The sequence below is a fragment of the Chenopodium album genome, chromosome 22, assembly GCF_948465745.1.
Source record: "Chenopodium album chromosome 22, dcCheAlbu1.1, whole genome shotgun sequence".
In the NCBI taxonomy this organism is placed as follows: Eukaryota; Viridiplantae; Streptophyta; class Magnoliopsida; order Caryophyllales; family Amaranthaceae; genus Chenopodium; species Chenopodium album.
Window position 1 is genome coordinate 39,888,133 of NC_137855.1, and position 132,342 is coordinate 40,020,474.

The 132,342-nt window shown below is 34.4% G+C and overlaps 16 protein-coding genes, 1 long non-coding RNA gene and 2 pseudogenes across 23 annotated transcripts; 13 read left to right on the forward strand and 6 right to left on the reverse strand.

The window, feature by feature from the left end:
* Nucleotides 1-6,935: 6,935 nt before the first annotated feature.
* Nucleotides 6,936-15,766, forward strand: LOC145603749 (glycerophosphodiester phosphodiesterase GDPDL3-like). The gene is made up of 9 exons (XM_081659726.1): nucleotides 6,936-7,245; nucleotides 8,221-8,514; nucleotides 9,351-9,466; nucleotides 9,604-10,105; nucleotides 11,936-11,974; nucleotides 12,088-12,372; nucleotides 13,410-13,552; nucleotides 14,350-14,830; nucleotides 15,080-15,766. Exons 1-9 carry the CDS (start codon nucleotides 7,134-7,136, stop codon nucleotides 15,370-15,372), a joined length of 2,265 nt encoding a protein of 754 aa, XP_081515852.1. The 5' UTR covers nucleotides 6,936-7,133; the 3' UTR covers nucleotides 15,373-15,766.
* A 778-nt stretch (nucleotides 15,767-16,544) lies between these two features.
* On the forward strand, nucleotides 16,545-21,949 carry LOC145605147 (glycerophosphodiester phosphodiesterase GDPDL3-like). The gene is made up of 9 exons (XM_081661174.1): nucleotides 16,545-16,825; nucleotides 18,537-18,833; nucleotides 19,226-19,338; nucleotides 19,459-19,969; nucleotides 20,079-20,117; nucleotides 20,242-20,520; nucleotides 20,638-20,780; nucleotides 20,891-21,374; nucleotides 21,459-21,949. The coding sequence occupies exons 1-9, from the start codon at nucleotides 16,705-16,707 to the stop codon at nucleotides 21,737-21,739; spliced, it is 2,268 nt and encodes a 755-aa protein (XP_081517300.1). The 5' UTR covers nucleotides 16,545-16,704; the 3' UTR covers nucleotides 21,740-21,949.
* Nucleotides 21,950-23,994: 2,045 nt separating this feature from the next.
* Nucleotides 23,995-26,037, forward strand: LOC145604442 (polygalacturonase-like). Its single transcript, XM_081660333.1, has 4 exons — nucleotides 23,995-24,105; nucleotides 24,669-24,941; nucleotides 25,051-25,560; nucleotides 25,804-26,037. The coding sequence occupies exons 1-4, from the start codon at nucleotides 23,995-23,997 to the stop codon at nucleotides 26,035-26,037; spliced, it is 1,128 nt and encodes a 375-aa protein (XP_081516459.1).
* A 1,642-nt stretch (nucleotides 26,038-27,679) lies between these two features.
* On the forward strand, nucleotides 27,680-30,037 carry LOC145604443 (exopolygalacturonase-like). The gene is made up of 4 exons (XM_081660334.1): nucleotides 27,680-27,820; nucleotides 28,393-28,692; nucleotides 28,939-29,451; nucleotides 29,810-30,037. Exons 1-4 carry the CDS (start codon nucleotides 27,680-27,682, stop codon nucleotides 30,035-30,037), a joined length of 1,182 nt encoding a protein of 393 aa, XP_081516460.1.
* Nucleotides 30,038-30,244: 207 nt separating this feature from the next.
* Nucleotides 30,245-34,401, reverse strand: LOC145605722 (dol-P-Glc:Glc(2)Man(9)GlcNAc(2)-PP-Dol alpha-1,2-glucosyltransferase-like; annotated as a pseudogene). Its single transcript, XR_014105137.1, has 8 exons — nucleotides 34,192-34,401; nucleotides 34,004-34,092; nucleotides 32,797-33,129; nucleotides 32,424-32,703; nucleotides 31,440-31,577; nucleotides 31,108-31,312; nucleotides 30,844-30,986; nucleotides 30,245-30,566 (listed from the first exon to the last, which is right to left on the reverse strand). The product of XR_014105137.1 is annotated as a dol-P-Glc:Glc(2)Man(9)GlcNAc(2)-PP-Dol alpha-1,2-glucosyltransferase-like (transcript).
* Nucleotides 34,402-35,565: 1,164 nt separating this feature from the next.
* LOC145605013 (uncharacterized protein At4g26450-like) lies at nucleotides 35,566-41,603 on the forward strand. Of its 5 annotated transcripts, XM_081661021.1 has the most exons (7): nucleotides 35,566-35,932; nucleotides 36,417-37,858; nucleotides 37,946-38,024; nucleotides 38,201-38,387; nucleotides 39,036-39,090; nucleotides 39,712-39,806; nucleotides 41,030-41,603. In XM_081661021.1, the coding sequence occupies exons 1-6, from the start codon at nucleotides 35,928-35,930 to the stop codon at nucleotides 39,768-39,770; spliced, it is 1,827 nt and encodes a 608-aa protein (XP_081517147.1). In that variant the 5' UTR covers nucleotides 35,566-35,927; the 3' UTR covers nucleotides 39,771-39,806; nucleotides 41,030-41,603. The 5 variants fall into 5 exon arrangements, 3 of the variants coding, with proteins under 3 accessions (XP_081517147.1, XP_081517145.1, XP_081517146.1); XR_014104991.1 differs by having other exon boundaries at nucleotides 36,417-38,024; nucleotides 39,036-39,114; XR_014104992.1 differs by having other exon boundaries at nucleotides 36,417-38,024; nucleotides 39,036-39,114; nucleotides 39,715-39,806.
* Nucleotides 41,604-46,928: 5,325 nt separating this feature from the next.
* Nucleotides 46,929-50,454, forward strand: LOC145605268 (pirin-like protein). Its single transcript, XM_081661316.1, has 6 exons — nucleotides 46,929-47,153; nucleotides 47,368-47,417; nucleotides 47,528-47,566; nucleotides 47,719-47,747; nucleotides 49,227-49,393; nucleotides 49,538-50,454. Exons 1-6 carry the CDS (start codon nucleotides 47,035-47,037, stop codon nucleotides 50,031-50,033), a joined length of 900 nt encoding a protein of 299 aa, XP_081517442.1. The 5' UTR covers nucleotides 46,929-47,034; the 3' UTR covers nucleotides 50,034-50,454.
* A 3,382-nt stretch (nucleotides 50,455-53,836) lies between these two features.
* LOC145605524 (beta-1,2-xylosyltransferase-like) lies at nucleotides 53,837-58,921 on the forward strand. The gene is made up of 3 exons (XM_081661593.1): nucleotides 53,837-54,653; nucleotides 56,106-56,255; nucleotides 57,722-58,921. The coding sequence occupies exons 1-3, from the start codon at nucleotides 53,943-53,945 to the stop codon at nucleotides 58,442-58,444; spliced, it is 1,584 nt and encodes a 527-aa protein (XP_081517719.1). The 5' UTR covers nucleotides 53,837-53,942; the 3' UTR covers nucleotides 58,445-58,921.
* Nucleotides 58,922-61,403: 2,482 nt separating this feature from the next.
* Nucleotides 61,404-65,349, forward strand: LOC145604877 (putative MO25-like protein At5g47540). Its single transcript, XM_081660860.1, has 11 exons — nucleotides 61,404-62,092; nucleotides 63,093-63,254; nucleotides 63,463-63,581; nucleotides 63,668-63,742; nucleotides 63,861-63,951; nucleotides 64,212-64,271; nucleotides 64,355-64,423; nucleotides 64,537-64,635; nucleotides 64,751-64,795; nucleotides 64,931-65,033; nucleotides 65,122-65,349. The coding sequence occupies exons 1-11, from the start codon at nucleotides 61,925-61,927 to the stop codon at nucleotides 65,196-65,198; spliced, it is 1,068 nt and encodes a 355-aa protein (XP_081516986.1). The 5' UTR covers nucleotides 61,404-61,924; the 3' UTR covers nucleotides 65,199-65,349.
* A 619-nt stretch (nucleotides 65,350-65,968) lies between these two features.
* LOC145606153 (uncharacterized) lies at nucleotides 65,969-67,852 on the forward strand. Its single transcript, XR_014105223.1, has 2 exons — nucleotides 65,969-66,106; nucleotides 66,588-67,852. It is a non-coding gene; the product is annotated as an uncharacterized LOC145606153 (long non-coding RNA).
* Nucleotides 67,853-72,146: 4,294 nt separating this feature from the next.
* Nucleotides 72,147-73,113, forward strand: LOC145604444 (putative serine/threonine-protein kinase PIX13). The gene is made up of 4 exons (XM_081660335.1): nucleotides 72,147-72,156; nucleotides 72,253-72,383; nucleotides 72,560-72,671; nucleotides 72,782-73,113. Exons 1-4 carry the CDS (start codon nucleotides 72,147-72,149, stop codon nucleotides 73,111-73,113), a joined length of 585 nt encoding a protein of 194 aa, XP_081516461.1.
* Nucleotides 73,114-75,172: 2,059 nt separating this feature from the next.
* On the forward strand, nucleotides 75,173-76,446 carry LOC145603437 (germin-like protein). Its single transcript, XM_081659346.1, has 2 exons — nucleotides 75,173-75,296; nucleotides 75,896-76,446. Exons 1-2 carry the CDS (start codon nucleotides 75,173-75,175, stop codon nucleotides 76,444-76,446), a joined length of 675 nt encoding a protein of 224 aa, XP_081515472.1.
* Nucleotides 76,447-84,345: 7,899 nt separating this feature from the next.
* LOC145605108 (small ribosomal subunit protein eS8) lies at nucleotides 84,346-87,415 on the reverse strand. The gene is made up of 5 exons (XM_081661127.1): nucleotides 87,266-87,415; nucleotides 86,999-87,071; nucleotides 85,384-85,714; nucleotides 84,843-85,009; nucleotides 84,346-84,578 (listed from the first exon to the last, which is right to left on the reverse strand). Exons 1-5 carry the CDS (start codon nucleotides 87,267-87,269, stop codon nucleotides 84,503-84,505), a joined length of 651 nt encoding a protein of 216 aa, XP_081517253.1. The 5' UTR covers nucleotides 87,270-87,415; the 3' UTR covers nucleotides 84,346-84,502.
* A 1,234-nt stretch (nucleotides 87,416-88,649) lies between these two features.
* Nucleotides 88,650-92,563, forward strand: LOC145606019 (uncharacterized). The gene is made up of 4 exons (XM_081662082.1): nucleotides 88,650-89,030; nucleotides 91,372-91,500; nucleotides 91,694-91,878; nucleotides 92,077-92,563. The coding sequence occupies exons 1-4, from the start codon at nucleotides 88,800-88,802 to the stop codon at nucleotides 92,444-92,446; spliced, it is 915 nt and encodes a 304-aa protein (XP_081518208.1). The 5' UTR covers nucleotides 88,650-88,799; the 3' UTR covers nucleotides 92,447-92,563.
* Nucleotides 92,564-92,958: 395 nt separating this feature from the next.
* LOC145604445 (serine/threonine/tyrosine-protein kinase HT1 pseudogene) lies at nucleotides 92,959-93,894 on the reverse strand (annotated as a pseudogene).
* Nucleotides 93,895-95,426: 1,532 nt separating this feature from the next.
* Nucleotides 95,427-99,896, reverse strand: LOC145605163 (mitochondrial import inner membrane translocase subunit TIM22-3-like). Its single transcript, XM_081661192.1, has 5 exons — nucleotides 99,641-99,896; nucleotides 97,326-97,390; nucleotides 96,935-97,007; nucleotides 96,791-96,844; nucleotides 95,427-95,927 (listed from the first exon to the last, which is right to left on the reverse strand). The coding sequence occupies exons 1-5, from the start codon at nucleotides 99,840-99,842 to the stop codon at nucleotides 95,686-95,688; spliced, it is 636 nt and encodes a 211-aa protein (XP_081517318.1). The 5' UTR covers nucleotides 99,843-99,896; the 3' UTR covers nucleotides 95,427-95,685.
* Nucleotides 99,897-100,413: 517 nt separating this feature from the next.
* Nucleotides 100,414-106,560, reverse strand: LOC145604575 (kinesin-like protein KIN-12F). Its single transcript, XM_081660462.1, has 16 exons — nucleotides 106,273-106,560; nucleotides 106,043-106,180; nucleotides 105,165-105,248; nucleotides 104,941-105,066; nucleotides 104,788-104,847; nucleotides 104,630-104,683; nucleotides 104,446-104,538; nucleotides 104,244-104,339; nucleotides 103,982-104,130; nucleotides 103,558-103,698; nucleotides 103,279-103,408; nucleotides 102,238-103,158; nucleotides 102,056-102,154; nucleotides 101,902-101,970; nucleotides 100,982-101,764; nucleotides 100,414-100,804 (listed from the first exon to the last, which is right to left on the reverse strand). The coding sequence occupies exons 1-16, from the start codon at nucleotides 106,558-106,560 to the stop codon at nucleotides 100,559-100,561; spliced, it is 3,477 nt and encodes a 1,158-aa protein (XP_081516588.1). The 3' UTR covers nucleotides 100,414-100,558.
* A 6,040-nt stretch (nucleotides 106,561-112,600) lies between these two features.
* On the forward strand, nucleotides 112,601-115,502 carry LOC145605836 (uncharacterized). Of its 2 annotated transcripts, none has more exons than XM_081661898.1 (2): nucleotides 112,601-112,960; nucleotides 113,928-115,502. In XM_081661898.1, exon 2 carries the CDS (start codon nucleotides 113,951-113,953, stop codon nucleotides 115,250-115,252), a length of 1,302 nt encoding a protein of 433 aa, XP_081518024.1. In that variant the 5' UTR covers nucleotides 112,601-112,960; nucleotides 113,928-113,950; the 3' UTR covers nucleotides 115,253-115,502. The 2 variants fall into 2 exon arrangements, with proteins under 2 accessions (XP_081518024.1, XP_081518025.1); XM_081661899.1 differs by lacking the exon at nucleotides 112,601-112,960 and adding an exon at nucleotides 112,973-113,299.
* Nucleotides 115,503-117,620: 2,118 nt separating this feature from the next.
* LOC145605039 (protein TORNADO 1-like) lies at nucleotides 117,621-123,010 on the reverse strand. The gene is made up of 3 exons (XM_081661049.1): nucleotides 121,479-123,010; nucleotides 119,834-121,077; nucleotides 117,621-119,173 (listed from the first exon to the last, which is right to left on the reverse strand). Exons 1-3 carry the CDS (start codon nucleotides 122,989-122,991, stop codon nucleotides 117,806-117,808), a joined length of 4,125 nt encoding a protein of 1,374 aa, XP_081517175.1. The 5' UTR covers nucleotides 122,992-123,010; the 3' UTR covers nucleotides 117,621-117,805.
* Nucleotides 123,011-132,342: the final 9,332 nt, after the last annotated feature.

Here is a 132,342-nt window from a genome sequence, read left to right on the forward strand (position 1 = left end):
AGGGATGCTTCTAAAGCTTGGCGAGGGATAATCGAAAATATTGATGTGCTAAAGCAGGGAGTGAGCAAGGCTGTGGGAAATGGTCAGGGAACTTCGTTTTGGCACCATCCATGGGCTATGAAAAAACCTCTGATTTCTTATGCCTTTATAGACCCTCCAATGGAGTCCTATAATTTATTGGTAAAAGATGTTTGGGATCCTAATATTGGATGGAAACTAGAGTATTTTGCGGATTACCTCCCCCCTGACATTTTGCAAGTAGTAGAATCTTTTGAATTGCAGGATGATGAAGAGGCTATTGATAAGATTTTCTGGAATGGGGAAACATCAGGGGGTTTCACTATAAAATCGGCCCTAAAGATTATTAGGGTAGATGGAGTAGACGAGCCTTCAGGATTCTGAAAACAATTATGGCAAATTAAGATTCCTCAAAGGATCAAATTCTTCCTGTGGTTACTACTTAGAAATCGGTTGATGTCAAATGTCAACAGATTTTTGAGACACTTGACAGAAGACCCGAGGTGCTTAATTTGTGGAGAGGTAGAAGAAAATGTCGAGCATATTTTTCGTAGTTGCCCATCTGCCATTTTGATGTGGCGCAAGTACCCTTGGTTGGACGATGCTCAGATTTTCAATAAGCCTTTTAACGAGTGGATTGAGCACAACCTTAACCCAAACAATCAAACTTGGGTAGAATATTGGCATGTGGTTTTTGCAGTTACTCTTTGGTGGTTATGGAGATGGAGGAACAACAAATGCTTTGGGAGAGAAATTGATATGCCATTTGATCAAGTTAGTTTTATTATGGGGAGAGTGGATTTTATTCAAAAGGCTATGCGACATGAGGATCTTATGTTGGGCAAGAGAAAGAGAGGAAAAGAAATTATTTATGTTCGATGGTTGTCTCCAAAAGCTGATTGGGTGAGATTGAACACAGATGGAGCATCAAGAGGAAATCCGAGGGCTGCAGGTTGTGAAGGGATAATCAGAGGGCATAGAGGGGAGTTGTTTGAAGTTTTTACTGCGAGGTGTGGGATTTGATCGTCCACTAAGGCAGAGTTGCTGGGAGTAATACGTGGGCTTGCTGTGGCCTGGAATGCAGGACATAAACAAGTCCAACTGACAGTAGACTCAGAGGTGGTAGTGAACCTGTTGACTACTCCTACTGACCATAATTCTCCTTTTTATCACATGATTCGAAGATGCAAGTGTATGATTGGCAGGGAAGGCTAGAAAGTGACGATTCACCATAGCTATCGTGAAGCCAACCGAGCTGCTGACTGGCTTGCTAATGCGGGTGTTGAGTTGGATGAGAAGTTCAAGCTTTTTGAGGCGGTCCCTTTGGATCTTCGTGCTATTTTATTGGAGGATTTGGGGGGAGTGACTATTGCAAGAAAGGTTCCGGCTATGGCGGCTTAGTATTGCTTTAGTGTTGTTTGTTTTTCTTACTTTTTTTCTTTTACTTTGCTGGTTTTGTCTTTGTTTGTGTGGTCTGTCTTTTCTTTTTTAGCTTTTGTTAAGGTTCTGCTTTGCTTTTAGGGGCGTTGCCCCTCTCCTTCACCAAAAAAAAAAAAAAAAAAAAAAAAAAACTTGAATATTTACTTCAAAACACGTCCCCCAGGGCCCTAACCCCCACCCCCCTTTGGCCCAAGGAGTGCTATCCACCTAAATTGGAAGAAGCCCAATATTGTACCTTGAGTCCATGACCCATTAAAGTATTAAACTAGCAGCTAGAAGAATTACCTTTTTTTTTTTTTTTTTGACAAAGGATTTGGCTTTATTTTACATTGCCTAAAACCTCTAATATGATTCAATCTTTTACTGTAATAATCATAATTTTAAAAAGTCATGATTAAAAAAATAAAATAAAAAAGGGGGTTAATCATAATCCTAAAACCTCCGTGTTTTTTTAAGTGATACGTATTGACCGACACATAGTTTTAGGTAAGTGGGGTAGTGGAGTATTAAAAAATTGTTGAAAAAAGATAGTGGGGTTAATAGTTTATTAAAAAGTAATAAATGTTAGAGGAAAGATTTAATAAAAAAAGTAGTAGTTGATTTGGGTGGGGACCATGAGAGGAGAGATATATAATATTTTAATATATTGTTTTGCCAAAAAAGAAAATGTATCACTTAATAAAACACGGCCAGAAATGAAAAATGTATCACTTAAAAAAACATGGAGGAAGTATAATACTCATAATACAAGGATATAAGGTGTTCACTACAAAAAGGCAGTCGCAAATCCCAACTGTCTTGAAGGAACTTTTAGCTGGTTTTGGTCCCACATTCTGCGCGTTTGCTTATGTTATCCGAGAAACCTAATGGAAAATATTACACGTGGCAAATTAAATGGATAATTGAATAATTTTGCTGTAATATAAAAAAATGTGGTATTAATATTACAGTATTTATTTTGGTCAGTTTATATTATCTAGTTGGCTTCCTGTAGTAGCCGGCTCTAAAAATGGCTTCAGCTTAGCCAACTTTCTATGTTGTTCAATATTTTCCTATCCTATTCTAATCCTAATCCTAACCAAAAAAAAAAAAAGGAGATTGTTCCTATGAATAGTGCATGGATTATTACACCCCTTAAAATGTTTGTTTATCTTCTTACCCTATGGCGGAATCCCAACCGTCCAGGGGCACTTAAGGCAAGGGTTCGTAGGAACGCTGGGTTGGGCCACCTCGAATGGCATCTCATGTGTAATTTTGTTATTTTTTCTAAGACACATCAATTAGTTAGAAATTAAATGAAGAATGGAATAATAAAGTTTAATATTTCCTATATTTAATTTAATGGGGTTATGGTTTAATTACATGACGACATTAATTAGTCACTAGACAACAAAAGGTTGTTTTTTTTATGAACCAAACTGAACTTAACTGAGTACTGCTGAACTAAACAGAACTGAAATTAAGCTGATGAAGTGAACAGGCCCGTACTAATCGTACTTTTTTCATGATTTAAAAAATTCAAACATAAAAATAGTAACCGACCTTTGATATATTTATCAATTAAGAAAAAACCTTACAAAATTAAAATACACATAATTAGTAGAAAACCATGACCGTAGATTAAAAATTTAAGTACCACTTGAGAAATTTCATCTTTATATGAATTTATTAGTTAAACATGGCCGTTTAACCTTGTAAAGTTAAACATTAAAAAATACGGAGTAGATAATTACAAAGATTAATAATTCTCATTAAGGGAGACATTGCTAATGCTTTTGGCAAATTATCTAGGGATTAATGCATGGTAATCTAGAAGTTTTTTTTTTTTTTTTTTTTTTTTTTTTTTTTTTTTTTTAAAAAAAAAAAAATTTTGGGGTGAAGGTGGTAATTTAGGAGATTGCGAAATAAAGAAATTTCTATATATGTATGTGCAAGAAAGCATGCACGGCATCCTATTAGCATCGTGATAATTACGGTAAAAATTATATATTAATAGGAAATAAAAAGTAGGTTGAATGAAACAATGCAATTCCCAATTGTTTAAATAGAGCTTAAATATACAATTCTGTTTCTATTTGTTTCTTCATGCATTATGCATACGACAACGTATGTGGTCCTAATGATGATGATTTTACTAGATCATGTTCATCGTTTATTTTTTATTTGTTTTTCTAAGATTTGTTTCTTCAATTTTTTATTGTTTATTTTACGTTTTAGGTTGCATGATTGACGGGACATTCTAATATTAGCTAAACACTAATTAAATGTATTACTCCTACCCTCGCAAATTAAGATTATCAGAGCTTAAATTATAAAGGAGCATTTGAAGGGCAGAAAAAAAATGCGATTATTTCAAAGTGTGGAAGTAATAAAGAGACCGTTCGAATTGGGTCTGAAATAAGATATGAGATACATTATGTTAAATAATCAATCGATAATTGTAATGTACATATATACTACTAATCTTAACGGTACTAATAGACATTTATAAAAAATATATAGTGTTTTTTACCTTAAAACATAGCATTTGATTAACAAGATAGTGATTTTCAAAGAAAGTAATTATATTATTTATGTATATTTAAAAAAAAAAAGTAATTATGTAAATAAATGGTCACATAATTTTAACCTATTGCCTATGGGTCGGGTAACGGTCATGATGGATGCTTGTCATTTACTCATGTGCGCTCCTATGCGGCATAATTGGGTGTAATTCTCCGTATTTGCATGCTCATCTCACATGTACTTGGATTTTTTATAACATCGATCCATGTCATAATCAACAATTTGTAGAAAGAATAGTATTTATATTCAAAACATGAAAAGTCTAATGATGAAAAGTAATAATATGGGATAGATGTGCCTAAATTCTTTGTTTTTATGTGTTATGTTTCTTAGTTTGGTAGGCCTATATCTCTTGGTATGATATGATATTGATAGTAATAGTGAACTAATCAAGATCATATATAGCTAGAAACTTGGAGTCTTGGTCTCTTGGATGACTATTATTCCATACAATTTGATCGAAGTTGAATGAAGTCGATGAATTAGATAAAATAAGTTTTGAAAACATGTGTTATAGCTAATAAGTTCTGATAAAGTGATAAGAGTTACCTAAGTCTAAACTGTTAACATTAGTTTTGATTATGTCTGATAAATTTACACCATTATCAACATAAGTTTTGATAAAACATGTATTAGGACTTGTTCTCTTCACCTGAAACAAGTAGATCTGGCCTGATTTTCATAAGGTCTGATCTTCATCTAATCTGGTGTGATCTAATTTTATAATTTGAATTAATTTTGATCGCATTTTAATACTAAGCTATAAAGAAAAACATCATCAAAATGGAACTTGTTAGATTCGTCTCATCATGAACTTTTCAAATATGTAATTTTTATAATTTTTTGCAATACATAATTAACGATATTTAGCAATAAGTAAATGATAATTAAAAGTTCTGATGTGGTCTGATCTGAATGTTTGATCTGATCTGAATTTATTATAATAAGTACCTGAAATAAGTTGAAGAAAACATGTCATCCTAAGTGTGGATTGGACACACCTTAACTTTACTTTGTATTCCATATACATGCCTTTTCACTTACCTAGTTCGTTTTTAATTGAAATCGTATACCCTAGCTTATTCATCCTTATATTAACTTATTAGTTTCATAAACTATCTTACTAGTCGTATATGAAATTATCTAAATTTATTAGCATTTTTTAATAAGGTGAAAACAATAATTCTATAAAACTTATCACAATTATATATTTAGCATCCATGCATGGTCCATATCCTAATCAACTTGTAGAAAGAATAATTTATACTTTGTATTCATTCAAAAAATGAAAATTGACAACATTGTAATATATTTATATATGGGTTGACGCCCAAAGTCGTTGTTGTTGTGTGTTATGTCCCTTAGCTAGGTACTTCTACGCCTCTTGGTGTAGTTTGATAGTAATAGTGAGCTAATCAAGATATATAGCTAGAAGCTATATTATTCTAATTATAGTTTGAAGTTGAATGAAGTTTGTTCCTAATTATTACAACAAATTGTAGCCTACTTCAATTAAATTATACTTTGTATAAGATTTGATAGGATTCAATCCAACCTGATTTTTAGGGAACTAGCCTCTCAATTTTTGCACATTACATAATTCAATTGATGAGCGTATACCTTGAAAAGGAGATTTTTCAACTAGTAGCTACATACTTGTAATATATGAGGGTGCGTTACATAATTTTCACTCATATGAACCCGTTAGTAACATGATAAATTGGATGGGTTAAAGATAACCTATGATTCTAATTGATTTGTATTTCTTGTAATAATCTTACAAAGCAATGAAGGAAGGCAACGAATTACTTTCTCACATGCACCAACATAAGACTTTGGGGGTGTTTGGCAAATACTATACGAAGTAACTTTTTTAGTTTGGTCAAATAGCAAAAATTATGTTTTCAGTTGTTGATTTTTTTGTTGGTTTTAAAGCCAGCTTTTCAGCCAAAAGCTAAAAGTCAATAGTAATCCTAGTAATTTTTTTCAATTAGCTTTTTAACTCACTATTTCACTAATAAACAACAAATAGCCACAACTAATTTTGCCAAACAATTTTGTAAATGGCTAACTCAAACAACCAATTTAAAAAGTCAATCCATACAACTAATACTTTGAGCTGGTGAAACCGTCAAACAAGCCAACTATTGATTGCCTAACAACCCCTTCAATTTATTACGGAGTACAACATTAATGTATCACAACTATAACTTTACTTGACTCCTACATTTATGAAGCAAAAGGATTTAGTAACTCATAGAAAAACTCATAAAAAAGTATTTTTTTTTTAATAAAAAAGTTTATAAGTAAAATTTGCTAAAACATCGAAGTTAACTACAATATATATATATATATATATATATATATATATATATATATATATATATATATATATAATTCATGCACATCATACTCACGAGTGTATATCTTAGCTCGTTATATTAGCTCCTAATACTCACTAGTGTATATCTACTCGTTATATTACCTCCTAATAAAGCAGCTCAGCAATTGAAGCCGCCTATCACCAAGCTTAGCTTGGTCTAGTGGGAAAGATTGTACCTTCCAACCATGAGGTTGGGGGTTCAATCCCCACTAGAAGCACTTTGAGGGTGGGGATTCCTTACCTTTCCCCCTCACTCTCAAAGTGTCTGGCCCGCAAATATCGGATCAAAAAAACCGTGAGGGTTGAGGTTCGATCAGGGTCCTTCTCCTTACCATTAAAAAAAAAAAAAAAAAAATTTGAAGCCGCCTATCACATCTTTCATGGTTGTCTGTGACAACCTGACTTCAATCATTTTCTCAAATTTCTAATTTTTATTTTAATTTTATTTTAAATATCAACCCAAATCTAATTTCATTTCATCTTTATTAGTGTAGTAATTTCCATATTTATGATTCAACACGTAAAATAAATACACTTCAAATCCACTAAAAACCCCACCAACCTGTAAAGTTCCCGTTTTTTTTTTCAACTTTCTCTCTCCTCTTAGAGCTGGAATTTTGTCACCTCACTTAAAATCCGACAAAATCTGCTAATACCCACTTCAATTTACTCCCAAAATCTCCGTCGCCGGCGTTAAAATATCTCGCCGGAAAATAATTTTCCGGCAATGGGTGGTTCCAAGCTTAGTACTGTTGTTATTGCAGTAGCTTTTCTACTTCTTCAGCTTACTGTGTTTTCTTCTGCCCAGAAATCTCAAAGCAATTGGCTTACTCTTGATGGTACTTTTTTTTTTAATCTCTCTCCTCTTTTTTTCACCATTTTTGGTTGATTTTTACTGTTTAATGGAATTTTTGCATGATTTTGGGATGTGGGTTTTGTTAAAAATTTGATTTTGTGAACTGGGTTGCATTTATTTTTGGTGATTGTTGAGTTATGGAGTTTCAATTTCTGGGTTAATTTGGAATTTTTTTGGAGCTTATATTGTGTTTTTTTTGTGATTTGTTTACTGAAGTGTTTGAGATCTGAAGGGTAAGTAAGTAAGAACTAATTTTACTTCATTTTCTGGTTTATTAATTAATGGAGTTTTTATTAATTAGTTTCAATAGGTTGGTGTCCTTGGAGATGATGCTGTTAGGGTACTAGATTTAAGATTGGTGTAATTTGTTGGGATTTTAATGTTGGTGTTATTGATGCTAGAATTGCCTATAATACATGGTATTGGAAAGTTGGAATCTAGATCCTGCTAAAATTGGCAAGATGTAATTATTAAGGATTGCTATGAAATTAGCATTGGAAAAATCATATTACTCTTCCTGTGGATTGTTTTACTAAAACTCAGCAAGGAGAGTGGGATAGGAGTACATGCCCAAGTGTTAGACATGGCCTTGTCATAAAATATTTGCATGATTTGGTACAAATGAAGTGTTTTATGTGTCATACACTCACTATGTCCAAGTTTTGAGTATCCGACAGGAATACTTGAGGTGAAGTGATAGTTGGAGCAACATAGCCTATGGATACTCTAGTGTATTATTTGTTGATTTTAGGTCTTTGATGCTAGCATAAGTATGTTAGCTATTTGTTTGAGAAGTAAAATTTATTCTCATAAATCAAAATTTTAAGTTTACACAATTATACATCGAGGTTTTGTTATTATATTCTTGTACTTTATTTCTCAGGTTATGTGCCACCAATTCGATTTTAATTCACTTATGATAAATTCTTATCTAATGGGGAAAGAAAATATTTTTCAGGGTCACCACCGCTGGTCATAGCACGTAATGGATTCTCAGGGTTGTTCCCTCCAGCTAGTTCTTATGCCTACAATTTGGCAATGATGACTAGTGTGCCCGATTTGGTATTATGGTGTGATGTTCAGTTAACAAAGGATGGCGTTGGGATATGCTTCCGAGATATCATGCTGGATAATTCCTCTTCCATTAGTTTCGTGTATCCGAAGAGAGAGAGTACATATAATCTTAATGGTGATCCTAAAAAAGGGTATTTCCCCGTTGATTTTACTCTCAAGGAACTATCACAAGTCTCTTGTAAGCTCTCATAATCAGCTTCTTATGTGCTCCTTACTCTACTAGTCTACTGTTCATGTTAGTTGGCTAAGATTTGTTTATCATGCCCATTTTCATGAGATACCATTGCTGTAGGTTGCAGTGTCCAGTGCTTGCTTCCCTATGGAGCATAGAGATATTACTATCTAAAAAAGCCACATTTAATGTTGTCAAACCTTTCCATTTAAATCATTTTCTATACGTACGGTCTTGCCAAACTATATGAATATATGATTATATTCTTTTACAAGTACCTAAACCAACAAAAAACTGCTTGGAATATGCTAATAGTGCAATACATATATACCACCAAATGGCAGAGATGAACTAATTTTTTACTTTTATTTATTTATTTTTTTATGTCATTACTTAATGCATACTTTAAAAAACTTTACAGTCTAAGTTAGTGAATTTTGATCAAGAAAGTCAAATGTGGTCTATTGTTTTAGGCGGATGTTGTTTAAGTTTTCAGCATGTATGTGTGATTCCCCTTAGGTTCAAGGGACTGAGCTTTTATGGGTAACAAGTTCAAGGAGAAAGGATTGGATTAGTAGTGATATCTCCTATGTAGGAGCCTAGGCCATAAATCTTTTTAGTATTTCTTCTTATCTTTTACGTTCCATCTTTATTCCTGATGCGTGAAATGCTATTTTTCTTTGCTTAAAGGATGGGGAACAGTGCAGAAGTGGATCCCCCACCTCCATTCATGCATGAGATATGGGACACTGAGGATATCTCTGTGGAGCCTTTCTGGCATATTTCATTCCATTTCTTTACACTAGATGTTTGGTACTGATTTCTCTTATGATATGCTGCAGTGACTCAAGGAATTTATACTCGAAGCCCTGATTTTGATGGGAGTGCGTTCGGAATTCAGACTGTAGAGGATGTGTTTATGCAAAACAAACCTGCAGGTTTCTGGTTAAATGTTCAGGTATAGCTCTTTTTCCATGTAGATACTGTTCGTTACTTATTGCATTTTAGATGTTGGCATTAATGTTCTCATGTAATTTGTCTTTTGAAGTGCATTAACTTTGAAATGTAAATCATTAAGTTAATATCTTTCTGCAGAATGATGCTTTCTATAGCCAGCACAAACTGAGTATGAGGAGCTTTGTTATTAGTGCTTCCAAGAGAGTAATAATGAGTCATATCTCGTCTTCTGAGGTCAAATTTTTGCAAGGACTTGCAAGGCCATTTGCATCGACCAAAACAAAATTGATTTTTCAATTTCTTGACAAGGGCGCTACAGAACCTTCAACCAATCAGACTTATGGTTCCCTCTTGAAAAATCTCCCCATGATTAAGAAATTTGCTGCCGGAATCCTTGTCCCAAAGTCTTACATATGGCCTGTTGACCCAACTTCATATCTACAAACTCATACTACTCTGGTGGCAGATGCTCATAAAATTGGGCTTGAAGTTTTTGCATCAGATTTTGCTAATGATGCCACTTTTGCCTACAACTACAGTTACAACCCAGTTACTGAGTATCTCTATTACATCGATAATGGGGACTTCTCTGTGGATGGTCTGCTGTCCGACTTCCCAATAACGCCATCAGAAGCTAGAGGTTAGCTATAATTTTTTGTCCCATGTGTAATAACTAACCTAATAGTCCTATAATTGCTCTAAAATGTTCTCAATCAATCAATCAAAGCCTTAATCCCAAAAGTGGGGTCGGCTAACATGAACCAAATTTGATTATTCCGTGTAGTCATCAACATAAATCTTTCTCCTCCATCCCTTACGATCCAAAACTTCATCCTCACGTAAATCCATGCACTTCATATCCTTCCTCACTCCTTCCAACCAAGTCATCTTTGGTCTCCCTCTTCCTCGTTTAATCCCTCCATGGTCCCACTCTTCCACTCTTCGCACCGGTGCACCCTCGGGTCTCCGTCTTACATGTCCAAACCAACGCAGACGATTTTCCCTTAATTTATCTACAATGCCCGCCACACCTACTTTCTTGCGAATAACCTCATTTCTGATTCTATCTCTTAAAGTGTTTCCACACATCCACCTTAACATGCGCATTTCCGTAACCTCCATCTTTTTAATATGCTCTTTCTTAGAAGCCCAACATTCTGTACCATAGAGCAACACTGGTCTTATGGCAGTCCTGTAGAATTTTCCCTTCAACTTTAAGGGAATGCTGCGGTCGCATAACACTCCCGTGGCCGCTCTCCATTTAAGCCACCCTGACTTAATCCTGTGGGTCACGTCTTGATCAATGTCACCATTCTTCTGGATGATCGACCCTAGGTACTTAAAACATTCACTCATGGTCAAATCCTTTCCATCCAAACTCACCACTTCATTGCTTGTACCCCTCTGAGTGCCAAAACGACATACCAAATATTCAGTCTTACTCCGACTTAGCTTAAACCCTCTAGATTCCAACCTTTGCCTCCATTGCTCCAACTTGACATTAACCCCATCCTTAGTCTCATCCACCAAAACGATATCATCTGCGAACAACATACACCATGGAACCTCATCTTGAATTGGTCTAGTTACTTCATCTAGAACCGTTGCAAAAAGAAAAGGGCTTAATGCAGACCCTTGATGCAATCCGATTGTAATAGGGAAATCTTTTGTCAACCCTCCGCATGTCCTCACATTTGTTGACACATCCCGATACATATCCTTAACTAGGTCTACATACCTTCGTGGGATACCTTTCTTCTAAAATGTTCTACAATTTAAAAAATAATAACATAGGAATATTTTCCTGAATAAATCATAAACATATTAAAAATTTGAGGAAAATTGTGTAATATGATGATGTGAGGTTGTGATGATGGCATGTTTTACATTTTTTCTCTCTATTAAGCTGGCTTTTGTGAAGATGTTATAGCTTGTCTGTTCTATCATTTATAAATTCAATTTTTGTTGATAATGGGTAATTGATGTAGCGTCCACTGTGCTCCCTTCATTCTCTTACATGACTAGGGTTTTCTCACATGAAAGATTGATGAAGCTTCACATCTTGTGCTGCTCTATGCAATCCACCTTAATTCTCCTGTAGTATAATTGCTTAAGGCCTTGTTGTGTCTTTCACCTTTATATATCTTGGAATAAAGTGTCCTAATGTCCTATACCAAGTTTTTACTTCTCCAGTAGCCTATTTAGTTATTATGTTTCTCTAGCAGCCGATTTTGTGCTTCTTTGCAGACTGATGTGTGATGGTTTGTTATTAACATTACCTGAGAAAATTCCAATTATTTTGAATGTTATTTTGATTTGGAATACTTCTTCACTCTAGTTGTCCGTTAAATGAGCATAGCAGGGGTAGTTCTTTGTGTTTGTATGCGAAACAACTAGGGCTCATATGTGGGTTATTGGGCCTGATAATTATGTATTTCTTAAATGCTAACCTTGTGTCAACTTCTTGCAGATTGTTTTGCTCATCTAGGCAAAAACGCACCAGCTCAAGGTTTGTAGTTCCTCCTTTTGGGCCTCTACTCTTTTTAGTGTTCTAAGCTAACATAAATTATCTATACATTGACATTGCTAACATGTTCCTATTCTTGTCTTGTTTTCTTTCAGACAAGCCCTTGGTTATATCACACCATGGGGCAAGTGGAGACTTCCCTGGTTGTACTGATGTAGCATACGAACAAGCTATTAAAGATGGCGCAGATGTGATTGATTGCAGTGTACAAATGTCAAAAGACGGGGTACCGTTTTGTTCTAGCACTGTCAATCTTATGAATAGCACATTGGTCGGTCAAACACAATTCAGGAGTGAAATAGCTACAATTAAAGATTTTGGGTCAGCTCCTGGAATATATTCATTCAGTCTAAACTGGGCTGATATTCAAGGCTTGACTCGTAAGTGGTATTGGAGTTGTGATTTTGTCTTATTTTTTCTACCAATTGTTTAACTTATCTACCTCTGACATTGTTCTTGACCCTTTAAACTGGGGTCTAAAGTTCATGAGAATTTTAATTTATAAATTTTCATTCCTCAGCCGATATTCAATCTAAACTAGACAATTGAAGGCCTGACCTGTAGCTCTTTTAAATGGGAATTATGGGATTTATAACTTAGGACTTCACCCTTGGTTGTTTATCCTCCTCAGAGACGTATCTGTTGAAAACAAGTGTCTAAATTTCACGGGAATTCGAATGTTCAATAGTGACCTTATATTATATACAATATACTTTTCCCTGGGCTGACATTTGAGGCTTAGCTCAAAGGGTAGTTTGAAAGTTAGGGCTTCTTTCTTCAAACCTCAAGATGATTTAATGTACCTGTCTATATTCTAATATAACTATTCTTAAATTGTTCAAAGCACCCCCCCCCCCCCCCCCCAAACCCCTCTCTAGTGATCACTGTTTCTACAATTTCACTATTTGACTGATTTTTCCTAGTTGTGTTGGTTCTTTTGAAATGGTTGTGGTTATGCAATAATTTGATTGAATTTGAATGTTGGAATTAAAATAAGTCTGTACAGACTTTGAACTTGCTGTTTTGGAATGTGTGTGTACTCATTCTACAACTTATGCTATAGATTATTGATTTTCCAATTACCATTATAACCCATTAATAATACTGTTAGGAACATTGATACACTCAGATTCATACTTCTATAAGATAGGTTATAGATGTTTAGAACTTTTATTGTATATATATAGTAAATACAAAGAATTGAATCAAGTGAAACATTTTCAATTTGATTTTCACACCATAACTTCAAATTTTGTTCCGCTAGATGCTTCTTTGGTGGGCCTTGACTGCTAGTCTTTCCTATGATCTGAATGCTTGCCAGATGCCCTTTGTTTCCCCTCACTCTTTATCTGCTTGTAACATTTTAACATTATTGGAGAGCATTGACATGTTGCTCATTTCTTTTTCTTGCTTGCAGCCGTGATATCAAACCCATACACCGAATATTTCCTGTACAGAAATCCTAAAAGCAAAAGTGTTGGGAAAATTATATCCTTGGCTGACTTCTTGAATATTGCCAAAAACGCAACATCACTTCATGGTGTGTTGATCAAAATAGAGGTGAGTTCATTATAAGGCCTGCATTGTATCTATTCGTGCATATGTTGGCTTTCTTTTCACCTCTAATTTACCTCCTGCAAAGTTCCTGATTTTTCAATTTGATGTCTTTCTGAGTATGATATCTAGCAGTATGGCATGCATAGCATGCTGCAAGGCTTCCATTGGGTGATCCAACTAATAATAAAATGAGTGAAGTAGTTAACCACTGGTGCATGCAATAATAGCAAATGTAGATGCAGCACTAGCAATATGTTTAAAGGGAAAGTGCAGAGTGTCAGGGGTGTGACTGATAATTAGAGGCCAAATGGATGTTGCTTGAGTACAGATCTTTTTTTTTTTTTGACACAAGAGTACAGATCTGAGCATAGGTATCAACCTAATGTGCTAGAGCATCTGTAAAAAAGCCTTATATATTACTTTGTCTGTCACCGAAAAATATAAAGTTAAGCATTTGGTTTATAAGATAAGATGCACATGAGTTTCTAAAGTAATCCTTTGGCATTGTAGTTTACTAGGTGGAAGCATAGGTTTAGGTGAATTGGAAAATTTTGTGGATTAGTATGGTAGTTCAAAGTCTTCAAACATTTCATTACTGTTTTTGGAATTGTATTCCTTTTGGCCAACTTAAAATGAACTGTGGGAGTCTCGTTAGGACAAAGTTTGGGCATAGCACATGTGCAGTTTTTTTTGTTCTTGTTGCTCTTTTATACAAAACTTTAATTAAGATTTTAATAAGGTCTGATCCTGTCTTTTCTTGATGCTAATTCTGATCCTGTCTTTTCTTGATGCTAATTTAGCATGCAAACTACCTTGCACTGAATGAGGGCTACAGTATAACTGATACAGTATCAGATGCCTTAGAGAAAGGTGGGTACAATGGCCCGACTGCCAAAAAAGTTATGATTCAGTCCACCAACAGCTCTGTCCTCAAGGCAATGAAGGGGAAGAAATATGAACTTGTTTACCAAGTCGATGAGTCTATTAGTGGAGCTAAGAATGATACCATAGCCTCTATCAAGACCTTTGCGGATTCTGTAGTCGTCAATAAGCAGTCCATCTTTCCAACAAGTGGGGGATTCCTTACAGCTGGGACCAATGTTGTGCAACAGTTTAAGTCAGTTAAGCTTCCCGTATATGTTCAAATTCTCAGAAATGAATTTGTCAGCCAAGCATACGACTTCTTCTCCGACCCAATTGTCGAGATCAATTCTTATGTCGTGGAAGGTGGAGTTGACGGTGTCATTACAGACTTTCCAAAAACTGCGGCTGATTATAAGAGTAAGACTTGACTTTGGCTTCAGAGTTCAGACTTTCTTGTTATTTCTGCCTTTGTTCTCCTACTAACTTCCAGCAGTGCTTTTCTCCATGGGTCATGAGAAAGTAGTTTCTGCTTTTACTATAGTACCGTTGAGATTTGAGAACAGCAGGATTTGGGTCATCTGTCACAACATCAAATTTTCATGCTTAGTTCAGTAACTTCATTACTCTGCAAGGTTATGATATATGTCTATTTATCCCCCTTTGCAGGAAATCTGTGTCTGAAGTTGACAAACACACCAGCATACATGAGCCCTGTTCAGCCTGGTCAACTCATGCAGCTCATTACCCCATCTTACATGCCCCCAGCTGAGGCTCCTAATCCTTTCCTCAGTGTTGCTGATGTATCAGAGTCGCCTCTCCCTGCTCCTGTGGAGAAGAATGCCTCGGCCCCATCAACAGCGGAAACCCCCAAAACATCACGAAACAGCCAGAATCAAATTTCCGCTTCAACATTGTTATCTTTCTTGTCCATGATTGTAGCTGCTGCTCTGCTGTTTTGATAGGATTACGTAAAGGCAATTCTTCATCTTCCTACTGACTTGATTGAATATGGAGTTTGGTGTTGCAGATACTCTCTTCTGTTCATCATCATAATCCAAGTTTTTCCTCTAGCTAAATTATGTGATTTTGCTTCTATTTTTTCTATCACTTTTCTCCCCTTCCCCCAAATTCGGAAGCGTTTAGATTATGTCATAGGTTATGTCCATTCTTAATCATTTCTGTCCTGATCGCGGAGTTGCAAAATGAAGTACATATCGTCTCAGATACTCAGATTGTTCACTCCCTGTATCTTCCTACTTGTATTGTTGTAAGATAATTAAGTCATAGTTATTCTTTGAGTATGATTCTCTTTATTAATAATTATCATAGCTCTTTGGTTTTTTGTGTTTCTAATTGACTTGAAAGCATATTATATTTCACATTATCAGATCAATCAATCATTACCAAAACAATTAACAGAGTATCAGGGAAATTGATTCCTGATTAAACTAATCACACTTCATATCAGCCAGCGAAAGGCATGCTCTATCCTACTAATCTCTTCGTCGTTATGTAAAATAGAAAATATTAACCAACACGCCGGTCCAAAGAACCTCCCATCTCCAAAAACACTCGTCATACTCACACTATATCAACAAGGGTTACATTACGTTGGGGGGAGATTGGAAGAATTAGCGAGTAGCCTAAAGAATAAGCTAATCTTAACAATGATATAAGATTTAACCCAAACCAAACTCGATTCAAAATTTCAAACAACTCGTTAAAACAGGTATAGTAAACTTGTCGTATAGGCAAGAATATGACCCAACCCAACTAAAAACCGCCTCAAATAAGATTTCACTAACCCGAACCAAACTCGATTCAAACAACTCATTTAGATTTCGCCAAAAGAAATCGAGTGATGTAGATATGTAAAATGCTCAACAGTTGGCTTATTACAAGTTGGCAGCCGTCAATGCCGGCCGTAAAATAATGAAGCTTATTGTCTTTGACTTGTTATAATAATATAAAATAAAATATAAATCAAACATAGTAATATACGTGCTTCCGCGTTATGCTCAAAAACATGTACTAGTACTAGTATATTATCACACAATTATATGATTTATATCATCATCATCATTTAATTAATCATATTTCTTTTGTTTTCTACCTATCTACACGTAATTTATACTTTTTATACGTTGTTTTTTGATTTTTTGTTGTTATAGTATTTTATAAATTCATTTGACATATATATAGTCTTCTATCACCATTATTCTCTCTCTAAAAATCTTTGTTCTCTCTTCTAAGCTCTGGAAAATTTCCAGAAAAATTCACCAAAAAAAAAAATGAATAAAGAGATGTTCTCTAGGAAAAATTTTCGGGTTTTGGGAGGTTTGATTTTGTTAATTCAGTTATTTGCATTTGCTTCTGCACAAAAAACTACCTCCAAATGGTTGACACATGATGGTATGTACTCTTTCTTTGGATTTTCTTACATTTTATCTATCTTGATTTATATGTTATAGTTTGGAGGTCGATATTATAGTTGGAGGTCGATCAAGTTTCACCAAAGTTAAAATGTTCGTGTACGAAAACTTGTTCCACCACGGATAGTGTTGTCACTAAGTGAGTCATGGCATTACCACCTTTAAAAATTAAACCCGGCGAAATTTAATTAAAGAAAAATATAGAATATGAAAAATATTTTGGTGAAATTCAAAAAAAAAAAAAAAAAAAAAAAAGTTTGGTCAAGGTATAGGAGCTTCTGGAAGCCACTAAAGGAATGGAGCTACATTATTTTGATCACCAAAAAAAAGGTGTGCTTTTCATGTAAAAAGTTGGGAAGAATGGTTAAAGTTGACCTTTTTTTTAATTAAAAAGTGGTGTGAATATATGAATAAAAGGAAACTTTAATGGTGGAATTCTTTCACTTTAAATGTTTGATCATGTTCATTCATGGAGTTTGGTTGTCAAAGTAAATAAAAAAAGATAAGAGCTTTTCTTTGATATACTTTATGAGGTGTTTTTTGGTTAATTGAGAGATAGAAAATTGGGTTTGAAAGTATGTTATATCCTTTGGTAGTTGAGTTATATGAATAATTATCACCTAATTTTTCATTAACATCATGAATTCCTAATGAGTAATGAGGAGATGGAGGGATGGTTTCTCTAAGTGATAGGGTGGCGAGGGCCCACCCTGTATCTCACCGTATAAAAAAAAAAAAATCCTGAATTCCTTATACTCCGTAGTCTGTATGACCTTTGCTTCTTACTATTTGTATCGTAGTATCGATTACATTGTTTAGTGAATTTGTCATTTATGATGTGAGATGCGGTAGAAAGAACTTGATCAAATGTAACTATCATAAAATTTCTAGCTGATTTTATCATCATTTTTTTGTCCTATTAATCATGTCATTAGTAGCTGTTAGCTGGATCAATTCCAAGCTGTATTTGCAGATTTCAAATGTGTCAATTTCATCGTTAAGTAGATTTACCAAGTCAATTTCATTTTATAAGAGCCTTAATTAAATTTTTAAACTAGGTGTCCAACAATATTAAGATTAACTTCCAAATACGACCAAAAGTCAAACCCCCAACCACTCTCAATCTCTAATTTGGAGTACAATTTTACAATCATACATGATACATGCCATGTGCACCTAACATGCCATACCATATAATCATGCATTCATGCCACACAACAAACAATACGTGACCATGTTAGTCGGACTCTGTATCTTTACTATTTATCGTATATGTGTTAAATTCATGATATTCTTGTATGAATAGAGATACTATAACATTTTAGTTCAACCCAAAGTCATAAATTTTTCTACGAGTACTAATTTACCTAGGACACTTGGGTATGACACAAGTACTCGAGTCTAAGTAACATCATACACTATTAACTTTTCAAATGCTACCAAGTCATTAAATTTATTTGCTAACTTGTTCTTCTTAAACTCTGATTGATTTTCTTATACTACATGTCTTACATTAAAGTACATAATTAAACATTAAGATTGTGACTAATTATACCGTGTTTGGTACAAATCCCGTGTTTCTTGTAGTATAATCTAACACCCATAATTTTAATTATCTGAAGTAAACAAATTAAAACATATAAATGAAGAACAAAATTTGTTTACCATTTTTTTTTTAATTTTTGTTGCAGGATTTCCTCCTTTAGTAGTTGCAAGAGGTGGATTTTCGGGGTTGTTTCCAGATTCTAGTGCAATGGCTTACCAAATTGCAATTAGTACTAGTGTGCCAGATTTGGTGTTATGGTGTGATGTTCAATTATCAAAAGATGGAGTTGGAATTTGTTTCCCTGATATCAAACTCGATAATTCCTCTGCCATTCCAGACATTTTTCCAAATAATGGAAGCAATACTTATGATGTTAATGGTGTTAAAACTGAGGGGTATTTTGCACTCGACTTTACTTTTGAGACACTCTCAACAATCCCATGTAAGTTTGGAATGAACTATGTTTTGATGGACATTTTTGATTTTACGTGAAAGTACCTGTGTTGGATACTCGACACTTTCATTTTACCATAAGGATGGATTATTGAGACTTGACACTTTAGTTTGAGTCAATAATATTTGCATGATTTTCATTAGGTGTGTACTGTGTAGGTTATTGTAGTTGTATGTGACACTAGTAGCCGAGTCTGAGTAATATAGCTTATGAACATGCATGATAAATTGTGTGAAAATAACATGTTTTTCCTGATATGATGTTTAAACTTATGCCTTCATTTGTGTGAGACTGGGACATGATGCTGATTTACTATGTGCGCGAAGCATTTCATGAATTTGTTTATGTTTGGTACTGAATTCTATTCTGTTGTCCTGCAGTGGTTCAGGGGATTTATAGTCGAAGTCCTGCTTTTAATGGCATGTCCACAATTCAAAGTGTTGAGGACGTGTTTATGCAGAATCAACCAGCAGGTTTCTGGTTAAATGTTCAGGTAGGACTTATTTACTGCAACGTATAACTTATATGTTGGCAGTAATCGTTTGTGTTATGTACATTTAGGATCGAAAATCTTTGAATGGTGAGTAACTATTGTAAATGTGATTCTATGCAGAACAATGACTTCTATAGTCAGCACAACTTGAGCATGAGGACCTTTATTATTAACGCGTCACAGAACATAACCATCACCCACGTCTCATCACCTGATGTCGGCTTTTTGCAAGGACTTGTAAGGCCATTAGCAGCAAATAGACAGTCCAGAACAAAACTGATATTCCGCTTTCTTGACAAGGATGAAACAGAACCTTCAACCAACCAGACTTATGATTCTCTCTTGAAGAATCTTACCATGATTAAGTCATTTGCTGCTGGAATCCTTGTCCCGAAGAGTTATATATGGCCTCAAGATGCATCCTCGTATCTGCTACCTCATACATCTCTTGTGGATGATGCTCATAAAATTGGTCTTGAAGTTTTTGCTGCGGATTTTGCAAATGATGTACCTATTGCTTACAACTACAGTTACGACCCTGTTAATGAGTATCTTAGCTTCATTGACAATGGGGACTTCTCTGTGGATGGTGTGCTGTCTGACTTCCCGATAACTCCATCAGAAGCGATAGGTGAGAGCTAGACTCTTTGTTTCTTTCCTGATATAAATAGCGATGTTATAATCCAGGTTCTTTTGCTGAAATCTTAATTGTATGCTAATTTTGTGTTAAACTTTTGCAGATTGCTTTGCTCACATTGGCAAGAATGCATCAGCACGAGGTTTGTTGCTATTCTTTTATTGGATTTCAGTTCTTATTTCCGTGTCTTAAGTCATCAAGTATTACCATAATGAACTAGTGACAAATCTAACATTTTGTTCCTATCCGTATCTGTTGGGTTTCAGCTGCGCCCTTGGTTATATCTCACAATGGAGCAAGTGGAGACTACCCTGGTTGTACTGACTTAGCATACAAACAGGCTATTAGTGATGGTGCTGAAGTGATTGATTGCGAAGTTCAAATGTCAAAGGACGGCGTTCCTTTCTGTTTGGACTCTGCCAATCTCATGAATAACACTGATGCCACTCAATTCAGGAACCTTATGTCAACTGTTGAGGAAATTCAACCTGCTGCTGGATTATTTACATTCAGTCTGAACTGGACTGATATTCAAGGCTTGACTCGTAAGTGAAATTGTCTGCCACTGTTTCATATATACCATAGAATTCGTACGTGACTACTGCAGAAAGTAATGTTAGTGTTCATTGGCATCTTATACGTTTACTTATCCTTGCTTGCAGCGGCAATTACAAGTCCATACTCAGGTTCGCTTTTGTTCAGAAACCCAGAAAACAGGAATGCAGGAAAAATCATGTCCTTGGCTGACTTCTTGGACCTAGCTAGAAATTCTTCATCACTTTCACGCGTGTTGATCAAGATAGAGGTAAGTACAGGCCGATAGCTGCTGTTAGTCCAGATGAACCTTTCTTGTCACCTTTTTTTAAAGCCTCAATGGATCCTGATTTTCTGTTTTCCTGATGTATACATATTCAGAACGCGCAATACTTGGCAGTGAAGCAGGGCATGAGTATAATTGATACAGTTTTGGATGCTTTAGATGAAGCTGGTTATAACAGTACAACAGCAAAAAAGGTTATGATTCAGTCCACCAGCAGTTCAGTCCTCAAGGCGATAAAGGGGAGTAATTATGAACTTGTCTATGAAGTCGACGAAATAGTTAGTGGGACAAACAATGATACTATTTCAGAGATCAAGACCTTTGCTGATTCTGTGGTTCTTGACAGGAAGTCCATCCTTCCATTCAATGCAGATGGGTTCCTTGAAAATATGACAGATGTTGTGCCACGGTTTCAGGCATTTAAGCTTCCTGTGTACGTTCAGGTTCTCATGAATGAATTTACAAGCATACCTTTTGACGCCTTCTCTGATCCAATAGTCCAGATAAATACATTCGTCACTGCAGCTAATGTTGATGGTGTAGTTACAGACTTCCCGAAAACTGCTGCTTCATACAAGAGTAAGTCACTATGATGCAGAAACTCTTAGCTAGTATAGGTAAGTCATAACAGTGGACTAATGCAGTTTTTTCTGTTTTCTGCAGGAAATCTGTGTCTGAAAATGAAAGAAAAACCGACTTACATGAAACCAGTACAGCCTGGTGGACTCTTGGGAATAGTTGGCCCGGGTCCTGCAGCACCTCCTACACCCCTCCTAACCGAGGAAGATGTGGTGCAGCCGCCTCTTCCTGCAGTTGTGCCAGTAAGCGACGCATCTGCACCAACAACAGCACCAGGAACAACAAAAAACAGCCAACATAAAGTTGCTGTTTCTGCTTTATTATCCCTCCTGTCATTGACCGCGGCAGCTGCTGTTCTGTTCTGATAGGTTTTGTTAGAAGGAAGTTCTTCGTACATACTTGATTGTTTTGGAGTCTCCCATACATATACTTTTGTGCATTCTACACCATTTGTAATATGATTTACGAGCCCATTTTTTTATTGAAATTGTGAGTAAATGTCTCAATATACAATTTCGCAGAGTAATTTTGTTTTAGTTTTCAAACATAATCAAGCCAATCTTTTTCCATGTCTCCTTTCAAGTTACAGTACTGTTATTAGTTTTAGGCAGTTTACTGATATAATCAAGTCCAATGATGAATTTAAAGCACTTGTTTGCAATTTCAATTCTACGAAAATTGTGGTTACATACTTAAATCACCGTAACAGAGAAAATATATACGAAGTATATAATTTGTTTGCAACAATATGTAGCTCAACAAATCTACAAGCTTAGTTAAAAAATGGAAATGAAGGGGCACTTATATGCAAACTACAAGGTGTTGACTTTAAGATCGAGGTGACATTATTGTAGCTTGAAAATGTGACGTGGCAAGCCATTTTAAAACGTTTCGTATTTCACCATTAGAGACTTGAGTTGCTATTAGCTACCAAGTTACTATTGAAAATCGACTGCAAAATACTACAAAGTATAAGGGTCTGTTCACATTTACTGAGCTGAGCTGAACTGAACTGAACTGATCGAGCTGAACTGAAATTAAGTAAATATGAATAGACCCTTGCCTAATTAACAACAATGACGGTTTTTAACCTAATCAAATTTGACTTGTTGGTCCATCAAAATGATCCAAATTTTTTAGAGTTGAGACAATGAATCTTTATTCATCTTACATTTTAAAAAAAAAAAAATAAATTAAAAAAAAATCTTATAATGGACAAAATCATAAATCATAATTGATTTTTATAACGATCCTATTCATGAACATAATTTCAGTATCATATAATTAAACACATACCAATATTCCATACATAGTTTTTACAATAAATTGTTAAAGGAATTATAAGATTTAATTTTTATTATCAATCATCATGTTTGTTCTCACCAAAAGTGAAGATTTATTTTAAGTATGTTATTTTATTACGGAGTATATATATCACACATATATAGCTATATATATACTCCTTATATGGAAGATTTGACTTTTGAGGTCACATTACGAATATGATAAGCTATGTTTTTTTAGGGTAAAGTCAAATAATATCGTACGGATTAGTACTTAGATCAAGATAGGAAATATATGATGCTTGTATTTACTACTCGTACGTACTTGTTCTTCTACTTATTTAGTAAGCTATTTTACTATTAACCCTAAAAAATCCAATAAAATTAATACTCCTACCCCTTGTTATAGAAAGATTTATTTGACACTTTGACTTTTTATATTATTCATTTATGAGTTGATTGTTTTTTAAATACAAAACAAGTATTATCAAGTGACATCTTGTTAGAATATAATCACTTCACCATGTAGTATCTAAAATCTAATTATCGAATTTTCATATACTTGTATAGCACTTAGAATATGAGTATATTGTAAGGGTCTGTTCACATTTACTTAATTTCAGTTCAGTTCTCTCATAAAATATTCATTTCAGCTCAGTTCAGTTCAACTCAATTCAGATCAGTTCAGTTCAGCTCAATTCAGTTCAGTTCAGCTTCAATCAGTTCAGTTTAGTTCAATTCAGCTCAATTCTGTAAATATGAATATGCCCTAAGTCAAAATAGTGCATTGACTAATGTGTCAATTTAGCCGCAATAGTTGTTATGTAATGGAGGAAGTAATTCTTAGCAAATCACAAAGATTATATGCCAAGATAAATGACAAAATAAAAAGGGTAAATATTTTAGCAAAATCTTCAAACTTTAGTTAGAAACATGGTAATTATACATATATGTGAAGAAATTTTGATTAAAAGGGATAAGGCCATTAGGTTATCACTCAATCATTTTGTTAAGGTAAAAATAATCTTGGAAAAGAAATTTACTAAGCCAAAAACTCAAAAGATTTTGACCTTAATATAGTAAACCATTTATCTACCTTAATATCGTAAAGATTTCTTGACCTTTTTCGTTTTTGTAATCTCAATTGACCACTTCTTATATAAAGCAATCAGTTATAGCATGCAAAGTACATCCTACAAATTCCTTGAGTTCACAAATTCTTACATACACTCGAGTGAGTTTACAAATTCTTACATTCTTTGGGTGGGTTTTACAAATTCTTACATACACTCGGGTTTATAGAGATGCAAATCAAATCGAGTATGTCAAAATGTATTATGTTAGTGTTGTTAATCTTTTGTCTTATTACCAAAGGGCATTGTCAATCAAAGGTCTTCAATTTGGATAATTATGGTGCTGTTAAAGGTGGAGAAGTGGACAATAGTAAGGTAATTCATTTGATGATCTAATTCATAATTTGCCACGACCATTTACAATTTATTTTACTAAATGTGAAAAATGATAAATGAAAGCATGTTTTTTAGGAGCTATTTTTTAGTATTCTCTAGACTTTTGAATGTGTCTTTATGAATTTGTGCTCGATCCTACTAAAATTGCTTTAGTTGAGGCCAGACATTTCACTAGAATGTCTCATTTTTGGATCAAATGGGACGATTCTAGTGGGATGGAGGATGTACATACAAAAAGAAAATTGTGAAAAAAAAAAATGATTTCAAACTTGTGATTAACAAAGGATATGTTTTTTGACATTGTGAAAAATAAAATGTAAAATTACGTATTCACTTTCCAAATCATGTTAATTTTTCTTTGGTTTGGTAAAGTGTTTGGATTTTGAAAGGTGGAATTTCTTAATACTACTTCCATTACATATTATTTGCAACGATTTGACATAAAAAAGAGAGAAAAAATGTCCAATCGTTGTAAATAATATGTAACGGAGGTAGTATCTCTTTCCAAAGTCCTTTTTTTTAATAAATTCAAAATTTTGTAGGCATTGTTGAAAGCATGGAAGGATGCTTGCAAATGGAAGGATGGATCCAAATTGGTTGTATCTTCGGGTACATACTTAGTGGGTTCAGTATTACTGACTGGCCCATGTAATGGCCCAATAGAGTTTCAAAACAAAGGCACTTTAAAGGCTCCATTGGGCCTTAGTGGGGATTATTGGATCGAGTTTCGATATGTTAATGGGCTGGCAGTAAGTGGAGGAGGATCATTTGTTGGTGCAGGCCCACCAAAACAGGGCTCTCCGTACCTTCCAACAGTAAGTTGTAGTACAGACACACTCTATTCTTTTAATCGCAACGTTTGAAATTTTACATTTTTTACACGTACACATTTGATGGTCTTTTATTTTTTGATTGTTGTTTCAGCTGCTGAGATTTAGCTTTGTAACAAACTCAAAGGCGCAAAATATAAAGCTAATCAACAGCCAAAGCACCCATTTCAACTTATTTGCATGTAACAACACTAAACTAAACCAAATAACCGTATCGTCACCAGAAGATAGCCCTAACACTGATGGCATTAAGATTGGAGAATCAAATGGTATTAAAATATCCGATTCCACAATTGCTTCCGGAGATGATTGTGTTGCAATCCTTAGGGGTTCGAAAAACATAATTGTTAGTGGGGTTAAATGTGGTCCTGGTCATGGAATTAGCATCGGAAGTATGGGAGGGTCGTCCGATGAACGTGTTGAGCGAATATTCGTGAAAAATTGCCATCTTTTGGGTACTACTAATGGTTTAAGAATCAAGACTAAGGCTACTAATAATCCTGGCCTTGTTACGAAGATTCGATATGAGAATGTTTTTATGACGAATGTTTATAACCCTATCATCTTTGACCAGAATTATTGTCCATCGAAAAACTGTGAAAAGGTATGTATCAAGATTTATAAGTTAACATTATCATTTTTTAATATTTGGTATGTGATTATAGCAAATTTTAAAAATTCACATCTATAAGTACGATGCTACCTATAAACATGCATGTAACTATTGTAACTCTGGCTAATGCATAAGATGCACGCACCAAAGTGTTAGTAACTTGACTTATATTGACGCATATAGATCTTTTCTTTCCTTTGCTAATGACCTAACGTTTTCGAGCTTGATTTACAGGGTGATTCAAGAGTACAAATAAGAGATGTGAAGTTCAAGAACATTCAAGGAACATCAAGGACGAAAGTTGCAGTGAATTTACAGTGCAGTGGGAGTAATCCATGCGATAAAATCGAGTTGAGGGACATTAAAATCAAGTTTCAGAGCAATGTAGAGAATACCATTTCTAATTGTTCTAATGCTAGTGGGAAGGCTTATGGTGTACAATTTCCTAAATCTTGCTTGTCATCATAGAATGATAATTAAGTGAGAAGATTTAATTATTAGAAAGAAAAATACTACCTCCGTTACAGGTTATGTGCAACGATTTGACATAAAGCAGAGAGGGAAAATGTCTAATCATTGCACATAACCTGTAACGGAGGTAGTAGTATTGGAGGTAGGAGTCCTAGTAATGTACGGATATTTAATATTATTTAATTTCCGTAATTGTAGGATGAGGTAGGTCTCTATAAAATGAAGTTTTAATTCATTGAATGAAGGTCGTATATATGACCCCACAAGATACAACTGATATTCTACTTCATATTAGAAAGAAGTTGTATGACCCCACCCTTACGTTTGAATGCGTAAACTTTAGATGTTACTAAAAATAAAATGAATAAATGAAAGTAAATCGTATTCATCTTCAATAAAATGATAAGTAATTAGATTCATTTCTAATTAATTATTAATGAAATGAGTCATACTTTGAACCTATGGGCAATTAATTTGCATGTACGTGACATGATTTGTAATGTAAGTCGATTTTTATTGAGAAATAATCTTAGATTTTATATTTATGTTGTACGGTATACGTACTCGTATATACATACTCCGTACTTTCTTGCTTGGTTGTACGACATTCAATGTCGTGAGATTACTTTCCTTGGAATATTTATTCACACACGTGAGGATGATTTGTGCTTTTCAAAATGAGTATTTTTTACGATGTACTATGTACAAATGCTAATCAAATAATGTTAGCTTGTGTAACTATCTATAGAATAACCACAAGTTATTGACAATTTAAATAACAAAAATAGAGAAAAATATTTATTGTTCACAACCCTAATTTGATTAGCAAGCAAAAATTAATGCAAAACATATAACGAATTAACAATTGAAAACAACCGTACCATTACATTATAAAAAGTACTATTGAAATTTTTTTTGAAATATTTATGGGTGTGTGAAATTGTGAATTAAAGAAAAATAGAGTATCCAAGGATTTCTCTTTTAATTGTGTGTTTCCCTTTCTTTTATTATTTATGATTTGATTTATATGGTCATAACTTTTTAAAATTTTCATTATAAAAACTCACTATTACAAACATTAAAACTATACTAGTAATACTATGAGTATGTGGAACTTGTTAGATTCGGTTTTAAATATATTAAAGTACGTACATTTTTAAAATATTAATTTTATAGAATTTTTACTCATATTTCTTACAGTTTTGAATATGAGGAGATTTTTTTGTTAGCTTTGGGAAAATAAGTTTTAATATTTTGTTATTTTGAAAGTGAGCAACCAATTCTTTATGATAGGCTCATTTCCCATTTATTTCAGTTTGTTCTTATGCATGTATGGTTACACGCCCGCATGCATAAAGGTCAAACGTTAGTTCAAATAGAAACCGAATTTGCTAACAATAAAATAAAATAAAATATTAATAATAAAAGAATAGGTACAAAATACGAGCACATTTTTTTACCCTAATGTTGTGTGTACCACTTGTCACAAAACCTTTTGCAAAAAAAAAAAAAAAAAAAAAAAAAAAAAAAATGTATATAATCTGAAGAAGCTATTAATCGTTGATGAAACAGATCAATACATACCAACTTAAGCCCTAGAAAAATATATCAGTGTTAGAAAAAGAGGAAATAACAAAAAATGACAAGAAAGAGAGATAATGCTGTAAGTTTGCTAATGATTTTGCTAATTTTGAGTTTCTCTCAAGCAATTAAGGAGGTGAAATTCTTCAACGTTAAAGATTATGGTGCTCTTGGTGATGACCATAACGATAATTCACAGGTAATCATGATCACCTTACCGTCCTTATATCATATTAATCCTCGTTAGATGTTATGATCATCAGTATACAAGGATTGATTTTCATCTACATAACTGGCTTAATTTGAAACTGTCACAAAAAAAGGCAATTCATGTTTTTATTTTTTTGTACTCTTAGTTCTAGCTAGTCTCTTGCATGTGCTCCTTTAGTTTAATTTGTTTTGTACTTATTCTCTTATCTAAAAGAAAACCGAATGAATTTAAAATAAATATTGTTTTTACATTGGGATTTTAAAAATTATTTTTACAATTTTAAATGTATTTGTCCGTAATTCATGTTTTAAGATTTCTTAACCTCCCCTTTTTTGCACGCACATGACTATATATATGCACGTATTTACTATACACAAAATATACCCACAATTGCAAACATACATCTTATGAGAAATGAGTTTATATCCGCAAAATATACCGTATATATTTTGAATCTATATGTTGTATTTTTGATGTAAAAACAAATTTTTATAATGGGTATACAATAATTTGAGTGATGATTAAAATGTCATAAAATTGAAATTAGTTTCACCTTGTAGGCTTTTGAGAGATCATGGAATGAAGCATGCAAATGGAAGGGCAAAGCGGTAATTAAAATCCCACGTGGGAAATACTTGTTGAAAAATCTACTGTTTCAAGGCCCATGCTTGGGCCCAATAGATTTCGACAATGCAGGCTTTTTGAAGGCCCATAAAGTTAATATTGGGCTGGACTATTGGGTTGAATTTAGATATGTAGATAAATTGGGTATTAGTGGTGGTGGCCATTTTGATGGGCAAGGCTCAGATTCATGGTTCAAGATAATGGAAGATAACCCCACGGTCAACAACCTTCCAACGGTAAATTACTTACGACTATGTGCAAGTTAAATTATAACACTTAAAACAACATGAAAAAAAAAAAAAAAATTGTCAACAATAAGCCAACCTTTAGCCGGTCTGAAAGTTAACGAGTGGTAAAGGTTGACTTAGTTAATTGAAAGCTTGACTTATTTTGAGAAGACCGGCTAAATGGTGACATATTTTTGACAAATTTTCCAATATTATAACTAACATATTATCGACTGTCTCATTGTTGTGTTACAGTCGTTGATGTTAACTTTCGTCAACAATTCAAGGATCGACAACATGAACTTCGTTGATAGCAAAGGTAGCCACGTCAAACTATACGGGTGCAAAAACGTTACAATAACCCAAATTAATATATCAGCCCCTCCTAATAGCCCTAACACTGATGGAATCAACATTGCCTTCTCAAGACAAATCCAAGTATCAGATTCAAAGATTTCTACAGGAGATGATTGCATTTCACTCCTTCCTGGGGCTGAAGATGTTAACATCACGGGCACTCGATGCGGGCCAGGCCACGGGATTAGTATCGGGAGCATGGGTATCGGTCCCAACGAGCTTGCAGTGAAGGGAATTAATGTGAAGAATTGCAACTTCACTGATACCATGAATGGTGTTAGGATTAAGACATGGGCTACTAAGAATGCTGGGAAGGTTGCACAAGTTTCATTTGAGAGCATTTTTGTTGACAATGCTAGCAATCCCATCATTATTGATCAAAATTATTGTCCATCACATAAGTGTCCTAAGGTAATTCCAAATCTCTTTATTTATTAACTAGATCGGTATGACTCTATTATTTGAGACGGGTTCTTACTTTATTTCATACGCAAGAGGGAGTGGATAATGCCTAATGAGATTATTACAGGTCTACTCCCAAAACTTTACCAGTTAAGCTAATTGACATCCACATACTATGAAGATATAAATCATACGAATAACACTAGGACATTTACATCCCTTCAAACCTTGTTAGACAATGTTATGCTTATAAAATCTTCACTTTTATTTCAATATAAATGCTTATATATATAAGAGCCTATTTAATTTAGATATGGGAATATTTAGTAGAATGTATTCTAATTTACTTTTGTTTTCTTTATTGAAGGGAGATTCTCATGTTCAAATAAGCGATGTGAAGTTTGTGAATATAAAGGGAGTTTCACAAACGTATGTTGCAGTAAACTTACAATGCAGTAAATATAGACCATGTGAAGTTGAGACAAAGAACATAAATTTGAAGTATGGAAGTAACAAAGGACCAACTACTTCATCTTGTTACAATGTCAAGGGCGTCGCCTCTGGATTCCAAAAGCCACCATCTTGCATTTCTTAGCATCTTTCGTAATCTTATGTACTCCGTAATTTTTATGTGATAGAAACTATACGAACTATACCGATGTGATCTAGGTGCTACATCATGATACAATAAGGTATAATTAACTTGGTTTCGGAAGTAACTTTGTGACTCAAAATCGGACAATAAAAAGTTTACAGTTTAACATGGATGTTTAGCAAGTAAAAAAATGCACCTTTTTCATCAACATGGTATACAATACTACTTCTAAGATCTGATGAAAAGAAGTGTTAAGCTATGTTGCTAATCTACCATATAAATCTCTGAACACCAGATTCATGGCTCCACTCAAATGGACGAAACAAAAACATGTACATGGTGAATATGTTAACAACTACATATAGAATGGCGATGAGAAGCCACTTACTAATCTCATCAATCCTACAATTAAGCATTAAAATAAAGAATGGTATCGTGTAATACCTAAACTCAACCAGAGGGGTAGGCACAAGAACTGCAGCACAAGCCAAGAAATAGGCCAACACCCAGATTCTGCTCCTAGCCTTTCCTGTTGACAGAAAAGTAAAGAGGAGTTCAGCAGATTGTTTGGAAGGCAAGACTATTATTAGGGCTTTACTGAACTTTTCACAGGTCAACTCGGCCCAGATTTGCAGGCCAGACCCTTGACAGAGAGGCGGGATAAGGGAAATCCCCACACCAAGACTAAGCGCTAGGATTTGAATTTGTGACATTGGTAGGGAGAAATACAACATGTTTAGGCAGGTGAAACTGTGAAAGGTACAAAATACTGAATACAAGCCATAATTGGTTGATAACATACTGACCTAATATGTGCAAGATTGATAGCCATGAGTAAACATAAAATGGGACTAGAAAGTATTTCATCAGCTGATGAGCATTGATGACCCTCCGCCAGATATAAAATGGATAGTGACGATTGTCTGCTAGAAGATAGGGGTGAGCTATACTGCAGCATTCAACCAAAATATATCAGTTTCCAAAAACATTGCTTAATCATATACAAGAGTACATAATAGCTTGTATCCCTAGCATTTCATTAGTTTATACAGATAGGTTTCTTTGCTTACCTGAAATAATGCACAGAAAGCAGACCGGCAGCAAAGATCACAAATCCCAGGACAAAACTAAGTGGCTTAGTCTTCCAAATGGATTGCAGCAGAACAGTAGCATGACCCAAAGTGAAGTGGAAAGGAGCACTAAACAATGCAGATACCATTGCAAAATACATAATTTGAGCAAAATGTGGTGACACAGCATGAGCTTCTTTAGCACCTGCAACACAAAAAGATGGAGAATAAAATGCTTACACAACAGAAAAATAGAAAGGCAGAGGCAGCGCACAAAGACCACAGGTAAACAGAAGTTAAGGAAAAGACACAGCGGGGCAAGATGGTAGTACCGAGAACAACACTTCCATTCCAATAAACAAAAGCAACAAAGGCTCCCAGCACCAAAATAAAGGGGCTAAAAGAAACCACAAGCTCCCATTTTGAATGCCATGCTTGTTCAATAATGTACTGTATCTCATTAAATAATCCTGCAAATAAATTAGAACAAGGGAAGTTTTCAAGCATGAGAAAAGGCTTACTGTTCAACCATTCATGAACTCAATTACGCAAATGCATGTAGGAAGTTTTCTAATAATTACTTAATAAACCATAACAATCCACCTTGAGGTAGAAGCTGAACTTATATTGCCTGATATATCATGAATTTATTTGAAAGTATGTATTGGTTATACCAACCAGGGAGCTAGTGGTTGAATTATGTTCAAAACAACAGCAAAAGAAGGGATTGGCTTGGCTAAGGCAGGAAACATTCTAATTGCTCAAATATGAGTACAGCTGGCACATATTAGAAGCACAATCCAATTTAGTTGTATCATCAAAAAGTGGAATATTAATTCTCACTATGGACAGAGGCAGGGAGCAATCTTTTGACAAGACCCATATAGAAGAACGAAGGAAGTGAGATCGAGATGGAAGTTGACATTAAATTTGAAAACCCCTATTGGGTAGCTACTTTTAAGAGATATGAAACGACATTCTGTCAGCTAGAGGGACCTGAATGAATGGAACAAATAAAAGTTAGCTGCTGCTTAGAAATATGAAGTAAATTTTATGAAAACAAAAGGATTATAATTACATAGCCATAAAACACAGAAGAAAAAAACAACTGATAGCACAATGCATGACAATTTGGCAACTCATCCAACCTCCATTTTGTACTGACTATTATGATTTCCTTAAAATATAAACAATCTCAACCTCGTCTATACAGCAAATATACTAGTGGCTGATCAGTGGCAATATCAGTTTTAATTGCAGACCTTAATAGAGGCCCTTGGGCACTAGTTGGAGATTGATAAAGATGCAGTGGTCACCTGAAAGATGGGATCTTGAAAGAGCAGTCTTATCAGCAGCAATATCAGTAGAGCAGGGAGCATCAAGTGCAAAAGCCTTCATCTTTCGCCTTCTTAATCCTGATTTTTCTGCAAAATCATCTTTAGGAATTATGTGGTCCTTTTCACCAATAGACACATTAGATTTTTGAATACCTACACACTGTCTATTGACCAGCAGCATATCAATTACACCACCACATGCGACAAAAAGGATCCATACGATATTGGTTTGTCGAATGCATACAGCCAACGCCCCCATCTTCATGAACGAGTTAAATATATCTTAGTTTGCTTCCATGCAGATGAAGTAGTATTATGAATTAGTATGCTTCCATGCAGAAGTAGTCCTTACCAAGGCACTCAAAGCATACTTCTTTTTCAGGGATGCCAGATACACAGCAAGGAAAAAGATCAGTGATGCCACATCAGTGTAATATGTATAAGTGAAGAACCAATGAAGAGGGTATAATGAAAGAACAACAGTTTAAATTGTTGCTTTTCTTCTGTCAAGTGCTGGTCTTAACTGTTTGATGATTCTTATATAAGAATGCTGCATATAACAGCTAACGCACCATTGATGGAGCGAAGGATTGCAGCAGAACATAAATCTTTAAAGGATGAGATCCGTTGGAGCAAAACCATGCCTGGAAACAAAGAAGCAATATGGGCAAGTGAAAGATAGTACCTGCAAAGGTTTTGAATTACGAAATCAACTCCATACTAACTAACAATTGAACTCTAGATTACTACTCAAGAAAAATTGCACAATCCAGATCATCGTTAGAATTAGTTACAAACATGTTGGATATGACATTACTTAAGGGTAGACTGATTAAACACAGCTTTGTTTATGTGAGACATCAGTCATCAAGCAAAGTAAAATCATTCCGAAAGAAGCTTGACTAAAACTCAATCTGGTTAATACTTCCGAAAGGTTCACCCCAACCATCCTAACCTATTTACCAGAGCACTAAAAAAAGGCACCAAATAAATAGCACAAAACCGATACGTCCACAGTCCACTAGAGTACTAGGGGAAATCACTATTATGTAAGTTTTCTCCTCCATCACTATTATTTAAAAATAACAAAACCCTTTAACAGTTTTTGGCCGAATTTGAACATTTTGGATTAACACCTAGACATGAAATGGAGCAATCCCAACAAATCCCCTTTACAGTGACAATTACTCTCCCTAAAAATTCTAATTAAATCATGAATATTTATCAGTACAATAATAGCTTGGTAAATCAATATACACCTTCTACAGCTAACCTAGTTTACTCTTTTTCAAGCCTCTAGAAAATCAACCGGATAACCATCATCAAGATCATACTTTTAAAAGGGGTAAATCAAGCCATTTTAAACTAGAGGAAATAAAGATTAAAAACTCAAAAACTCATTAATCAAATAGCAACAATTGGGTTGTGCAATGAGGTATGGTGGGATTCGATCCCAATTCCCGAAACGACTTTAACCAAATAAGCTAGTTGACATCCGCAAAACAAAATACATACATTAAGAAACAAAATACAAACTTTAAGGGAAATTGCTCACATACAAGCCAGGAGGAGTAGTAATCATGGGATCCCAGCTTTTGAAATTGCCTTTACAGTATTGTTGAGCTTGTGGAATGTGAAATATTTCATCCTGTCAAATTCAATACCAAAATAATTTCAGCAGAAAAAATAAAATAAAATCTTTTTCGTGCAAAAAAAAAAAAAAAAAAAATGGAAAAGATTGAATTACCATGTAAGAATCAGGAACAATTGTATTGACAAGAATTGAAATTGGGATCACCCATAAAGTCACAATCAAAGCAACTACTGTTCTTCCCATTCTTTTTTTTTTCTTTTTTTTTTTTGGCCCAGCAATTTTTTCTCTGCAACTCTCGTCGAAGTAGGGAGTTGGATGGGCTTAACAGCCTTAAGTCCTTGAGCTATGGCATGATGTTGTGCAACGAAATAGACCGATTGCAAAAAGTTGGTTAGCTTTTGCCTATATATTTTTGTACCCCTTGGGTCGTCCGGTTGTGAATACCCGTGATCAAAACTGTTTAAAGGTTAAGCTCAATATACACCGGATTGTCTGTCCAAACCCAGGATAGTCAAGACGAGTTGTATAAGATCAAAATGGGCTACATGTGTGATTTGGGCAAATAATTCTAACCAAAGCATTTAAATTTAGTTAGTCTTTTTGGAGTGATTTCCATGAATATTGTTAAAAGATATCAAAATTCTGCACTTCCACTATTTATTTTAATAAAAATTTCCTCCTTATTGTACACATCATTATCCTATTTAATTTTTTTTTTGGTGTAAAATTAGCAGTTACGTTATATAAAACCGCTAATTCAATTAGCAGTTTATTAAAGTACCTTACACGAGCTTGTGAGTTTAATATAACGTAAACCCGCTAATTCTCAATAACGGTTTTATGCAAGGTAAAACTACTAATTCAATTAGCGGCTTTATGTAAGGTAAAACTGCTAATTGTATAAGCGGTTTTGCTCCTAATTAGGGAAAAAATTATATATTTTAAGAGGTTGGATGACGTGGACTGTATGTAGGGAATTTTGATAAAAAGTGGAGAAATTGAGAAATTTCGAATTCTTTTAGCCATATATATGGAAATCACTCATCTTTTAGAGATAGGCCACAAACAATTGCCTAAAATTGGACAAAATAAAGACCATTGAGGTCATAGTTGATTAGATCCTTGTTGTAGTCATTTAGAATGTGAATATTGCCAATATGCTTTTGAGTTTTGAGTCTTTGGACTATATGTATCTATTTGACTCTAAGTATGTATAATCAGTTAATCACATATTAACATATATAAAGCGTTAATGTTAATACACGTGACTATTATGGAATAAAATCTTTAATATGGGGCACTTATAAAAAAACCGAGTAATTATTTCTTTCCTCTTATCCAATATAGATTACTTGTAGAAGGAAAAAAATATCTATAGTGCTATGCTACAAAATTCCAAAAAATCCAATTCTGAAAAAGATAAGGAAAAAACACGTGGGTAAAAGAAAAAAAAATGAATTTAAGACGAAAATTCACAAGTTTTAGCTACTCTGGATGAACCCTAAAACTCGTACATCGATCAAGGAAAACTAAAATAAAACTCCCAAAAAATTAATTCGAAACCCATAAAAATCCCCATTAAAGGAAATTATAAATTCAGAAAATTAAGAAAAAAAATCCTATCACATCAGTCAATACTTCTTCTTCAACCTAATTACCCACTTTCTCTCTCCTCCAGAATTCTGCATATTTTTCAGTGGGAGTTTTATTTTTATTTTTTTTTGATGATTTGATTTTAATTCATCCCTTTTTATAACTCCAACTGCTGATTTTTTCACTTTAATTAGCTGGGTTTTCTCGTTTATGATTTGATTTTGATGGGAATTTGATAGTATTGTGAAGACATTTCAAGTTTGAAGCTTCTTTCTCCTTCCTAAATAAGATCAAAGATGAGGTAAATTTTTAATTTTTCTTAATTTTTTTCATCTAATTTGATGTGGGTATTATTGATTTTGCTTTGTTTTAACGCTATTTTGGTGTGTTTTGGTGATTGTTGATGCATAAATTTCAAATTGTCTTCTGGGTATTTCAGATTATTCCACTTGTTTCATTTTTTCATATTCCCCAATTTTAATTTTGGCCAATATTGCTAATTTTTGGGTTATATCTGCCATTTGATGCTGCTTCTCCAAAATTAGGTCAATTAATTGTTGTTGATGATGAAATATTGAACCTTCAAACCATCCCAGATCATAATATTGTTTTCGGATTTCCCAGTATTAAGTGTAGTGATTATAAGTTTAATTGATATATGCCAACCTTTGATTTAGAGGCATTGGAATACTGGTTTTTTAAGGGCTAAAATCTGTGCTACCAATTTGAGAAAGAGCAGTTTGTAATATGGTTTAGTGTATGTTAATTTGTGTGAATGGATGCAGGACTAATATGACAGGATCAGGGTTTTACAACTCAGAACCACGAAACTTCAACCGTGGTTTTGGGCGTGGGGCTCCGAGATCATTTCAACCATCTCCTCGTCATCCATCACCGCAGCCATCTCGTAAAGGTGATCTTTTCATTGAGGCTGGTAAATTAGCAGTGGATTATTTAGTTTCGCGTGGATTGCTGTCCTCAAATGTGGTCTCTGGAAAATGTCAGAATGGCAGTTTGAAAAACAACTTAGGGGAATTACAGGATCTTCGTAATTCGTTAGATAGGGATAGTAGTAGAAGGTCCTCAACTGATTTGGATCTTACCATGTTAAGGAATAACTCAAGGGAGAGGAGAAGACTTGGACCCTCTAGGAGTTATAGTTCTGACTGGAGCCGTGAGAATGAAAAAGAAGGATCGCTGAGTGAAGAAGCTGTTCCTTCAAGGACCATGGAAGTTGATAATGATACATTTCTCAAGGATACTACCAATGATACGGATGCTATTGTTCAGAATTCTTATTCAGCTGAGCCTGCTGCCAAAGATGATAAGCAAAGTGAGTTGCAGGATGAGACTGCAAAGGGATGTTCTCTTGGTGATTTAGAATCAACGGTGAATTCTTTGGTCCAAAACAAGGATGATAATGAGGTAGTGAAAACTTATGATGCAGTGAACAACGTGTTTGAGGAGACTAAAACTGGCACTGAGAATTATGACAAGGAGAAAGATACTATTGTGGATAACATGGTTATTCAGCAAGGTGAAGAAAAGAGTAATGCTTCTCCTTTGATGAGCAGCAACCCAGACAGTGATCCACTTCTGTTCAGCAAGGAGAACAATGTCACTGAGACTGGACCTGATTCTCTTGACTGCCAAAAATATGAAACCATGAATGGTTCAGAAGAGATTCCTAGTTCCAAGTCCCTTGATGTATCTGATCACTCTTTCAGTGAGGCAGGAGCTATGAGCCCTACATACCCTTCTGATCAGCAAAAAATTGTGGAATCTCTGCCTTTTACTGATAAAACATTTTCTTATGAACAAAAATCTAGTGAATTGCCTGAGCTTGGGATGTGCAGTTCTATTGTTAAAGATAGAGGTGAAAAACGACCTATGGAGGTGGATCATATGATGGAGGGAGCAAAGAAAGCTAAGCAACAATGGCTTTCTGTTGCTCAAAGCGATGAATACTCGCAGCTTTCAGATCTGAGGGACAAGCATTCTGTTTCACCAGTAAAAAGGGCTATTAACATTTTTAATGTGTCTGCCAGTCAGGAGAGCTTTACCAGTGTCTCATTGCCATTGAAAGGGGGTGTTGAATCCGATTTAAATCAAGGAGAGAAGCAGCTGCTCTCAAACTCATTTAAAATTTGCGACCTCAATCTTATGGAAGCCTCTGATTTACATGAGAATCATGAAGTTCCTGCTTTGTTGTATCCCACAATTCAAGGTTCCAGTCGGGAGTTACCTGTTGATATCGATTTGTCCATTAGGAATAGTTGCAGTTTAACTAATGAATTCAATGGCTCTGGATCAGTGAGAAAAGATATTGAAATAATTGATTTGGAAAGTACATCTTTGGAGGGATGTAAAAGCTCAGATGCATCCATGAAAAAGTAATGTTATTCCCATGGCCTTTTCTTTCTTTCCACCTATCACTTATCTTTTTTCAACCCCCTCCCTCTGCTTCCCTATATATATATACTTTAATTTGATTGCACCCCTGTTGCATGTGAAGCCATAGAATTTTATGTGCTGATGAGATGTTTGCTTATGTTTCATCAATGAGCAGTACTGAAGCTGGCATCACAAGCATGGAGGGCTTTCAAAATCCACAAAATGCTACTGAGAATCCAGATGGTCAGGATGGGTATGGATTCATGATCTCGGAGTTGCTTGGTAATGATGTCCCAAATTGTTCTTCAGTTCAGCCCGATATGAATTCTTTGCACAATGGCATGGGCCTTAATCATGGCGAGGTACAGCCCCTGATTTTTGAAAATATTGTTTGATCTCATTATGTTATTTTATTCTGTAATTGTTACCTTTATATATTGGGATTTCCCTTTTAGTGTGGGTTTTAGATTAGTTGAGGACTAGATGGTGGTCGTTGTGGAACAAAACAGAATAAGAGATGCAAATTGGGGAGGTCCTACTTTGAATGAATAATGTATTTATGTATGCTTAGTGATACCAATTTACTAGTATAGAAGTTCTACCGCTGTATAAAGCTGATATACAAATAATTTAAGCCCTTCTGAGTAGGCTGTTATTATTAGGGGGTTTCTTTGTCTCATCCCTCTCTAGAAGGCTTTGTGCTGTCAAAATGGGCATTGAGGACTAATTGCCCAGGAGCTGTTGCTAAGATTTTTTGACCACTTCATATTCCATGAAGATTTGGAAAGAATGTTATTTTTATCTTGGTGCTTCAATTGATAGCTTATTATTGCAGTGTTATTTATTGACTATGGTGATATGTATGTGTAAAAAATTAATATAGCCAAAAATATGCTACCCTATACCGAGTGTTTTGCTTTGCTGTAATAAGAATGTATGCTTTAGTTATTTGACTGGCCTCTTCTATAATTAGCTGGTGATTTGGCTAATTTTGGTGTTGATTGTTGCAGGCAATGTTCAGTGAAGATGATCCAATCTACATGTCCTTGGGAGAAATTCCTCTAAGTATGCCAGATATTTAAATTGCTGGTATTATTGTTTTCTTATATGTAGAAGCATTTAGCTTAATCCATCTGAATCCCAAGCTGCTCCCTGGACAAATAATTTGAATTTGCAGGGACCCTTACCTTACCTTTAGGTTTAGATATTTAATAAAAACTCTTTTTCGATGCTAGGAACCTTTGCACTTTAGAGTCTGGCTTTGCCTTTATGATCATCGCTGCTTGACCTTTTTTGTAGGCACACCATTTTTACTCGTATGCACTGATTCAATAACCCATACTCTGAGGATAAAAAGTTTATGACTCTTGTAACCACTTGTGATCTCCCCACCCCACTACCTCCCAACAATAACAAAGCATTAGTCCCAAAATGATTTGCAACCGCCCCCCCGCACCCTCCCCCCCCCCCCCCCCCCCCCCCCAAACAAAAAAAAAAATAAAAATAAAAAGAAAGAAGAAGAAGAAAGAAATGGCTTGGGGAGCAATTATCGGGAAAGCTTTTTCTGAAAGGCTCTAGAATTAGCTGAGTGTGTTGCTGCTTCACCTATTAGGCTTCTTTTGCTGTTTTCTTGGGTTAATAGTATCTGTTGATGGCTGGCAATTTATGTGGAAACTCGGTTTGCAGCAGGTCTTTTACGTGCATGGGAGCAGCCTACGCAAGAGAGAAATCCTTTTGAACTGTAGCTTAATAACATGAGTTGCAAATAACGCTGTAATCAGGTAATCTGCCTCTTTACTTCATAAACTTGTATGTAAAATTGTTGGGACTCTTATTACAAATATAAATGACATTTTGTTGATAGTTCTTGTCACAAGAAGCTAGGGTGCGTATACTGCCATGCTAGTTATTTTGGGGCTTCGTTTGCTTAATTCATGGACATTTTTGTCAATCTACTAAGTGTGCAGTAGCTACTTGTTAGTTGTTTAGAGTTACTTATTAGTCAGATGATTAGATCATACTTTTTTTGCCAGTTACCACAGCTCCTTATTCATGCTGCTAATACACTGTTTGAGAGGCAAATGGCTAAATTCTTTTTACAGTTTAAGGTTGATAGGAGTCCTGTATAATTCTTCTACTCAGACTCTGGTACTGATGTCAGACTCACCTATTATGTTTTGGTCCTGAAAGAGCATAGAAGTGTAAAGTGTCCATAGCTATTCAGATGGCGAATCTGTGAATAATACGAGATGCATACTTTGGATGATTTTGTGTTCCAATGCTATGAAAGCTCACACTAGACTTATAATTTAAGTTTTAACTTCTGTCATGAGAGTACTTAGGGACAGACTTAAAATCTCAACATGCTTTTATGAAGTCGCAGTTATATGGCAAGATTGTGGTCTAGGACCAATATGAAAATGAAAAGGCTCTCTTTTCTCATCTTGAAATGAGGTGTTCTCAACTGGCCACGATTAATTGCTGGAACTGAAGCAATTGTGCTAATCCAAGTTTGGCATAAAAATAAAGTATAAAATGAGAATAGTCTAGTGTAAAATCTTAGTTCCTTGTTACCTTTTGCAAAATTTCTTGAGAAGCTTTAGGTTGTGGATATTGATGGTGATAAATAGATCACTAGAAAATTATCAGTTTACAGTTTAGGGTTGGTAGGAGACCTATGTAATTCGTTCTTGTAACATAGTGGGTCTAGACTCTAGAGACTTTTTTCCTTGATTTTGAAGCTAATTGCATTTCACTCTTATCACTTGCTGCTTGTTTGTTATGTGGGATCAATTGTCCGAGAGGGGTATAATAAAAGTCTTAGAAATGGAAATTTTGTCATGACAATTTTCCTATGAACAATTCTGGCCTTCTCGAATTAAGAATTATTTTTGTTTGATAATTTGATGTATGCTCGTGATTTTACTTTTACAAGTTCATACGTGCATTTCTGTAAAACTAATGAATGGCGGTTTCTCCTTGTTTTCTTTTCCTTCTGTGATAGGGTATCTGCATGCTGCAATCACCTGTGTGAAGTCTGTTAAGATAATGAAATTTCGTAGTCAGAGATTGCAATTATCCCTCATAATGTTACTAGCTGTGTAAAGATGCATTGTACTTGAGGATATTGTTTGCTCGAGGTACCCTGGAAATCGTAAAAGGTTCCTGTGTTCAGGACAAAGACCTCCTTTTTCCAACCTCTGAACATGGTGTGCCATTCTAAAATAGATTTAGCAGCCATCATTTAGGTGTTTTTACAAATTTATGTGTAGTCTATGCTCAATAAGCACCATTTTCAAATGCAATACTAGTGTGTGTGTGTGTAACAGTATGGCATATTGTAATGTATATGCGCATTTGCCACGAGCATTGCGTACCAATGACTGGAACTACACCCATGTTTAAAGGAGTGTTACCAGTTATGGCGGTTTTATCGAAATTAGAGAAGCAAAACCAATTTGTTGTTCATGTAGATGAAGATGAGTCCTTGTAGGAAACACTTTTCTTATATTTGAGAACAAATACTATTGTTATATATGCTTCATCTTATCTTCGGTTAATTTTAGCTTATTTCTAATATAGTATTTACAAAGGGGGATTAATTCACCAAACTACATCTCTACTTTAGGTTGCTACAAAAAGAAAAATTTGAAATTACCCCTCCAAATAAGCGAACAACAAAATTAAAGCAGATTTTATTATTATTATTATTATTAGTATTATTTTTAATCAGAGCAGGGCAAGGCAAAGCAGCAGAGCAAAGCAGCTCTAAAGAACGGGGCCTAAGTTTGTTATATTCCCTCTGTTTCTATTTAGTTTTCACTTCTGAAGTTGTGTCCAATGATCGTAAATTATACTCTTACCTTCTTACGTCATTTGGAGTGACAAAAATATTAAAATTACTAAACATGCTCTATGTATGTGCTCCTTATATACAAGTTGACTCTGGAAAACGGTTAAGCTCCCCTAAAGTAGTGTTACTAACTCGAAATCAACACTAAATCTCATCTCGCTATTAGAGGATTAAGCTCCTCTTAAGTAGTAGTGTCACTAGGGCCCTGTTCTCTTCACCTTAAAAAAATAATATTAAGTAAAAATAATTTCAGTTCAGCAAAAATAATTTAAGTTCAGTAAAAATAATTTAATTTCAGCAAATATAATTTTATTTCAGTAAAAAAAAATTCAGTTCAGCAAAAATAAGGTGAAGAAAATAAGGCCTAACTTGAAATCGATATTAATATCTCATCTCGCTATTAGATGAATGCCCGTAATTTCCACGCTTTTCACATGGCAATAACAAAATACTGTACGTATGTTTCTTTAACAGTATGAGACATGTACAAAATTTATTGAGCCATGAATTAGAATTTGCAACAGTCTACACGTTATTGCATGACAGTTACTATTAGCCAGGTAGTGATTATGTGAATATAATAATCTTAAGTAGCTTATTATTAGCTTAACTTAGACTTAGTGATTTGATTATTTGACCAAACAACATATTGCTTGGATCATAATTATGTCATCCAACGGCTATTGTTCTATACTTGTTACTTGTATCATGCTTTTGTGGAGATGACATCATCAATAATGTATCATGACATTGTAGCTGCTAGCCGTTTTTATCCATTAAATTAGTGAGTACCCACTATTTTATCTGATAACATTGTAATTATTTTGCTTGATTAATACAAATGACACACAACTGGATGATTATGAGCCACTAAGGGCAAATACATAATAATTTATTACAAAGTCTTGGCCTAATGGTTAAGGGTTTGTTCTGATTGACTGAATTGAACTGAACTAAATTAAATTTATTGTAGTTGAACTGAAATGAACTGAATTTTATGAAAGAAGGAAATTAAGATAAGAATTGGATTGAACTGAACTGAACTTATTGGAGCTGAACTGAACTGAATCGAAAATAAGCTGAAAAGAACATGCGTGCCCTAAGTCAAAAGGCATGTACAATATAGATTCAAATATATTTACACATTCCTAATTCTAAGTACATTATTCTTTGATGTATCTAAGAACTTTCAGCGTTTAAAAGGTGACACCTAAAATATATGAGATCAAATCTCGTTTTCATTACAACCTTTTTTATCTCATCCTATAGCTAGCAATCGAGTTTTTATTTTAAACGAGTAGAGTAAGAAAACCTAATGAGGGAGCGAATCTATTACAAGCACAAAAATACACCATGGTGTTCATACAGTGTTTAGATAAAGCATAATAACGACTTATATGAAATCGTTGAATGATAAAATGATAAGGAGAGAATCAAAGTCATATCTTGTTATTTTTTCAGTTTTTTACTCTAAGAATCTTTGAAACAGTAGTAGTCCTCGATCTTTTTCTCTACTATCATACTACGCCATCTTAGTTATGTCTACATTGAAATCAAAGTAATCAAATTATTCAAATATAATTATGTAATTATGTATCGTAATTTCATAGGTTGACAACAAAGAAGGATATTTGAATTTTACAAAAAATAAAATTAAATTACATTAAATTACAATGCAAAATCATCATGCTTAGATCATCAACACGTGAATCACCTTTGTTTGCATGTTGTGATTTGTTTTAGCTTGTTCCTCAATTTGGTATTATTCTTAATTTATTTTTCAGCCATGCAAATAAAAAAATTTAATTAAATTATTTATCTATATGGTAGGTATTTATACATTTTACCATCCAATGATCCAAACAAAAAACTGTCTTAACACATTGAATAGACGTGAGCGAATAAACTAATATTATAATATATAGTATAACACGCATAAGCATTTCATCATATAATTGGATTTTATAAATATGGATAAGGGTCTCTTTTGATTGAGAACTGAACTGAATTGAACTTAACTGAACTTATTGGAGCTGAAGTGAACTGAACTAAATATTTTATGAGAGGAGGAAATTTAGAACTGAACTGAATTAAACCGAACTTATTAGAACTAAACTGAAAATAATCTGAAGAGAACAGGCCCTAAGTCGCAAGTGTGCATGAAACATACATGCATTGATGCATATATACCTTCTTCAAGTTTGGATCGTGTGACAGTCAATATTTACTTCATTCATTCATTCAATTGACAATATCCCTTCTTGCTTCATTCAATTATGATAACACTAATTTTGTCAAACTTGAAGTTTGACATTAATACCACTTGAAAAGATCGAAACAAATGAGTAGAAAAATAATTAATACATTGTCAAAGAAATATTGTTAATTAATTAGCTAAGGAAAGAGTTATCTATAATAATTTTTTTTTTTTTTTTTTTTTTTTTTTTTTTTTTGAAGAAAGTTATCTATAATTAATTAAACTTGTATAATAGTCTACTATTCTTCGGATTCACGTGAGACAATTCTTCTAATCACATGCAATTGATTAGGAAATGGGGAAGAGATAAGTAGAGAAGCTAAGACTGATCAAACACCACTTATATAAAATGAATGATGCTTGGTTAATGTCATTCTGATGCACAACTAAACAACTTGTGTAATAAACACGTACTTCCTTCAAAAATTAAAAATAAAATTATTAATAAGAAAATTATTAAACGAGCAATAATTATCTTTTATTCATCAAAATAAGCAAAAGATATTTTGGCTGCACCATGCGTTCGGATGTACAATTGGTGTAATATTTATAGAACATAAAAATTAAGTTCTACATCTTTTTCTATCGATCATTTGTATAATCATAATTACTCTCCCTTCATTCCCAGTTTCTTTCAATAAATTTGAATGAAAGTTTTCTATATGGTGCTTAAAAAAAAGTCCTATTAGAGGAAGGACAATCAAGATATACATTTCTTTCTATTATATACTCACAAGAAGAAGAAAAAAAAAAGTCGATCATTTCAAAGGGATGGAGAACAATCAAGAATTAGGTCACCCTGTTTTCAAAAAAAGAATTAGATCACCCTAAAAAAAAACGACCAATTATAATTTTGAACCCGTTTTCAAATTCAATGGGAAAAAAAAAGATGAGAGTGAGTTTTAAGGTTCCGTTATTCTATTTACCTTATTTCACTTATTTCAAGTCTAATAAGTTCAGAAAAGTTCAATTAGACTGAGATAAGTTCAATTCATGAATAATAAGTTTAGATTTGTCCAGTTTAGAAAAATAAGTTATAAAAGGGTTACCTAAATTGAAATTACAACCAAAATAAGTTTTAGATAAATTTATACTTGTATAAATTTTCAATTAATATAAGTAAAAATCAGATAAATTGAACATATCTTAAATTTAATCATAATCCAAATTACACGTACATTTGCAATGAATCGAGGGGAATTTCACTGGCATGAATATTTGACTACCTTATCACCATATTATTAGTGGGACCAATAGAGGAGTTATGGATCTTTCTAAAGCCATGTATGTGCCTTTTCCACCTTAGATTTTTTTGTTTTACCCTTCCCTTAAAATGCTGGCATATGCATGGTCTCATCAATCAAAAATTTTGCCATGGACCAACCCTACATTCAAGTTATCAACATACGAAGCATTTATTATAAATTATACTCATGTTAGTCATGTATATATTTCATATCAAATAAAGTAATTTAACTCATCCTTGATATATGGACATTCTCCTTACCATAAAATAAATATCATATTCAAAATTTAGGATATCTTTAGCATTTTCATTAATGTTGTTGTCCTGCTACCGGCTTATTATACACTGCGAGACTATATACGTTTGTGGGGTTGCATTAAGTTCCATAAATCAACAAGCTATTCGTAAACGTAGCCATTAGGGTGTCATGCTTAGCTCATTAGCTTCTTCGTTCTTTGTAAGTGCACCCTTTGAAATTTCATACTTAGGCCCTGTTCTGATTTACTAACTAAACTGATTGGAGTTGAACTGAACTGAATTGAATTGTTCATGAGAGAAGGAAATTAAATAAGAACTGAACTGAGCTGAAGAAAACAGACCCTTACTTGCTAATGAAAACCTTATATATATATTATTAATATGTATGATCTTTAATAATCTTTTAGTAAAATAATACAAAGATGATAGTTTTAAAATATAATTTAAAATCCGTTTTAAAAATATGTATTTTAAAACGATTCTACTCAATTGCATAATTACATCGCACATAAATCACATAAGATGATCAAAGAATAATACTTTTTTCTGTTTCTTTTTGCTTTCAACGTAACAATTTAATTTATACATTGTTTTATATACACATTTTTATATCGATTTGATGATTTAGTGTTAAGGAAAATAGTCATGCACCTCAATTTTTACTTTTTTTTACTAAATCAAATTTAGCTTTAAAAAAAAAAAAAAAAAAAAAAAGAGTAAGTATATACAGTATATTAACATGTTCTATTCGCTTTTGATACATCTTATCTTACACTCGTATGAAATATGAACTTATCTGAACTCATTTAGTCTTCTTTAAACTTATCAAAAAAAATTTCAAACTTGATACTCGTATTATTTCCAATTTGATGATACATTCATATCCTTATGCGCTAAAGAGGAAAGCCAAAGTTTATCAAACAAGTGAACAACCCAACATTTAATTCAAGATATTGTATCAAGTCATAAAATGTCACATACATATAAAAACAAAATTATAAAAGTTGTTAATGATTCTCATGTTTATATATGAGCATCACATGTTTATATATGAGCATCACATATACGTTATGCTGACGTAATCCAAAAGTATTAAAGATTTCCAGGGAGGCAAGGAAGCTCTCTAGTAGGCCAGTTTATGGGACCCACTTCCAAGTTTCCTTCTTATTGACTAAATTAATTAATTAAACTACTATACTGTTGAATCTGATTAACGAACTTCCCTTCTTATAAATACATGCATTCAAATTCTAGTTTCTATTTCATTTTCAAAGTTTAAGATATTTTAAACATAACAATTCAAGAAGAAAAAAAAAATAATTAAAAAAAGAAAATACTTCCTCGATTCGTCTCATAAGAAAGTGCTCGTTTCTCATATTTCACGGAGAAATTAAGATGGTTGATACAGAGATTTCCGATAATATTATTGATGTGCCACGTCCGGTTGTTAGGAGGTTTCAAGCTAGGCCTCAACGTGAAGGTGTTGGTGCTGTTGTAAGACGAAGCATTGGCCGGTAAGCTTATATTATCCTCTGTTTATTAGTTTTCGTATTTTCGACATAATTTAAAGATAGTTTGTGTAGGATCAAATGGGTTAACTTATTTAAATATATTCGACCAAGGATACTAAAAATGTAATAAAACCCGTCTGCATCATTAACCTTTATTCGAAAATATATATTTCAATCAATTATTTGGCTCAATGGGTGTTTTGTTTTTTATTTTCAGGTTTGAGCTCAAGTACTTTGATCCTTTCCTAGTTTTGGATGAATTCTCAGGTGGGTTATTAAAAATTCTTTGCTAATTCCCCTTTATTTTCTGCTTAATTTATAATTGAGGGCTGTATTATTTTCTGACATTGTTAATATTTGTACTGTTATTTCTGCAGTTTCTGCTCCTGCTGGATTTCCTGATCATCCACACAGAGGTTTGTTCTCTTATATTTAATATTCAGCTTCATAATAGTTAAGTAATTTTCAGATTATTCTTTCAAAACATAAAAAATATTAATGAGATTTGTATGTCATATTAATATTATTGCTAATAGTAAATTCTATGTTCTGTTCTTATTAATTACAGGATTTGAGACAGTAACCTACATGTTACAGGTAAATTTAATTTTATAATCTTGTTTATTTCATAGTAGTATGTATTCAAATTAGGTGAAACTTCATTCTTTCTTCTTAATGTGAATTTTCCCATCTTAAACAACATTAGTTACAAACTATACATTAAATTAATGACTTCAACTTGAATTTTAAGCAATGATAATGCATTTAATTTTGACCAACAAGTAAAACTACCATATTATAAGTTTGCTTATTGTTGCATTTTTATTATATTGCTAATGCATAGCTAATGTGATGACATGCTCACATGCTTAATACTTGAAGTTAAAAAAAAGTTTTAAGAAGTAACTTATTTTGTGAACCTATAAATTTGACCACTGTTATTGGCTTATCAAATACTTCGTGTTAAAACTTAATATGTGAAAATAGAAAACAATTAGAAATGAATAAAATGTGATGCTTGAGAAATGAAAAGAAAAAAAAAATTAAAAATTGTAATGAATAAGATGTGTAAGAAATCATGTATCCCTCGACGATATAACAAATCAACTTAAGATTAGCTAATGCATCAATATATAACATATGTGATATGTACATTGGGGCTTACATAAGTTTTTACATGAAATATGAGATGTAACATAAATGATTATACTATTTATATATACTACTTATGTTTTATATTATTTGCAACAAATGAGTATATTTGTGCTGACTCGTAGGCAAAAGCTGTCAAAGTGTTAAATGAATAAAAACGTAATATAGGTTCAATTAGTATTCTTAACGGATCACTGATATGTTAAGAAACCGCGGGTTGACTAGTGCTAAGTACGTACATATATGTCATTAGTGCTTGAAAAACATGTTTTCATACTATGTTACTTCACATGAAACCATCATAAGTGACTAATACTATGATTAGAATAAGACCAAAGACTTGCACTTTCTTGGGTTTCTTTTCAATTGAAAAATATTACGTGTCCTCATTTGAGATACAAAAATCTTTCGAATATACGAAGTTGTTTCAACCACTATATTGTAAGAATTTGAGGATATATTAATTTAATTTGGATACAGCTAGATTTTGCTGTTGTTGTTGAGAAAACATGCCATCATATGATTTAATTTGGGAGCTAATATATATGATATGCACATTGCGCACCAACATTATTGCCTAGTGCTACCATGGTCCATGCTTCAACTCATAAAAAAAGTGTTAATTTTTATTCCAAACCATTTTGATTTTCAATAGTATGTACACAAAATTAATCATTCCATGTGAATAAAACATACAATAATGTCACATAAGCTAGTGGTGATTTAGCTGACTTTAGAAACGGTTAATGTCTTTGACTTTCATTTGACTATTTACAATCTTGACGGAGTTATTTTTAACACCAATTGGCCTGGTATAATTGGACACCTTTCTTCGCACTCAATATTCAACTTGTGACAATTAGTCTTGCTTAACCACATGCCGATTAATGTCTCTCTTTTCTTATCGATTTTATGTGTGTATAGGGAGCTATTACACATGAAGATTTTGCTGGACATAAAGGAACTATAAATGCTGGTGACTTGCAATGGATGACTGCTGGAAGAGGGATAGTTCACTCGGAAATGCCCGCAGCACAAGGTGTTCAAAAGGGTTTGCAACTTTGGATCAACCTATCTTCTAAACACAAAATGTAAGAAATTTTTATTTAATTATTATATTTTATATTTGGGTTGTAATTAATTACCATTATGATGTCGATCAAACTAATTTATACATTATTTAGATAATTTTTAATTAATTTATTAACAATTTGTACTTTCAATATTCTTTTTAGGGTTGAGCCGAGATATCAAGAAATACAAAGTAAGGATGTAGTAGAAGCCGAGAAAAATGGGGTCAAAGTTCGAGTAATAGCAGGGGAAGCCCTTGGAAAAAAGTCACCTGTTTATACAAGAACACCAACTTTGTACTTAGATTTTACTTTAAAGCAAGGAGCAAATCTTCAACAACCAATTCCAAAATCATGGAATGCATTTGTTTATGTCTTAGAAGGTGAGGGCATTTTTGGAAACTCAAGATCTTCACCTGTAACGGCCCACCATCTTCTTCTTCTTGGGCCTGGTGATGGGCTAGTAGCTTGGAACAAGTCCACTAAACCTCTAAGGTTTATTTTAGTGGGTGGTGAGCCATTGGGTGAACCATTGGTCCAATTGGGGCCTTTTGTCATGAACACACAAGAAGAGATTGATCAAACTCTTGAAGATTTTGATAATTGTGTTAATGGATTTGAGAGAGTGAAGTTTTGGAAGTCTGAAGCAATGATTGACTGATAAAATTTATGCACTTGCTATATATCCCTATTTACTTAGCTCGTCTCAATGTATACGGGAATTATGACATGGAAAAAAAGAAGATTGAAAAAATATCAGCGGATAAATATGTGGCCTAATCCAAGAGAAAAAGTTAAAGAAAAACACTATTTTTGAAACGAATATAGGGTAAGAAAATCGAGTGACATACCCCTAAAAGGAAAATGAGAAAAGTAAGAAGATACGGTATTAAGATTCACTTTCTTCTTTTTTATGGTAGCAAACCATTTGATTTGACACATAAATTAGACCGAAAATAAAAGATTTAGTTAGAGATATCATTACACTCTCTAACTCCTTTTCTCTTGTAAGTAGACATGGATTACAAGTAGTGAAGGGTATTATTTGAATTCTTTATAGTCTTTACATTGAAACATGTTAGTGTTTATTCAAATAGCTTGTTTTAGAACAAATTTATAATTGTATAATGCTATTTCTACTATGTAATTTAATGTATTTCCCTTAACAATTGTATCCTTTGTAATTTTTCCACCAAAATTGGCAGCCAATAAATAAGAAAGCATTACAAGTGGAACTATGTAAAATCTCCTTTAGTTGGCAATTGTCTTTATTTCACTCTTTTAATTTTTGCATACAAATGTATTACTTGTAACAACATTTTACAAAATTATGGGGTAAAAAGTAGAAACCTAAAGTTTAACACGATTTGATCTCATGAAAAGGTCAACAAAATTATTAGTTTTAGAAAATTTATTTATTAGTCAAATTAAATTATACAGGAGCTCAATACTTTTCAAGTATTTTTTATTGACATCTTATGAATACCTCAACAACTTAGCAATAATCAAAATGGACAAATGGTCCACAGTCTCCACACATAAAGTTTCAATTCATCAAAATTGAAATAAAGTGCTATAGACGAATAGTTCATAAAAACATCTCATCAAACAAATAAAATCGTATATACGAAGTATTAATGTAAAGTACATAATAAATTATCAAGCCCATAAGTTCTCCGATTGCCCATAAACCATCCCACATCCCATGCCCATCAAAATCAATAATGATATCCACAAGTTGTTTAGATCTAATCATTATTATGGTCATTTGGGCTATAAAAATCCACATATTCTAAACTTAATTTTTCCAAATAAAAATTTAGACCATTTTTTTTATATTTAATTAAACACGTACACGTTGGTGGTGGGGCAGGTTCTGCAGTGGTTATGGAGAAAGGACCTTGTTCTGGGTTACGTCTTAACGTGAAAAAAACTTAAGTTTTCTGGCCTACAGAAGACCCTCGAAGCAAGCTTGTGGGTGTCTTTCCACCTAATATTGCTCGACCTTTGCGTGGTGTTAAGTTGCTCGGTGGTCTCGCTAGTTCTGATTCTGGTTTTAGTGGTGAGCTTGTGATGTAGAGGGTGACCAAAACCATTGCCTTTATGGATAAAGTCGCTATGCTGGATGATCCTCAGTGTGAGCTGTTGTTACTTAGAGCATGTACTAGAGTTTCTAAACCCTACTTTGCATTGTGTACTTGTCCTCCTATTACTTTTGAGGCGGCTCAGCACACTTTCGATGGAGCTCTTCGATCTTCCTTGGAGCGTATTTTTACTGCTTCGGGCCTAGGTTTGTTGATTGGCAGTGACGGCTTGCCACCTTACCATTTGCGTTTGGAGGGTTTGGTGTTTATTTCACAGGTGATGTTCGTCACTATGCTTTTCTTGCTTCTCAGTTGCAGTCTACTGGGTTGCAGACACAACTTCTTCGGCATGTTGGCATTGTTGGTCTTGGACGAGTCTTTGAGGATGTGTTGAATCTGTTTAATGGAACAATGAAGTCTGACGTTTTGAGTAATTCTATTGAGGTCGCTGCCCCGTCCCTAAACTCATGAAGAAATTGGCAGATATATATTTCACAAAGGTTACCACTTTTACAGAATCTGCTTAATCTGTAACTCCTCGACAATCAGCATTATGGAAATCACAATAGGGAGATCACACCTCTGCTTGGCTTCGGGCGATCCCTATTTCGTGGTTGGGTCAGACGATGAATGCCAAGGGTTATCGCTGTGTGTTGTGCTACCGGTTGAGTGTTGCATTGTTCTCTATCACGATGTCGTGCTTTGCTTGTTCAAGGATTTTTGTTGGGGATATTTTCGGTGATCATGCGGTGTCTTGTGCTGGCATTGTAGGCATTAAACATCGGCATAATGTTGTTCAGCTAGAAAGGAGGTGGGCGTTGGGTTATATGGAGGGAACGACGAGGTCCTCAGACTTGCAAATGTGTTACCTTATTTCTAGGATCGTGGTCGCGATGTCTGCAATTGTTGGCCTTGGACGAGCCTTTGAGGATGTGTTGAGTCTGTTTGATGGAACGGTTGAGTTTGACATTATGAGTAATCAAACTGAGGTCGCTGCCCCAACTCATTAAAAAATTGGTAGATATACACTTCACAAAGGTTACCGCTCCTGTAGAATCCGCCTTCTCTGATCTTTATCTCCTCGACAATCAGCATTGTGGAAATCGCAGCAGGGAGATCATACCTCCGCTTGGCTTTGGGCGGTTCCTATTTTAGGGGTTGGGTCAGATGATAATCGCAAAGATTTACCGATATGTGTTATGCTACCGATTGGGTGTTCCATTATTGTTCTATGTCTTGACGTCGTGCTCTGCTTGCTCAAGGATTTTAACAGGGGATATTTTCGGTGATCACACGGTGTCGTGTGCTGGTATGGTAGGTATTAAACATCGACACAATGTTGTTTGAGATACCCTTGTTGATATTTGCTATCGGTTAGGGATTTCTGCTAGGAAAGAGGTGGACATTGGGTTATCTGGAGGAAACGACGGGCTCTCAGACCTGCAGATGTGTTACTTTATTCATGGGATCGTGGTCACGATGTCTGTGTTGACTTGACAGGGTCTTCTCCATTGACACAGTTTGGGCTTTCTGACTTTATTCCTGGACGGGTAGTGACTGATGCAGCCAATTGGAAATGAATCAAGTACGAATTGAGTTGTCGAGCAATTGGATATGGCGTCCTTCCTTTCTTTTTCTCTTCTCTTGGGGAGTTAGAAAATGAGGCTGTTGCACTGCTGAAACGAATCCAGAATTTCTCGAAGACTTAGGACATTGGGGCACGTGCTGTAGCTCATATCTTCATTATGATATTATTTGCTATATCTAGAGGAGTAGGGGCCCAGATTGTATTTTGCCTTCCCACTAATTTCTTATAAGTTTTATGACTTTGTCAATTTTTGAGATATAATACACCTTCCGTCTCTTTAATAATGGCCACTTTCTCACATAATACAAAGAAAGTGGGCATTAATAAAGAGACGGAGGGGTAATCATAATAATAATAATTACAAATTCCATCTCCAAATCCAAGTAAATACGTTTCTAAATCCACACTCATACTCCCTCCGTGTTTTTTTTTAAGTGATACATTTTTCATTTCCGGCCGTGTTTTTTTAAGTGATATATTTCCTTTTTTGGCAAAACAATACATTAAAAAATTATGTCTCTACCTCTTCTCTCTTGGTTCCCACCCAAATCCACTACTACTTTTTTATTATATCTTTCTTCTCACATTCATTACTTTTTAATAGACTATTAACAATTTTTTAATACTCCACTATCCCACTTACCTCTTATTTTATTTAAATTAATTAAATTGCCTAAAAACTATGTGCCGGTCAATATGTATCACTTAAAAAAACACGGAGGGAGTAACGTCCAAATTCCATTACAAGACACAAAAAAAAGAAAAATACACCAAACTCCACATTCCCAAAACACACGTCAAAGTCGTCAATGGCGCAAATCTAGCAACTAGGCCAACTACCCTTCTTCCATCAAAATTCTCACCATCTTCTTCACCACTTTCTCTCTCCTCCCCTTCAATGGCGGGTTCACCAAAACCCCACTCACCCCATCACAACTACTTCACTCGCAAACTCCTCCTCACCAACAAAACCTCCATTACTATCCTCCTCCTCTTCTTCTTCAACTTCATCTTCTTCACTTACTACTTCCATCACTACCCTCCTTCTCTCTCCTTCCACCATTACAACTCCCGCCATCTTCGCCTCACTCTCTCCGACCAACCCCCACCACTTTCTCTCTCCTCACCCCTCGCTAAACCCTGGCCAATTCTCCCCTCTTACCTCCCCTGGTCCCCTCCTTCTTCTTCTCCTGATTCCTGTGAAGGGTATTTTGGGAATGGGTTTTCGAGGACTTCTACTGTTCTTCCTCGAATTGGGTCGTCGAATTCTTCGTGGTTTCGGTGCCATTTTAGTGGGACTCTTCGGAGCTCCGTTTGTGAGGGTGGCCGGGTTAGGATGGATCCGGGTAAGATCCGGATGTCGGTTGGTGGGGAAGTGATTGAGGAGGTGATTGGTAGGTCGGATGAAGAGGAGCTTCCTGTGTTTGAAGATGGGGCGTTTCGATTGCGGCGAAACGGGGTTGGGAAGGGGAAGAAACGGGGTAAGGCGGTTTCGAAGGAGTTTCTTGATGAGTTTGTTGATGAAGGTGAGATTATGAAGCATACTATGAGAGAGTTGTTTCAGACTATGGAGTTGGTTGAGGATGAAGATGATTTTCAGTGTTCTCAGGTTAGGGTTTCTAACTATACTATACTTTTTTCTATTTTTAGAGATATATATACTGTTATGTTTATGCTAGATTTTATATTATTATTGTTGTTGATTTGATATTGATGTTGTAGAATTCAATATACTATGGTTATGGTTGATTTGGTCTATAGTAGTTGATATTGAATGAAATTATGCTTACAGGTTCAATACTAATGTAATGTAGTTTGAGTGTGAATTGAAGTTATGCTCTTGAGTGCCTTGTCCGATTGTCGATGCCCCAACATGGGTATGAGCGGGTTTACAATTCAATTCACATCAAATCCATGGAAAAGTTTCCAATTTAGAGTGTCTAATTACCTGAATTTCGATTATCTGGACTTATTGGCACTTATCCGAGATTAGTTTTGAATTGATCATGATAGCCTTTCAGCCATAGACTTAATTTTACTTGAAAATTATTGAAAAAAAAGGTGAGGTACTGAGGTGAATAAATCCTTAGTCATACATGTGTTGGAGGCATTGGAGCTTAGTTTTGAATTGATCATGGTAGCCCTAATCAGCCATGGACTTAATTTGCCTGAAACGAAGAAAATAAGGTGTGGAGAATGATGGAGCCTTACACGCAGACATGTGTCTGATCCCTCATCTTAGGATTTAGTGCCCTGATTAGTGATTACTAGGTTTTGCAAATTGATTCGGAATTAAGGTTGTATGTGGCATGGGGTTATTGTGTAAATGAAGTGTTGATGTCTCATTAATGTGAACCTTGCGTTTCTCAGTTTAGTTTTAATACAAAGTAGGGAACTCAATCAGTGATTAAATGTGCGTATTCTAAAGAATTACTTGCTGAGAAGTGCCACTTTGGGGGCGGGGAAGAGAAGCCTTCTATATAGGGACTAAGTGAAAAAATGAAAGAGAGGGAGACAAAGGTCCACTGTGGTTGATGAGCTCTTTATGATCTTTCTGACTTTGTTTTATTTATTACCAAGTAAGATTGGAACTTTTGGAAGATTGAGGAATGGGAATGAACCCTAAATCTATTTTCCATTTATGAGAGAAAAACCTTTTCTCTCTCAATTATGCTTCATTTATATACTTGTAACTTTGTAAGTGTCTAAGTGAGAGCTAAATTATATACAAGGACAGTTAGAAATGCTGATTCACCCTCATATTCATCTGTAGAACTTTGAAATCATGGCCCTTTCTATAAACTTCTCTTCTATACAAAAATTGCAATCTTCGTCAAGAAAAATGGTGAAATGGAAGGGACTGGTATAAGCCACACTTTAGTGTAAAAAAGGGATGTTGTCTGAAGAGACGTGATGAATTCTATTAGTTAGTAGAGTGCTGTGAAACTAATCACTTCAATGTTCAAACTGTGATCTAAAACTCTTCCTACTTTATTTATTGTATTTTGGTTTTTACCTTTCCTTACCTTTTGTCATGTGACACAATATATTGTGCTTGCAGTGGATTGAGGAGCCAACGTTATTGCTGACGCGGTTTGAGTATGCAAATGTTTTTCACACATATACTGATTGGTATAGTGCATACGTTAGCTCTAGAGTAACTGGGTTGCCAACACGGCCGCATGTGGTTTTTGTTGATGGCCACAGCAAGGTAAGCGGGTCTTATTACTTTTCATTTTCCCACCTGTATCATTTTTACTTGGCATGCTATGTAGGTATATGGATATAGAAACTGTGAGCTTGTTGTTTCCCTGTCACTGTACCTTTCATTAGAGAAGCTTGAATGGAAAGCTGGTATCTTTAAGAGCATAGACTGAGAATAGCGAGACGTGTGTTTTTTTTTTCTTATGTTCTCGGTCATGATTCACAAGTCATGAATCATGATCAATGGTTAAATTTAAATTCAAGAATAAGCAACAAGCCAAGTCATGAAACAGATCAAAAGTCACATAATATAGGCCAACTCAATGTAAGTGGAGATCACCCATCACTAACCAAGTAGTGGAAACCACCAAATATCTCTTATCCAATGGTTATCACTCGTATCAGTGATCACTCAGCCGCACAATATTCTGTATATTGTATTGTTAAACTCCCTTTCTCTACTCAGATCTGAAAGAATGTTTGTTATCTCTCCCAAGATATTTAGACTCTGGGTTACATTTGAATAATGACCCATGCCCGCTCTATAAAGAGCATAGATTCTGCTCCTACTCCAAATAGGACATATTCTAGACTCATCCTAATCTAGATCAAGAATACAACAAGCATTAGGAATCTATTATACTGATATTAATCTTCATCAAACAGTTTAAAAATTATGATGAAATTATGCATACAAGAATACTAAATAATCTGGAATAAATAATTTCCAACTAAGCAAAACATTGAACATAGAAAATCTTGCAGCACAGCAGCACACGATTGTGTGCCATGACTCGCAGTCATGTGCTCAGGATACATGTGCATGGTCATATGATGGACACCAAGCCACGGCTAACAGCACACAGTTGTGTGTCATGTCCCACACTGTTTTTACTATAATAGCTTCTTGATAAACCAACCCAGGAACAAGTTTTGAATTTTACATAAAAGGAAGGAAATACCGATTTTGATCGGCAATAATTAAATTACAGAAAATAAAGGGTAGTTATCAAGCTCTCCAGTGGCCTGATTCACTCCCAATAGTCCCAAGAGCTAGACAAAGCTAATGTGATCTCTTCAATTTTCTGGACGCCTTTCTCTTTGCCTACTCTCCTTTATTTATGGCACTTTCTGAGTCACATTTACCTCTACTAATTTTCCATCTTCCTCAAAGATACTAGATTACATGATGTTCCTCCCTTTTAGCATTTCTTGAGTTGGATTTGTTAAACCTGTAAATCTAATGGAAAGTATTTGTTTCAAAAATGGATAACCATATCATTCATCATAGTCTTGATTAAGAATTGTAATCTCTTGACTAGAATAAAGCCTAGAGACATAAGTTTTCTTGTCTACATTTGTCTTCTAGCTGAGGACTTGGTTCTGCATTGCTTCCATATGAAGCTTGACATTTCAAAAGCCGACTAAGTTTAAACGCATCTTTTTTTTTTTTTTTTTTTTTTTTTTTTCCAGACACAATTGGAAGAAACATGGGAAGCACTTTTCTCAAGTATTAGATTTGCTAAAAACTTTACTGGTCCAGTGTGCTTTCGTCATGCTGTTTTTGTACCTTTAGGGTACGAAACAGCCTGGTTCAAAGGTCTGAGTCAGCATATTGATTGCCGTGGGGCTTCTGCAAAATCCCTGTGGGCACACCCTGATGATCGCAAAACTGCACGACTATCAGAATTTGGGGAGATGATAAAGGCAGCTTTTGACTTTCCTGTGGAAATCCCCCAAAGACCGAAGTCATCCTCAGAACATAATGTACTTTTCGTTCGACGTGAAGATTATTTGGCGCATCCACGTCATGGTGGTAAAGTTGAATCCAGGCTCAGCAATGAACAAGAAGTGTTTGATTCATTGAAAGCATGGGCTTCTAATTATACTCGATGTAATGTAAACCTCGTCAATGGGTTGTTTGCTCACATGTCTATGAGAGAGCAAATCCGAGCTATTGAGGATGCATCAGTAATTATTGGAGCTCATGGGGCAGGTCTAACTCACGTAGTATCAGCATTACCACAAACTGTGATTCTTGAAATTATTAGCAGCCAGTTTCGGCGCCCCCATTTCCAATTGATCTCTCAGTGGAAAGGTTTGGATTACCATGCCATTAATCTCTCTGGATCTTCTGCTAATCCAGCTGAAGTTGTTAGAGAGCTTAAAAAAATCATGAAAAGCATTGGTTGCTGAAGCTCTGTATATTGGTATCACAATTCTTTCTGCATAGCTAAGAAAATATGAATGGTCTGCCATAATGGATTTGGAGTTTCCTTTAAGGCCTTAGATGTGAATTTCTGTATGCTATATCTAGGTGTTAGGATGGATTTTAAAGGAATATATTCAGGTTTGAAGAATTTTGGAAATGGTGGCTGACGAGTCAAGAATGCGGCTTCTTGAATTTTTCTAACGGATTGAGTTGTTTTTCTGTGTGTTCTTCCTTAGGCAGTTCTATGCAAGGTAGTTTAGGACTTTAGGAGTAACATAATATGACCAGTTTGTACTCCATTCATATTACCAATTTCACCTCTGGTTGCAGGTAGGCCTTTGTATACTTTGTCCCTAACATTTGTATACGTTAAATTTATGGTAGTCTATGTACAGTTATAATATCAATATGGTGGATGATCCACTTGAATGAATGTCAATTACCTCGAGGTTTGTTTCTCAGTGATTTCTCCTCGTCTTTGAAACTTTGACTTTTGTTACTGGGAAGTTTATTTCTGCTTGCATTGATCATCTAAGATGCCAGGAATAACACGAGCATGATATGAACTTTTGAACGGGGCACACAAGTATTCTCATGTCTTGTACCTTATATAACATGTCGAATCTAGACCGTACAGTGAATATCTTTAGCAATGTGAAAAGCACATCTGAAGTCCTTTTTATATGGGTTCTAAAGTTTCAGTGTGTGGCAGACAGTGAATACAGCGACCTATGATGCAAACATTATAATGCATTCTAGAGTCTTCCTGGTTAATCTTGTGAAGAAGTTTGGAGCGAATTCGTCCGATGGTGGCCACACTGAAACACTTTGTAAGGTGATGAATTTTCTTACAGGTATTATTCTGCAAGCTGCTCCATGCAAATAAAGATAAGGTGGGCTTCAGGAGGGGTAGTTTCAGTTTCATTTTAAGAAGATGAAAATGAAATTTCAGTGGGGTTGTTACATATCTATATCTGAATACTGAATTTAGTTCATAATTTTTTTCCCTTTTTTCTTGGTAGGGCATAGAGTAGGCTTGATTTTGGACTGCAGCATATTAGTGGAAATAGATCTGAATGTCTATTGACAGCATGTAAAGCACAACAGTTTGTTGCTCATCTATTTTCTTGATGAAATTACTGTTCTTTTTAAGAATCAGAAACTTCTTTACCTGCTGAATAGTAATTTTGTTAGGCTTTGTAGTATGTATAAATGTATACTTGATGACTAGTGTACTTGCTATAGGTGTACCCGAAAACAATCTAAGGATAGATTTATGTATGTGGGAGTGATGTTACTGGAAAACTGAGTCTCACATGATATTCTTGGACTTTAGAAGCAAAGTTTTGTTGTGATTAGTTTCGTAATTGTTATAAGTTTCCAACCTAACAGCAACTAGCCAATATTAACCCCATATGATATAATTGAGACTACACAGCTAACTTACTTGTTGGACCATCTTATCTACGAGATACAGGTATGAGTCATATGACATTGGTTGATGAACTTTATGAGTTTTAAGAAGTGGTTAGTTGTTTAGATATGCAAGATCTCCAAAATCGAGAAAGCAAAAGGGACTCTTAATCGAGTTTAGCATACTTTAATTTTAAGGGACAAAGGAAGTATGTAACAACTATCTCTAGTCTCTGCTATGGAGTACAAGATTGTCAAATGCAAAATCACTCAATTATGAAATTATGAATGGTCGAACAGTCAAACCTGCCTTTACTTAGTATAGTGTTATTCCAATCAAATCCAATTGCGACTTGTAGTCTAAAAGTAAACAAATACGAAGTAGTCAATAATTAACTTCTACGAGAATTCCCAACTAAAGGCTTTAATCACCCTAATTAAAGATTGTACGAGTATCTCATAACTATGAGGTAATGGGATGACTGATATCTATGATTAAATTGTGGGATTTTCATGAATTGGGTTAACCCATAAGAGATTTCGATTTTATAAGGAACTAAAAAAAACACTTTAATTGTTTCACCCGTAATTTTTAGTACATGTGCAGCACCTTTTTTTTTTCCCTAAAATTTTAATTACTATTATTAATATTTCCCTAAAAAATAAAATTATCAAAAAAATATACTTCGTATATGCCTTGGTCTTGGTAGGAAAAAACGTTTGATAAAAAAGTATAGTGCAAAATCATGGTACTTTTGTGCCAAAAAAAAAAAAAAAAACAAAAAAAAAAAAACATGGTACTTTAATGAGATTTATGGGCTTATAAGAAAAACAAAGCTCCGGTCTTTTTCATTGATAAAGTCCTTTATGTCATGGTTCACCCAACATACCCATTTAATAAAAATAACAATTTGTAATACTGTTTCAAATTAAAAATTCCAACTTCCAAACACATGACAATTGTCTGCTATAATGCTAACTTTTAATTAATTAGCACCATTAGAATTTAGAAGTAGTTGTTTCTTCATATGAATAATCTCAATAGTAGATTTGATCAAAATATACTTGTCAAGATTAGATAACTTATCGTTTCTTCCGTGGTTTGCTTGTGTCGAGGGAGAGTATAACCATATATTGATTTGTGACATAACTCGAGTTAGATTTTAAATTAGTTTTTATTTTAAAGAAAGATTTTAAATTAGTTTGCAATTAATGACGTTATCCATTAGGATTTAGGATATGGTAATTTCACCCTAACTTAATTTATTAGATCTAATTTTAGCTAAATGAGCTCTGAAATTTACCTTATGTTTACACCTGATTGGACTTTATCAACTCTAATTACTAGATTGGATTAATCCAATACTTATTTTTTGAAAATCTAAAACTTACCCTTTTTAACGTAAATAAAACACACCCTTAAAACGTTTATATTTATGCTTCTTGATACGCTTATTAAATTTGACCGATATACTCAACCGCCTACAGATTAACAAATTAAAAACATAAGCACTCTTGCCAAAATTGATAAACTTTAACTTATGATATGATTCTACCTACGTAGTCAAATTATAAAATCTGATTCGGTCATCACCATCCACTCAATCAAACATTGCATTCAATTTTTTATTTCAAATTCTATTCTTTATTTTTTGTTTCATTATTATCTTGATTAAATCAAAATTCCAAATTCACATGATAATTGTCTTTTGCCCTTTCTTTCTCCCCTCAAAAATCTACACCCAATAACAGAAAACAAATAAGATCATCATCATCAAAAATCGAGAAAAAAAAAAACAAAAAAACACAGAAAAACCCATATCAAAATTCTTAGGTAAATCATTAAAAATGTCATTATAGCAATTAGCAAACAATATATTTCTTCTTCTCTTTCTAATGCTACCTAACTTTTACCTGTAAATTATACATACCCATCAATTTGTCACTCTTTTTTTGTGTATGAATTTGCACAAAATTTGAGTTTTATTCCTTATTCTTTAATTTATTTTTGACCCCCCCAAAAAAAAGCTTGTTTTTTTGATAGAGTTACAATGGTTAATTTGTGGAAAAAGTTGAAAAATCTCATGAAATTGAAGCACAAACTCAAGTCGAAGTCCAAGAAGAAGAAGAATCGAACCCCGGTTGATAAAGTGCGCCGTGCTCGAGAATTATTGATTCTTATCAATGATAATACCAATGTTGATCAAGCAACTAATTGGGTTTGTTTTTTTTAATTTTAATTTTATTTTATTTCAATTTTAATTTTGTTTTTCCATCTATTTTTATGGGGTTTGAATTTTGTTGTGTTTGGAACATCAATTTGGTAGTGGGGTTTTTAATTTGATGAGTTGTGGTTTTTAAAATTTGATATTATGGCAATGAAGGAAAGAAAAATGTGATCTTGGTGAATAATGATTAGAAAAGGTTTGATTTTTATGATTCTCTATTATTAATTTTGTATATTTTGTGTAATGTGAGAAAGTCAATTTGGTTTTGTGTGATATTTTATCTCAAGAATATGTACCAAAATTAATGGGATGAAATTATATATTTTGATTAATTTTGGATTCTGTTTTTAATTTTTACTCTGTTTGGAATAAATATTTTGATATTCAAGGCCTTATATTAGTATTGGTATGATGTATAGATGAAGAACATGAAGTACATTTTTATTATAGTGTAGGGAACTAGTGATTTCACTCATATATACTCTTTCTAGAACTGATTAATGTGCTTTGATGATAAATAAAACTGAATTATGGTTGATTTCGTCGAATTAGGTGAACTCATTGCAGATGTATGATGAATGGATAAAGAACTTATGAAATATAGGAAACTGATGATTTAACTTATATACTCTTTCCAGAACTGATTATGTGCTTTGATGATTGATTTTGTCGAATTATGATTGAATTCGTCGAGTTAAGTGAACTCATTACTGATGTATATAGATGAAGAACAGAAAGTACAGTTTTATAGAAGTGTAGGAAACTGATGATTTAGCTTATATACTCCTTTCAGAACTGATATATACATATGCTTTGGCAGATGAGTATTATTGAATTATGGTTGATTTCGTCGAGTTAGGTAGACTCATTGCGGATGTATGATGAATAGATAAAGAACATAAAGTACATTATGGAATTTGATTATATACTCTTTCCAGAACTGATTTATGTGTTTGAATAAAACTGAATTGTGATCTGATTTCGTATTCAGAAGGAAGAACTAGGTGAACTCATTGCGGATGTAAAATCTATCCTTTATGGCACGAGTGAAGCCGAACCTGTCCCAGAATCTTGTGCACAAGTAACACAAGAATTCTTCAGAGAAGATACTCTTCGTCTCCTTATATTTTGTCTTCGGAAACTTGACTTGGAGGTGAGCTATAGAGTTTCGAAATTGTTTATCTTTGTTTGAAGTTATATCATATGCTGAAATAATAATTACTAGTCATATCTAAATCCTTTACTGACATAAATGGTTTGCTTTTATGAATTTTCAAGAATTTCAACTTGTAATTGTTAATATTGGCCAAAATCCTGTTTTCCTGATGTTGCTTATTATTAAAAAAGATGATATCTCTTAGGCCCGAAAAGATTCTACTCAAGTAGTTGCAAATCTGCAAAGACAGCAGGTTCATTCACGTCTAATTGCGTGTGATTACTTGGAAGCCAACATTGATCTTATTGATGAATTGGTATCAGGGTACGTAAAACAACCATGTTATCCTAATTTTCTCTTATTATGTTTAAGAGTTGATGGATTGCTTAAGAGTTGAATTCTGTCATAAGGTATGAAGACCATTTACTAGCTTTGCATTATGGTAATATGTTGAGGGAATGTATTCGTCATCAAAGCATTGCCAAGTAAGTGATCAAATATCATGCTTCAGTTCTTATTCTATTTCGTGATAAACGATTGAAAGTATTCCTGATTAAAAAAAGAAGAAGAAGAAAGTAATGTTATTGTTTCATCTGCTCATAGATATGTGCTTGAAACGCACTTGTGCAAGTTTTTTGATTACATACAACTTCCAGATTTTGATATTTCATCAGATGCAGCTGCAACTTTCAAGGTCTTATATCTTCCTCTGTCTACTTATCATTTGCACACTATTGAAATAGCATAAAATCGAAATTTTATAAACTACAAGAATACTCGAACATTTTAGCATGTTAGATGATCCAAATGAAAATGTTAACTCACAAGCTATATGAATATCTAAATTGATACAAATTTGTTATAGTTTTTTCACTGGTAATGAATAAACTTCTTTATTTATAATGTATTTTGAATTGCTCAAAAAATTATTTTCTTTCTTTGTGGTAATTGCAGGAGCTATTAACAAGACACAAAGCCACGGTCTCAGAATTTTTGTCTAATAACTATGATTGGGTAAGTTGCTTATAAGTTACATTTATATGACAACATACATTTATCTTAATGGATAATAATATTAAATTTCATCTGTGCTATAGTTTTTCAGAGAATTCAACAATAAGTTGCTGCAATCCCCAACCTATATTACAAGGCGTCAATCTGTTAAGGTAAATCATTATGTTATATAATTCTCATCATTTCTTATTCGTTTTTGGTAGATTGGTAAATGTATAACTTTTGTATTTTGTATAAAACCTCTCATCATTTATTTTATTTCTAGCTTTTGGGAGATATATTGCTTGATCGTTCAAATTCTTCTATAATGGTGCGATATGTGAGCTCAAAAGAAAATCTGATGATTCTTATGAATCTTCTCAGAGTATGTAATTTCATTTTCATAAAATTAACTATTATTTTCTTGTTGTTTTCACGATTAATATCATGATTCAAAAAGTAAATTTAGCTAACCGAGTAAATATATTGTTTTGTTATAGGAATCAAGCAAGCCCATACAACTGGAAGCATTTCATGTCTTTAAGGTATATGGGAATATATTGTTGATTTAAGTTATATTAAGCTTAAGAATGTAAGGCGTAATTAAGGATCATAGTGCCCTTATCTATTACAATAAGCAATAAAATTAGATGTTAATTTATTGTACTTGTATATGACAGTTATTTGCAGCTAACAAAAACAAGCCTCCTGATATCGCAACCATATTGATAGCTAACAGAAGCAAGCTTCTTCGATTATTTAGTAACTTTAAGTTGGATAAAGGTAATCTTTATAACACATTTAAGCAGTTCGCCAGTTCATGTATCGTTTTCAACTTGAACTTTGAAATTACTCGTTTCATTGTTAGCAGAGGATCAACAATTTGAGGCCGACAAAGCTCAAGTGGTTAAGGAGATAGCGGAATTGACACCAAGAGACATTCGATGACAGGCTTAAGTTGAAGAAAATTCGGAATTTTGCTACTAGGTGCTTAGGTTAAAGGAAGTTGTTACCTTCAAATTAATATTCAATTTGTATATATATTCTGTAAGCTATCTCTTCATTGAGGCAGAGTTGTAAATAAAACATCTTACCATGAGATTGATTTCATTTTTTGACTATTTAATTAATTTGAATTCTATAGTAAATAAAACATCTTACAATGATACTACCTTTTAAAAACAGTTCACTAGCTACATTTAACAATATAATATCAATTAGCATGCCTATTGTTTGACCTAGAATTAAGTTAAAACATGTACTTGTAATCGAAGTCGGCGGTAAAAGAAAATAATAAAAGTTAAAAACGTGCTTCAATATGATTAAGGACATTAAGGGCATGTTCGCATTTATTGAGCTGAACTGAACTCTCAACTGATTGAAGCTGAACTGAACTGATTGGAGTTGAACTAAATAGAGTTGAACTGATTGGAGCTGAACTGATTAGATTGGAGCTGAACTAAATAGAGTTGAACTGAATATTTTATGAGAGAATGAAATTGAGAGCTGAATTGATTAAAGCTGAACTTAATTGAACTGAATTGAAATTAAGCGTCAATTTAAAATGATTTAACTTACCGCGATCAAAAAGAGATTCATTCACAAATCTACACTAACCTTCTAAAAATCAAACTAAGATAGTGGTGTAAATTGACTATATTGTTGAGAATCTTGAGATGCTCTTTCTAATTAATTAGCAAATCAAATTTGATCATCTTTTGGATTTGTAACCTAAACTTTCTTCTGAATTAATTAGCAATCACTTCAAACTTTCAAAGTCAGACTTCAGCAATTTTACTTGAGCTTCCCCTGCCTTCTCATTCAATCTATCAAGATCAATTCACAGAGTTTTACAGGTAGTTTCTTTATCCCCCAACTCAAACTATTCAAAATTTAATTCAATTTCTTGCTCATTTACATCACTTAATGGTGGAACTACAACTTTTCGAGTTGTAATTTTGTGTTTATCAACGTTTTGCAGTATAAAGTTTTTAGCTTTGCTGTAAGAAAGTTCAACTTCATGGGTATTGCATAATGCATACCACCTGTTTGATAAAATGACAAAATGAATCATTGTAATTTGATTTATGTACCCATTTGACTCTTCAATGATATTTTTCTGAGATACCCGAATTGAAAACCTGTAGAATCACATTTTCATCAAAATTATTACTCCATTTTGCTGAATAATTTGATTAATGTTTGTTGTAATTTGTAAAGATAGTTCATTTTCCAATATTATGCACTATACCTCTATATTTATTTGGATAGATTCATAAAATGCTTATTGTTGGCTGTAAAGAATGATATTGATCTCTTTTTTCTTTTCTATTGTAGTTGCTGCAATAATTTTGGGGGTGAATGAACTAAAAAAGGAGTAGAGATGGTGATGTGTTATCCTTCAACACCTGGAAAGCTGGCAGTGACTATGGGATGCTTTCTTGGTGGTATTTCATTATTTGTTGTTGGTGTACATTATTCTTACAAGAATGTTGCTCCGCAGCAAGCTCGAACGAAAGCTCGAAGCGATTTTGTTAGGGAGCATCTTAGGAAGAAGCATGGCTTTGGTGAGAAGAAAAAATGAGGCAGAGTGCCTTTTGCTTAATTTACTAGTTCTGTTTTTTTCCCATATAAACATGATGATTATGTTGATTAATGGTAGCCTTACTTTTGATGCAAGAATCAAAATTAAAATTTTCGCCTTGTAATCTTTGATTGAGTTTTGAGTGGAAGTTCCATTCGAATACACAATGTGATTATTCACTAAGGTTTAGCTTTTAGTAGTAAAGACTGAAGATTTTGTTTCAGGCTTTCAGCTTTACATACTTTTATATTCACTGATGGATGAAGAGTGGTGCCATGGATGTTGTAGGGTTCAGAGAAACCTCACTAGTGACATGGTTTGCAATTTTGTTTTGGTACTATGATTGTTGTACGGACAGGAGAGGTGGGAAGATTAGTGATTCAGTTATGAAAAAGTGTAGCATGCCTTCTCAAATTGGTATGCTGAACTAAATGGTTGTTGGAGTTGGGTTCTCTGCAATGAGCTGCACAAGCATAGTTTCTGCTCTTTTGGGTTGAGCTCACAAGATATGTGGATCACAGATGATTCAAAAGGACGCAGTACTAAATGGAAATGCATCAACAATCAGAAAGAGCAGAAACTCTCTGCGAAAGAGAGTTATCTGCTAAAGATGATCTATCATTTTTGAAGCTCGAGGTATATCTTAATGGCTATTGGTATTTGTGTCCAACCAAGAGGTTGGGATCAGTAATATTTGATGCTCTTAAGTGGTTCAAGTGCCTACTTTATGCAGTAGACATAATGGGCACATAAAGTCATGAGTCATGAAGGTACAGTCTCTGTCTTGATAGAAGATTTAAGATTGTTGAAAAAGCCAATACTTTAGGTAATGGCAGATAAGACCCCAGATTTGTTCTTACTTTCTTGTGATATTAGAAGAAATAGCTCAGAGCTGGTTCTTGCTAGGGGGTTATGTAATGGAAGAGGAAATGAAGAAGAAAGCATTGGGTAGTGCCCTTGTTTTCCTTTCCTGTATATTAATATAAGAAGTGGGAATACAATCGTTTATATTCTTTGACTCCTGCATACTCTAATACCTCTTGAATCATTGCTTCTTAATAATGAGAAACAGTCCTGGTTATAAGGAAAGTATATCAGACTTCTGGACAATATAACTATCAATAACTATGCCAGGGCTGAGCTGTTAATGAGAGCATTGCCTGTTTTTATGCTAGATTGCTTGCTATTATTGTCAGATTTAGTTTGATACTTGTAGGGCTTATTGATGTATTTTTATTTTATTTTATTTTTTACACTGGTTAGATTGATGAATGAGCAATATATTATCAAAGTTTGTTTTTCAATTCTGTGTTATTTATGGAGCATCTATTTCAGCTTCCCTCCCCCTCAGCGCCTCAAGTGACACTGCATCTGGCATCCCTCTGCTAACAAATTACAAATGAATGTGTTATGCATAGGTTCAGATGCAAAAGGTATCAGAGGAATGATAGACATTTCATATGAATTTCAGTTCTCGAGTCCACTGACATTAGAATTTTAATTAACTTTGGAGTATACATAGAAACATTTGGATATTCCCTAACAAGTTAGTGATCATCAAAAAACTAGCATCTTCTGTGCACAAATTCGGCCAAAAAATACAGGTGCTGAAGTCTGTAGGTATAAAAACCTCACTGATTAAACTTTCAAATCCACTCACAGACAATCACATTGGCATTTTTATAGATGTTTTTGGATGTTATTTTGACAAAGAGAGTAGAAAATCACTGATTTACTCATGGTATCTGTGCTTTTCATTGATTAAAACATTATTCAGGTTTTCACTGATTGATCTGCACAGACATTCTCTCCGACTTTCTACCACACCCATTCTTTCAGGATATTATGTGGAGTTCATTTTCTCTCTGTTTTAACCCTGTTTTTCAGAATCTCTCACCATGTTTTCATTTTGTGATGTCCTTTTGAATCCAAAGAAGTTGAAGAAAAAGCTGGATATGAGGGTGGCTTGAAGATTTTTCAGTATGGGCTTTAAACAACTTCATTTCTAAGTGGCTTCTTTACAAGGGTGTTCAAGGGGTTTATAAAAGAGTGTATCATCTTTGTCTTTGTCCTTGTCTGATTCGAACCTTGTGGCAATCAAGGTGTATCACGAAATACTTACATAAAACTATGGCAGGTAATTAGTCATATTGCCCTTTTGAATCATATTTTTGAGAGTAAGAACAAAATGTTATAAACATCTTGAATATTAAAGTAGACCAGAGTAGCCTGCAGCTCGATTAGGCACCCCCAATAAAAAGTTGTATCTGTAATGCCTGTGAAAATAGCCCTTAGCAGTGGCACCGTCTGTGTTATGTTGGTGATAGGCTGGTTAGAAAGGTTTCCAAACAATGGATTGGAGTAATATTGTTCGTTAGTATAATGTTGGGGGGGGGGGGGGGAAACCAACATAATTAGTGCATTTTAATCCATTGTTACTGTCCTGATATGCAATGGTGGCGGTTTAGGATATGCCTTAACTGTAGTTGGGTGGTTGTGAATGCTATTGATTGAACCTCTTAGATTATTACTGATGTTTGCTGTTTATTTCAGTTAAGCTACTTGATAAAAAAAAAAAATTAAAAAAAAAAAGGATTGAAATTGTCATAAGATAATTTGTGTTAATTCGAGTATCTTGTATAATGGACTGTTGATACTCCTGATCACTTGTGCTCATCTCCTCTCTCTCAAGTCTCAACTTGGAATGACAATATTTCCTCACATTGGTTTCTGCTTCCAAAGATGTAATCTGAACTAAATTTATTGGGAAGATTGTCACACCCTATCCTGGTTGGCTACTTAGGATATGCTGGGCAGGTGAGAAACTTTTTCTAGTGTGTGAATATATGGTCAAAGACTCAAAGGAAGCTTGAATAATCTGTTCAAAAGTAATCAATTTATTTAACCAGTTGATTAAATTATCAGTTTATTACACTATCATAATTCATGCACATAATTTTTTTGATCAATGCTCCCTTGATATTTTCAGGGTATTCCTCTGGAGATGGACTTAGTTGAAACGCTGAAGCGAAGGTTTGAGAGCAGCTGAAGGCTCTTCTTTTTTTTATTTACTTAGGAAGTTCACACAAAACTTTGCTGGACCAGGTCTTCAAATGTACTTCTGATAAGGTAAAAAAAAATATTGTGCATATGTTTAAGCTTTTATAGTAATATTGCTGGAAATTATCTTAAGGAATAAATGACAGTTTGAAAGAGTATATTTTGTGTATTGACTGATCAAACCTTTTGTTCAACCTGTCTAACTCGAGAATTATTGGCATATTTCAAATAATCCGTGGCTGACTTATTAGTTCTCACTCTTTGATCAAGCCCCAAATTACACTCCAAGGTTATCAGTTTTTGACTTAGGAAAGTTGAGACCAGAAGACTCAGATCTCCACAACACGTTTTTTTTTTTTTTTAATCCCTGATCTCGAGTATGTAGAAATTGATTTATGTTGTTTCTACATGTTTCTCAATCTTTGCATGACAAAATTTGTAAAGGTCTTTTGATATTCCCAAATCAAATTAAACGAATTTGATATTGTTAACACCACTAGTTGTGTACTTGTCAATTGTAATTTGATTGTAATTCTACTTTTGACTTGTAGATATCTAAAACCCCTCCAAAATATTCTTGACAAGGGAAAATTGATCATACATTGTGGTCTCTTTACTGGAATTGCCAAAAAAAATATGTGCTCTGTATATGCTAGAAAATTCACAATTTAATAAAAGTTGTGGTTCTTATAGAGTATTTAGTTATTGTTTTTATTATTATAAGCATCATTTTGATAAAGTGATTCGAAGATACGAAGAAAGTTCATGCAGACACTAATAAATCAGGTCAAATTCAACTAGGTTAGCCAAAATAATCAAGACATTGATGTCTATCTGTGTTTTACTCCTGAACTAGATGTACTCAATTAGGGGAAAATCGGTCAACCAACAGTCCAATATGACGCGTTGTCAAGTCTTCTAATTAACACTAGTCACAGATTGTGACCATAGTAAAGTGAATATTTCCTTAAATGGAAATTCATCTTCATGACTGTATGGTTAAATGTCTATTACTACTTTCCTAAAATAGCTTGAAAGAATTCATCTTACTTCTGTTCCATTCTCTCTTTTGCTATCAGAGTGCATTGTACCCTGAGACTGCAAGAAAGTGTGTTCATTTATTGCTAAGAATTTGAAGGTACGAAGAAAGTTCATGCTTACAAATAAATCAGGTCAAATTCATCAAGGTAGCCAAAATAATCAAGTCATTGAGTCTATCTATGGTTTACTTCTAAACTGAAGTTACTCAATCAGGGAAAAATCAGTCAACTAATATGACCCTTTATTCAATTCTTCTAATTAACACTAGTCACTGATTGTGACCATAGTAAACTGAATATTTCCTTAAATGGAAGTCCATCTTTATGACTGTATGGTTTGATGTCTATTTCTACTTTCCTAAAGTAGCTTCAAATAATTATGTCCATCTCTTTTGCTATCAGAGCGCATTGTATTCTGAGATTGCAAGTATGAGTATGTTTTACTGCTCATTATTTCTAGTACTATATATAATTCTATACTTCATTGTAAGCTTCTCAACTTCATCTCCTTTGCTTCACTTTATTTCAGTAGTGATTCATTCTTCTTCTTGTTTTGTGTAACATCATGTTGTCTTGTTTGTATGGTGTTTTAAAAAGAAAAGAATTGGAGCAGAAAGCACCAGATAGTGAGATGGGAAATTCCAGCAGTAGCTTGAGGGTATTCCGATACAATGAGCTTAAAGAGGCCACCAAGAACTTCAGCTGGAAGAGGCGTCTCTCTGATAGACAAGTGTACAAGGGCTTTATGAACAAGGTAGTTCTTGCTCCGTCATCATCTTCTTCCACCTCGAAAATCTTTGTGGTTATCAAGGAATATGTTGATAGTATTCAAGATAAAAATTGGCAGGTAATTATTTAGCAATACAGAAAACCTCTTATTGTAATTTTCAGATTGTTGCTACATTTTTGGATGAATGGAATGAGTAGATTTGATCAATCTAATTGTTTTTTCGATTTCTTCTGTACATAATGTAGGATGAACTGAACTTCTTGGGAAAACTTTCTCACCCAAACTTGGTTCGCCTATTAGGATATTGCTGGACAAAGCAACAACAACTCTTCTTAGTGTCTGAATATATGCCCAAAGGGAGCTTGATAATCATTTGATCAATGGTAAGCAGTTGAAATATTACGAAGTATTACTATGCTTATTAGTAAAGTTTTAGGGTGTTGGTGCCGAAGAGTTTGATCAAATTTCGTGTACATCAATTTATGGCATTCTGTACACCCAAAATATGTTACTCCCAACGTTTCTTATTACAAGGCATGCTGATCAATGTCGTCCAGCTAATAAATTTGGATTTTAATTCCTCTGCAGGTACACTTAGTTGGGATCAGCGGATGAACATAGCTTTGGGTGTAGCTCAAGGCCTAGCCTTTTTGAATAGTTTTTCCGACATACCATGGGTGTACGACTTCTTTAGGCCCTCAAGAATACTTCTTGATCAGGTACAAAAAAATTAAAGTATGATAATATACCAGTTTGGATTCTGTATTGTGGTTATAGTCAATATAGTGTGAAGATCATTATGATATCATCTAATGATAAAAATAAGTTGAAAATGTATGCAAACTTTATGGTATAATATGTAACTTTCCTGGTTCTTCTCGTTGTGATCGTCCAGGATTATAATGCAAAGATATCAGTCTTTGGCTTACCTAGAAGGGAAGAAAACTCGGAAAACCACATTTCTTATTTTAAAGGTCCAGAGTATTTTTTTCCAGATTTCTTAAATAGTAAGTATTGTTTTTCAATGTGTAAATCGCAGTCTTTGCATTTCCTAATTCGTTTCGTATTTCCTTGTACTTACTAAACTTATGTAATTTGTCTGATTGTAAAACTGCAGCAGGCTGGAGAACAAATCATAGCGTTGTGTATAGTTTTGGGGTGCTATTATATATGATGCTAATAGGCATTCATCGTGCTAAAGATACAAATTGGGAGTATTGGATCGAGCAGCTCTCAGTCTCCAACAAGGCACAACTCGAGAAAATTATTGACCCGTGTTTGAAGGGACAATGTACGCTTGAAGTAGCTATGAAGGTAGCTCAATATACTAGCAATTGCCTCAGTGTGCGGCCTGCAAAGAGTGCAAACCGTCCGTCTATGCAGGAGGTAGCATCTGAGTTTGCTCAACTGCTGAAAGCAGCACCTAATAGCTATGGTGATTCAAAGTAGTAGCTTAATAAGTATCCCATGGTTGTACATAGGTGGTTCGATAATTGGTCCTGAAACGTTCAGAATCATAAATATTTTAAAGCATCAGATTAAAGGTAGTTTCATAAGGGATCATTACTATAATGAAATGCATCAACAAACAGTAAGATTACTCACTGCGGAAGTGGATTTTTTGCTTATAATTTTCTCTCATGTTGGAAGCTCAAGGAATATCTACATGGCTATCATCAGTTCCCGGGTTTAACCAAGAAGTCGGGAGAAGAAATATTTGATGCTCTTAAGTGGTTCAAGTGCCGTGACAGAATAGCACAGAATGACAGAAAGTCATAGATGTAATCTTTGTCTTGATAGAAGCTTTAAGATTTGTCGAAAAGCCATTACTTTAGGTATGGCTGATAAGACCTCAGCTTTGTGTTTTGCTTTCTTGTGATATTAATGAAGAATTATCTCAGACCATGGTTTTTGCTAGAAACAGATGGTTTGAGCTTTACAGCATTATGTTTCAAATCATTGTTAGTGTAATGAAAGTGGAAATAAAGAAGAAATCATTTATATTCTTTGACTCTTGCATACTTCAATACATCTATTGAATCATTGTTGCTTGATAATAATTTTTTGCAGAAAAAAAGTTCTAGTTATAGGGAAAGTATAGCAGACTTTTGCACCAGTATAACTATGCCAGGAGGCCTAGGACTGAGCCGTTTGTACGAGCAGTCGAGCATTGCCTGTTTATATGCTCGATTGCTTGCCAATATTCAATAGTAATTCATTTCCTTTGCTTCACTTTATTTCAGTAGTGATTCATTCTTCTTGTTTTGTGTAACATCATGTTGTCTTGTTTGTATGGTGCTTTAAAAAGAAAAGAATTGGAGCGGAAAGCACCAGAGTGTGAGGTAGGAGATTCCAGCAGTAGCCTGAGGGTATTCAAATACAATGAGCTTAAAGAGGCCACCAAGAACTTCAGCTCGAAGAGGCGTCTCTCTGATGCACAAGTGTACAAGCTAAGGGCTTTATGAAAGAGGCGGTTCTTGCTCCATCATCATCTTCTTCCACCTCGAAAATTCTTGTGGTAGTCAAGGAATATGATGACAGTATTCAAGATAAAAATTGGCATTTGCAATACAGAAAACCTCTTATTGTAATTAAAGTATGATAATATAACAGTTTGGATTCTGTATTGTAGTTATATAGTGTGAAGATCATTATGATATCATCTAATGAAAAAAACTAGTTGAAATGTATGCAAAATTTATGGTATAAGTATGTAACTTTTCTGGTTCTCCTCCTTGTGATCAACCAGGATTATAATGCAAAGATATCAGTTTTTGGCTTACCAAAAATCCCAAGGGAAGAAAACCTGGAAGACCACACCTCTTAGTTTAAAGGTTTAGAGTATTTTTCTTCAGATTTCTTAAATATTACGTATTGTTGTTTTTCCATGTCTAAATCGCGGTCTTTGCATACCTTGTATGGCGCGCAGGCCTTCTCAAAATAATTTGTTTAACATCGGATTGTAGTTTAAACTATACACAAATTATTTATGATTGAATCTTGTAAGGCGCGTTAAATAGCTAATGCCTAATGCCTTATAAACAAAATGAAAAATTGTATACCCATCACATTTTTTTTTAATTGGTATACCCATCATATTAGACAAATCTATCATACGTATTATTAATTAATTATCTCTCAATTATCATGAACAAATCATACGTACTATTATATTAGACAACTCATACGTACTTGCTTAACCAGCACACCATATTAGACAAATCATACGTATTATTAATTAATTTTCTCTCAATTATCATGAACAAGAAAATCCAAAAAGACTTAATAGCCATCAGCTACCTCTATAAATTAATATATCATGTTACTCCCGAATTTCGACAAACTTAAATATACATTAACAATTAAACAAGTTGAAAGTTAGTAATTATATTAGATTTAAAATTTGATTATTTCTGCTATAAAAGGACGTATCATTTGCCATGCTAAGACCATCACAATCTAATCATCTCATAATTTAAAGTCTTGATCAAATCAAAGAAAGATAATTATGTCACCTAGTAAAATTATAGCATGCCTCTGTCTTCTAACAGTTGCTAACTATGTTGCTTATGCTACTGATCCAACTCAGCTTCAAGATTTTTGCGTTGGGGTTAATAACCCCATTGATGGATGTAATTTTCTAACTCTATCTTTGTTTATATTTACATATATTATACGTTAATTAGCTTGATATAAGTATAATACTGGAAGGAAATCTCGGGTTACAAAGATATGTCCTAATCACGTTAGAAAATCTCAAAAGATAATTCACACAATATATCTTTGTGTAGCAGAATATCTATTGTAAATTCTATCAAATATCAATATGTAGTGGTTTTTCAGTGCGGCTGGTCACATGGTGCGGTAGGGTTACTTGTATTCTGGGGTTATTTGTAGGGTTACTTGTATTCTGGGGTTAGTTGTATGGGTTACTTGTATTTTGAGTAACCCCTACAATTAACCCTAGACCAAACCAGTAACACCCTATTAGTAACCCCTAACCAAAACCAGTAACACCCATACAAGTAACCCCTGAATACAAATAACACCAACAAATAACTCCTGCAGTACCATGTGGCCAGCCGCATATATACAAAAATTTGTGGATTAGATATCAAATTTATTAGTAATATAATGTTGTGTCAAAAAAAGTTTATTAGCAATGGGATCAAGTCATATATACTAAAAGTACGTACTAATAATGGTTTGATCTTGTTATGTTAACATGCAGTGTTTGTGAATGGATTGTATTGTAAGAATCCCATGAAAGTAGAGCCAGAGGATTTCTACTTTAAAGGGATTGACAAGAGAAGAAACACAAACAACCAAGTTGGTTCAAATGTTACGCGAGTCACTGCAGCTACCATTCCAGGGCTTAACACACTTGGTGTGTCAATTGCTAGGATTGATTTTGCACCATTCGGTGTAAACACTCCTCACACACATCCTCGTGCTACCGAGCTAATCACTGTTCTTGAAGGAACAATCTATGCTGGTTTCGTAACCTCTAACCTTGCCAATGGCGACAACAAAGTATTCGCCAAGGTGCTTCACAAAGGAGACATATATGTTTTCCCACAAGGGCTAATTCATTTTGAGGCGAATCTTGGAAAAACACCGGCAGTTGCCCTTTCTTCTTTCAGCAGCCAAAACCCGGGTGCAGTCACTATTGCTGCTGCTATGTTTGGTTCTAAGCCATCTATTGATGTTGGTGTTCTTGCTAGGTCTTTCCAACTTGATGCTAAAATAGTAAAGAAGCTTCAGTCGCTTAGATTTGGATAAGTCCCTAATTTCTTGCTGATTTTGGGAGCTCTACTCAACTACATATTTTTAAATTTTTATGTGATTATATTGTTGTTTCATTCTTGTATAATAAATTAATCACAATTTGTGTGGTCTTGTTTTTCATTTAATAAAAAACATTTAAATTGAGAAACCTCTGTTTTTTTTGTTTGATTGTACATGGATAATAGTCTTCAATTTTGGGATTGTTTGACATATTTTCGCCCGGAAAAAAAAATTGCTCAGATGTTTATCATGGTCCCTAATACTCCCCGGGAGTCCAGTTGGCTGGATGGAACCATCCGATTTACCTTAAAACGGACAATTTAACCTTTCGAAATTTGCACCGATTTCGTGAACTCAACCTTACCAAGGACGATTTTGACAACATATGATAGTCATATATGGTTCCAAACAGCATTATATGACCCTAAGATGTATCTCTTAGAGTCTCAAGACTTTTCGCCACCGGATCTCGTAACATCAAAAATACCTCAAAAAGCATGGATAGCCTTCAAATTTGAGATTTTTTTGACCCGGAAATAAAAATTGCCCAGATGTTTACTATTGTCCCTACTACCCTCCGGGAGTCCAAGTGAGTGGGTAATTAAAACAGTCAATGTACCGGTTTGAAACTTGCACCGATTTCGTGAACTCAAGTCTACCACGAACATTTTTGACAACATGTAATGGTCATATATGGTTCCAAACGGCATTATATGACCCTGAGATGTATCCCCTAAGGTTTCAAGACTTTTCGCCACCGAGTCCCGTAACATCAAAAATTCCTTAAAAAGCGTGGATAATAGCCTTCAATTTTGGGATTTTTTGACCTTTTTCGCCCAAAAATAAAAACTGCCCAGATGTTTACCATGGTGCCTAATATCCTCCGGGAGTCCAATTGGGTGCGTGGAACCATCCAATTTGCCTTAAAACGGTCAATGTACATGTTTGAAACTCGCACCGATTTCGTGAACTCAAGCCTACCATGGACATTTTTGACAACTTATAATGGTCATACATGATTTCAAACTGCATTATATGACCCTGACATATATCCCCATTTCTTAAGACTTTTCGCCACCAGGTCCCGTTACATCAAAAATTCCTAAAAAAGCGTGGATAATAGCCTTCAACTTTGGGATATTTTGACCTTTTTTTGCCCAAAAATAAAATTTGCTCAGATGTTTACCATGGTCCCTAATACCCTACGGGAGTCTAATTGGGTGGGTGAAACCATCCAATTTGCCATAAAAAAGTCAATTTACTCGTTCGAAACTTGCACCGATTTCGTGAACTCAACACTACCACGGACATGTATGACAACATATAATAGTCATATATGGTTCCAAACGAAATTATATGACCCTGAGATGTATCCCCTAAGGTCTCAAGACTTTTCTCCACCAGCTCCCGTAACATCAAAAATTTCTTAAAAAGCATAGATAATAGCCTTCAATTTTGGGATTTTTTGACCTTTTTTCGCCCGGAAATAAAAATAGCCCAGATGTTTACAATGGTCCCCAATACCCTCCAGGAGTCCAATTAGATGGGTGGAACCATCAAATTTGCCTTATAATGTCCAATACACCCGTTTGAAACTTGCAACGATTTCGTGAACTCAAGCCTACCACGGACATTTTTGACATTATATAATGGTCATATATGGTTCCAAACGGCATTATATGACCCTGAGATGTATCCCTTAAGGTTTCAAGACTTTTCGCCACCGGATCCCGTAACATAAAAAATTACTCAAAAAACGTGGATAATAGCCTTCAATTTTGGGATTTTTTGACATTTTTTCGCCCAGAATAAAAATTGTCCAGATGTTTACCATGATCCCTAATATCATCCGGGAGTCCAATTGAGTTGGTGAAATCATCCAATTTGCCTTAAAACGGTCAATGTACCTGTTCGAAACTTGCACTGATTTCGTGAACTCAACACTACCACAGACATGTTTGACAACATATAATAGTCATATATGGTTACAAACGGAATTATATGACCCCGAGATGTATCCCCTAAGGTCTCAAGACTTTTCTCCACCAGGACCCGTAACATCAAAAATTTCTCTAAAATCATGGATAATAGCCTTCAATTTTGGGATTATTTCACCTTTTTTCGCCCGGAAATAAAAATTTCCCAGATGTTTAGAATGGTCCCCAATACCCTCCGGGAGTCCAATTAGGTGGGTGGAACCATAAAATTTGCCTTAAAATGGTCAATATACCCGTTTGAAACTTGCAACGATTTTGTGAACTCAGCCTACCACGGACATTTTGACAACATATATGGTTCCAAAAGGCATAATATGACCCTGAGATGTATCTCCTAAGGTTTCAAGACTTTTCGCCACCAGATCCCGTATCATCAAAAATTCCTCAAAAAACGTGGATAATAACCTTCAATTTTGGGATTTTTTGACATTTTTTCGCCCACAATAAAAATTGTCCAGATGTTTACCATGACCCCTAATATCATCCGGGAGTCCAATTGAGTTGGTGAAATCATCCAATTTGCCTTAAAACGGTCAATTTACCCGTTCGAACCTTGCACCGATAACGTGAACTCAAGCCTACCACGGACATTTTTTAGAACAGATGATGGTCATATACGGTTCCAAACGGCATTATATGACCTTGAAATGTATCTCCAAGGGTCTCAAGACTTTTCGCCACCGGATCCCGGAGCATAAAAAATTCCTCAAAAAGCGTGGATAATTGCCTTCAATTTTGGGATTTTTTTTACCTTTTTTCGCCCGGAAATAAAAATTGCCCAGATTTTTATCATGATCCCTAATACTCTTCGGGAGTCTAAATGGGTGGGTGGAACCATAAGATTTGCCTTAAACCAGTCAATGTACCTGTTCGAAACTTGAACCGATTTCGTGAACTCAAACCTACCACGGACATTTTTGACAGCATATAATGGTCTTATATAGTTCCAAACGGCATTATATGACCCCGAGATGTATCCCCTAAGGTCTCAAGACCATTCACCGCCGTATCCCGTAACATCAAAAATTCCTCAAAAAGCGTGGATAATAGCCATCAATTTTAGGATTTTTTGACCTTTTTTCGCCCGGAAATAAAAATTGTCAAAATGTTTACCATGACCCCTAATACCCTCCCGGAGTGCAATGGAGTTGGTGGAATTATCCAATAATCCGCCTTAAAACAATCAATTTACCCGTTCGAAACTCGCACCGATTTCGTGAAATCAAGCTTACCACAGACATTTTTGACAACTTATAATGGTCATGTATGGTTCCAAACGGAATTATACGATCCTGAGATGTATCTCCAAGGGTCTCAAGACTTTTTGCCACCGGATCCCGTAACATCAAAAATTCCTCAAAAGGCGTGGATACAATAGCCTTCAATTTTGGGATTTTTGACCTTATTTCGCCCAAAAATAAAATTGCACAGATGTTTATCATGGTCCCTAATACCCTGCGGGAGTCCAATTGGGTGGGTGGAATCATCCAATATGCCTTAAAACGATCAATGTACTTGTTTGAAACTTGCAACGAAATCGTTAACTCAAGCTTACCACGGACATTTTTGACAGCATATAATGGTCATATATGGTTCCAAACGTAATTATATGACCCTGAGATGTATGCCCTAGGGTCTGAAGACTTTTCGCCACCGTATCCCGTAACATCCAAAATTCCTTAAAAAGCGTGGATTAATAGCCTTCAATTTTGGGATTTTTTGACCTTTTTTCGCACGAAAATTAAAATTGCCCAGATGCTTACTTTGGTTCCTGATACCCTTCGGAAGTCTAATTGGTTGGGTGGAACCATGGAAATTGCTTTATAACGGTTAATTTACCCGTTCAAAACTTGCATCGATTTCCTAAACTCAAGCCTAACACGGACATTTTTGACAACATATAATGGTAATATATGGTTCTAAACGGAATTATATGACCCTGAGATGTATCCTCTAAGTTTTCAAGACTTTTCATCACCGATTCCTGTAACATCTAAAATTCCTCAAAAAGCGTGGATAATAACCTTCAATTTTGGGATTTATTTACCTTTAATTTCCTGGAAATTGCCTGGATGTTTACCAAGGTCCCTAATACCCTCTGGGAGTCCAATTGGGTGGGTGGAACCATCCAATTTGCCGTAAAACAGTTGATTTATCCGTTCGAAACTTGCTCTGATTTCATTAACTCAAACTTACCACGGACATTTTTGACAACATATAATGGTCATATATGGTTCCTAAAGGTATTATATGATCCTGATATGTTTCCCCTAAGGCCTCAAGACTTTTCGCCATCGGGTCCCGTAACATCAAAAATTCCTAAAAAACGTGGATTACAGCCTTCAATTTTGGGATTTTTTGACCTTTTTTCGCCCGGAAATAAAAATTGCCCAGATGTTTACCACGGTCCCTAATGCCCTACGCAAGTCTAATTGGGTGGGTGGAACCATCCAATTTGCCTTAAAATGCTTAATGTACCTGTTCGAAACTTGCACCAATTTCGTGAACTCAAGCCTACCATGGACATTTTTGACAGGTTATAATGGTGTTATATATGGTTTAAATGGCATTATATGACCCTGACATGTATCCCATATGTCTCAAGACTTTTCGCCACCAGGTCCCGTACATGAAAAATTACTCAAAAAGCGTGGATAAATCATTTAAATTTGGGATGTTTGACCTTTATTCGCCCGTAAATAAAAATTGATTAGATGTTTTCCAAGGTCCCTAATACCCTCCGGGAGTCCAATTGGGTGGGTGGAACCATCCAATTTGCCTTAAAACAATTAATTTATCCGTTCAAAACTTGCACCGATTTCGTGAACTCAAGCTTACCACGGACACTTTTGACAACATATAATGGTCATATATGCTTCCAAACGGAATTATATGACCCTGAGATTTATCCCCTAGGGTGTTAAGACTTTTCGCCACCGGCTCCCGGAACATCTAAAATTCCTCAAAAATCGTATTTAATAGCCTTCAATTTTGGGATTTTTTGACCTTTTTTCGCTCGGAAATAAAAATTGCCCATATGTTTATCATGGTCCCTAATACCCTCCGGGAGTCCAATTGAGTGGGTGGAACCATGCAATTTGCCTTAAACAATCATTTACCCGTTCAAAACTTGTATTGATTCCCTGAACTCAAGCCTTCCACAAACATTTTTGACAACATTAAATGGTAATATATGGTTCTAAACGACATTATATGACCCTGAGATGTATCCTCAAGGGTCTCAAGACTTTTCTCTATTGGGTTCCGTAACATCAAAAATTTCTCAAAAAGTGTGGATAATAGCCTTCAATTTTGGAATTTTTTGACTTTTTTTTCTCCTGGAAATAAAAATTTCCCAGATGTTTACAATGGTCCCTTAATTCCTGCGGGAGTCCAAATGTGTGGGTGGAACCATCCAATTTGCCTTAAAACGGTCAATTTATCCGTTCAAACCTTACACCGATTTCGTGAACTCAAGCATACCACGGATACTTTTGACAAGATATAATGGTCATATATGGTTCCAAACGGAATTATATGACCCTAAGATGTATCTCCTAGGATGTTAAGGTTTTATGGCACCGGATCCCAAAACATCAAAAATTCCTCAAAAAGTGTGTTTAATAGCCTTCAATTTTGGGATTTTTTGATCTTTTTTCGCCTGGAAATAAAAATTGCCCAGATGTTTATCATGGTCCCTAATACCCTCCGGGAGTTCAATTAGGTGGGTGGAAGGCTGTGGAACCATGCATTTTGTCTTAAAACAAACGGTCAATTTACCCGTTCAATACTTGCATCGATTTCGTGAACTCAAGCCTACCACGGACATTTTTTACAATACATAATGGTAGTATTTGGTTCCAAACGGCATTAGATGACCCTCAGATGTATCTCCAAGGGTTTCAAGACTTTTCTCTACCGGGTCCCGTAACATTAAAAAATTCTTAAAAAGCTTGGATAATAGCCTTCAATTTTGGGATTTTTTGACCTTTTTTCGCCTGGAAATAAAAATTTCCTAGATGTTTACCATGGTCCCGTGAACTAGAGCCTACCAAGAAAATTTTTGACTACATATAATGGTAATATATGGTTCCAAACGGCATTATATGACCCTGAGATGTATCTCTTAGGGTTTCTAGACTTTTCTCCACCGGCATTATATTTATCAAATCAGTTAATACAATCAACAAAGATTTGGATTGTTTAGTTGTGTAATTATATTCAAGCCTATACTGATTTTTACTTAAACTCTTAAGATGGTTATGTAAGTTTTGAAGACTTATGTAAGACTTGTGAGTTACTTGTAATATTAAGGTTGTATTTTTTAAGCCTTATTGGTGATATGGTTCACTGACCACTAGCCTGTTATGATTAAAAAAAAATTAAAAGAAAAAGGAAATTTTGATTTTTAACACCACAAAAAAGCGAAAAAATGGTTTTTAACACTAAAAAAATAATAATAATAATAACACCACAAAATTATTAAAAATTTGGATATTACCACCACTTAACAATTGCCGTCCAAATTTCCGTTAAGTGGGATCCATTTTGCCACGTGTCGCTATATTATTAGTTTAGACAAAAAAAATTAAAAAAAAAAACAAAATCCCTAAAACTAACCCAACCACCACAGAACCACCCCCGGCGGCGCACAACCACCACATCCTCAACCTAACCCTCTCGTTTTAGGCCCTAGCTACCGGAAAAGCGCCGCCCTTCCTTTCCCAATCCCCACATCTGATCAACAGTTCCCGGCGGCCACCAAAACGGCCGTTCGTTTTTCAAGCAACCCAAAAAACGAACGGCCATAAACGCTACTTATGGTCGAAATCAACCGGTTTAAGGTCGAAATCAACCATTTCGGCCTTGATCCGACCGATTTCGACCACTAGCGGTCGTTTGTTGTGGTTGTTTTTAAGGGTTATGGAAAACGGCGGCAACAGCGGCTTGTTTTTGGTGGTCGTTGGGGAGGGCTGTCGGTTTGGGGATGAGGAAAAGGGAGGGAGCGAATTTTTCCGGTTGCTTGGGCTGGAAACGGGGCTGTCAAGGTGAGAGGATAGTGCTGGCTGGTTGCCGGCGGTGGGGCTAACGATGGGGGTTGGGTGGCTGGGGTAGTTTTAGGGTTTTTGTTTTTTTTTATTTTTTTTTTAATATTTTGGACCAATTATATGCTGACATGTGGCATCGTAGGTCCCACTAACGTATTTCATCCATAAATCGGTTAAGTGATGGTAAAAGCCATTTTTTGGTTTTTTTTTGTGGTGTTAAAATAAAAGTTTTTTTTTTGTAGTGTTAAAAACCATTTTTTGGTTTTTTTGTGGTGTTAAAAATCAAAATTTTCTAAAAAAAATGACATTTTATACTAATTTAATGTTCAAAATGGATCCAAACTAGCTACTCCTAAATCATACCAAGAAGTATTAGACTTTATGAAAATTAGGGTTGAATTTGACTCGTCCTAAACCCAAATCGAAAACTGATCATTCACCAACTTCATGCCCTAATGGTGGAGACTGGAGAGAAGCATAATTCATTATACAAAGTCTTTAATTCTTTATATGAATCCATTAACAAATGTATCAAAAAGATTAAACTTTCTTAAATGGAATTGATATAACCACTTTCCTTTATTTTGGTAAGAAACCAGTGAATCAGTTAAAGCTTAGAGGTAAGATTACTTCTTAAAAGGTTTCGTACTTCCTTTAACTTTAAGCTAACACACCACCTTAGAGTTGAATTTGTTCAAACAAACATGGACTGGAGTTTAGCATGTTCAAGATGCAACATTTTTTGGTTCAAACGATCTTTTTTAGTTGGATGATCCACATATAATTCATACGTACTAATCCGTGTATACCCTGTTATATTGCTCATCAGCTATCAAAGAACATAGGAATGATATAGGAGGCCAAAGTTTAACTAGAGGCAACATAAATATAAAAGCATCACTACACATTACAAAATGTTTTGGACGAATTAACAGAGTTGAACTCAACACAACTACGATCAACCAAAAGATATAACATATCTGACTATGATTCTACAGCAAAAAATTAAGCAGCAGATTTGCCCTTCTTCTTCTGGATTTTCTTCATGTAGAATTCCAGTTCTTTGCCCTCCAATATATATCTGCCACAGACCAATTTAAAGCTTCTTTAGACAGTCGAAACACGAGCCAAGGCCAAAACATCTAAACTACTTTATGTTCCAAGTATTTTATGTTCCAAGTAAAGGCAAAAGCAAGTTTCTTCAAATAATGGTTTAAGGATGTCATATTGTCATTGAAGCTACGTGTTTAGCAAGTAGTATGTCTCAGTTTTGACAACTATTCACAATCATGGATCAAATTAATGGTAGAAGGAAGTCCATTTTCACATATGAGAAATCACTTACCCATCAGCACGGCCACATTGACCAGGACGGGAAGAAATACAGGCCAACAAACGACCACCACCGAATTGTTCTTCAATGTGAGAGTCCAAAGTGCGGGTCTGCTGACGCTTTTCCAACTTCCTCGCAACATGGTTACTCTTTTTGGCTTCTTCAGTGGTCTCAGCCTCCTATCAAATAGAATACAAAACATATATCAGAAACCAGCTATACAACCAAGATAATAATTACATGTCTCTATTCTCTTGAAACATATCCAGTTTCACATTTTACAAAACTTTCCAATTCTTAAACTAGGATAAACTCGTGCTCTAAACCAAGTAATTTATCAATCCACATCTCAAAACCATACTTTATACAGGACCACACACACAAAAATCCATTTTTGGTCAACTCTGCCCAATGACATCTATCCATTGTTTAATCAGACATAGGATAATTAACAAGAAAACTGTAATGTGCAATGAGAGAATAACATACATAGGCTAACTTCAATCAAGGTAAACCATAATGACAAGGGTTAGAAGGAAGAGGAAGCAAGTACCTCGCTTTCTTTCTTTGCAGCTACATTCTTCTTCTTGCGTCCAATCTCAACTCCGTAATGCTGGAGATACCACTGCTTAAAAGGTGCAGCATCAACCTGGACAATGGCACTCTTCACCAAAGTCTGGGTCCTAACCAACTCATTGTTGGATGCATTGTAAACGACATCCAGAAGACGAGTCTTGCGTGTCACAGCTTCGCTACCCCATGAAAAGTTACCAGTATCCAACCTCAGCGCACGCCACTTCACATTACCACCACGAACTCTAACCCTCCTAACAGTCTTGTTGCTTGATAGCTTGGTGTTAGCTGGCTGTCTCCCAAGCTCGTACCTTTTTATCATCAAAAAAGCAAATTAATCATCAGTACAAAGCACATAAGTGATGCAACAGGAGAACAATGAATAAGGTCAATACTTTATGGAGATAAGGGTCATGTCATGATTTAGCAAACAGCAATCTCAATTAACAAAGAAAGAGACAAAGGTATGTATATATGCAAGCAATGAATCAGCTAGCCCAGCACTGAGATCCACGGGAAAATGAACAGAAATAATATTGTATAGCAACAAGAAACATGTTTTAATCAATTAAATAGAGTAATTTATTTATGTAAGAACAGGGACAGGACAGAATCAATTTATCATCACACAAAATTTTACAAAAGTAAATTTAAGTAATATATTTGTGAAAAAACACATTTTTAAAGGGGCTTCTTGAAAATGTACCAATTAGAGAGGATCCAAATTGAAAAAAATAATTCAAATTTGGACAATAAAACTCTCATAATCTTGGGAGTTTTTATGTGCCTCCAGAACAAAGCATACAAGAAATCGATCATAAGATCTCCGCCTTATAGCCGAAAGATGAGGCAGTATCTAAATATTCTATTGAAACATCAAAATAAAAAACAACCAAAGAAAAGGTTTAATTTAAATGATAGGGTAACTTCGTGGGAAGCAAAGAGAAACATATGTATGCCAAAGTATCACTTGATTTCCTCGATAGATAAGGAGAACATAGAAAAGAAAACAATAGCACAGTGATGTAGCTTACAGATATGTTGCGTGCCGATGGAGATACTAACCAGCACAGGACCGTCTAATAAGCACAAACGAATCACCAATTTTTCAAGAAATAAAATCATAGAGCACACGCCGAAAGGCAAGGCAATTACTAAAATCTATGGTAAAACGAATCACGGTGTCAAATCGATGAACAATATGTATGCCAAAGCATCAATATTTCTCCCCAAGAATGTAAGGAAAACTTAAAATTGATGACAACAGCACATTAATGTAGCTTATGGAATATGTTGCGTGCAGATGTAGTTACTTATCAGCACAGGACCGTCTCATAAGCACAGCAAAATTCAAAAAATTAAAATCAAACAATTGATCATGCTCAAACATTATTATAAATCACGATATAACACAAATTAACATGCTCATATATACAAAAATCAGCTAAAAAAAATGAAATTTTCAATCATATATTATCATTTCATCAACATAAATCTGACATAAAAAACAATACAAACATAATCAAAATGCAAATTAAATCCTCAAATAAAAACCTAAAGATCGATAAATAATATTAAAAAAGAGGAGAAATTACTTTCGCTTCTTCCTCCAGGCCTTCTTCTTGCCACCAGTGGCACGCCTCTTGTGCATAGAATCACGAGAAATACCTGAAGAACAAAATCAAACCCTAAAATTAGAAAAATCAACAACACATTAAGAATCAAACACTAAAATCAGAAAAATCAACAGCAAAAACACATTCAGAAATTCTGAATGCGACGCCATTGAAGATTAGGTTGAAGAAAAAGAAATGAAGATCTGATGAATTGAACAGGTTGAAAATGGAGGAGAGAGAAAATACCCATTTTTGCAGAATTGGAGGAACCAGAAACTAGGGTTTCTGAGAGGTTCGACTATGAATATGAGGGAAGGGAGGCAGTGAGGTGATGAAGAAGAAGAAATGGAGTCAGATAAACCCTAATTATTTCGTTTAATGGGCTTTTATTTGGGCTTTATTTTCGAGTTTCAACGTTTTTAAATGGGCTTTGTAAATGATACTGTGAAGAAATAATCTGACCCGAATTCCTTACCCTAAATTTTGGGTTTTGTAAAATTGTGAAGTTTATGAATGGATTTTAACTTTTAAGTTAAGGTTAAATTGTTCCGTCAAGTTAGGGTTAAATTGTAAATACATCGGTGAGAACTAATAAAAAATTAAAAAGTCTTTTGGTGTTGTGTTCATATTTTGTCTCATATGCATTTTATGATGTTCACAATATTTATCAAAAACTATGTAGAATGTAAATTATTTGTATGATTTGACCAATTTCATAAAACGGGTTAGTTTTGTGGTGTCACCTTCGTGTTTTCTCTTTGTAATTTCATGTTTATGTCATGCCGATTTTGGTTGTGTCGAAGATTGTCAACTCTAACTTTATATTGTGTTTTGATAATTTGATTATTGGATAAATTTATGGTAAAACAAAACTATATAGAATATAAACTTAAATAAAGATATAGAGATTATAGAGTATTACATATTGTATTTAGTTTTCTTTTTTTTTTTTTTGGGTGGGGGAGGGGTTGTTTTTTACTCGACACTTACTCAATTGCTTATAAGGAACTCCGGATCCTTAGCAAATACACATTTCAAGTATCTTTGGATGCAAATTAGTTTTCTTCTCGTCCAAACTCGTCCTTCTACACTAAATGCGCACGTAGTTGGCACGGATGAGACTTGAACGCTAAGAATGTCACGAGCCATCACCGACATCACAAGGAATATGCTCATTGGTGAATTGTGACTATGCTAGAATGTTGATGTTAGTCTTCTCAATATCCGACATAACTTGGAAAAAGTCGCAGTTTAGATACATTTGAAATTCGGACATAGTAGATGAAGTATTCCTTGACGCTTTATAATTTTCATGTTGACGTAATACACTAATAGTTTGCCAGCTAGCTAACAGTAGTTTACCATACACTTTTATATAATCATCTAATACAATCAGTTAGTCAAATCAAATCAGATAATATAATCAGCTAACACAATCAGTTTCAGCTTTTCATCAAACAAGGCCATAATCTGATTCTTACTTAATAAATCATGATCAGTAAGGTACGAGATGAACTACTTAAACGAGACTCATTATTACCCCAAACAACAGGTCTCTTGACTAAAAATTTTATGAAGAGAATATTTTTATAATATGCTTTGATTTTATATTGATGTGCTAAAAATAAGGGGGTTGAACTGTTTAAGTCAGGTGGGGCTGAACAGGAAACAGTAGAAGAAATATTCGATAGAAAGCAGGGCCCTTTAACGGCTAGTTTTGTGGGCGGCAAAGCCGGGGTGCCAACCTTCGTGTTGTGCCGTGTCGAATTTAGTTGAGATAATGGGATATGTTAATATGATCAGTTCATGGGGTTCTCATGTTTCAATTGCTCAAAATTCTGACAAGTTTATTCCAAAGTTGCAATCTTTGAAACAAAGTAGAGAAACCCTTTCAATAGATTTCAATACAGCAAGAAGATCAAGGAAATTTCAGAAGATTGGAGTTGGGATTCCCAGCTGCTGCAAAAGAAGTGAAATGATTGATTTTGAAGAGAGAACAAGCGCAAATGAGGTATTGGGATACCCAAATTTCACTAATTTTAGCTCAATTTGTTCTTAATTATATGGATTAAATCTTGTTGATTGGGTGAATTGTGGAAAAATTGAAGGTTTTGCTGGATTTGTTGCTTCAGTATGTTGTTAATTTCATGATTTAATTGATTGATGAGTCTAAATTTGAGTATGAATCTGTATTGAATCATCTGGATTCAAGAAAATCAGGTTTACTTTGTTCCTGCTGAGTTTCAATCAAAAAATTTTCTAATTTTTGTTAATTAGAGCCAAAATTATGATTAAGATAATTAGTAAATTTGTAAATTACCTGCAATCAATCACTTACAGGATTATAAACTCATTAAAATTTATATCTAAGCCCCTTCATGGCTTCCTTCCTAGGAAGTATTGTGTTATATGTAGCTGAAAATCTACATATGAATTGGAATATTGTGTTTCCTAAGTGCTTCTTCTTGGCAATGGGATAGTCTCCCTTCCATTTCCGAATTCGCTTTGTAGCTATAAATTAGGTTTAGCTGTGAACAAGTCCGACATTGCAAACCGAGTTTGTTTGAGTAAACTATGCCAAAGTGCACTTGCTTCTTGGTTTGAGAAATCACATTGCATACCTCTATACTTTTTTCCCGGAAAACTCATTTTGGAAATAAAGCATTGAGAAGTTGAGTAGAAGTAGTACCTTAAGGATTGCTTAACATAGACCTTAAGTTTACTTTCTTCTTGGTTAGAGAAATCGCATTGCATACCTTTATATTTTTCCCCCGAAATTCATTTAGCATTGAGAAGTTGAGAACTAGAAACATCATTATTAATTGGGGATTCAACTTGTTGCACTGGCATAATCTAGTTTCAGATGATGCTTTCTTATGTTTCCTCGATCCATGCTTTATGAAATTTGCAGAGGTTTAAATTTATGGTGGAGTGAAATTAGATTATCTTGATTGATAAACTGTCCATGAGTCGGTAAACAAGGGTGATTCTGTATTTTCATGGGAAAGTGAAATTCAATATCCAACTTTTGCTGCATGCCATTATGTTTAGGCTATGTTGTCTAGTTTATGAAGGCTTCATTTTATCCACTTCCCTTTTTCTAGTCTTCAGGTTTGGAGCACAGGATATGTTGTCTTACGTGTAGGTGTAGCTCCAGTAGTTTTGCTTGATTGGTCCTTTAGAAGAGTTGTCTTACGTGTAGGTGTAGCTGATAATCCATATTAGACACGGAATATCACGAGTGCACCTCTTGTCAGCATTTAAAATGAGGACTAACTGTAACCCAAATTAGCAAACTAGATATGTTGAATGTTTTACTTAAAAGATTATATGATTCTTGGGGCTGTTAAAGTAAAATTTGAGCCCTTGAGAATATTAGAGACAGAGCTCGGTACTTAGATTGTCGAAACTTGAGAACATGGAGGTTCCATTTAAGGACTAATGTGTTAAGCACTCTAAATCAATGATTCACCTGCAAGTGTGGGAAAGTTTTGCTACAGGCAGAAACATACTTCTAGCTACTGCTGCTGTATACACATTATAACTTGTTTCTTGTATGCAACAACAGGAATAAGGTTGCGCTAGAGACAATATCTTCTGTCTCCTCATTCATATTTTGTGAATACTCTGAGAGAAGTTTAGCTCTAAAGTGGAGTAAAAATTAGGCTACTTTGAAAAATAATTTCTACATGGTTCAGTAATCAACATAATTTCCATATTTGCATGAGAAAGTAAAAACTATTAGTTTAACTTTTGCTAAAAGCTCCTAGTTTTAAGGTTACATCTCTTATTCTTCCACTTACCTTCTACCCAAGCTAGCAAACAGCACCAACTGACATATTAGTAGCTGACATGCTGAAAATTTTTCCATAAACCAACTTCACCATACTTGATTTTCTGCTCCTTCATAACTCATAATCTTCCTTCCCTCGTCTTTGAAAGAAGAGTCGTGGACTCATGGGCCTTTTCCCTAATATACCACATTTGTATTATTTTGAGACATTAGCACTAGAACTCTCAAACGTGTTGATACTTTTGCTTTAGTTTCTTTTTGCTTTTCCCTGAGGCCCTATAGTCCTATACTTTATCATTACTGTCCAGTTGGTTTTTGTAGCAATGACTTTGTGGTGTCAAGTACACACACGCAAGACGCCAAAAGACATTAAAAGATAGTGGGAAGGGACTCGTTGGAGGAAAGGGCACCTGAATTTTGACTATGCTAGGTGTTCATTTAAATTACAGAGAACTGTTCGAATCTGTTAGACTTTACTTGCTCTGAGGCTTGCTGCATCACAATCATTCAGTATCTATTTATGCTCGCTGATACAATGTTTAATTTTTTGCCTGTGAAGGTCAAAAAGGAGATTATACAGTGTTACGAACTAATTCACAGGCTAGGGAGGGGAGTTATCTATATTGGCTCTGCAAGACCGGGAGCTAATCATCCACATTATAGCCAATCACTTGAGCTTAGTAGAGAGGCAAGTTACCCCCACATTGTATCTTTTACTCTTCTTAACTAAGACATTCATTTTTCTGATATTGCGTACATTATGCACAAAACCTGATTGCACACGCACATGCTATGATACACCTTGTATCAATGGTTTATTTTCTCCCATTGAAAGAGAGAATCAAGAATTCTTATACATCTTTCACCATTTTCTCCTGCAGATTGCAAATCTATTGAATTGCACTACATGGACAGGAGCTGGTCCAGGACTAATGGATGCAGCTATTGAAGGTGCGCTGCAAGCTGGGAAGCCTGTTGGTGGATTTAAAATCGAGAAAGAAGCTGGTCAATGGTCCTCAACAGGCTCTCATCCTTACCTTCCTGCTGATACATACCTTACTTGCAGGTACTCTTAACGTATTTTTCAATTTGTTAGTACAATCTGTAAAACTTTTCGTTTGATTTAAATTACATTTCAGTATTGATTTATTAAATCAAAACCCATATGTTTGTGGACTTATTATATCCAGAGGAACAAAGGTCATTTTTTCACAACGCCTCTAAGGAATCTCACTCCTCCATCTTATTATATATATATATATAGGTTTTTCTCAGCTAGGAAACATGGTTTTGTGGATGCTGCAGTGAGAAACAGTCCCCATGACCGGACAGCTGTTATTGCTCTTCCTGGTGGAATAGGAACTCTTGATGAGATGTTTGAGATCCTAGCGCTCATTCAGCTGCAGCGAATAGGATCTCAACTTCCAGTTCCGTTTCTACTCATGAATTATGATTCATACTATTCTAAGCTTCTGGATTTTTTCAATGACTGTGAGCGATGGGGAAATCTTGCAAAGGGAGAGGTTGAATCACTTTGGAAAGTGTGTAGTAACAATGAAGAAGCTCTAACCTATATAGCAAGATTCTACAATCTTCCTCTCATCCATGAAGAGTTAAAGAACACGAAACAATAGTCTTCTTTAGACATGTAACTTGTGGAAGATTTGATCAGAATATTTATAGCATTTGGCTTTAATTTTGTAATGTTTCTTGTGTAAACCAAGAACAGGCAGAATTTAATCTTGATCGATCTTGTCATGTTTCGCCATAAGTGACTCTAACCCTGAAATTTTAGTGAGGGTGTGACTCCCTTATTTTTTTTTCCATTTTTTTCGAAAAACTTCAAGGGATCTAAAGTTCTAAACTCTAAATCGTTACAAGCAAAGCAACTAGCAATTACATACCAAGATCAACAACAAATTACATACCAAGATCAAGAACAAATTAAACTAATTGGGGTTTTTATTCAACACATCTTTGGATCAAAATATTCCAAAATCTTTATAGGAAAAGCTTAAAAGAGATAATTGTATTTACAACTTTTTTGAGATTCTAATCAAGGAAAACTAACATATGCTTAAGAGAATCTAACAAAACACCTAATCAATTGAATTACTCAAGGAAAACAAAAACTAATTTCCCCAAGTCATGGAAATATACAAAGCTTTCGAATCAAGTGGAACAAACCCTTCTTGTGATGATCCTGTTTCAAACATTGCTGCAACATCTTCACATTGCCTTCATTATCATCATGAAATCCTTCAAACTTCTCCAAAACATTCACAATCTCCGAAAACTCGGGCCTCTTCTTAGGATTCTTGCTCCAACACCGTTCGATCAGCAATCTCATAAACTCAGGACAGTCCTTAGAAATCTCAGGCCTCAAGTTCTTGTTAGCAACGCCGTAAGCAACTTGAACCGGACTCAAACTACCAAAAGGAGTACTCCCTGAAACCATCTCATTTAACAACAACCCGAAACTATACACATCAACCTTCCTGCAGTACTTTTTTCGTGTGATCATCTCCGGTGCCATCCATCGAAAAGTCCCTACATCTTTGTAATCACACCCTTTTGCCTCACAGGAAACGCCGAAGTCAGCAATCTTCAGACGAAAACCCTGATCAATCAGGATGTTCTCAGGCTTGATATCGCGATGAATAATCCCTTGAGAGTGCACATACTCCATCCCTCTAGCAATCTCTAACGCAATCACAACAACTTTCTCGAAAGGAAGCCGAGTGTTACTCCTTTCGAACCTGTTCAAGTACGCCCTCAGAGAACCCTCTGACATAAACTCTGTCAAGATACAGTAAACTGATGTCTGCCTGCAGGCTGCTACAATTTCCACCACATTCGGGTGTCGAAGCCGTGACAGTATCTTCTTCTCCTGATCAAACTGTTTCCTCAATCGAGCAGCGTGTAACTCACAATCTTCTCGTTCATCATCGATCTCCTTGAATACCTTAACAGCCACGTCTCTGTCGCGGTATATACCGTAATATATACTGCTTTCTGCACCTTGAGCGAGTCTTTTAACATAGTGTAACTGCGAGAAATCCACATCTCCTTCTTCCTCCATGATCCGAAACAAGAATGACTAACGAACGTTCACTCCGTTAAAACAGATCGAATCCTCGAAACGACACACGTAGAAAAACTCGTTACAAAGGAAAACATTGATTGCATTGATCATGATAGAACACATTGTTTAAGCTAGGATCATACAATAATGTTGGCGCCATGATCTTCAACACGAATACGATTAAAACGAGCCAAATCTCTGATCACCCCAACACCGTTTCTTCCTTTGGCCTTCGACAGCCAAGGATGATAAGACGGTCTTACACAAATGTTTTTCGAGAAATTTAGAGAGAGAATTTTTTAGAGTGGGGTCATGAAAAGTTTTGTGGGATGAATTTAGTGAAAAATATTTGTGTTGGTTTGAGAGAAAAACAAAAAAAAATAAGAGATTAGGGTTCTTAGAATATGAAAAAGGGATCCAAATTATGCTGTTATTTGGGAGGATTTGATTATTTCTGTTTCTTAACAACTTTCAGAATAAAAACAGAATTTAGAGAGAGAAAATTATGATTTTTTTTAAGAGGGGTTTGATAATTTATTTTGCCCTTCATTTACTTTTTATATATATACTCGTTTATGGGAAGTTTATGCCGCCAATCTAATACGTTTCCTTTCCCGTCAAAAAAAAAAAAAATAAAATAAAAAAAAATAAAATTCATCTAATACGTTTCCTTCAAGTAATTACTCCGTGTTTTATTTTTCATTTTTATATATATTTTTTATGTTCATTTGGATTTTTTTTTTTTTGAAAGGGTTCATTTTTTTGACAGGGTTGATTTGGATATTTTAATGCAAATTGCAACATTAAATATACAAATGAAAAAAATATATAAAAAAAGAGAAATATACAAATGAAGTTAGAAACAAATTGAATTTTAATCTTTTTTAATATATGAACATTATCCTTAAATCCTTAAAAGGTCGTTCACGATTAAACAAACTGAAATTAAGTTATAGAGATAATTTTCTATCGTTATAGCAATCAGCTATATATGTTGTTTTTTGATAAAATAAAACAAAATTCAAATTCATAATACTACCTCCGGTTCAAATTACTCACAACTTTGGGGTATTATTTGAAAAATATAAAATATTACAAAATTGCGAGTTTTTTGGACCGAAGGTAATAGTATTATGCTATAATAAGTACATTGTTTACAGAAGAGAAGAAGGAGAAAGTTCTAGAAATAAATTTATGAATGACCAATTATTCAGGCATTATTAGTAGAGAATGAGTCAATGAAAAACCTTTAGAAAGCTGATGAGTTGAAGGTAGAATTAAACGGTTTTTCACGTCTTTTGAAAACTGAAAGTTTTTCATAAACTTATAACAAAGCCTTAATTATTGATTAAACACAACCTAAAAACTTTTTCACAAGTGCAATTTTTATTAAATTTTATTCCTGCCTTTCTTTTTCTATGAAACTTATTACCCACAAAAGATATGGAGACAATTACCATTACTTCACACGCTAATCATATAAGGAGTACTCCATATAAGAAATTGAGAGTACGGAGTAATAATTAAAATGAGCTCAAACAAAAATCATTCCTCATTTGCAACTTCATTAAAATGATTAGCTAACATCCTTCGTTCCAACAAAAACAATGAAATCCCTAAGCAACTCACTGGCCAAAAAGAGTAAAGGAATAAGCTAACTACATCTAAAGCAATGGGTAAGAAAAAGAGGTTGCGAAACATGATCCTAATATACATATAGAAGAGCTTTGTAATAGCATTGGGAAGACGTAGAACTAACAGAAAGGCGACATAAACATCTCCGGACGATTATGCTGCAAAAGGGTGGTTGCGATTCTTTGATTTTCTGAGTGATTGACAGAAGGACAAGAATGGTCCCTTTAGTTCATCAGACAGGGGAAACGCCAAAGGAGGAACTGCAGTCGGGCAACTATGGTTTTCTTGGGATTTATAGGGTTGTGCCAAAGCTGATTGCTTTTTGTTTAAAAATTCCATGGCAAAGGCAAATCCACCAAAATAAACGCAGCTCTGCAAGAGAGCTCCAGGAGCACCTGTGACACACAGAATACAAATTGATATAAATCAATGATTGTAAGTCTAATTCGAAGCAGTATATTGTACACAGATCTTTATCCTAGTTATGAGCCGTTACATCAGTATTCAGTCCAACAGATGAACATTTGTTTTAGTATTAGTAAGCTTTTCCTTGCTAATTTTCCTCTCGAGTTAGGCTTAACCCCCACCCACTTTATCATCTATACTCTCCTTAAACCTTTAACAAAAAAGTAACATCAACTTAATTGAGGAATGAAGTATGATTCAGATAAACATATCAAACATAATGCCCCTTTCAGGAACATGATTTAATCAATTTACTATACCATTTGTCCTATAGGTAAACATAATGAGATATGCTATAATTTAGACAGCTCGTTATCCTACCCTCTTAGCAATGACACACTTGTATAATTAATTGAATTAATACTGGTGAGATAGTAGAGTATTTCCACAGAAAACCAGAAGCTACCTTTACCACAATATTCTATGACTAACAAAATCAAATGTGTGGAAGACAGCATTTAAATTGTTAACAAACACAGTAGCATTTATATGGCAATCTAACAAAGAAAAGTGATAAAAGATATCAGGCTTAGTGGCTAACAAACATCATGATACCTCATAACTAAACATGAGATAGGAGAGAACATCTGCCGGAAGAAAACAAAAAAAAAAAAGAAAGTATAGAACTACCTAGCCTCCATTGAGCAACTAGATCATTAATGGAGCAGTCTATTAACAGACAACTCATCTAGAAGCACAGGACATACATCCAACCAAACACAATCACTTATAATACAAGCATACAAGCAAAATCACTCCACATTCAAAACAAGGGGTAATTTGTACTACGAACCTGGATAAGTTAGAGCAAGACCAGTGCAGCAGCCAGCCACCCCTGCATTAATGACTTTTAAAACAGAGGCAAACAAATCAATATGTTAGGAACATTGCTACAACACAGGTAATATCAGGAATAACAATATTCAAGATGACGTACCATCATCCTTCTTTCTTAGCCTCCTTAACATGCATACCACCAAACTATGAATCCCAGAGAGTACTGCAAAGGTCTATTGAAAAGAATATATGGACCAAGTGGCTCAATAAGAACATTATAAAATTATTATTAAGTACTAGAAAGTACGAAAAAAGGATTAATTTACAAGTATTACGCCCTCTGTTCCAAAAAAAGGGTCCTAGTTCATTTTTCACAAATACTAAGGAGCATTACAAATGGATTATTTTGAAGGTGTGTGTTAGAATATAAAGTATTGGAAAAGATACAATTATTTTTTCAAAGAAAGAGGAGCACAACAATGGAACACACAAAAATCAGGGACAGGAAGGCACCAGAGCATCAATAATCAAAGTCAGGAATAAAGTCAGACCTTGGCATTAGAAGCTGCATTTGCGAAAGAGCCCTTAAAGCCTTGCTTCTTGAACAATCCAACACCTGTAATAAACACCAGTAGCAACCACTTTCAGATTGAACAAAGATCAAATCCTAAAAGACCACACATCAATATACATAGAGAAAAGACGCAAAAGAAAGTACACTTCATAAAATATTATCAAGATAGATGGTTTCTAACAAGAGAAAGAACATAGCAGTCTCCCTATGCAGATAAGGCACGGTTAGATCTAATTGCTAAAACATCATTATAAAGAAACCCATTACAATTCAAAATCTATCCAGTAGGGAGTTGGGTGCATAAGGAATAAGGATACCTACAAATCCACAACCCACATGTGCAAGCTAAAATTTGAAACTGTAGGAATATGAGAACACTCCATTTTTCAACAGTTCCAGCAAAAGGAAATTATATCCATGTGTTTAATCTCCCTAAAGACAATAAAATCCATGAAAATTAAACACCCTCTAAAAGTCTAAATGTGATAAGAGTTATGTCCTGCAAAATCCCAAATTCCACCCTCAGAATCTCACATCTCCATGATAATGATCACATCAACCTTTAAGAGAAAACTATGGAAAAGACCACACTACATCCCGTGGTTCTTCAACCATTAACTGGTATGGAGTTAGCACATTTGAGTACTTTATCATCTCTAAACCTAGTAACTTGTGTCATGCACAATTAATCAGGGGACATAGTTCAGCTCCAAATATTAACTATGGCCTTCCAGAGGCTGTCATATATTCTTTTCTGAAATGACTAATTTTCTTATATAGGATGATGGAGTTAAGTAATAGGGGTATAGAAATAAAACACAAAAACAGAAAAGTTAACGTAAATATTGAGAAGTAAAATCAAAGTGATCTAAAGTAAGATATGAAATTCAGCCTCCCAATTTCTAGCTTCCTTTTTAGCAACTAAACCATCAACATTAAACAGCCACTGCTCTAAATTTAGAGAGTGAGAGGCAGAGAAATAAAATGAAGAGACAATCTGAGCCAAAAGTGTAATCTATTTTGCATATACAAGCAGTCTCTAACTCTCTGCTCCTATTCTTGCATCTTATATTGTCAAGTTATACTAGATCACTAATACAATCTGGAATAGCACATATGTGACGTTCCTAGTACCTATTTACATTCATTACTAAGGCACAAAAGAGAACTTCCCCGATGTCTCTATCTTTGCAGCAGTCTCTCACCAGATCCTCCACCTCTCAAAAAAGAAAATGCTGCTTATTATGAGTTTTCAATTTTCACCATATCAAGAAAGGTCATTGGTAAACATTAACTCCATGAACTTCTGGTCCATTAGAAAGGCCCACAATACCTATAACTTGTAAGTTCGTATGCTAAAGATAAATCATTAGAATAATACCCTTCTAAGCACTTATAACAGCCAGAACATAGCCACCTTTAGATTCAACCATGAACAAAACCAAGCTTACTTTTTATCTCGGCTAATCCTACAATATCCTTAATTTCAAATGCTTTCAAAGAATGGTTCCCCTCTATGGCTCTATCTTATTACAAACCTAATTACAGGTGTGTCGCTGCAAGTCTAAGAAAAAGTCCAAAAATATTAGCATTACGGCTCAACTCTCAGAGCTTTTTACGATTCAAATAAGGTCAAAACTACAGTCATAGTAACCAAAAAAGCATCCATTGGAGGACTTCTTGAACAACAAACCAATTGACAATTCTATAACATACATAGAGTATATAATTACTCCCTCCTGACCTCTTCAAATAATCATTTCGACTTTAATTGTGAGACAATTACCGTTGGAAAAAACTTTCAGAGTCGGAGGGAGTAATAATAAATAACACCCCAAGGTTAACTCCAATTTCCTCAGCAGCAACCACAATAATACCAATTTATTGTTTCAACCACAATAAGGAATTTCAAAATCTCTAAGAAAGTTCAAAATTTCATTCTCAATCCCAAAAAGATCTTTTTTTTTTTCATTATATTCTTCAATTCAGAAACACAACAACCATTTTATAAAATTCATAGCACTGCAGTTACATTACAAAGAGCCCAAATTGATTTATTCCAACATATCTAAAGCTAAATAACAAAAATTCTCTGCAATCTCCAAGCAATATTCACAAAAATTCATCAAAAAGAGTAAAAATCAAATCCAATTACAAATATCCATTCACAAATTCACGAGAAACATTCTTAATTCCACATAAAAAGCTCAAATTACTCCATAATACTTGAAATTAATCACAATTTCTTGAAATTAAAAACAAAATCAACAAAAGGATAATAAGAAAGATTACCATATCCAAAGACAGCGCCCATTCCAGCACCACCAGCAGCATCACCGGCGAACTTGACGAGGCAAATCAATGGAGAAGAAGGAATACCATTGATAGCTAAAGCATTATTAGGAGAAGAATTAGGGTTAGGGTTTTCATCGTTATCAAACTCAGAATCGGTGTTGTTGTTAATGTCAGTATTATTTGGAGCTTCTTCCGCCATCGCCGTATTTTCTCTCTCCTCTTTTTTTTTTCTCTCTCTATTTTTTCTACCTATCTACTCAGAATATTTGTAAAGAAAATTAAAACTTTTAGGTTTAATTTTGATTTTTTTTAATCGAATATGCCTATAAAACGATGTCGTTTTACATATTTTCATCATCTTTTTGTGTGTGTGTTTTTGCCCTTTTGATGTAAAAAAGCGTTACAAATGATAGTTGATTTAGATGAAATTTGATCTAACGTATGAGTTTTAATTTAGGACTGCGGGGGGTGCGATCGATAAGGTGTGTGGCGTAGCTATTCAATTTAATGAATTTTGTGCTACATTAGGAGAGAGACATCATTTTAGTGCTTACTCTTCTTATGTACTTATAATTTTTCTAGGATTAAGAGTTGCTCATTATTATCTTAATCACCATAACTATTATCATGTCTTGTACACAAAATAGAAATTACTAGTTCTCAATTTCTTATCCAATTAAATGAAAACACCCTTGTAAAGTGTACTCATATAAGCAATTGGAAAAAAATATTTAATAAAATTAAAGAATGACAACAGTTTGATCCTTGGTTCTTAGCAATTTTGCAACAAATGCATTTAGTAACAATGGAGATTAACATGGTTTGTACACGCCAGAATACCACCATGACCCAAGTAGGGTCAAAGGCTAGCCCACAACTAAACCCAAATGCACAGACTTTATTTATCTCCAGATTTCAGTACCGATGATCTTGATATATAGCTCCAAATTCTGCTTTCCAAGCATCATCATCATCCTGGCCTGTGAAAGTGCTGGTGGGAAGCGGCTCGTCGTAATGTACAGGCCTTAATGCAGATTCTGGCAACTTACTTTCAGCCATGTACTGTTTCATGGTTACCATTTCCATCTTGTGTTTGTTCTTCTGTTTCTCCAATTGCTTCCTCAACTTGTCATTCTCTTGTTGAAGATCAGTAAGGTTAGACTGCAAAGAATCAGGAAATACAAAAGTATGTAAGCAAAAAATCATTACAACTGTTTTACAAAACTAACCCATATCCAAATTACTCAAATTCCATGAAGATCACTCAAAAATGAATCAACTTGAATTGTTTGCAACTGAAAGTTTCAAGGACTAAAGTGTGGTGATCAGAAAAATTACCTCAGCAAGTGAAGCAGCTTCCTCAGCTTCTCTAAGTCTGACTAGAAGTTCACCAGCAGTTTGAACTGCCTCAGCAGTTTCTCTGAGCTGTAATCTAAGGCCCTTATTCTCCCTTCTCAACCGTTCTCGCTCTCTCTTCTCCTCAGCCCTCATTGCTGAAAGCTCAGCTGCAAAAGCCTTGACATAACGAGCACCAGTGCCTTTGGCTCCTGCCTTTGCAGCAGCTTTCTTGACATCAGTTACAGTTTCCATTATCCTTCTGTGACTTTCTGATAAATGGTCATACTTCTCCTGAAGGTCAACATAGTGTTCCACAAATCTTGCATGGCCGAGCACTGACCTGTGAAGGGCATCATCTAACTCCTCTGCATACATTTTCTGCTGTTGCAATTCCATCTCTACTTTCTCAGCATGCTGTCGATGGGCTTCAATGTCAATTCTAAGTTCTTCAGTCAAGTTAATCCACTCACTCTCCATCTCAGTCCATCGCTCTCTCTCCTTTTCCAACTCTTCAGCATTATTGAACTGGGTGGTGCTCATGCTTTTCCGTAAATTCATGGAACGTGATAGCAGAGATGATCTTAGCTTGTCAATGGACTTGTTTGGAGCTGCATCAGTAGTATAGGCCTGTAACTTGCTCTTCAGAAGCTGGATTTCCATGAGAAGTTCTTCCTTTTCTCTCATATCAAAGGATCCATTAGTTATTTCGCACTTGTCCTCAATTGCACATGCCTCCTTTATGATTTCAGGTTCTTGATCCTCATTCTCACAGTCATTGCAGCTCTTCAAAATTTATAAATAAAGACACTTCAGAAACAGGGGAAGAAAAAAAAAAAAAAAAAAAGACAGCAGCATAATAATAGCACAGGCCTCTTATACAATGACAGGGAAAATTTTCAACTCACTGGGAAGCTACTGACCTTGTCTTCAATTTCTTGGTTATTTTGTAAAGCATTAGTATTCTCTTTTTCTCGTTTCAACTGCTCCACCTGCACACACAGTTCAAAGATTAGTTAAGCAGAAGCTATTATAGAAAGTTAACTTTCAGAATATTGTACAAGAAATAATAATTACCAGATGGTTGAGCTCCTCAATTTTAGTAGCTTGTTCACTGCAAACTTTTTCAAGCTCCTTCTGCACATTAATGGCCTGAACAGTATCTGCATCCTTTTCCTGAGAGGTCAAAGAAAGCGTATAAGAACAAAGAATATGAACATTTTGGTGCAGTCCATTGAGGCCTTAAGATTTACTCCTACCTCTTTGTTAGCAGTAATCCATGTCTTCAAGCTATCCTCAACTTCATTTGAGACGTTCTGCCCTTTCTGACGGCAAGATATACATACAAAGGAAGAAGGCGATCCATCAATTGATGGCCTAACATCTGATAATGTTTGAACAGAAGCATAGGCCTTGTCAACTGCTGGAGAAGGTTTTAACATCAAGTGCTCGAAGGAGAAAGCAACCGAAGACTTTGACAAATTATGCTGCTGATGAGAATCAATGACCTCCAAGCCTCTTCTTAAGCTAGCAGCCAAAGACTCAGTAGGTCCTGAAAACATCTTGCTTGACCTTAAAGAGGATCGCAGCATTGGCTCACTTTGCCTAACTGACTTCCCCGGCACAGCTTCACAGAACTTGGCGCTCTCATTAATAATGTTCTGCTCAGCCAAAAGACTTGGTGAACTTACCATGCTTTTTCTTGTAGTATTTTTAATTTTGGGTGACTCGGATAATGCTGGCTCTTCAAAAGCTGCAGAATGTCGAGATGAACTGATAGACATACTACTTCTAGAAGCATGATCACTACACTGCAATGCCTGATCAGAACTGACTTCTACTGATTCATGTAAACAGTTGATTTCATGTTCACTGGTGAAATAGCTATCACAACTTCCTCGCACAGACGAAAAACTCATGGTATCGCTGTCACAAGACATGTCTTTTGATATCTCTTCACAGGATCTGTTCAAGTGATCAAAGTGTTTACACAAATCTCTGACATCAGTTTCGTCAGCGTTGACATGTTCTTCAATCTCATTATCTATTGCAGGCAACACCAGGGAGCGGTTAAGGCTAATTCTTAATTGATTCATGCTTTCACGCACGCTTTTCCCTGATAATTGTCCATTCTCAGAACTAGTTGGGCGAACATTTAATTTTGCTTTGATAAGTTCTTCCTGAAAAGTAAATACACAAAGTTTAATTATAAATATGAGTGATCATAATGATTTGATTTTTTTTCTAGGCAGAGTGTATTAGAATGAATTCAATGAAATAATCAAAGGATAAATATACACCTTGAGTTGGCGGATTTGATCCGTTAGATCATCCATATCTTCTTCTGTAATCTCGTTAACAACAGGCTTGTTTTGAATGGATTTTACTCGTTGTCCAAACCTGAGTGTGCTAAGTGTCTCAACATAATTTCTGCATTCAATCAAATAACAAGAAGATTATCAGAGGCCTATTCCCATGATTCTTACGGGTTACTCTACATGAGTAAATGGTAATACATGCTAGTAAATACATGTTCCTAATTTGAAACATAAACTACTAGGTAAGATTTAGAAGAATACTTTATATCAGGAGATATGGTACAGATGACAGAGAGTTTGGAATTGCCACCAAGTGATTGCTGCAGTAAATGTGTTAAACAGGAATCTCTGTACATAAGATCATCAGGTTGTGTTCCTGCTCCTAAGATATTCACCAAGTGCCTGCAACAAATAGACAATTTTCTATAAGGGATCGTTGTAGATAAACAAGAAAGCAAACACAAATAAAAAAGCTTGTTGTCCTTTATATCTCATTGAAGTATCATGGTTTATTCATATTCTATATTACTTGGACTCGACATTTCACCTTAAAAACTACTGACACCTGAAACCCATGTCTGCCTTAGGTACCCAAGTTGCATTATTACTACTTCGTATTATTCAACGACTATAATCTGAAAGCACAAATAAAAGCCATGAAACTGAGAACTTCATGATATCTTACCCAAGGTGAGACAATGAACTGTTCAGTTCTTTTCTTTCCCTTTCAAACTCTCTTCCAGCATCAGCTTGTTTATCTCTTCCCATTCCAGCAAGATCAACGAGGCTGATTCGACTAGTTTTTGAACTGCTAATGTTACTTGATGGTGTTTCCTGTTCCACACACTGATAGTCAGGGACCTACTTAAGTAAAAGCAATTGCAATGGAGCATGATCATATCAACTAGAACTAAACCATTTTTTTCAGGAGCTGATTAGAAGGATACCTTGCACCAGGATTCAATCACGCATGTGAATACAATATGAGATCGAGAACTCTTAGAATTTACACTTGTGGCACCAACTTTTCGACTAGAAAGTCCCTGCACCATAAAACTCGTCATGAGAAAAGTGGCACAGAGAACTAGTACATGAGGATTTATATTATAGTCACTGCATTATGGAGAACAAAGCATTTCTATTGGATACCTTGATTAAAATTTGAGTAACATCATCATAGCTTGTTACATACTCCTCGGTCAAATTCTCTATATAAAACCCATTTTTGGCATCGTCCTTTATCTGAAAAGTTTTGAAATGTTAATCATACAATACATAATGCAATGACAACAAATAAGCTTATAAAAGCAATTCCTAGGCAAAGATCAAGCACCTTCAAATTTCGCTGTGTGGGATCAAGTAAATCTCCAATTTGTCCATTGTATATCTGTTACAACCAATTTCATCTAGTCAAACAACTTGATTCACATGATATAGCAACAACTATACTAGTTATGGAATTATCCAAGATTACTAGGTCAATAGCATTACCTCAAGAAATGAGCAACGACACTGGTAATTTATCTGTTTATCTTCAGAATTCACCTTTTCCTATAGACAAAGCATTGAATAACTCAATTTTTAAAATATGCACAGCATATACATCTGAAATTTATCAACTAAATGGTAGTAGAGTAAACATACTCTCTCAATATCAATGAACAACTTCTTGAAGATACGCGGAACAATTCCTTGCTGAGTACTAGGAGACTGTCCCTCGACCATGGCGCTTGGCGGCCCCCACATTGTGTAGGTTTTACCACTCCCAGTCTATAACAATATTAAGCTAAATTATTACTCTGGCTTCATAAAATGACTGCAAATAGAGTCCCACACATAAAATGACTAGGGGAATTCTTTTGTAATACCTGCCCATAAGATAATATTGAAGCATTGTAACCTGCCAATGCATCCTTGACCAAAGGTACACCAACTAACTCGAAAACATCTTCCTGGAGCACAAAATCAAACAAAATGAAATTTTAAAACCAAGGCATTAAACATCTTAAATTTGCAATTTCCAATCCAAAATTCCTAACACTAATCAAGTACTCAATTTCTTTGGATCGAAAACTATGATCATTTTAAGATATCAATTCAACATCAAGTGTCACTTAAAATTAATCATATTGATCCATTGTTATAAAAAAAATATCATATTGATCCAATAATAAACATTACACCAACTAACTCGAAAACATCTTTGTGAGTTCAAACACAATAGAACTAATAATCAAGGGATTAAACATTTTCGCTTGGCATTTTCCAATCCAAATTCCCAATATTAATCTCTTCTAAAGCTAAGTTCCTTGATCGAAAACTACGATCATTCTACTATATTAATGCAACATTATGTCACTTCACAATACCAATACAGCACTATTTACTGTATCTGGCAAATTTCATAAAATGTAGCAAAAATTGTAGATATAAGGCTAACAATTCAAAGTTTCCACAACATAAAACTAGATACATTCTATTACTTTGTTTTATTACTTGATTCTTTGGATCAAAAACTACGATCATTCTATGATTTCAATACAACATTATATGTCAATCATTTCAATGCAATACTAAATCTTACTTCACAATTCCAATAAAACACTAGCTATAATATCTAACAAAACTCATAAAATGTGCAAAATGTAGCAAACTTTCTAATTATAACAAATAAAAAATTCCCCAATGACACAACATAAAATTGAGTACATCATATCAACTAAAGAGGAAGACTCATTGGACTAACCTGCTTAGTATTCGAGTCAAGAACCGAATTAAAATTAAATTCCCGGTCACCAATCGACACTGAATCCTCAGAAATCTTCCTAATCGTCGGATCGCCCAATTTTTCATTAACAGTCTTGGGTCTAATTCTCACCACCACCTTCAAAAAACCCAATACAAAAACAAAAATCACACAATTTTCAAAATTTCAAAATTAACCAAACAAAAATAGAAATGTTGGGATGAAATTACCTTAACTGGGGGATCAGGGGAAGTAGAATGTTCTACAACTGGGTCTGATCTAGAAGATTCAAGAACTTTGGAGTGAGAAATGGAGAGCTTAGAGGGTGATTTTTTAGGGTTTGATAAAAGGGGAAATTGGGGTTCAATTGATTGAATATTGGGATCAATTGGGGCTGCATTTTCATCAGCAAAAGTATGTGATTTTGAAGTTGATAATGGCGATTTCTTTAAGTTTGATTGGCGTTTTGAAGAAGAAAGAGATTTGTTTAGCAGATTTCTTACTGAAATCATCGACATTTCTGCTCAATTTGTCGATGAGAGTTGAAAGAGTTTCGTGTTAGAGAGAGGAACAGAGTTAGAGAGAGAAAGAGAGAGATGAGTTTTTTTGAATTTCTGAGTTTGAATTTTGAAGAAGAAAAAGAAGTAGGAGAGAGAAAGAGAGCGTTGGTTTTGTGAAAGGGGAAGAAATATGACCGTTGAGAAATGAGGTTTTGATTTTTCTGTGGGTTGGATCTTGGATCCGTTGCAAGAAGTTAGGGTTTAAATTTTTGAATTATTTTTGGTGGAATATACTCAAATGCCCTTCTACTTTTAATGTAATTTTTTATATATTTTTTTTTTTTTTTTGGGAGGGGAAGATAAGAGTCATAACATTGGGTTTGAGATTAGGCCAATCTTTAATTCAACTATGTGACGATACGATTGTCTTTAACCTTGCTTTTCAAAAGAATATCAAATATGAATCCAATTCTTGTTCTTTGTTTTTTTTTTTTAGATTAAGCATCTCTTTAATACTGTATTAATATAAAAAGAGTTTCCTCGATAATCATACATGTAACTTTAGATGAAAAGAATGTATTCCAAAACTTACGAGTACTCCAAAAATCATTGTCAAATACTCAAACATGCCAATAACATGTACTTCCGCCGTTTTTTTATAGTTACAACACACATTTTATCACAGTATTTAAAAAAAGTGGACCTCACATGTTATAATACACTTAATATGGGGTTGAAAGATTGTTAGGAGTATAATCAAGTGGGTCATGTGTTTTAATTAAAGGTAATAGTACAGTTTTCACCATAAAAACATTCCTTTTATGGTGTGTTGTAATTATTATAACATTTTCATTTTATAGAAGTGTTGCAACTATAAAAAAAAATGGAGGGAGTATAAAACCATCTTGTAATCTTGATACATACATGCAATTGCCAATTAGAACATTCTCATAAAATGGGGAAAAAAAATTTTATCCCTCAACCCACCCTCCCCCTCCACATCATTTAGCTATTTTTCTATATTTTTTCCCCTTTCTCATATTGCATTCCATTCTTAACAAAAAGTTCTTCATTACTCCCTTACCCACTTTGCACTCTATTTCAGCAAGTAAATGATTAAAAAAGGGTAACATGTAAATGTGTTGAATTGTTAGCAATGTGCCAATTGGATGTCATTTTATAACAATTTTGAAAATAGTATTGTAAACAATTACTTCCTTTTTTAAAACAAAAAAAATACCAGTAACAAAAATTAATTTTTAATAAAGTATCATATAACATTTACAAAGAAATTAAAAATTAAATTGATCAAATAATTTAAAACTTTCCTTAATAAAAATTACGATCATCGAGTAGTGTTACCCTGCCTAATATTAATAACACAAAAACATTCCACAGTATCTATCAATACTTATTCATGTTCAAATTCAAAATATGTCGACTAAAATAAAACGGATAAAAGATGTAATCATACCAAGGGAAGATTACAAATGTGTGCCCTTCATCCACTCCACTAACATAATGAAGTGAAACTTCTACACCTACGTAAGCCCATAGCCAAGCAAGCGACTTTTTGGCAGACATTCGCTGTTACTTTGATACGAAGTACCAAGAATTTTATTAATTACATTGTTTATTTTAAAGTGCTACTCATTAATTTTCTAGATGATTTTGGACCTTTTTAGTTTTTATTTATGTTTTTTGTGCCTCTCTTACAAATCTACAAGTTGCATTTCTTAATTGTTATTGCGACTTTAGTTATGTTATAATCAATGATAGTGACCATTTATAGCCCTTACTCAAATGAAGCAACTCGAAAGCTATAATAATCATGGTGATTAAGATCAATTATTGGTTAGTTTTTTTATTTTTATTTTGGGATGTGACCGAACAAGGTAAGCGGCTTTGTTTGACAATTGGTTTTTGCGCATCTTTGTTTTTTGTCATCTGATCTGATGATTTTTTGTGATTAATACAGTGATCATATATATATATTTTTTTTCTTTTGAAACCAATACGGTGATCATATATATATATGTGTTTGATAAAAGACTTCACGATGGACTTAAACAAGAGAAAAGGTCAATTGTATAACTACATTTTTTTACCAACTTTCAATTATAGCTAGATGTAAATAGAAAAAGTTGGTCTTTTTCTTAAGAAAAAAGTTTATCTATCGTTTTACATCATACCCCGTGTAATTTTACTAAGATATCAACACAAGTAAGTGAGTAAGAAATTGGTTTTCTTTGATTATACATTATTGCCTTATGTGTGATCACATAAGTCAACTATTGCAGGAGCAAGTAACCAAAGTTAAATTGGTTGATTGCATATTAGAATTCTTATTTAGATTTAAAATTAGATTAGATTTAAGGTTGTTTTATTGTAAAAAGCATAAGATTGTAATATTTTAGGGAGAGAGATAGAGAGAGTTAGGGTCTGTTCTCATTGACTGAACTCAGTTGAACTGAACTGAACTGAACTGAACTGAAATGAATATTTTATAAGAGAAGGAAATTAGGAGCTGAACTGAACTGAACTGAGCTGAACTGAACTGAACTCAGCTGAACTGAACTGAATTTCAACGTAAGAGAACAGGCCCTTAATGATATATGAGCATGAGCTACGACTTTGACTTTGCTCTTAAAATTATTGTTAAGAGTTCACACATAAAATTATCATTTGGATATGGTAGACCTAGAATGCATGATATATAGGTCACAAGTTGCAAACACAATCTTAAATGGAATTTAAAATTTCAACATATGAGTTCAGAAATATTGAAATGTGAGGTATATTGTAATTAATATTTCTTTCATCCACAATTTTTTTTTTTTGGTAGGCTTTAAACACTCATATTGCAAAAGAAAGGGAGTTATCGAAAAGGACCAATATCATATTGAGTTGAGTGAGAAAATAGCACTCATAATTTTTTGTGTTCAACCTATAATGGAATCTCAGTCTAAAAGATTGGTAAATAATCTACATAATGAGGATAATTAAAATATAATTTTTAGCCTAGACTCGATAAAACTTCACACCCAATAGATCTCTATTATATAAATAAATATTGATGCTTTGGTATCTAAATTTTATATAATCTCTATTAAATTCGTCTTATTATATGAAGTATGTAATTTTAAATTATCAACATTTTAATTCTCTGTATTATGTAATTAATAATTTTCAAAATGCAGATACATGCAAGTATTAGAAATTGTGCAAAAATGAAGATATAACAAACTAAAGAAAAAAAATGAAATAAAGGATTCTGTTAAATTTTGAAACAATATGAAATGGACCTGGGCAACCCGAATAAGGAGGAGGGGAGTTAGGTCCACAAACAAGGCTTTGGAGCTTCCATACTAAAACCAATTGGCAATAATAGGAGTTACTCCTCTACCTTATAAAGTGGAACCACCTCTCCTCTTTCTCCAATGTGGGACACTCACAAGTGATACACATTGGGTTCCAACAGATTCACACCACTAAAACTAGCAGCACAAAACTAAGATATGATCTACATACTTTGTCCCTATTTGTTTGCACCATATACAAAATGCGCTTTATTAAAAGTTGAATCGAAGTATAGCAAGAGAACGGACCCTTAAACCAAATCAGCCCCAAAACCTTTTTATCTATTTAATTATCCAAATTATTCATGATCGACCTAGTTCATGACACCCTTAATGAAAAAATAGAACTAGTCACAAGTCACCACATCTTTGGTTGGCGGTTGGCAAAGGTGGGTCCCAAGCCCAAAGGCTTTGGTGTATGGCCTACAACTACAAAAAGCACTAAAAATGAAACTCATTGGCTAACAATATTGAACCATGGCCACCTCGTGGGTCGGTTCACCGTTGTCCCATTTAAGTCCAAATTTTGGACCCTCTTTTCTAAACCGTACACTTTTATTATTCTTAATTAATTTACATTTTCTTACTTCATCCTTATTTTTTTATTCCCCTTTTCTCATTTACATTATCATTACTGTCTTCTTCCCCAACGATTATGTCGATTTCTCTATTTTATATAATCTAGATTCTTTTCAATAATTAAGGGGGAAAATAAATCTTATCCTAGCATTAGTAATCTTCTATTATTTCTATTCTAGTGACTTTGAGATAAGTTATACTATCTTAGGTCCTCAGTACTCCACTCCATTCTTAAAAATTCGACTCACTTATGTTCATTTGGTCAACATAATCCTATGTCATGATTTATTACAAAATTTAACAAGTGAAATCTTGTTAGACTCTTTTAAACACAAATTTTCAAAATTTTAACATTTTGTAATATTTAATTATACATGGTTGAATAAATTCATAGTCCGTGCTTAATTATAAAACTCTATAAATGTAAAAAAAAAAGGTTGAACTTTTAGAAATTAAGAGAGTACGTATTATTATCTTCATTTTCTTAGTTGTACCATGTTATCCTTTCTCTTATGGTTTTCACATCCCCTATTATATTTTTATCATTATTTGTACGGAAGAAAAATCTAATCCCGTCAAATTTATAGAATTAATCTCAATATGTATTTTAATAATATCAAAATTTGATGGTGTAGTGTAATTTGATTAAACATCGTGTTGACAAATGTCAAATCAACATTTATATGGTATTATTAATAATAATAATAATAAAAAAAGGAGTAAGTATGATATTCTTAGAAGATAGTGGTGTGCAACTAAATTGAGAAGTGAAATTATACGGAGTAGTTTTTATCCATATATGGTGTGGATTGAAGATGACATAACACCCTCAACACTTGTACTTTGAAGTTTGAACTCTTCTAGTCAAATGTTTCTCATAAGTGTTCAACCGCTTGTAAAACTTGTGAGAATGATGTCAAAGCTTTACCTAATTAAGGTACCAACAATGCTGAATACTTGCACACTTATACTACAACATAGCTAGTACAAATGTACAATTAGCAAGCTAAGGTTAAATAAAGTAGAATTTGGTACTTTAAATGAACACATTTAAACAAAATTTATAGTCTTGAAAGAATATTGATGACCTAACAATACACTTTTACATTTGAGTATTTCTTTTAAAAAAGTTAAACTAAAAAAAAATATGGTAGAAGAAAGGATCATTGATTCCAAATTCTCTTTGATCATAGTTTGGAAATTTTAACAATTTGTGCTTCAAAGGAGTAAACTACCCAAAATCTCTTGTTACCTTAGACATGGAGTCTTAAATCTTATTTATTTATTTATTTAGATTTGAAAATGTTATTATGATGATCCATGAATAAATGTTGTAAAGCATTTCATTTTTAGCATCACTAATTTCTAATATGAGAATTATCAAAAAGGTTGTACACATTTTTTTTAATTAGTAGCTGGTATTAGGGTGTGCTATTTTCAACTAAATTTCCATTATTTATTGAGATGGAATTCAGAATTAAATCCTTTAATAAGTATATATGACGATTGGCGAATATCAAGCATATACTTGTATGACTTACTATTAACTCTAAGTGATGCATGTATTTATCAAATTAATAATATTGGGTGAGATTGCTATTCCAAAGAATTTAATAAACAAATGTTACACTCCTTACACAAAATTTATTGCAAAAAAGTTGCCTCAAATTCTCAAAACAAACAAAAATTCATATCTATATAAGACAAATTAATTTAATCACACTAATTAATGTGTATTAATCTCATACTACACTTTATTTAAGTCAAAATATCAAAGTTTGAAAGAATCTTTCACGGTATACATGTTTAAGAAGTGAATCATCAATCGCCACGCTAATAGATAGTAAACCATTAATTAACCGAGTATGTAACTCACAAATTTTGAATTACACCTTCAAGCTAAGATTGGCCGATCGAGTAGGTCCCAAACTAAACAAAAGATCAAGTAATCAAGTGAAATGTCAATTAAAGTTCCAAAATTAGCCAAAACTCAAAAGCATAATGCAAAATTTATTTGCAATTGATTATTTTTCAATACTTTGAAAAGTAAAGGTTGGACCTTTTTGACAAAGAATAAAAAGGAAATGTTGAAATTGTTGATACACACCAACAACAACTCTAGTACAAATATACAAACAAACGTCCAAAAATACCCTGACTCTCACAGAAAAACAATAACCACTCTCTGCATTTTTTCAGTACAGAGATTTCATTCTTACCCTTTTTCTCCACTCTTCTCTATCTTTCTTCTTTCTCTTTTTTATTGCACAAATTTCAAGCTTCAATTTTTACTCAAAATTCCCCTTTTTTTTGTTTTTTGGGTAATAATTCTTCGATTAGGAGAATTGGGCAATCGACAAATCTTTGAAATTTAATCTCTTGAGCTAAGTGCTTGCCTCCAAATAAACATCATCTTTGACTTTTGTTCTCAAATTTCATTTTTTGGGCCTAAAAAGTACAGAAATTATCCTTAAAATCAGGTCTTTTTTCTGGGTTCTTATTTGAATGCTTTTTTCTTGCATTTATTGCTTTCATTTGAATAGATGAAGGTTAAATTTGCAGTTTTTTGATCTGGGTTTTATCTGGGTTTTTTTTATATCATTTTTTTTATTTTATGACTGTTTCAATTTACTTCGATTGTGGTGCTAGTGCTTCTGATTATGTGGGGTTTGTTATGCCTCTTTTTCTTGGTATCTGTTAATTTTGTGGGGTTTTGTGTTATGTTTGATTGATTATATTCTATTATACTCTTTTTATAAGCTCCAAACTTGGGGTTTCACTTATTCTACCTGGTGTAATTTGGAGCTTAACTTATTGAGGTAAGTTTCCTCTTTTTAAAAATCTAGGGTTTTGGGTTTATGTTTATCTAAATTTTGGGTTTCTTTGATGGAATTTCTGTTTAGGGTTTACTGTAATTGAATGCATGTATAATTGGGTGTATCCAAAATTGATTGTTAATCCGCTTTAAATAGCTAATTTTAGGTTTTGTAGTGCATGAATTTTGGTTGATTTGAAGAAATTTAGTAAGGGATTTTGTAGTATAATAATAATTGAGTTTTTGGAATCTTGGTTTGGTGAGCATGTGCACAAGAATAACTCATACACTTCTTTCTAAATATGTGAAAAGTTAGATTTTTTTTTTTAATTTTGATTAATTTCATATTAATGTATCTTCTTTGAGATCAGTGGATTATTGCTTCTGGGTTTTTTCTTCATTTGTGTTTATTTAATGTAGCATGTGAATCTTGGGGTTTTGAAGATGCAATGTTCACTGTATATTGTTTCCATTTGTTTTCTTCATTTGTGTTTATTAAATTTGTACTTAGAGCTTTGATAGCATTCATCTCCTTCATATTGATATAATTTGTATAATTGATCATGGGGTTTTGAAGATGCAATGTTGACTGTATCTTCATTGATATAATTTGTATTCCTATGATATTTCAGGTTTGTGGTTCTTGTGTTGCATAATGGACTCCCCACAATCTGTTGTGTCACCTTTTAAGAATCTGACTGTAAGTGGTGCTGAGCCTGAGAAACAGAGATCAGAAGTCATATCCCATGGCTCTTCCACTCACAAAGCTAACGGAACTGGCGAGAACGAGGTCAATGGGAATGCTCACAATCCAGAAGACTACATCGGTACCCTCGATGTGTATGTACACCAGGCAAGGGACATTCAGAACATTTGTATATACCACAAGCAAGATGTTTATGCTAAGCTTTGCCTGACTAGTGATCCTGAAACTACTGTATCCACACAAACCATCAATGGTGGTGGAAGAAATCCGGTCTTTAATCAAAGCCTCCAGCTGAATGTTAGGACGGTAGAGTCCTCCTTAAAATGTGAGATTTGGATGCTTAGCCGTGTCAGAAATTACCTTGAAGACCAGCTGCTCGGGTTTGCTCTTGTGCCACTGTCAGAAATCCTGGTTAAGAATGGGAATTTAGAGAAAGAATTCACTCTCTCCTCAACTGATCTGTTCCATTCTCCATCCGGGTTTGTTCAGTTGTCTCTCTCATACTCTGGAGCTTCCCCTGAAGTCCTAGAAATCCCTAAACTACCCATGGATGCTGAAAATGCAGTGCAGGATTCAGAAGCTGTCAAGTCTGTTCCTAGCGAGTTTGACAAGTTTGAGTTCCCTGACCCAAACATTGTGAATGAAAATCAAATGATGGTATCCGAGTACTTTGGTATGAGCTTGGAGTCTCAGACTACTGAGAGTTTGGTTTCTTCAGACAATGAGAGTCACGAGCTTGGTGTTCGTATCGTGGAGAGCTTCTCAGCCAATAGTGAGGACTCTAAGCCAATTCTTAATGCTGATTCCCTTCCTAGCAGTGTTTCAACCAATGGTTCCCCATCTGTTTGTCTCCCTACAAGCTCTCAATCTTCTGAGGCTCCTGTCACTTCTAAGTCTCCTGCTAAGTCTCCAAGCCAAGAGCATGTTTCCCCTCCAAAAGACAACAACAATGCTGAGGGGCATGGTGAGAGCAGTTCTGCCGATGTTAGTAAACCATTGAAAGATACAACTGTAACCCCACTGGTTACTGTGAATGTCGAGCCAGAAGAGAAGATGGTGCAGCAGGAATTCGTGAATATGTACATGAAGAGCATGCAGCAGTTTACTGAGTCCTTGGCCAAAATGAAGCTTCCTATGGATCTGACTGAGCCTGAACCAACCAAATCAGGGGATTCTAGCTCAGATCAGAAGTTGGAAACCCCGAAGAGTGCTGGATCACGGGTCTTCTATGGGAGTAGGGCTTTTTTCTAAGCGTTTTATGGTCACAGGTGGAAAGCTAAAACAGGTGACTTTAGTTTTTAGAATCAAAATTCAATATTTAGTGATTACTAATGTATGTTGTTGTGATGTAATTTATGCTTTTAGTGTTTTACCTTTGTATGTTAAGAATGTCTTAGATGATGATGGGAGATATCGAGCAATGTTGTACTAGGTGCAAACTTTGTTCTGTAAAATTTCCTTTCATGATAAATGAACAAGATTGTTCTGTTTACGTATCTCATTCTTTGTTTACTACCTGTGCTAATGCATACCTCTATATATGCTCCTACGGTCCTACCTTGTGTCACATGGAGTCATGGATCGCCTTTCCACCTCAAGGACTCGTGTCAAACATAAATGACTAGGGACTCCCAATACATCATTTTGGACCCTGAAAGGAAAATCATCATAAACTAGCCGAGTTTGATACTTTGATTCGTACTCATGGAAGACATGACTAATTAGTTTGAGCAACATAAGCTACAAACTCAATAACATGGTAATGAGTGAAAAAACAAACAAAAAGAATTTTCCGAACATGATTAGTTTTGAAGTACGGTGATACGGTGTTCCAAAATCTCGACTTAGTATCCTGTTCTTTGTTACCTTAGTGCTCTTGCTTTCTTTCGTTTGATTTCCAGTTTGGGATTTTCCAGTAATTATGGTATCCAGTTAAAGCATATATAAGCTCGTGTATGTTATTATGTATGTTGATGAACCCCCAAAATACATGTAAGGTGGTCCAAGAAAGTATATAAAAGATTCATTATGATTTATGAATATTATTTTTGATTGTATCATATAATTGTTAAAGTTCTTTAGTGCTAGATGCCTAGATTCATAATAATGGAACCTAAAGAAAGGAAAAAAAAAGACAGTAATTGAGAGAAACAGGAAGATGTAATTTGTGCCTTTTTTTCCTCAAAAAGTTCACTCCACTTATATACAAGATTGGCCCTTATTTCCACTTTTATCTGTGCTTTGATGATCACAGCAGCAGCTTTAAAGCAGCCTTACATATTGGACTGATTAATAAAGAGACTATTGTATTGTATAATGGGGTAAAGTTCCTACTATAATGATTATGCATTTCCCTTAGGATAGTCACAGGGCTCAAGGGTGAGGTACTACTTATCCTCTATGTTACCTAGGCATTATAGAAAGGATTTAACTTATCTCCTTTTTCGGGACCGCCTGCCCGATAGGGGCCTTTCCTTGGGAGAGGTAAGGGAAATATTTGAAAGATACACTATTCATGGTTTCGAGGGCTGATACACTTATCTTTGAGAGTGGATTTTAGTTCTATGTTGAAGGTTTAATTTTTGATTTTCTTTGGATGAATAGGCGGTGTTTTGTGTAGTTCGCTAACTGTAATGAGGGTATTAGACTATTGGGATGTTATGTAACCTCAAGATTAAAAGGGATCAAATGTAGGGGCAGAGTGAAATAATCTTGTATATCTTTCTTAAAAAAGGAATTAATTAATTAGCGTGTAGTGGAGTTAGACGTCTCTTAAAGAGGCAATTAATTATGGTATACTCAAATTTTACAAGTCAAATACTTTGTACTCCGTAACTTTTTCTTTCAAAAATCAATTTAATTGGGTAGGCCAAGTGTTGTCAATTGATCCGTTCCCAAAGTGTAGCTTCACCTTTGATTGATTAGTACCAGTATTATAAAGTTGCCAGTAATTTGCATTGTTATAAATTTATAATAAAGTGACAAGTTATATTGTACTGAATTTAGAGGAAATACATGACTTTGAAATGGTCATTTGATTAGATTGGGGCTCCATCAGATTTGGTTGGTGAAATTCTGTTTGAAAAGTTACTTTACTAGGATGCTTGTTTAGGCAGTGGAATTCTGTTCAGATTAAACCACAATAGAGCTTGATAGCAAACTACCAACTGTTAGTTTTTTGAATTAATACAGAATTTATGAACAACAGGATCAAACTCGGGATTAGTCCCAGGTTGATTAGATGTTAGCTTCCTGTCCCATGATGGTATGAAGACTGCCAACTGTATGATTCATGGGTGACAGTTTTGGCCACGGATTTATGAGGAGAGAGCACTGTCTGATTTTCCTATCTATCAATGGTATCAGACGAATACTAACAGTCGTATTGTGTCACAGGTCAAATGAAGTGGATTCATTCTAATATGATTATTTGAACCAACTTTATGATTTTTTTGCTGAGATTCGAATAGAGACTTGAGTCATTATCACTGATACTGCTGGTAAACCTTTGAACCTGTATGGTACAAGCTACCTCTGCCCTGAATCACTGGCAACTTTTTAAAGACCACTAATTGCTTCATTCCTGTACTTAGTCTTCTCTTATTAAGTCTCAGTGACGTTTGTACATTAAGTCTCAGTGACGTATTCCATCATACATCAATTATGAACATCAGAAAGCACTCAAATCAGAAGGGATTATACAGTTATGAATATTGGTGGCTTCTACAGGAAAAAGGAAAGATTATATGTCATCAAAAGATAAGGAAGATTCTTCAGTATCAATATTGTATCATAGTAGTAACTTTAAAGGGGTACTTCAACTATTTCATTGGCCCTTAAACTCATGTGCCTCCTACAAATCCATGCAACTTGTCCTGTATCTCTATATTTCACTCTCCACAGACCAAACTTCTCCGCAATATCTCTTCCAGTTGAGCACCCTCGGTCCCTCAGGAAATCAAGAACCCACTGCTGTGCTGCTCTTTGATCCTGCTGAATATTTCTTGATCTGTCTCTTGTTCTACTGTTCCCCACTGCCATTGCCCCGATAGCTGCTGCGCCTGCTGCCCCGGCTGCTCCAGTCAGAAGAGAAGAATCAAGCAGATGGGCCGCTTCTTTGCCTAAATTAGGAATCATAGATCCCATTCCAGTAGCCAAATGTGCACCTATCTTCAAGGCAAATGTTAACAGTGTCATGAACTTTGTCATGTAGGGTGCCAAGCATTTGACTGCGACATTATCAATCTGCATAACTTCACAGCCCATTTGATCTTCTACCACGTGCATCTCCCTCCTAAACTCGCACAACATGTGGAGTCTCATTGCTGTCATTCCTGAAATGATTGTGGTCACAAGTCTTCTGGAATAATTTTCTGTTCTCACAAAGAAGAACATGTTTGGCACTTTCCTTTCTTCAATATGTGCATTGTAGTTGACTAAATGGTCAACTTTGCGATGTAGTTCAAGCAAAAGCCTGTGCTCATAGTATCTCAGCCCTTGTATCTCTTGCTTTAGATCTCTGATCTCCTGTTCGATAATCTTCAGCCTCTGCAGCACTTGCTCTACTCCCTTAGCTATCCCACTGAATGATGGATCAACACTTTCTGAAGTCATGACTGATATACTATCAGGGTCGTCATCTGGTGGGACATCAAGTTCATTTGCAAGGTTGTAAAGATCATAATATCTTTTATGAAGCACCTCTCGAAAATCATCATCTGATAATAGGTCCCTTGCAAAATCAAAGCCTGCTCTTATGATGGGCTTTCCTGCATCAGATACTGCACTCCATGTATGCTGGTAATCATACATTCCATCTGCTGAAACAGTTAGAAGAGCTTCTTTCAGTTTGTGTAGTGCAACTAACTGAGTCTTTCTGTATCTCGGAGGAATCAAACTTCTCACACATTCAGGTCTAATGATGTTTTCAATCAATACAACTCCTTGGCAGAGGCCATGAATCGCAGGGATAATGAGGTGATGGATTAGTCGGAGTGTTTCTGTTAGATTCTTGGTCGAGCAAGCCAAGATATCAATATAATGGCTCAACTGTCCTCCAAGTTCCACTCTGACGTCAATTCCATTGATGTTTATTGAAATGAGAGAGTTTTCCATGCTGTAAGTTGCTCCATGCTGATCTTTCAGTTCCATGAATTCATTGTGGAGATTTACCTGCAATGCAAATAACACACATAAACAAGGTACTCTCATTTGTGATTGTGCTCAAATTCGCAATATTTTTATTGACATTACCCTAGTTTTAGATGATATGCTGTCTTTGATCTACTGTCAAAAATCAACTACATTATTGGTTTCTTTGGTTCTTAATTTAGTACAATCACAATACATACCGTTTTGGAAGATTGGAACCATGTATGGATTGATAAATATTTAACTTACTAAGGATGTTTTGAGAAATTGAAGAGCACTCTGACATTATTTTATAATAGCTGACAGTCTGACAGTTTTTTTAATGAAATCCTGAATAAAGACTGTGTTTTGGGACCTGAGGGACTAGTATTGGCACCGGGTTTCTAGATTTCATCTGTTATCTGTTTGCTTTCTCATATTCCATCCGGATATATAGTTATGTATACTATATTGGAGTCAGCAGAATAATTAACACATTTCTCAAAGTAGTAATGAATTATGATTGGCCTTTAACATGCCACTAAGTGATAAGAATGTAAAGTGCAGATATATCATTATAGCACAAACTATTATGAACGGTATCTTTGCATATTCATGTCTAGTCTTTAATTCTGTGAATTATTGTGGGATTAAAAGTAGGATAGTAAAGTATAAATTGTAAAACGAGAAGATGAATCTTGCCTGTAGCTGAGGGAAGAACCCAGGAGTCAAAAAAGTGCAGCTTGAATCATCACACTCAAGATGCCGTCCTGCATACACACAATCAGATGAACTGAGCTGCCACTTTTGCTGTTTTTGCCTCCCTTCTTCAAGAAATGAAGGGACAAATATGGCTGAGTTTGGATCGTTTAGGTCTTGTTCATAACAGAGTTCTAACTTTAGCATCAGCTTCACAAGGTCAGTGGCCTCCAAATTTTCGAAAACCTTAGAACTCATCCCTAGAAGCTGACTCTGAAAACTTCCTTTCAGAATTTTTTCCAAGTCTTTCCTGCTTATGAAACCATTTCTGAGTGATCCTTGCTTTCGAGCAGTTTTTAATCGGACTAATTGTCCCAGCACTTCTTGGCAAAACCATTCACAATCCAGGATAAGAAAACCAGGATCATCAAAGTAGATTACCTCTCCTATCTGATGAAGACAACTAGCAACTGCCCGCCTTCTCATATCAGTCTTCTCTTTGTTCTCAAACCTAGACTGAACCCTCAAAGGTGGAACCTTGACCTGGCAAAGCTCACAGAATTCTTTCCAGCTCATAGCAGGTTTGTTTTCATTATCTTTCCTCCAGTCCAACAGTATCTCTGCTAAGTCATTGCACAGTTCATAAACTCGAGGAACCCTTTGTAGGATCATCTTGCTCGTATTCTTTAAATGTTGAGCAAGTTTGCTTACTGATGTTGATGATCTTGCATCAACTGTAAAAACAGTTGGATAAAACTCAAGGAAACCATTGAATTTGTCTCTCAGTCCTTGGATTAGGTTCACAATAGCCTGAAAATTCTGAGAGGGCTGAGTGACTTTGTCAAAGTGTGTTAGAACTATGGTCACATTCGGAAGCATGCATTGTTGGACTGCTCTTCTTGAGTTAGAGACGATGAATCTAAGCCAGTACTGCAAGTCTTCTTCAATTTCAGCCGGGTCTTTCATCTCTTTGTTGCTCGGTTTTCTGAACATACTCAACAAAACTAAGAAAAATGATGCACTCCCATGCCCTGGGAACATAAGGTCATGCAGAGAACACAGTTCTTGCTGGCCAGCCAGATTCCATATGGAGATCTTTGTGTCTTCGTCTTTGAAACTACTGATTTTCATCCCTTCTGATTTGATTGCTTGTTCAACCGGGTTCACCAAAGTTCGGACTTGGTTTACATAAGTTAGCTTGGTTGATGAAAAATTGTAGGATATTGAATTGCATAGTGAACTTTTACCTGCATTACTAAATGCAATTAGCTCAACATACATATTCTCCCACCCACCATTACTCATATGGTTGGTATTCACAAGACAATCCCTCATTTTATACATCAGAAAACTTCTTATAATATTAAAATTTACCATGTAAGAATTAAGCCTTCGAATTTGGGGCATTAAGAGAAAATAATTTGATAACTTTCTTATTATAGTCTTCTGAATTAAGCACCTGTAATTTATGATTGTTTTGTGCTAGTAACTTCTAATTTAATGGACTATAATTTTATATTCATGACTGTCATATATAACTATTTAATTTGTGCAGATAACAAATTGCTCTTGTTTCATATATGTAGTGCAAATAAGATTTATGACAGAATAAAATAAGAGTATAGATACTCTTAGTTCAGGAGGTTACCTGCATATTCCTGCCCACAGACGAAAACTCGACAGCTCTTTGGTGTAACCATTGGCATGTCCTTGAAAAAATCCATATCAGGTTCAGACTTTGCATTCTGACCCAGTTTCTGATATATCCCTTCAGCCATTCCTGCCTTTTGCAACGGTGTATCCTCAAGATCAATCTCTTCAATCCAAGGATTCACCTGTAAAGTCTCCACAATCGCCTGTAAAACCGACTCTCCCTTAACTCCCCTACAACCCTTCAATGACAGGTACTTCAACGACGCATTTTTTTTCAAACTCTGAAAAATTCTAACAATGTCACCTGGTCTCAGCCCCTGATCATCAACTATGCCAAGCCTACTCAGGCTCTGATTGCTCGTAATCATCTGCAGGATCGCTTCCAAGCCTGCCCTCCCTACTCTCATTCTTTCTCCTCCAAATGTAAGCGATTTCAGTGTCGTGTTTGCTTGGCATTGCAGAGCAGAAAATCTGCTCAAAGGACAAAGCAAATGCTCTACTCCTACCCCACTAAAACAATTACCATCTAAATGCAAAGTCTCCAAACTTCTGTTCTTAAATAGCCCTGCTGATACATAAACAACCCCTTTATCTTTTAAACAACATTTTGATAATTTTACTTCTTTCAGAGTTCTATTCTGCTCTAACACCCATCTGAACTCCCTCGCCCATTTCGACTTCAATCTAACTCCTGTCATATCAAGAACCTTAACTATTGTATTCATTCCAAGAGCACAGACAACCCGGCAACTTCCTGATATGTCAAGCCTGTATATCCTGAGTGTGCTGTTTTCTGGCACAAACTCCACCACTTTTGTGCATCTTTCTCTCTTTTCCGCGCTCCAAATGTGAACTTCCATGTCTCTATTCCTAGCCAAAACTGCTGAAATTATCGGTGTTGCAATAAACGAGCTTGAATCGAATACTGTCAGCAGCTTCAGAGATGTATTAACTTCAATCATCTTTGACAGCTCTTCTGCCCCTCTTAACCCAATTGAATCTTCCCAAATTTGCAGCTCTTCAACGCAATCATTCGCCTTCAGAGCATCAGCTATTATCCCAGCACCTCTTCCTCCAATGCAAGATTCACAGAACACAATTTCCTTCAGATTATCAGCAACCTTCAGAATCTCTGACAATTCCTTCAAGCAGTCTGAACTGAAGTCATTTCTTCGAAACAAGATTTGCTTAACTCCCGGGTTGTTTTCAAGCAACGATTTGAGGGTCCGAAGATACTCAACTTCCCATATTACTCTATGGAACTCCAAGTTCCTTAAAGCTGACGTCGCGCTGTTTTTCGTCATTGTTGAGAGCTGTGTAAGGAGGTAAGAAAATAGAGCATTGTTTTCCTTTGACAGGTTTATGTTGATGCAGGATTCTGTTTCTTGTTGACAGCCTGAAATTTGATGAGAAAGAAAGAAGGAAACTTTCTGCAGATTTATGCAGTTTCCTGATTCCAACACTTGCATTACCCATTGCAGATCTTTCAAGTTTTCATCAGATGCCATTTTATTTAGAGGTTCATGAAATTTCTCCTATTTTTTTTGTACAGATGATTGTAGTAATAAGTTACTTTATCTGTATAGTTTCTGATTAAAGGGTTTTTTTTTTTTCGGTGTCAAAACCTGATCCAATCTGAAACCGACTCGAAAAAAATTTACTTCGTAATACAGATTTCGACTCGTTAGAATTCAATAATTTAGCATGACTCAGGTTTAAAATTAGACCCAGCCTACTGAACTCGGCCTGAACTTCCGAATTGACACCTCTAGATTTTCCGAGTACTGTAATAATGCAAAAGGTTAAGGGCTTGTTCTCTTCAGATTATTTTCAGTTCAGTTTTTAATTTCTTTCTCTCATAAAATATTCAATTCATTTCAATTCAGCTCAGTTCAGTCAATCAGAATAGGCCCTAAATCGCGTTCGTTTTTCTTATATCTGATTAAATTGTCCTAATTTGTTTACAGGGGGCCCAGATGAGGTGTGACTGATCTGAAAGTTCGACAAAAAAGGGCCGTTATGTTGTTGTTATCATGTATAGATATTCTGAGCTTGTTTTTCAAGAAATTACTTTTGGGAAACCATGTTCCCACTTTATAGGTTTTGATGCTTTTCTTTGTATATTGTTGCAATAATTCCTGAATTACACCCTTAAATTGTGGTTAGGTATCAAATGCTGTTAAACTTGTTACTGGGTTGACAACTTGACATTGAGCAAGCTATGGTATGATGTTGCCATTCTTGTACGTTGTGGCCGGCCGTGAGGAACCAGCTAGATCATGTTATCGCCGTCGACGGGGCTACCAACAGGCGTACAAGGTGAAATATGTAGTACTTGTACAAAAACTACATATGTACAATGACTACAAACTAGTGCTACATACCTTTGTTACAGATACAAAAATTATTTATAAAATTTCGAATGTGTTGTGAAAATAAGGGAAATATCAGGTTTTAGAGAGAATTAATCTATGTATTTCATTCTCTATGATAAGGTATATATATACATACAATATAGTTAGGGCTTGATTGGATAAGAATATAGACCCTATTTAGGTTGTTCCGGAAAGATACAAAGGAGGATAATGGTCATCCACATGATATTTCATAACACTCCCCCTTGGATGTCCATTATCGAAGACTGTGCCTCGTTAAAACGTTATTAGGAAAAACCCTGTGGGATAAAAACCTAATGAAGGAAAAGAGTACAACATTCTTCGTAATACGCTCGAAATGCTGCCTCGTTAAAAACCTTACCAGGAAAACCCAATATGGGACAAAAACCATGGTTAAGGGAAAAAGAGTGCAACGCGTAATTTCCCCCCCTGATAAATACATAACTTGAGATCTTCTAATGCAATGAATCCAATGTAGTTGAGAGTCTTCTCTCATGACACAGAATGGTATCAATCCTTGATTTTCGATCCTCCCAAATCTTCAAATCTTAACGCGAACAAGTAAGTCTTCATATTGCCAAACCTATAACAATAATACATGTGTTTGTCCATATTTCATTCGAAATCTCTGTTTAAAGTTGCCTTAACCATTATACTTTTGCCTTCTTCAGGAGGCCGTGAATAATAGAAATTGATGATCATTATTTGATCAAACATTCATTAATAATCATTTGATGACAAAGCTTGACATTATTAATGTCATTCTTCAATCTCATATGAATTATAATATAACATATGCAATTATATACATTAATCATGGTTCTTCTGGACCATAAGAAACAATCTCACGCATAAGTATCCCGTTTCTTTAGAAGTTTCAAAATTAACTACACGATAATTTTTCTACGTATACAAATAGTAAATCTCACTAACTCTTATATACTCAAACTTCAGGTTGAAATGTCAATGATGTAGTCACATAAAATTTTCAAGAGTTTGATAATTTAATATTCAAAAATTTGTAGGGCTGGTTATTTAAATACGTCGTATATAAGTTCTTCAAGAACTCTTCTTACATGATTCATAACATGTTATTCAATCGACGTCATCAATATTTTCATCACAAGTATAAGCCCATTGGAACATAAGTATTTCTTTCTAATATTCCATCAGAGTTGTAAATATGTCTTACTATACTTTGAATGAACATTGACATCACTAGGCGAAAATACAAGTTGGCCACCGGTTCAAAACCCCCCTATGCCACCGGTTTTGAACCGGTGGTCAGTGGGGGGGTGGCAAATCCTAGAATTGCCACCGGTTCAAAACCGGTCGCAAAAATAATAATTGCCACCGGTTAACCGGTGGCAAAAATAATAATTGCCACCGGTTAACCGGTGGCAATAACACTGCACACATTTTTGTTTTTTTTTTTGTATTCACTATAAATGCCACCGGTTAACCGGTGGCAATGTACAGGTATTATTATTTTTTTTTGTTTTTGTTTTTTAACCTTAAAATATCGAACAATTAAAGCAAAATAAAAATAACAACATCAACATATAAATAAAAAAAATATCATTCAGTATAATCGAAAATTTACAATATATATCAAAAAAAAATATTACAATATTGATTTACAATATATATCAATATAATTGAACAGTTACAACATATAAATCAAAAAAAAAATTACAATATAAATCAAAAACAAAATTACAACTTCAAAATTAAAAAACCCCCATACAACATCTAAATCAATATTCCTGCATCTTGATTCTTTGATTTAAGATGTAAATCAATATACCTGCATCAATTAAAACAAAAAAATAAATCGACTAAATTAAATAAGCTGCGAAATGAACCCATAAACCGACTATGCATGTACCCTTAAGCTGCGAAAATAAATGAATCGACTATGCATGTACTCATAAACCGATTAAAATCAGTTATAAAACCCACAAAAATAAATGCAAAAACCCAGAATTTTCGTTAAAAACCCAGAAATTGATTTTCAACAACTCGACAAAAATGAAAAGAAAAAAAAACAAACAAACCCAGAAGGAGATCGAATTAAACCCAGAAGGAGATCGTATTAAAATCGATTAAAACTCAGAAAATTACAAAATCGATTAAAATCGAATTAAACTCGGAAATTAAACTTTAACCTCGAATAAATAAACCCACCCACCACCACCACCATAACCACGAATTCCATCAAAAATGACAAAAAAAACTTAATAAAAGTAAGAAAATAAAGAGAAATTACCTCGAATTCAACCAAAAACCCCCAAAATTAACTTAAATTTGGGTTATAAAGGTCAAAATCGACCATGAAAACTCTAGATCTAGAGTTTTCATGGTGGAATTTGACCCGAAACCCTCAAATTTGGTGCTGTTGCGGCGACATTTGGTGCTCTTGTGGCGAAGTTAAGTGGTGGCGGCGGCGGTTGGTGGTCAAAAGAGGAGAAGAGGAGGAAGGAGGGGACGAAAGAAGAGAGAATGAAGGAGGAGCGAGATCAGAGGAAAGGAATGAAGGAGGAGCGAGATTTGAGAGGTTTAAGGAATGAATTGGAAGAGGAGCTAGATCAGAGAAGGAGGAGAGGGGAGAGAGGAGAGAGAAAGAGAAGGATGAAGGCCGGAGAAGAGATCGAAAATGAGATTGAGGAGAGAGAATGAGAATGAGAATGAGAATGAGATTGAACGGCTGATGGGTTAAGTTGTAGGGTTTGGGGTTTATAAAGGATTGATTTTGTCTTCCAAAAAAAAAAAAAAGCCGGTTTTTTTTTTATATTAGTAAGCCACCGGTTTGAACCGGTGGCAATAATATTTTTGCCACAGGTTCGGTTTGAACCGGTGGCAATAATATCCCCGCCCATTTTTCCCCTGTTTTTTGCCACCGGTTCTTAAAAACCGGTGACTATTGAGCGGTGCCCTTTTTACTTTTTTCTACTAGTGCATACACCACAATTATTATATAGAAATTAATTAAAGCATGTAATATGAGATATAAAAATATGATAACATAATTAACAAATTATACAATGAGTAATGCATTTACAACTTCGAACATATGTAATGAATAATCCAATAACCTAAGACTCACACATGCATATTTATATGAATAAGACTCGAAATAATGCAAGACACTGTACAGTGTGGATTTTAAAAGTCCATGTTTCTTTGGACTTCTAGTCCATGATAAACTTTTATTATTATCATTATGTCGACATTAAAATGGACATATATTCCAGATCCCTTATTCACTAGTCCATTATATCATGCACATGCATTATTTATCGGTTCCGTCATATACCGGTATCATTATATAAATCCTCAAGGTACAATTTTAAATTTGCATGCTATTTTGACTATATATCTGAATACATTTCCCATTGGTACTATCATAATTTTTCTTACATCATAGGCCATCTATTATAATAATTCAGATATCTATACCTCTTTTAGGGTATTTCATTCACTATAGTATTTATATACTATTACACTATTAGTGTTAACTGCACTATCTTGCCAAATATCATATCTATTAAACATATCTTTATTTTGGAAGCGATCATATACAACCTACACTTCAGGTGTAGTGATTCAAGTACAATTGGCAAGATTTTATCTCAATGTATACACATAATATGACCAAAATGTATCTTCAACGCTATGCAACATGAGTCATAACTAAATACAAATCAAATCATAAATGTGCAACATATCTTGATAATATATATACAAAAGTTGGCATATATATAACTTTTCAAACTACCATTATAGGGATCGTAAATATTCTTTATTAATTTAATTTTTCCAACTTTTGCTAATTTGTTCTTCTCCCCCTAAGTTGGTAAAATACCTCATTTATAGGGGCGTCTTATTATATACCAACTTAGTAGATAAATTTGCATTAATAAAATTCACTTCATTAAAAAAAAAAATCACAATCAAAATTTATTTCTCAGAAGATTTGTACTTCCTCCGTTTTCTTTTACTTGCAACACAGCCTTGTGGCACGTGTTTTAAGGTCGGGTTTATGTAATGTAAACGGATAAATTTTTCATTAAAATTTTTACAAATGATACTTAACCCTATTCTAATTTTCGTGTAAAAATTATATTGATAAAATCGCTCGTTTATCCTCACTGATCATCTCCTAAAACTGCGTGCTTTAAAGGTGTGTTGCAAGTAAAAGAAAACAGAGGAAGTATTAAACAAGCTTTTATTTCTTTTAGAGAGCAATTTTCAAATCATTTCTTCATTAACTATACATTGCATAACACATATGTATTTATTATTAAATCTTTCATAATTTGTTCTCTTCAGGAGATCAATAATTCAACATCGATCAATGGGGAGACATATGTTGTGCAGTTGAATTTCCTTCTTTTCTATTTCTTATGTGCTGACATACAATCCCCCAATCAATAGAATTGTTATACAAGCATATATCTCTTGCTTGTAATTCTACTAGGTGGTGATCTTTTAGATCTTTAAAGACTTAAATAGTATATTTGATAAACTTCTGGTCACTCAATAGTTGACATAATAATATATAAGTTATTTTGGTAAACTTCTGGTCACCCATTACTCTTTTATATAAGAAATCAAAACTTCTTAACCCTTGAAATTCTCAAATATACAAATTATTATGAATCACAATCCAAATATAGCTCAATCTCAATGTTATGTCTTGCCATTCAATTCATTTCATATATATAACATTGAGAGAGCGTCAGCACATTATCAAATGAAACTTCAGGTTTCCATAATGGGTAATTATTCAACACGGATGGCCTAATTTAATTCTCACATCCAATCACTTCTCTAAATTAAACTCTGGTCAGTTTTCCAACACTAGTGATCACTTTATTATTAATCTTACGTTATGCATGGCCATGAATTTGATGTGATATTTGAACATCAACATGTGTTTCTTTATACAATTGGCAAGACAATCAACAAATATTTTATCCAATAATTTACTCATACTCTGCTGGAGTTTTGACTATTATCTTGATACATGTTAATCTTGTTAAATATTTCATACTCTTCTGGAGTCTTTTATATAATCATGGAATACATAAATTTTACTATAAGTGATTTTTCCTAGTAATGGGATTTATCACTTCCTCAAACTTGTCATTATTAATAGTTGCTCCCTTCCTTTTTTTCCGAAGGTTATTATATTTTAAATCTATTGGAATACTACGCTTCAGGCGTGCTTTAAGTTCATTAGTAACCGATGTTGTCCTTCTGGGACATTATATGTGACACTTATTCATATCCATCTTCAAGATGGTGTCATTGTAAATATGTGATATTATGTGGTCACTTATATTAAATAAATTATTGACATTGATATTAAAGCTAATATATACATAACTGACCATCATTGATATCATATAATTTATGTGCAAGGATTACATATAATAATGAAATAAATATTATCTCCCCCGAATCCTTGCATATGGGGGTTTGAAATTAATTCAACAACCTTTAAAATCCCTTTATGCAGTACGTTTAAACCATAAAACCTTTTGTCAATGTCATGTATCAAGTTAAGTAAATTAGTATTATAAAACTCTTGTTTGTTCCTGCTTTTGCCCAATTATATCAGCCTTTATACTCATGACATTGTGAAATCACATTAGTATTATGACTTGTAGATATCTTCATATTATTTTTGAGGGTTTATGACCCTGTATAAATTTAAGGACCTGCAAAGTCCATATGTATTTCACATCAATTTATTCATCATTTCTATAATCCAACTTCAGGGCAAATAATACTCCGTATCATATTATTACACATCAATCAATGTTTCATCCAAGAAATCCTGACAATATGTTTCATAATAGGTTTCACTTATAAGGTTACTAACATGTTATGTCAGAGGAAAATCATACTTATGATATTTCACATGATTCAATATATCAATGTCATACATAAAACTTATGTAGCACATAATTTAGCATATACATTACCACAATTTTACAAGTCATATGCCTTATGTAAAACATTTTAGAGAAATTAATTCTTTATAGTTGAAAACTCTTATATTACAGGAAGTATATCATTATGGGAATAAACATAGCTCCTATATATATGTATAAATGGTTGAAACAATATGCTACCCCCACATAACAAATGTTCACGGAAACATTTAACAAATAGATCAGGAGTTCAAAATTCACATTTTTACCGCATGTGGATTACATATACAAAACAAACTTTGTACAATCTTGCTTACCGGTCTTTTGTAAAATTGAGCCTTTTAATTCTGCTATCAAGCATAGAGATATAACGAGTCTTATTTAGATCTTTAACAAGAAAAATAAATGATAAACATCTAGCAATTATACATATATTAAGTTCATGAATATACTAAATCAAAGTATCAAATATTAAAATCAATTGTTCTAAATTCCCTATTAAAGTTAAGTTAATACGAGTAATAAGGATACTCATATTAAAATATCATATCATTGATAGAATAATAAAAGATTCATACTGTAACATTATGATAATAATATAATGTAGTCTTGTTATAAGTAATATAATCATAATGTTATTATCTTGTTAACATAATCTTGTTAATTATGAAAACCAACAAATCCTTAGCAAGAATGGGGTATGGTAGTCCGTTAGAGTAAGAATATACTTCATAAATTTATCTGTTAATCTCTTAGCAAGATTATACTTTGTATCTAATCTTTTGATTAGATAAACATTGCCCAAGAGCTAAACTTATTATAAGCCATGCATAATTAGTTATGTATTGTCCCCTTAATAACGGATCTCGTTTCTTATTGTTTATCCAATTTGATATTATCTTCAAGCAAAAATATTGTCAATATGTAACCAAAAGATTGTCAAGGTTTTTCTATCTTTAAATGGAACATACCATATGAAACAATAAATTTAGCAAATACACCTAGCTCAACGGTCCATTGTAAATACCTCTAGAGATTAGGGTGAAAGTACAATCATTCAAAAACTAAAACAATTCTTAATCAACTAAGAAAAATGAGTTCCACAATCAATTACGATTTACCAAGGCAATGAACACAATAATATTATTAGCAGAATTAATGTAAATCAACTAGCACTTTAGTGACAAATAAATAAATTCATATGGAAGTATTTCACTTCAATACTGACAAAGATTAGTCAAACCATCTTACTTTATCTAGTTAATCTCAGACAGTAACTTAATCCCTCACATAGACAACAACATAAAAATAATATTAGTCATAATCAAGGGTACATATGAATATATAAGTGACCTTACGAATTTTAAAATTAAGATGAAACTTCCCTGGTTTCAAGATAGTCTTGTCACACGACTCATACTTTTGATATTTTGTTGTAGCATGTATAGCCGAATTACAACTTCTCGATCTCAATCATCGTGTAATCTCCGAGCCTACAATAAAACAATGTATCAAATTAAAAATGAAAGGTCTTTGTTCATCTTGTTGGAGAAGGGGACATGAAACCTTGCCGTACTATTTCGATAAATATAATACTAGCTTTAAAGTATAAAATCCACATAAATAAATCAGTTGTAATGCCATTAAAACTTAAAAACAAGTAATTAAACACACAATCCAATTTAATAGCATTATAACCAAAAGTGGCATGAAAGGTTGGAGCCCAATTCTTAGATCAAAAATTGATCATAATGTTACGAAAACAGAAACCCAAGAAAGATTAAAGATTAATGTTGGCTGTAGACATTAAGGAATTTAAATCTATCCCTTCAATTGTTGTGCTGACTTGCTCACACAAAACTTTCTCGATGATTTGTTTACCGCAGAGCTCAAATTTATACGTAGAGAGCTTTGGTGCTGATAACGTGTTGTGAAAATAAGGGAAATATCAAGTTTTAGAGAGAATTAATCTATGTATTTCATTCTCTATGATAAGGTATATATATACATACAATATAGTTAGGGCTTGATTGGATAAGAATATAGACCCTATTTAGGTTGTTCCGGAAAGATACAAAGGAGGATAATGGTCATCCACATGATATTTCATAACAGAATGCACATTTTTTATTACTAATATGCATTAGAAATTGCATTTTTTTTTTTTTTGTCATTTTTACATGTATACTGTTAACATATTTCATATTTTTTTGACAAAGTATACTCCAGTACTCCACATTAATTATTGTAACATTGTTTATTTAAATAGTAACGCACTCCTTAACTATACTTTGTACTATTCGCTAAAAATTTCCACCACTTGTAAAGTTCCGAAGATCAACACATGGTAAATGATACTTAGTCTTCAAGAATGAGTAGGGGTGTCCATAATTCGAATAAAAATCGAAATCCAATCCAATCCAAACCGAATTATCAATTCGGATCGGATTCGAACTTTAAATCGGATTGAGATTTTTTGGAAATTCGGATTTTCGGATTGGATCGGATTTACCCTAATTGG

What these genes read in the sequence shown, in the direction of transcription:
- LOC145603749 (XM_081659726.1), top strand. Translation starts at nt 7,134, where the DNA reads ATGGGTGGTTCCAAGCTTAGTACTGTTGTTATTGCAGTAGCTTTTCTA. An exon ending in GTTTCTGGTTAAATGTTCAG is followed by an intron (nt 9,467 to 9,603) that starts GTATAGCTCTTT and finishes ATCTTTCTGCAG; the next exon opens with AATGATGCTTTCTATAGCCA. An exon ending in TGATATTCAAGGCTTGACTC is followed by an intron (nt 12,373 to 13,409) that starts GTAAGTGGTATT and finishes TCTTGCTTGCAG; the next exon opens with CCGTGATATCAAACCCATAC.
- LOC145605147 (XM_081661174.1), top strand. Translation starts at nt 16,705, where the DNA reads ATGAATAAAGAGATGTTCTCTAGGAAAAATTTTCGGGTTTTGGGAGGT. An exon ending in GACACTCTCAACAATCCCAT is followed by an intron (nt 18,834 to 19,225) that starts GTAAGTTTGGAA and finishes GTTGTCCTGCAG; the next exon opens with TGGTTCAGGGGATTTATAGT. An exon ending in AACTGCTGCTTCATACAAGA is followed by an intron (nt 21,375 to 21,458) that starts GTAAGTCACTAT and finishes TGTTTTCTGCAG; the next exon opens with GAAATCTGTGTCTGAAAATG.
- LOC145604442 (XM_081660333.1), top strand. Translation starts at nt 23,995, where the DNA reads ATGTTAGTGTTGTTAATCTTTTGTCTTATTACCAAAGGGCATTGTCAA. An exon ending in GCTCTCCGTACCTTCCAACA is followed by an intron (nt 24,942 to 25,050) that starts GTAAGTTGTAGT and finishes TTGTTGTTTCAG; the next exon opens with CTGCTGAGATTTAGCTTTGT. An exon ending in CATCGAAAAACTGTGAAAAG is followed by an intron (nt 25,561 to 25,803) that starts GTATGTATCAAG and finishes CTTGATTTACAG; the next exon opens with GGTGATTCAAGAGTACAAAT.
- LOC145604443 (XM_081660334.1), top strand. Translation starts at nt 27,680, where the DNA reads ATGACAAGAAAGAGAGATAATGCTGTAAGTTTGCTAATGATTTTGCTA. An exon ending in CGGTCAACAACCTTCCAACG is followed by an intron (nt 28,693 to 28,938) that starts GTAAATTACTTA and finishes GTTGTGTTACAG; the next exon opens with TCGTTGATGTTAACTTTCGT. An exon ending in CATCACATAAGTGTCCTAAG is followed by an intron (nt 29,452 to 29,809) that starts GTAATTCCAAAT and finishes TCTTTATTGAAG; the next exon opens with GGAGATTCTCATGTTCAAAT.
- LOC145605013 (XM_081661019.1), top strand. An exon ending in TCAGATGCATCCATGAAAAA is followed by an intron (nt 38,025 to 38,200) that starts GTAATGTTATTC and finishes ATCAATGAGCAG; the next exon opens with TACTGAAGCTGGCATCACAA. An exon ending in TGGGCCTTAATCATGGCGAG is followed by an intron (nt 38,388 to 39,035) that starts GTACAGCCCCTG and finishes TGATTGTTGCAG; the next exon opens with GCAATGTTCAGTGAAGATGA.
- LOC145605268 (XM_081661316.1), top strand. Translation starts at nt 47,035, where the DNA reads ATGGTTGATACAGAGATTTCCGATAATATTATTGATGTGCCACGTCCG. An exon ending in AGTTTTGGATGAATTCTCAG is followed by an intron (nt 47,418 to 47,527) that starts GTGGGTTATTAA and finishes TTATTTCTGCAG; the next exon opens with TTTCTGCTCCTGCTGGATTT. An exon ending in CTATCTTCTAAACACAAAAT is followed by an intron (nt 49,394 to 49,537) that starts GTAAGAAATTTT and finishes TATTCTTTTTAG; the next exon opens with GGTTGAGCCGAGATATCAAG.
- LOC145605524 (XM_081661593.1), top strand. Translation starts at nt 53,943, where the DNA reads ATGGCGGGTTCACCAAAACCCCACTCACCCCATCACAACTACTTCACT. An exon ending in ATGATTTTCAGTGTTCTCAG is followed by an intron (nt 54,654 to 56,105) that starts GTTAGGGTTTCT and finishes TTGTGCTTGCAG; the next exon opens with TGGATTGAGGAGCCAACGTT. An exon ending in TTGTTGATGGCCACAGCAAG is followed by an intron (nt 56,256 to 57,721) that starts GTAAGCGGGTCT and finishes TTTTTTTTCCAG; the next exon opens with ACACAATTGGAAGAAACATG.
- LOC145604877 (XM_081660860.1), top strand. Translation starts at nt 61,925, where the DNA reads ATGGTTAATTTGTGGAAAAAGTTGAAAAATCTCATGAAATTGAAGCAC. An exon ending in ATTGATGAATTGGTATCAGG is followed by an intron (nt 63,582 to 63,667) that starts GTACGTAAAACA and finishes TTCTGTCATAAG; the next exon opens with GTATGAAGACCATTTACTAG. An exon ending in ATGCAGCTGCAACTTTCAAG is followed by an intron (nt 63,952 to 64,211) that starts GTCTTATATCTT and finishes TGGTAATTGCAG; the next exon opens with GAGCTATTAACAAGACACAA.
- LOC145604444 (XM_081660335.1), top strand. An exon ending in CAAGAATACTTCTTGATCAG is followed by an intron (nt 72,384 to 72,559) that starts GTACAAAAAAAT and finishes GTGATCGTCCAG; the next exon opens with GATTATAATGCAAAGATATC. An exon ending in TTTTCCAGATTTCTTAAATA is followed by an intron (nt 72,672 to 72,781) that starts GTAAGTATTGTT and finishes GTAAAACTGCAG; the next exon opens with CAGGCTGGAGAACAAATCAT.
- LOC145603437 (XM_081659346.1), top strand. Translation starts at nt 75,173, where the DNA reads ATGTCACCTAGTAAAATTATAGCATGCCTCTGTCTTCTAACAGTTGCT. An exon ending in TAATAACCCCATTGATGGAT is followed by an intron (nt 75,297 to 75,895) that starts GTAATTTTCTAA and finishes GTTAACATGCAG; the next exon opens with TGTTTGTGAATGGATTGTAT.
- LOC145605108 (XM_081661127.1), bottom strand. An exon ending in CTGCAAAGAAAGAAAGCGAG is followed by an intron (nt 85,010 to 85,383) that starts GTACTTGCTTCC and finishes TCTATTTGATAG; the next exon opens with GAGGCTGAGACCACTGAAGA. An exon ending in CAATGTGGCCGTGCTGATGG is followed by an intron (nt 84,579 to 84,842) that starts GTAAGTGATTTC and finishes GGTCTGTGGCAG; the next exon opens with ATATATATTGGAGGGCAAAG.
- LOC145606019 (XM_081662082.1), top strand. Translation starts at nt 88,800, where the DNA reads ATGGGATATGTTAATATGATCAGTTCATGGGGTTCTCATGTTTCAATT. An exon ending in AGAGAACAAGCGCAAATGAG is followed by an intron (nt 89,031 to 91,371) that starts GTATTGGGATAC and finishes TTGCCTGTGAAG; the next exon opens with GTCAAAAAGGAGATTATACA. An exon ending in CACTTGAGCTTAGTAGAGAG is followed by an intron (nt 91,501 to 91,693) that starts GCAAGTTACCCC and finishes TTTCTCCTGCAG; the next exon opens with ATTGCAAATCTATTGAATTG.
- LOC145605163 (XM_081661192.1), bottom strand. Translation starts at nt 99,842, where the DNA reads ATGGCGGAAGAAGCTCCAAATAATACTGACATTAACAACAACACCGAT. An exon ending in GGGCGCTGTCTTTGGATATG is followed by an intron (nt 97,391 to 99,640) that starts GTAATCTTTCTT and finishes TGTTTATTACAG; the next exon opens with GTGTTGGATTGTTCAAGAAG. An exon ending in TCTTGCTCTAACTTATCCAG is followed by an intron (nt 95,928 to 96,790) that starts GTTCGTAGTACA and finishes TGTGTGTCACAG; the next exon opens with GTGCTCCTGGAGCTCTCTTG.
- LOC145604575 (XM_081660462.1), bottom strand. Translation starts at nt 106,560, where the DNA reads ATGTCGATGATTTCAGTAAGAAATCTGCTAAACAAATCTCTTTCTTCT. An exon ending in CCCCTGATCCCCCAGTTAAG is followed by an intron (nt 106,181 to 106,272) that starts GTAATTTCATCC and finishes GGTTTTTTGAAG; the next exon opens with GTGGTGGTGAGAATTAGACC. An exon ending in GTCGTTGCTCATTTCTTGAG is followed by an intron (nt 104,684 to 104,787) that starts GTAATGCTATTG and finishes TGGTTGTAACAG; the next exon opens with ATATACAATGGACAAATTGG.
- LOC145605836 (XM_081661898.1), top strand. Translation starts at nt 113,951, where the DNA reads ATGGACTCCCCACAATCTGTTGTGTCACCTTTTAAGAATCTGACTGTA.
- LOC145605039 (XM_081661049.1), bottom strand. Translation starts at nt 122,991, where the DNA reads ATGGCATCTGATGAAAACTTGAAAGATCTGCAATGGGTAATGCAAGTG. An exon ending in CTGTGGGCAGGAATATGCAG is followed by an intron (nt 121,078 to 121,478) that starts GTAACCTCCTGA and finishes TTAGTAATGCAG; the next exon opens with GTAAAAGTTCACTATGCAAT. An exon ending in GGTTCTTCCCTCAGCTACAG is followed by an intron (nt 119,174 to 119,833) that starts GCAAGATTCATC and finishes TTTGCATTGCAG; the next exon opens with GTAAATCTCCACAATGAATT.